General features: G+C 41.0%; 2 protein-coding genes across 4 annotated transcripts; both read left to right on the top strand.

Annotated features, from left to right (window-relative positions):
• The first annotated feature begins 23,582 nt into the window (after positions 1-23,582).
• On the top strand, positions 23,583-78,852 carry LOC135094348 (mucin-2-like). Of its 3 annotated transcripts, XM_063994381.1 has the most exons (6): positions 23,641-23,690; positions 34,240-34,329; positions 49,246-49,336; positions 53,229-54,970; positions 57,128-57,274; positions 78,712-78,852. In XM_063994381.1, the coding sequence occupies exons 3-6, from the start codon at positions 49,252-49,254 to the stop codon at positions 78,802-78,804; spliced, it is 2,067 nt and encodes a 688-aa protein (XP_063850451.1). In that variant the 5' UTR covers positions 23,641-23,690; positions 34,240-34,329; positions 49,246-49,251; the 3' UTR covers positions 78,805-78,852. The 3 variants fall into 3 exon arrangements, with proteins under 3 accessions (XP_063850452.1, XP_063850450.1, XP_063850451.1); XM_063994382.1 differs by lacking the exon at positions 34,240-34,329 and having other exon boundaries at positions 23,583-23,690; positions 53,232-54,970; XM_063994380.1 differs by lacking the exon at positions 34,240-34,329 and having other exon boundaries at positions 23,583-23,690.
• An 839-nt stretch (positions 78,853-79,691) lies between these two features.
• On the top strand, positions 79,692-80,360 carry LOC135094418 (uncharacterized). Its single transcript, XM_063994494.1, has one exon. The coding sequence runs from the start codon at positions 79,692-79,694 to the stop codon at positions 80,358-80,360; it is 669 nt and encodes a 222-aa protein (XP_063850564.1).
• Positions 80,361-143,499: the final 63,139 nt, after the last annotated feature.

Here is a 143,499-nt window from a genome sequence, read left to right as displayed (position 1 = left end):
TGTATATATATATATATATATATATATATATATATATATATATATATATATATATATATATATATATATATATATATATATATATATATATATATATATATATATATATATATATATATATATATATATATATATATATATATATATATATATATATATATATATATATATATATATATATATATATATATATATATATATATATATATATATATATATATATATATATATATATATATATATATATATATATATATATATATATATATATATATATATATATATATATATATATATATATATATATATATATATAGGAGAAACCGGTGAAAATAACTCGCGAGGCAGAGCAACACATGGGGGTTATCAAACAGCTCGAGTCTCCTGGTGTACCGAGTTTAATAACAGCGGTGAACCCGAACATCTGTTTCGCCAGCCGACGTGACAAACCCGCAGGCAACAATGACGTGTCATTGTTGCTTATTTATGCACCGACCTATGAACAAACATATAATTTATACCCAAATTAATGTAAATTCATATATAATAATAAATCAAATATCAACACCCTTTAGTCTCAATACAAATAATCTTGGTAATCCCATTCTTCCTCACAAACCGAGTGAACCAAGTTCAAACTCCTGGCGTCAACATCATTCAAACCTCTGGCGCCAACAACACTAATTGTTCCTACATCTGGCACGCCACATTCTCTCCAGAAACCCTTTCACCGCCGCAATCATTCTTTCATTCGCCTCTCTACACAGTCCCAGCAACAACACCACCCACTCCTTTCCTGCCTTCTCCACTCTTTCATTCCTATCATGCCCTAACTCAGTCAGTATCACTTGCATCATCTCATTCCTGTCTCTGGCATACTTCACACATTCCAGCACCGCATGTTCCACCGTCTCATCTCCCATGTCACTCATCTGGCACACTTTGCTCAGACCATCTGTAACTCCTTGCGTTCACATCCATACACTGTGCCCTCGCTCGGAAGAGAAGATCACCGCCAAGGCTTCCATCATACCACCTTTCATACCTCGGGGCCCCTTTCTCCTTGAACCATTCCAGGGTTTTCTTTCTTTCCATCTCATTCTTCCATTCATTCAGTCCCACACATTTCACTTCTTTGTCTATCTCATTCTTCCATTTTCTCACATCCCATTCAGCTCCCACTCTGCCTCCTCTTGTTACCACCCATTCACGCTCATTTTGATTCCTCCCAGCCATTCTTATCGCCCATACAACTTGTAATCCATTCCTGTCTGTCATTCTCATGCACCTCTTCCTCCATTTGCTTCCACTTTCATTCCACAGGTACACCTTCCTTGCTATTCTTGTGTCATCCATTCTCTCAAGCCTAATCTTGTATCCAAGTGTGGCTTTTGTGAGTCTTTCCCTAAAGGTGCTCCATCCCATATCACATCTCAAGGCTTTTACTGCTGTGCACCTCGGTGCACTCAGTGCCATCCTTGGTACTCTATTCTGGCCCACTTCTTACTTATCAATTTAACTTTCATTCCATGCAATCACATCCATACCATACATTATACATGGCACAGCCACACTCTTCCACACTTCTCTCAACACATCATACTTGCTCTCATCCTTGCCGCCCTTCCCAGTCGACCTACCCACTGGTTTACCATACTTATCTTTTCATTATTTGCCTTTCCACATCCACTAGGAATCATCCACATTCCTAAGTACTTGTATTGTTGCACCTGTTTCAACTCATTCTCTCCAAGTTTCCATACGACGTTACTTTCATCCTCTGACCTATTCACAATCATTATCTTGCTTTTCTCACTGTTAAACCTCACTCCAAAGTCTTTTCCATACCTAAATACCATTCACAAGAAACATGCAAGAGAGTCAGTCTAAGTTCCCTTCAAGAATTTAAGTACTTCTGTCACCTCTCTGCTTACAATATTCAGTCCTAAAAATTCTGCTTTCATTTTTGGCTACTAATGTTTTGTTTTAAGACTTTAGAAGAGCAAATTTATATACCATTCACAGTAAACAGTCCCACAAGAAACATGAAAGAGAGTAAAGAAAACGAGACACTGTTCACCGCATTGTTACAAGAGTGTCACAAAGTACTGTATCAGGATGGCGAGCGTGGCATGGTTAGCCTGGCTGCTTAATCTTTGCAGCTTCAAAACATGACTTTCAAATACTAGTGTGAGCAACAACTGGTTTACAGGAAGAAGCATCAATTTTACACAAGAGCAGTAAAAATGAAGTACATGTGTAAAAAAATAAGAAAAACTATCTAAAAAAAAAATACACTCAGTAATGAAAGACTGAGAACTTATGAGCAACACACACACACACACCTGCAAGAGTTATGCCACTTACACTGATAAAAACATGCAAGTGGCCCTCACACTCACAACTGGGACAGGAAATGAAGCTTTGTGTATTCGCTCAGGGAAAAATGATAAAAACATGCAAGTGGCCCTCACACTCACAACTGGGACAGGAAGTGAAGCTTTGTGTATTCGCTCAGGGAAAAATGATAAAAACATGCAAGTGACCCTCACGCTCACAACTGGGACAGGAAGTGAAGCTTTGTGTATTCGGGGAAAAAATATAAAAAAAAATGTCTTTTGTGGACCACCTCTCTATCATGTATAGCACGAGAACAAGCTGTGTTAAACCGAGGATTAGAAGGTTTAGGTCGAGAAAAAGAGTGAGGAATGTACGCCTCCATACCAGACACTATCACCTTTGTTATGCGCTCGGCATACATAGACGAGTCTCTGACACGGAAGCAGTAGTCATTCCAAGGAAAATCAGCAAAATACCTCTTCAGGTCCTCCCAGCTAGCAGAAGCAAAACGCCAGAAGTAACTTCGTTTAGGGGAATCCTGAGGAGGGATCGGAGGGATAGGACAAGATACAGATATGGGACTGTGATCGGAGCCCGAACGGAGAAGAGAGGGTGACAGCATAAGCAGAAGGATTAGAGGTCAGGAAAAGGTCAAGAATGTTGGGCATATCTCCAAGACGGCCAGGAATACGAGTAGGGTGTTGCACCAACTGCTCTAGGTCGTGAATGATAGCAAAGTTGAAGGCTAGTTCACCAGGATGGTCAGTGAAGACAGAGGAGAGCCAAAGCTGGTGGTGAACATTGAAGTCTCCAAGAATGGAGATCTCTGCAAAAGGGAAGAGAGAATGTGTTCCACTTTGGAGGTTTAGTAGTCAAAGAGTTTCTTATAGTCAGAGGAGTTAGGTGAGAGGTATACATCACAGATAAATTTAGTTTAAGACTGACTCTGTAGTCGTAGCCAGATGATGAAAATTTCGGATGATTCAAGAGCGTGGGCACGAGAGCAGGTTAAGTCGTTACGCACATAAACGCAACATCCAATTTTTGGATTGAAAATGAGGATAGAGAAAGTAGGAGGGAACAGAAAAGAAGCTACTGTAAGTTGTCTCAGACACCTGAGTTTCAGTGAGGAAAAGATGAGGTTTAAAAGAGGAGAGGTGGTGTTCTACAGATTGAAAATTAGATCTTAGACCGCAAATGTTGCAGAAGTTAATGAAGAAAAAGTTCAGGGGGGTGGCAAGACACCGTTAAGTATTATATATATATATATATATATATATATATATATATATATATATATATATATATATATATATATATATATATATATATATATATATATATATATATATATATAACAGCAATACCAAAACTGATTAATCTATAGTTTTCATAGTCTTTATGAACAGTTCTTAACATGCATATGACAAAAAAAATTTCTCTCTCTCTCTCTCTCTCTCTCTCTCTCTCTCTCTCTCATATATATATATATATATATATATATATATATATATATATATATATATATATATATATATATATATATATATATATATATATATATATATATATATATATATATATATATATATATTTTTTTTTTTTTTTTTTTTTTTATTTTTTTTTTTTTGAGGCGCCTAGTTCCAGAGTAACGTAAGCGCCAGAAATAAAAAAGGGAGAAAAAAGCGATCAAAGTTTTACAACATTCATATCTCCTCAATTGATTGAGATAGGAAGTAGGGCGTGGCTTTAAAACTTTTGTTATTGCATGTGGTTTACAGGCTATACCTGGGCATTTAGTGAAATTAAAGCATTCTGAAAGGCTAATGGATGATTGATTTTTTTATCTGGTTTATTTGTGGAAAAAAACAACACTTGCAATATTTTATTAAACATGCATGCATTGTTTATTCCTGTTCCTGTGTCAAATTGTTTCACCAGCATGTAGTTTATTGAGATGCACCACCACTGAAGCCATTCTTGATTGATCTTCTAATTTTATTAAGCAAAAACGTAAGCAACACTCGTGTACGTACTTCCTCATCTGACCACCTAATAACAGGGGAAAATGATAAATGGTATAAAAATAGCTTCTGTATCTAGGAATTCTGTAGTGCAAAATTACCGATGGCCCAAGATTCTCTGCGCAAGACTGTGGCTATCGGCAATGTAATTTTATCATAGCAGCCATCAGCACAAGGAGGCCCCATTACCCACGCCTGTACGTGACGGCCTGTAGAGCTGCTCACATATGCTTCTTCCATATTCCTTCGTCTTTTAACTAAGTTTTTCTTCCACTCTGCAGGATTATGCACACTTTTCCTTCCCCTAAAGGGTTCTGGCTCCTCAGGGGACACGTTGTTGTCCGCCATATTGATGAAATCTTGCGTATTAGCGTAAAAGAAAAAGGCAGAGTGTCATTCAGCGGTGACGAGCTAGCGGAGGGTGCATGAGTGTTTGTGGGTGTGAGGTGTGGAGGAGGCAGGCTGATGTCATTCGTGTCAGGTGAAGCGCAGCGTGTGCCGTCATTGGCTTGCTGGCTACTAGGTGGGAGTTACTTCATTCTGGCACCAGCCGCTCATCGCCTTGCTTCGAGAGCGACATATATATATATATATATATATATATATATATATATATATATATATATATATATATATATATATATATATATATATATATATATATATATATATATATATATATATATATATATATATATATATATATATATATATATATAATAAAGTAAATAAATAAATAAATAAATAAATAAATAAATATATATATATATATATATATATATATATATATATATATATATATATATATATATATATATATATATATATATATATATATATATATATATATATATATATATATATATATATATATATATATATATAATAAATAAATAAATAAATAAATAAATAAATAAATAAATAAATAAATAAATAAATAAATAAATAAATAAATAAATAAATAAATAAATAAATAAATAAATAAATAAATAAATAAATAAATAAATATATATATATATATATATATATATATATATATATATATATATATATATATATATATATATATATATATATATATATATATATATATATATATATATATATATATATATATATATATATAATAAATAAATAAATAAATAAATAAATAAATAAATAAATAAATAAATAAATAAATAAATAAATAAATAAATAAATAAATAAATAAATAAATAAATAAATAAATAAATAAATAAATATATATATATATATATATATATATATATATATATATATATATATATATATATATATATATATATATATATATATATATATATATATATATATATATATATATATATATATATATATATATATATATATATATATATATATATATATATATATATATATATATATGCGATAAAAATGATAATTTCGGCCGGAGCGGCGTTTACGTTACGTTACGATTATATATATATATATATATATATATATATATATATATATATATATATATATATATACTCGTATATATATATATATATATATATATATATATATATATATATATATATATATATATATATATATATATATATATATATATATATATATATATGAGAGAGAGAGAGAGAGAGAGAGAGAGAGAGAGAGAGAGAGAGAGAGAGAGAGAGAGAGAGAGAGAGAGAGAGAGAGAGAGAGAGAGAGAGAGAATTATTATTATTATTATCATTATTTTTTTTATCATATGCATGTTTAGAACTGTTCTTTAAGACTATGAAAGAAAGAAATTAATCAGTTTTGGTTTTGGTGGTTTGAGAAATGTTTCGCCTACCGGAAACTTAACAGGTTACAGTACTAAGTACACTGTCTCTCTCACGAAAATTTATCATTACCCTAGAAAAGCACTGTGTACATCTTGCCAAAAAGCCATACTAAAAGTTTGTGAAACATCCTATCGAAACACACTATGTTATGACACAAATATTGCACTGTAGCACGTGGGAACCCTCATGGGGGTGTTAGGATAAACCAATACATAGTCTGGCACGCGGGATTGCTCTCTCCCTCGCCAAAGTTTATATTTTTTAGTACGTTATGAAATGCGAACGTATTTATTGACACTGCGGTTATGAAAAGAAACAAACTAAAAATATTTTTGATTTTTATTCTTAATATTTATTTATTTATTTATCTATTATTTTTTTTTTTTTTTTTTTGTAATAGAATATTCCGCAGTCCAAATTATTACATTGAACTTTAATATAGGAGTAGATGTACTATAGGCATTATTGACATGAAGTAGATATTTAACAAGGCCTCCTGATCTAACATCAACTGCATGTATTTGACGAACGCTTGCTTTTATTGTTAGAGTACAACATGGCACACAATAGTGATTGCTCTTCCACACTTGTACTACCATGTCACACCTACACCCTTATTACAGTATCTACACCCTTATTACAGTATCACCGAAACACCTGCAACATATTTGCACTCAATCATGAAAATCACACACTCTGCCACACACACACACACAAAAAAAAAAAAAAACACTCGGTTATACATAACACACACACACACACACACACACATACACTTTTGATTCTCCTAGGAATGACTACCGCTTCCGTGTTAGAGACCCATTTTTATGTGCTGAGCGCATAACAGAGGTGATAGTGTCTGGCATGGAGGCGTACATTCCTTACTCTTTCTCTTGACCTAAACCTTTCAAACATTAGTTTAACACAGCCGGTTCTAGTGACATACATGATAGAGAGCTGGCCCACAAAAAGGTACTTGAGCCTTCCATCACCTGTATCTCATACGCTTTTATTTTCTGCCTGGAATCATGACAAGTCTGTTCTCCAGTTAACCAAAAATTCCGTCATTAACAGAAAGTGTCAAAACCTTTCATGATTTAACCCCTATCGTGACATCTGCCACCAGTCCAAAAACACCTCCAATAATCTTGCTTCTTCGTCTTTCCCTCCTTTATTTCAACCTAATGGCACCACTGCCATCTCATCTATTTCTACAGCTGAACTCTTCGCTCACAACTTTGCAAAAAAACTTTACTTCTGAGAATTCAGGGCTTGTTCCTCCCTCTCCTTCAATCTCTGACTACTTCATACTACATATTCAAATTTTTTTCAATGATGTTTTCCATGTCCTCGTTAGCCTAAACCCTCGGGAGGCTGATGGACAAGAAACTTGAGATGAAGTTTCAGAGAGAAGGATAGAAGCCGTAGGAGGGTAGTCTGGAAAACAAAGCTTTGTGCCAGACTCTTTCAAAAGCTTTTGATATGTCTCAGGCAACAGGAAAAGTTTCACCAAAATCTCTAAAAGAGGATGACCAAGACTCAGTAAGGAAAGCCAGACGATCACCAGTAGAGCGGCCTTGATGGAACCCATAATGGCGATGAGATAGAAGGTTGTGAAGTGATAGATGTTTAAGAATCTTTCTGTTGAGAATAGAATCAAAAACTTTAGATAAGCAGGAAATGAAAGCAATAGGATGGTAGTTTGAGGGATTAGAACGGCCACCGTTTTCAGGAACAGGCTGAGTGTAGGCAAACTTCCAGCAAGAAGGAAAGGCACAAGTGCAAGCTGTAGAGTGGTGACAATATGACTTAGTAGGACTTGTGATGGCGGGCGGCTGGTGAGTGCTACTGACGACAGGGGATAAGGCTTGGGTCCCGACTGGCCACGTCGTCAGAAATAAAAGCTATCTAAAATCCACACGCCTGTAACTCCTAATATATTTATAATGGTAACTAATACTTAGTTTGTACTATATTAACCTTAATTATCCTTTAGTATAACCTTACAATTAATATACAAATCACCCCATAAACCAATAATATATTGATATTACTAGTGGAAATTTCTACACCCTGTGGCCGGGCGTTACCTGAATCTAGATTCAGATAACGCCCGGAAAATTTAGAAGATTCAAGAGCGTGGAAAATTTAGAAGATTCAAGAGCGTGAGTAGGAGAGCAGGTTACGTTATTGCGCACAAAGACGCACCATTCAGCTTTGGATTGAAAATGAGGTTAAAGTAAATAGGAGGGAACAGAAAAGGGGTGACTGTCACTCGCTTAATATATCTGTGTTTCAGTGAAGAAAAGAAGATGAGGTTTAGATGTGGTGTTCTGCAGATTGAAAATTAGATCGAAGTTCGCGAATGTTGCAAAAAATTATGAAGAAAAATTTGACAGCGGTGTCAAGACACTTAGAGTTGATACCAGCAGAGCAGTCCAACATGGGGCCCTTTTTTTTTTCCTCTCCCCAGACAGAGACTCTGAGGCTGGTGCAGGAGTCGCTATATTTAAATTATAATTTTGAGTGAAGGATGTGTGTGTTTAATTAGGTGCATGTAGTTTTGTGTGAAGGAAGAGTTGTCTTTAGACTGTGACTGTCTTTATCTGTGACTGCCCTTTGTGTTAAGACACAAAAGGAAACGTTCAGTGAGGTCACAGCTGGGTTACTGATGAGTTCACAGCACCCCCTGTTCCAGTGTTTGAGACTTCACAGAGTAATTATCGTTCCGTTAGGTATTTACTGCCTCATCTACTCCTCCTGTGTCATGTAAAGGTGTTCAAAGTAGGACAAAAATTATTAAGTTAATATTATTTAGTTGTGTAAAATTATGTAGATAAAATATAGTTTAAGAACCTGTTCTCATGCAACTATATAGTTAGTAGTAATATGGCTGTTTAATCTCATAAACATTGATATCATCATTGAGTGTGAAAAAAAATATTAAAAGAATGGAAACAAAAATATGACTCTGTGACCCCGCACCTGACACTGCCCTCAACAACCTGGCGGACGGAGTAGAGCGGCGGTTTCATCGCCCATCAATGGCCGTCAAGGCCTCTTCACCCTTTATAACTCCATACCAACCAGTCAATGAGCACCAGTTGTTGCAAACATAACTATAACATAAATTCCTGTTACCTGGCCTTGTTCTAATCACAACTGCCTCAATATGCTTTATTGCAGTTTTTTGTGGAGTAAGCGGTTGCTGTCCTGTGAAACACTATCACAGTTATCTCTTGCGGAGGAATATTTATTAACAGGTGTCAGATACATATATAAAGCATCAATCAAGATGGCTACATAGTGTGTGGTGATTATGTATCTTTGGGTCACAAATGATCATTTACCTTTGTGGTCTCAAATTTAGAAACATCTATTTCCTTTTATTTATTTATTTATTCATTTACTTTTTATAACTTTTAAAAAGTACTACGTTTTACCGGTTGCTATATCAATTTTGCTTAGAAAATTTGGTTTCTATTGTATTTCAAGAAAAGACTGTCCTGAAGGTATGATGAAGTAATGAATGATCTGCCCTCTAACATGGGAAATCATGTAAGGAACTTGTACTCCCAAGATGTGGGGAATGACACTGGCTTCCATTAGGTCATAATTATAGATTTGTCTTAGAACATGGGATGTTCATTAATTGTATTCTTGCTTGCCCTATATAAGAAAATGAACTACCAGTAACACTGCTCATGTTGAATGAACCCAGTAAGGGAAATTTCAACTATTTTATTTTTATTTCTTTTTTGCATTATGATACAAATGAGGACTTGTTATAAATATGTAATACACAGTAGCTTTTGGACATGTTGCCTATCATTTCAGCCTTTCATTACTTTAGAGAAAACCTTTTGTATAGAGATGTTAGTTGTTGCTTTAGTAACAGAGTTCACGTGTGCTGTGTCGTACTAGATAAATACAGTTTTAGTACTGAGCATAGGTGACCCCCCCAAAAAAAAAAAACAGTTGCCCGAGTGTCGTACGTCACCTCCGAGGCTTGGGTGGACGTGACTCTGCATGTCCGCCACCGAAGAAAGGCGGACACTGACTCGGGATGATGTAGTGGTGGTTACTGGCCGGTTCAGGTCACAGCCAAGGCTGACATTCGGAGACAAATGGTGTGAAGGTTGACCTCACATCACGTGGTTGGCCGAGGCTGGCGTCAGGTCGGGGACAAGGACGAGGCCGGCCAGGGCCGTAAAGTCAAAGGGAAAGCGCGCCATGGAATGTGGGTTGGCAAGGGTGTGGGCGTGTGTCCCCACACTAGCATAATGTTCGCCCACCCTTCTAGGCATGCCCTCATGCCTACAAAGCATATAGGGTGATGTAAGGACACTGAAGCACATACTTCCCATAATAACGACGCGCTTATCAGTGTAAGACACGTGATGTATGCACTATAGCCAATCGCAAAGCTCACAGAACAAAGACGTCAGAAAAGTGAGTACGCACTGGAAAATCACAAAACTCGCATAACAAAGACCTCAGAAAAGAAAGCACAGTAGCCATACAGAAAACTCACATCACAGGTCAAGAAAAACTAGGACAACACTAGGGGACATAAAACAAGAGAACAAGGCGTTTCTATGCTAATAAATTGCAAAATAAAAACGTACTACAAAAATCATAACACTGCACAAATAACGCATATGATGGCGATAAAATCTTCAAGTGTGGTGGATCGTGGCAGCTTATGCAATGGAAAGCCACGAGCAGGAAAGTCCACACGGACAGGAACACCAAAACTTGTAGATGTGAAAACTGACGGCATGAGCTCCAAAGTCTTAGAACGACGGGATCAGCAGCAAAGCAGTCGAGATGCGTCGGTGACGGCTTAAAAAGTCCAGACTTGAAACAGGGACGGCGTCGGTGACGGCTTGAAGTCCTACGGGCACAAGCTGGCGGGGCATGCTTGGCATAAAAAGGCCCTGAAAGCAACTTGAAAAAAGCACCGTAGACGTGTAGTAGCGCAGCAGCTTGCATCAGTGACGACTAAGCAGAAATGCATCGGTGACGGAGGCGATGAAGGTAGCTGGAGTAACTTGCGAGGAGCAGGCAGGACACATGGGTCAGGAGGACTTGTAGCGTCGACTCATCTACCGTGGTCACCATTTTTATGCACTAGATAAATATATATAATGCTTCTTCTTTTAGTACTTCTGTGTAGAGGTGACCAAAGAAAAACGGTGATAATGCTCAGCTGCCCTATATTGATATAACAATACTATACAAAATGCTAAATATGTGAAGCTGTCCGGAGTCACACATCCACCTCCGAGGCCTGGGTGGACGCGAGTGGGGGATGTAGGGGTGCTTGCTGGTTGGGTCAGGTCACGGCCAGGGCTGGCATCCGGACACAAAGGGTGTGATGGTTGACCTCACACCACTTGGTTGGTCGAGCAATGTGCTGGTGTGGGGACACGCCCACATCCTTGCCGCCCACATTGTTCCATCTTAATAATTGTGTCTCTAAAATATGTAAAAATCTGGTTATTTGGGCTCCTTTTATTTTCTGCTCCTGCTGTTGTTGTTGACAGGAGCAGTTGTTGTTGCTGTTATTGTTGTTGTTGCTGTTATTACTGTTGTTGTTATAATAATAATAATAATAATAATAATATTATTATTATTATTATTATTATTATTATTATTATTATTATTATTATTAATGTTATTGGTACTACATTACTAATTTTTTATTTTGATGGAGATGCTACATACAAGGTTTTTGCTTATTATATATATATATATATATATATATATATATATATATATATATATATATATATATATATATATATATATATATATATATATATATATATATATATATATATATATATATATATATATATATATATATATATATATATATATATATATATATATATATATATATATATATATTGTCTTTACAGACTTAAGTATACGATACAACATCAAACATGTGTCCCATATAATTCCACACTGAAAATGTTCTATATATATATTATTCGTCTACCTTGTGAAAAAAATCGTAAAAAGAGAGAAAACAAAATGAAAATATCTGACACCCGTGAAAACGTTTTCTTAGAATATACTCGTTGCCGTCAGATGGCAGCACCGCCGCTGTCCTCCGAACTTTAACAAACTACTAACTACTTCCTCTTATACGTTCCTTGATCGCGACCAAGGAAGCTTCCTTGATCGGGACCGACGCCTGGATGACCCCTATCTCACATTCTACTCTGCAGATCCGCTGCTTCCAGTCTTGCTCATTCCTCTGTTGATGACATTTACCCCTGCTCATTTCAGGAAATATCCACAGCTTGTAGCGTGAATGATAAAAGAATGAGGCGTTGCATGGCACATGACGCCATTACATGTTTACAACAGATGTACTCTAATTAACTTGTTGGTTCACAGCGGCAACCTGCGCTGACTCGAAGCCTCGCGGTGAAACGTCGAATTAAGCAATTGGTGCAACACCCTACTCGTATTCCTGACCGTCTTGGAAACACGGCCAACATTCTTGACCTTTTGCTGACCTCTATTATTATTAGTACTAACAGCAGCAGCAGTAGTAGGAGTAGTAGTTAGAGGCAATAGCAGTGGTGCTGGTAATAGTGGTGGTGGAAAGGAGGTGGAAGGGGGGGGGGGGCCAGAAGAGATGGAGGAGGAAAACAATGAGAACATAGCACCGATCAATAAAGGACATAGTGGTGGCTCTTCCCTTCTTCCACTAAGTCTAAGCTTCCTCTCCTCCTTGCTGTCATGGACGCGTTTAATGAAACAACTTAGCAAGGTCTCCATCGCCACTTCTGGCGACGTCTTATGGGTTACCTCGCTGTCTTGTCTAGCATCCCCCTCATGATGAGTAACAAAGTTATAACAAGTTTATAACATGAATGCTATGGAGTAGTGGTTCCTAACTTATGGGTTATGGGTAATTTTGATAATTTAAGTGAGTAATGGATATTCATATTGTTATGAATGTGTGCTTACGTATGTGTGTGTGTGTGTGTGTGTATATATATATATATATATATATATATATATATATATATATATATATATATATATATATATATATATATATATATATATATATATATATATATATATATATACGAGTATATATATATATATGCGCGAAAATGTAATTGTGCAGTAAGAATGTGAGAAAGAAAACGGAGAGGATAACGGACGCGTCTTATACACGACAAGCGGTAGGCGGTGGGCGCGGCGGCGAGTCACCAAGACAGAGAGGACAGGGAGAGGCGCGCCTCCTGGCCAGCGCGGGATGTTGTTCCCCATCGCCTTTGTAAATTGCTATGCTTTTTCTATGGTACTGTAGCCGCATATTGTGAGGTGGAGGCAGTAGACACCTGCTGAAACGATAATTACTCCCAGTGAGGTCTAAAGCACTGTTCAGGGGGTGCTGTGAACTTATCATTAAACCCAGCTGTGACCTCACTGAACGTTTCCCTTTGTGTCTCACAACACAAGGGGGCAGTCACAGCCTGCCCTCTAAAGACAACTCTCTTCCTTCCCACAAAACTACAAGCACCTAATAACACACACACCCTTCACTCAAAAATTTTAAAATCATCATGGCGACTCCTACACCAGCCTCGGAGTCAACATCTGGGGAGGGGACCATAAATGTCCCCAGGTCGGACTTCCGCCTTTCTGTCGACGACCCTAAGTGTCTTGACACCCCCTCAACTTTTTCTTCATTAACTTCTGCAACATTCGCGGTCTAAGATCTAATTTTCAATCTGTAGAACACTACCTCTTCTCTTCTAAACGTCATCTTCTTTTCCTCACTGAAACTCAGGTGTCTGAGGCAACTGACAGTAGCCCCTTTTCTGTTCCCTCCTACTTTCTCTATCCTCATTTTCGATCCAAAGCTGGATGCTGCGTTTATGTGCGCAATGACTTAACCTGCTCTCGTGCCCACGCTCTTGAATCTTTCGAGTTTTCCACCATCTGGCTACGACTACAGAGTCACTCTCATACTAAATTTATCTGTGCTGTATACCTCTCACCTAACTCCTCTGACTATAAGAAATTCTTTGACTACTTAACTTCCAAAGTGGAGTACATTCTGACCCTCTTCCCTTTGCAGAGATCTCCATTCTTGGAGACTTCAATGTTCACCACCAGCTTTGGCTTTCCTCTCCCTTCACTGACCATCCTGGTGAACTAGCCTACAACTTTGCTATCCTCCATGACCTAGAGCAATTGGTGCAACACCCTACTCGTATTCCTGACCGTCTTGGAAACACGGCCAACATTCTTGACCTTTTGCTGACCTCTAATCCTTCTGCTTATGCTGTCACCCTTTCTTCTCCGTTGGGCTCCTCCGACCATAATCTCATATCTTTATCTTGTCCTATCACTCCAATCCCTCCTCAGGATCCCCCTAAGCGAAGGTGCCTCTGGCGTTTTGCCTCTGCTAGTTGGGGGGACCTGAGGAGGTATTTTGTTGATTTTCCTTGAAATGACTACTGCTTCCGTGTCAGAGACCCGTCTTTGTGTGCTGAGAACATAACAGAGGTGATAGTGTCTGGCATGGAGGCATACATTCCTCACTCTTTTTCTCGTCCTAAACCTTCTAAACCTTGGTTTAACACAGCTTGTCCTCGTGCTATACATGATAGAGAGGTGGCCCACAAAAGGTACTTAAGCCTTCCATCACCAGAATCTCATGCACTTTATATTTCTGCCCAGAACCATGCCAAGTCTGTTCTCCAACTAGCCAAAAACTCCTTCATTAACAGAAAATGTCAAAACCTTTCAAGATCTAACTCCCCTCGTGATTTCTGGCATCTAGCTAAAAATATCTCCAATAACTTTGCTTCTTCTTCTTTCCCTCCTCTGTTTCAACCAGATGGCACCACTGCTATCACATCTATTTCTAAAGCTGAACTCTTCACTCAAACCTTTGGTAAAAACTCTACCTTGGACGATTCTGGGCTTGTTCCTCCCTCTCCTCCACCCCCTGACTACTTCATGCCACCTATTAACATTCTTCGCAATGATGTTTTCCATGCCCTCGCTGGCCTAAACCCTCGGAAGGCTTATGGACCTGATGGGGTCCCTCCTATTGTTCTCCGAAACTGTGCTTCCGTGCTTGCACCTTGCCTAGTCAAACTCTTTCAGCTCTGTCTGTCAACATCTACCTTTCCTTCTTGCTGGAAGTTTGCCTACATTCAACCTGTTCCTAAAAAGGGTGACCGTTCTAATCCCTCAAACTAAAGTCCTATTGTTTTAATTTCCTGCCTATCTAAAGTTTTTTAATCTATCCTCAACAGGAAGATTCTTAAAGATCTATCACTTCACAACCTTCTATCTGATCGCCAGTACTCGTATGGGTTCCGTCAAGGCCGCTCTACTGGTGATCTTCTGGCTTTCCTTACTGAGTCTTGGTCATCCTCTTTTAGAGATTTTCGTGAAACTTTTGCTGTTGCCTTGGACATATCAAAAGCTTTTGATAGTCTGGCACAAAGCTTTGATTTCCAAACTACCCTCCTACGGTTTCTATCCTTCTCTCTGTAACTTCATCTCAAGTTTCCTTTCTGACCGTTCTATTGCTGCTGTGGTAGACGGTCACTGTTCTTCTCCTAAATCTATTAACAGTGGTGTTCCTTAGGATTCTGTTCTGTCACCCACTCTCTTCTTATTATTCATTAATGATCTTCTAAACCAAACTTCTTGCCCTATCCACTCCTACGCTGATGATACCACCCTGCACTTTTCCACGTCTTTTCATAGACTTCCAACCCTTCAGGAGGTAAACATATCACGCAGGGAAGCCACAGAACGCATGACTTCTGATCTTTCTAAAATTTCTGATTGGGGCAGAGCAAACTTGGTATTGTTCAATGCCTCAAAAACTCAATTCCTCCATGTATCAACTCGACACAACCTTCCAGCTAACTATCCCCTCTTCTTCAATGACACTCAACTGTCCCCCTCTTCTACACTGAACATCCTCGGTCTGTCCTTTGCTTATAATCTGAACTGGAAACTTCACATCTCATCTCTAGCTAAAACAGCTTCTATGAAGTTAGGTGTTCTGAGACGTCTCCGCCAGTTTTTCTCACCCCCCCAGCTGCTAACTCTGTACAAGGGCCTTATCCGTCCATGTATCTAGTATGCTTCACATGTCTGGGGGGGTTCTAGTCATACTGCTCTTCTAGACAGGGTGGAATCAAAAGCTTTTCGTCTCATCAACTCCTCTCCTCTAACTGACTGTCTTCAGCCTCTCTCTCACCGCCGCAGTGTTGCATATCTAGCTGTCTTCTACCGCTATTTTCATGTTAACTGCTCTTCTGATCTTGCTAACTGCATGCCTCCCCTCCTTCCGCGGCCTCGCTGCACAAGACTTTCTTCTTTCTCTTAACCCTATTCTGTCCACCTCTCTAACGCAAGAGTTAACCAGTATTCTCAATCATTCATCCCTTTCTCTGGTAAACTCTGGAACTCCCTGCCTGCTTCTGTATTTCCACCTTCCTATGACTTGAATTCCTTCAAGAGGGAGGTTTCAAGACACTTATCCATCAATTTTTGACCACTGCTTTGACCCTTTTATGGGACTGGCATTTCAGTGGGCATTTTTTTTTATTAGATTTTTGTTGCCCTTGGCCAGTGTCCTTCCTACATAAAAAAGAAAAAAAAATAAAAAAATATATATATATATATATATATATATATATATATATATATATATATATATATATATATATATATATATATATATATATATATATATATATATATATATATATATATATATATATATATATAGACAATGCCATGTCGTGATAAAACCATCTGAGGCTGTGATTACCGAAGTGACAGGTATCACGTCCTTGTACTGTGCTGTATCATGAAATGCTCAATAAAGTTTTCGGTTTCGCTAAGTACAGTCTTTGGTTTCGTCTTTGTCTGTCCTGTCCTGGGCCTGATTGCGTCACGTTATCCAATACCACACCTGACAACCACGTTGGACTCACAAACACAGGTGTTTGTGGCTGCCGGGCGTCCTGAGGGCGCGGCGCAGCAATATTTTTAAGACTAACAACCGTAATTATAGAAAATTAAGACATTGAGGTTTATATTAGAATATCTTAAAATATAAAAACGTGTGGCGAGAAGAGACATGGCTGGAGAACGTCTGACCACTGTTCCACCCTGCAAACCGAGCTTGTAGGTATAACATTCGCTCTCCTACACGCCAGACAACACAACAAGAAAGACGTCATCATCTACACTGACTCCATGACAGCGTTGTATGCCTTGAGGCACACTCCGCTGAGGGATAACATGAGGCTTATTACCATGACAAGACTGTCCAACCTGAAAGACGAGGGTAAAAAGATGACACTGGCATGGATACCCAGTCATGTAGGTATTGATGGGAATAAAGCAGCAGTGAGGTCAAGAGGCACTAACACAGGACCGACCAACAGTTAATGTCCCTCTTAGTTTCCAGCATATTAAAAGACTGGCGAGGTCGGCAACAACACATGACAAGAGAGTTGCGGAGAGACGCTGAAGCGCATTCCGCCAAGCTCAAGTGGCAGGCGCTAGCAAACGACGATGAACCACTGTCGCTACCAAACTACGTCACAGGGAATGACAGAGTAAGTATTCATTGATTACGCTTAGGTTTCCCCACAGTCAGATCGCTCGGCCAGGACTTCGACGGAGAACCATGCAAGCACTACGAGGTCCTCACGGAGGAACCTCTCGTCCACTACTGGACTTCTCAGGACGCTGGCAGCGAGGCACGACTACGCAGACAGCAGCGACAGACGGACATCCGCGGCGAGATTGGTGAGGTACATCACCGATGACTACGAGACACTACTGCACTAAGTACGTAGGGACGAATCCCCCAGGTAGCACACAGACACAGATGGGACACAGATAGCCCCAAGTTAACTACTCCTACTTTCGACCTGTGACGTGCTGTGGTCGACTGGGGCCCCGTTAGTTTATGATCAACATCGGTAATTAAGTACCAGGGTTCACTGTTGTGTGCGGCGCCCTTGAAAGTGAAGTACACAGCTGCATTCGTGTGACCAGAGATGGGACCTGATTGACTGTTGTCACCCTTGAAAGCGCCAGGTAAGGCTACCGTCCCACCCCACAGCTGTCACACTGTTCCATTCTTTTTTTTTCTCCACAACCTAAACTTTCATTCTGTGGTTCGAATGAGGCCATGACAACTCAATGACCTCTTTGCTTTACAAAGGCCTCCTTCCACTTGCCCTCCTGGCAAACTCACTCCTATAGTCCCCTCCGTTTCCCTCTCCTTCCCATTCCGACTACACTTTTCACCGTGGTTCGAATGAGATCACTATAACCAAATGGCCTCTCTGCTCTCCAGAAGAACTCTTCTGTTGACACTGCTATGACCCTTTGCACTCTGACAATCCACTCCGTTCCAGCACATTCCTTTCTATCTTACACTATAAAATTAATATTCTGCCGTGGTTTGGATGAGGCTACTATAATGAAAATGACCTCTCTGCTCTACAGAGGTACTTTTGCACTTTACAACTGGTATAAAACTTACCATTTCTAACAATCCCCTCCATTCCGCTCGCCTCCTCAAATTTTGTGGTGGTTAGGAACCCACGTTAAACAGTAGGCCCTCCGCTCTACGGAGTACTTCCCCTTTCCACCCTTTCATAAATGTTCAAAACACTGTTACTCTCCGACTTCCTTTACTCACTTTCCATACCACCAATGCAGGGGGTGCCCGACTTTGGGGTGTGCGCGCGTCCATAGCAGTGACACACAGAAATAGCACAAGAGACGGGCCACTTATAGCCCGTGTGGGGCTTTGTGCCTCACGAATCAATCAAGCAAAGCGTGTCCAGTCATTCCACAGCTAATGAGGGAGGGTTAAGGAACCTGAAATCGTGATATAGCAAGCATGACTAGCATGAACCAAATTTCAAAAGGGAATAAGACTCTTATGAGATATAAATATCTCTAAGAAAATAATAAATGCTGAACTAGCGATCACATTTAATGGTGTGTGTGTGTGTGTGTGTGTGTGTGTGTGTGTGTGTGTGTGTGTGTGTCTTTTTTCATCATGTTACTGACCGAATTTACCCTGAAAAGGGGCACGTTTTCTTAATGACCCCATGTTCCGTTTTCCTCCTGTGCATGTCTTTATTCTTAGTTACAAGTATAAGGCTTGTTTACTTATTTTATATCATGCAGTATTATTCTCTTCATAATTTAAGTTTTTTATATGTATGGATATGTAAAGAAAAAGGTGTATGTGAGGTGGAATGTGTTGAGGCGAGAAGCGATACGTGTTTCGTATTGAGTCAGCAAATTCTTGAGATAGTGCCAGAGGGCCTGCGAGAGAACAGAGGGGTAGCGCGTCTTAGGGGATAAATTCGGGTTTGGTGTGGTAATGGGGCGTGTGTGTGGAGGTATTAGTGATGTGGCGGTATAATCTTGATATCCAGGATCAGGTTGGGGGAGTCTTTTGTGGTATCAAGAGCTCTTGTCCGCTGAAATTTGGTTGGTGAGTTGTGTTGGTTATGTAACGCTGAGGGGATTGTGTCGTGGTGAGAGGCAGCCATTTTGTGGTTGGGGCTGCGGTGGTATTGTGGCGTCATTGTTGTCTTTGGGGGTGATGTTGTGGTGTTATTGGTGTCTTTGGGGATGGTGTTATGGTGTTATAGGTGATCCCTGATGATGATGGTGATGTCTTGTGGGGTTTCAGGAGGTAAAATACAGGAATTGTTATTTAGTGACGCACTGACGGCGTCAAGGGAAATTCCTGTAGTTGGGAAAAATGTTTCAGCGGCCTATGAAGGAATAAAAGGGTTTTAATGCTTTGTGAAGTGACGGGAATGTTATATATTGGTGTGTATAACCTTAAGCAATAGGAGAGGCGATATAAGAACCTGAAGTAAAGGGAAACGTACTGTGATTGAAGGAATTATTCTGTATTGGTCTAGGGGAGAAATTTGTTCCCTAAATTCCTTTACTGTGTTCCACTTCAATTTGTTCGTGAGTTAACATTATTATTAATATATCCTGTTATTATACGAAATAATTGTTTTTTCTACCCCAACATTGATCTGGTTTTGACGTGATTTCTGGTGTTGTGCTAAGGTAAGGGTTTTGTGAGAGAGATTATTTAATAGCTGGCGATTTCGAATAGGTCGGGTAGATATTCGAGGCCTAAAAAATCCAGACCTTTAAAACTTTCCGGGATCAGTGTAACGTCCACTTTCTTCTAAAGATAATCGGGATCGAGACACTGTGTGTGTGTGTGTGTGTGTGTGTGTGTGTGTGTGTGTGTGTGTGTGTTATAAAATTCACACAAAATTTTAATGAGCTTTCCAATCTATTTTATCTATTACATCATCTAAAGTAATTTCAATGTCACTGACGTGAGTACATAGTTGGTAAGTGGAAAATCTTATCTTTATCTTATCTGCCAATCACTAATGACAACATTCAGCATGTCACATTTTATCTGTAATCATTCACTAATTAACTCAACAAAAATTATCACTCTACAAAGAAAATTAGACATGACTACATGCGATCTAGAACAAATAGTAGCCGTAGACATATATATTTACTTATATACTGTTGCAAAGATTATAAGCTCGGGATTCCCGAAAGCGGAGGTGCTTCTTGCGGTTTGCATCTACAAATTTGGATGGGCATGATAATGTATTATTCAGATCTCCCTTGGGAATGACAATTGTTTCCGTGGCAAAAGACCCGTCTCTGTCTTGAAAACACAAAACAGAGGTGATAGTGTCTGGCATGGAGGTGTACGTTCCTTATTCTTTCTTTCATCCTGAACCTTCCAAACATTGGTTTAACACAGTCTGATCATGCGCTATACATGTTGGAGAGCTGGCCAACTAGATACTTGAGGCTTCCATCACCTGAATCTCGTGCACTTCATATATCTGCCCGGAATCATGCTTTCTTCCAACTAATAAAAAAACATATTGTTTTTTTTTATTTTTGAGTGAAAGGCTCGTGTGTAATTATATATATATATATATATATATAGAGAGAGAGAGAGAGAGAGAGAGAGAGAGAGAGAGAGAGAGAGAGAGAGAGAGAGAGAGAGAGAGAGAGAGAGAGAGGCACCGGCTAAAGGAAACAAAACTGTAATAAAAAAAAAAAACGCGAAAGCGAAAATTAAAAGTTACAGAATAAGTGTATTGAAACCTACATAACTTTAGCATAGCTGGAAATGTTTGCTAAACATCCAAATACGCAGCTCCCTTAAACACACACATAAAAAAAAAAGTACCGAGCTTGATTGAATGAGAGTAAACTCATCGCAGATACGAAAATGTAGGGAGAAAGCTAGAGTCTCTGTACTTCCCTATGTACAAGCTGTATACATATATAAAAAAGAAAACCCCGAAGATTGTTCTTCCCCTCATCCTTATAAGTCCCAAGTATTCCTCTAACAACACGCATGTATTAAATTGCACAGACACTATATCATTATGGTCTACAACCTCGTTTGCTGATGGGGGTAGTTGCTGGTGACTACACCTACAGAAAGTCAGAGATCAGTAGATCTCCTGACTAACCACTGTCAATTTTCCTTTATAGGCCTATGAGGACACCTAACATTTCCATCTTGTTTTTGCGTCTAAGTATAATGTGAACCTCCATACCAGATACAATCGCCTTGGTTATGTGTTCTGTGTAAAGAGATAAAAGAACATTAAGAAGATAAAAGACATTCCAGGAAAATAAAGCCGAGTTAGGTCTCCCACTTAGAAGACTTGTAGTGTCAGAAGCATCCCCGCTTGGTGAGGCTAAAGGCGGCATTGTGGCGATGGGGCAGGACACGTAAATAACATTAGACTCGAAGTTCAACAGAGATAGAATATGTTAAAGGGTTATCATTAATAGGAGTGAAATGTTGGGTGCATCTTTAAGATGCTCAGGAATGCAGGTAATGTGCTGAACTAATTGGTCTAGGTCACGTGCAGAGAATAGTAAATCTGAAGGCTTGTTTATCAGGGAGGTATTTGAAAGATAATGATAGCCAAAGGTGGTCGGTAACAATAAGGTCTCCAAGTTTACAGATTTCTCTGCAGGGCACAAAATGTGTGAAGATGTACCCCACTTCCAAAAATAAATAGATGAGAGATACGCACTGCATATACATTTTATGAGAGAGACAATGAAGTTTTCGCCAAATTGTGCAAAATTCTGGAGACTCAAAGGCGTGGGCATGGGGCCAAATTATATAGTTGCGTACATAGACGCACCAGTCATCTTTGAATTGGAACTGAGGATCGAGAAATTAAGAGGGAACTGAGAAGAATCTCCTGTTAATGACTTCCGACTCTTAGAATTCAGTGAGAAATAGAAGGTGAGGTTTGTAAGAAGCGAGGTGATGCATCTTTATTGGAAATTAGATATAAAATCTCGAAGGCTGCAGGAATTAACATATTGATAGTTTGGTCAGGTATCAGAACACATCAATTAAGTCTAATTGAGAAATTATATGTTAGGGGGGTATTTATAGACCCCTCTCCAGGTAGAAACTTATCTGCCTGGTTATCCTTTTACAAACCAAGCCACGATAAGGAACACACGCACAGTTATATAGGTAGGTAGATATATAGATAGTTTATTGATACACACACACACACCACGCTTTAAACTTAATTAGGATAAGCTGTCATTATTATTATTATTATTATTATTATTATTATTATTATTATTATTATTATTATTAGCTTACAGTGCAACATCAAGAGTCACCATTATTAGTACATTTTTGAGGAAACTTGCTGATCGAAACAAGAACTAGAGTCTAGCGTAGACAGTATGTACACTATGCTTAAACAAATTACTAAGCGAATATTTTATGCCTACTTGCTTGTTACAGCTGCCACTATGTCGTTTGTTTTGTAACAGCCCTTGTGTGTGTAACAGACAGCAAGATAAGAAGTGTTAGCAATAATGATGTCCACTAGTCAGCTGGCGTCACAAGACTTATCTGAGATTAGGCACACATTTTTTTTTCTTTGCGTCATTGCGTCATATTTGTTAATGAATTACAAATACCCACAATGATATTTATAGGTGGTTATCAATTCAGTTGTATTTTTTTTTTTTCAGGAGTTGAAAGTAGTCTAGTATATAGTCCCAAGAAATTATCATAAAAGCAGTGTCATAATCTGATCTAAAAAAGAATAAAATAATAACAACAACAACAACAACAACAACAACAACAACAATAATAATAATAATAATAATAATAATAATAATAATAATAAATAAATAAATAAATAAAAAAAATAAAAAAATGATAAAACATCACCTACATCCTGCCCTTCCTGGGAGTTATCTATCCCACTAATCCCATGGATCTCACAGAGCTGATAAGTGAGGGCACCAGGACAAAGCTCTTCTGACAGCCGCTCACTCCATCCGTGTCCCCACTGCGCGCCCTCGCCGTTCCCTCGTCCTTCCTTGTCTTGTAAGTGTACATATATAAGTTACTTAATGTATTCTAAATAATATCTTAATCTATATCGTAGTGTAACATTATACTCGTATACTCTACCCGCTATTCCAAGATCAATATTCTAGGTTCAGTTATATTTCTATCCTGTATTGTCACATAACGCTTTTTTTTTTTTTATCTGTGCTGGTAATGTTCTTATCCTACAGCCATGTATCAGTCATTATTATCATTATATATGCATTTTATTGTTCATTATTCAACGTGCTCACTGTGTCTCTAAGTGGTTAGTCTGTCCTATTTTTAACCTTTTTCTCCTTCCTCTCTTCCACTCAACGGAACATCACACCTCGCATCTCCGCCTGTGTCACTAGGGGCAACAGCTGTCTTGCAAAGCTCATAGGTCATTGGTCAGTTTAAGGTCACCTAATGATTGGACCAGATATTCCATTTCCAGACACACGATTGGCCTAATCCCTTCATCTTCCCATTGGTCAGTTTTCTTTGACCCTGATCCACTTCTTCCACATAAATATAGGGCCGAGTTGTAGTCAGTCAGTCATCACACTGTCATCAAACAGAGTTCAGATCAGAGAAAGAGAGAGAGAGTAGAAGCATCCGTCATGTCCGTCAAAATCAATGTATCTCGATATCACGCGTGTTCTATATTCATTTATTTCATCATTAAAAGAAGAAAAGTAACTGTATCTGTTGTGTTACCTTTACTCGCACATTCTAACCACAATATCAACAAATACCTACTAACTCCATGCTGCCAATCAACGAGTCACCATCATCTGTGCTGCTACCATCATCCCCAGCCACCCAGTAAGTCTATCAACCAGTAAGCAAGCGGTGACTTTTATCTGAATCAGCAGTAGCAGCAGGTAACACCAATAATATCCAAAACAAGTCGTGAGTAGCAGAACTTTATTCAAGATAAGTGGCTGGCAGCAGATTTTCATCTAGAACAGCCATTCGCATATTTATCTCCGTTCATCATTTTGCATTTCATATACATACGCATATATTTATCACATTACACGCTTGCACTGTATTGTATTGAAGGCGTACAACACTAGAGAAGAAAAAGAGTCTCTCTCTCTCTCTCTCTCTCTCTCTCTCTCTCTCTCTCTCTCTCTCTCTCTCTCTCTCTCTCTCTCTCTCTCTCTCTCTCTCTCTCTCTCTCTCGTTTCATGTGCAAGCAGATAATTATATACATATGAACATCAACGTATGTGACCCTCTACAGAGCACGATGCCTTCTTGGTTCCCCTGACCATATCGTTTGCCTGTCTATTCCAATCCATCCTGTCTCATCTCTCCTTCCAGTTCTCTGTCTGTATCAAAGTTTTGCTGGCCATCAATTGTTTTAGTTTGTGTGCGCCAGTGTATCAGATTTGATTGTCACCCCTGTTCTGAGTTGATGATTGTTACTTGCCCAGTCTATGATGATGCATGGAGTGTTTTTAGCGTGGAGGGCCAGAGTGAGGCGGTGATTCTGGTAAGTTGGAGGTCGTGGGTAGCTGGTTGATGTAGTGATGTGTGCGAATAAAAGACACGATGACGAGAGTTCTTGATTTAATAGTAGGTAGATAGTGCACACTTGATTCGCGACGAAATTACAACATGACGATTGATTGTTCTCTCTCTCTCTAAAGTGATATGGATGATGACTGAGCAGCGTCTCTCAAGCTGACTGTGACTGAGCAGAACTGGGTGAGAGACCAAGACTTACTGCTCATGACTGGGTGACTGACTGACTCTGACTCCGACTGGGACTGAACTGTAGCTGAACTCGGAATGAACTCTCTCTGGACTGGAAGTGAGGTGTGAAATTCCCTTGAGAGGTAGAGAAAGGGGACTGAACGCAGGTGTTATTCCTAAGGACGGGAAGTGGGTGTGAAATTCCCTTGAGATAGATAAGGAGGAGAAATGACCAAGAAGGAAGACGAACATGTGTACGCAGGTATTATCCCAAAGGACTGGAAGTGTGTGTGAAATTCCCTTGAGAGGTGAAGAAAGGACTGGCTGGCCATGGTACACATGGGATGAATATATGAATAGTATAATATATATATATATATATATATATATATATATATATATATATATATATATATATATATATATATATATATATATATATATATATATATATGTACTCGTATAGTAATAGTAATTGTTGAGACTGATACAGATGCCTTCAAAAAAATGCACCCTCGCATGTGGATTTAACAATAAGGCAGTAGGATGGGAGCAATTAACAGATGATACCTGACATCAGAGAGAGAGAGTAAGAAACGAGAACCTTAATAATAACATAGAGACATGATAAGATAATATAATGCATGTACAACACATATAAGTAAAGAGAAATAATGATATTGAAATTGGATGATTAAACCTTGGAATGATAACGAAATTTCAGTCTATAAGAAGGAGTGTGTGTGGTTAAGCTTGAGTCACTTCAAAGATCTGTTAAATCAGAATTTGATACCTTATGTGCACACTCATCATGTGTGGTTAAGCTTGAGTCACTTTAAAGATCTGTTGAATCAGAATTTGATACCTTATATGCACACTCATCATAGACTTCAAATGATCGACATGGACGATCTGGTCCCCTAAGTTTTTGAGATCTAGAATTTTCATTTTGTGGCTGTGGAGAGATTCGATTACACGGTGTGGCCCAAAGAACAATGGATCTAATTTAGAGTTACGATCGTGGACTCTGGCGAAGACTATATCGCCGATTTTAACGGAAGAATCTGTCGCTCTACGAAGTTGTTTCGGCAGCATTTTAGTCTGCGATGCAGTGAGGCGATCGTGAATGAGCTTATGATTGAACTGAAAATCGCGGAGGTGACATTTGACGTAGTCATCTATGTTGTAGACAGGACGTGGTGCGCTGTGCAGAAATTCATATGGACGACGCTTGTTGGTACCAAAGAGCACGAAATGTGGAGACTTGTTGATGGTGGAGTCGATTGCTGAGTTGATAGAGCAGGCCATCTGAAGAAGCTATTCATCTAAGGAGTGTTTTGCTTATGCAACGCAGAACGTCAAGGATACTTTTATTACAAAGCTCTACTTTGCTGTTTGAACTGGGTTAGTGAGGAACAATGTTACATTTCTTGATATGAAATTCTTTACAAATCTCCTGTAAGACAGAGTTATTGAATTCAGCGATATTGTCAGATAAGATGACATGAGAAGAAGTATAAGGACAAATTATGTTGTTGATTGACTGACCAACAGAAGTAGCAGTTTTGTCCTTGAGAGCAACAAGAATGGTGAAACAAGTGAAACTATCCACACAAACTAGAAGATACTGATAACCGTTCTCTGTAAGTGGAAATTTGAGCAAATCAACAGAGACTGAATCCCAAGGAGCGAAAGGGATGGGATATTGAAGCGATGGACTATCGTTTGCGAGTGAGATACTATGTGAAGCACACTGAAGACAGAGCACACAGTGTTGAAAGATATCCTTCCTCATAGTCAACCAGAAATATAATCGTTTTGCCTTCGCGAGGCATCTGTCCCGACCTGGATGTCCTGCATGGGATGAGTCATGAACGTGGTTAAGTGTGATATTTACTAGCGACTGAGGTAGCACGAGCTGAGATAAACGCTCACAAGAATCGTCAGTAGAGAGATCACTCGACTTATATAAGTGATCGTCTTGTATGAAAAACGTATCAGCACTCACTTGCAACTTAGGAAGATTTGTCTCATCACCAGATTCAAGGTAATAAGCAATACTAGAACAAAAGGAGGAGGCAGTAGACACCTGCCGAAACGATAATTACTCTCAGTGAGGTCTAAAGCACTGTTCAGGGGGTGCTGTGAACTTATCATTAAACCCAGCTGTGACCTCACTGAACGTTTCCCTTTGTGTCTCACAACACAAGGGGGCAGTCACAGCCTGCCCTCTAAAGACAACTCTCTTCCTCCACACGAAACTACAAGCACCTAATAACACACACACCCTTCACTCAAAAATTTTAAACTCATGGCGACTCCTACACCAGCCTCGGAGTCCCCTCTCTCGGAGTCTTGACACCCCCCTCAACTTTTTTTTTCATTAACTTCTGCAACATTCGCTGTCTAAGATCTAATTTTCAATCTGTAGGACACCACCTCTCCTCTTCTAAACCTCATCTTCTTTTCCTCACTGAAACTCAGGTGTCTGAGGCAACTGACAGTAGCCCCTTTTCTGTTCCCTCCTACTTTCTCTATCCTCATTTTCGATCCAAAGCTGGATGCTGCGTTTATGTGCGCAATGACTTAACCTGCTCTAGTGCCCACGCTCTTGAATCTTCCGAGTTTTCCACCATCTGGCTACGACTACAGAGTCATTCTCATACTAAATTTATCTGTGCTGTATACCTCTCTCCTAACTCCTCTGACTATAAGAAATTCTTTGACTACTTAACTTCCAAAGTGGAGCACATTCTGACCCTCTTCCCTTTTGCAGAGATCTCCATTCTTGGAGACTTCAATGTTCACCACCAGCTTTGGCTTTCCTCTCCCTTCACTGACCATCCTGTTGAACTAGCCTTCAACTTTGCTATCCTCCATGACCTAGAGCAATTGGTGCAACACCCTACTCGTATTCCTGACCATCTTGGAGATACGCCCAACATTCTTGACCTTTTTCCTGACCTCTAATCCTTCTGCTTATGCTGTCACCCTTTCTTCTCCGTTGGGCTCCTCCGATCACAATCTCTTATCTTTATCTTGTCCTATCACTCCAATCCCTCCTCAGGATCCCCCTAAGCGAAGGTGCCTCTGGCGTTTTGCCTCTGCTAATTGGGGGGACCTGAGGAGGTATTTTGCTGATTTTCCTTGGAATGACTACTGCTTCCGTGTCAGAGACCCGTCTTTGTGTGCTGAGAGCATAACAGAGGTGATAGTGTCTGGAATGGAGGCGTACATTCCTCACTCTTTTTCTCGTCCTAAACCTTCTAAACCTTGATTTAACACAACTTGTTCTCGTGCTATACATGATAGAGAGGTGGCCCACAAAAGGTACTTAAGCCTTCCATCACCAGAATCTCATGCACTTTATATTTCTGCCCGGAACCATGCCAAGTCTGTTCTCCAACTAGCCAAAAACTCATTCATTAACAGAAAATGTCAAAACCTTTCAAGATCTAACTCCCCTCGTGATTTCTGGCATCTAGCCAAAAATATCTCCAATAACTTTGCTTCTTCTTCTTTCCCTCCTCTACTTCAACCAGATGGCATCAATGCTATCACATCTATTTCTAAAGCTGAACTCTTTGCTCAAACCTTTGCTAAAAACTCTACCTTGGACGATTCTGGGCTTGTTCCTCCCTCTCCTCCACCCCCTGACTACTTCATGCCACGTATTAAAATTCTTCGCAATGATGTTTTCCATGCCCTCGCTGGCCTAAACCCTCGGAAGGCTTATGGACCTGATGGGGTCCCTCCTATTGTTCTCCGAAACTGTGCCTCCATGTTTGCACCTTGCCTAGTCAAACTCTTTCAGCTCTGTCTGTCAACATCTACTTTTCCTTCTTGCTGGAAGTTTGCCTACATTCAACCTGTTCCTAAAAAGGGTGACCGCTCTAATCCCTCAAACTACCGTCCTATTGCTTTAATTTCCTGCTTATCTAAAGTTTTTGAATCTATCCTCAACAGGAAGATTCTTAAACATCTATCACTTCACAACCTTCTATCTCTGATCGCCAGTATGGGTTCCGTCAAGACCGCTCTACTGGTGATCTTCTGGCTTTCCTTACTGAGTCTTGGTCATCCTCTTTTAGAGACTTTGGTGAAACTTTTGCTGTTGCCTTGGACATATCAAAAGCCTTTGATAGAGTCTGGCACAAAGCTTTGATTTCCAAACTACCCTCCTACGGTTTCTATCCTTCTCTCTGTAACTTCATCTCAAGTTTTTTTTCTGACCGTTCTATTGCTGCTGTGGTAGACGGTCACTGTTCTTCTCCTAAATCTATTAACAGTGGTGTTCCTCAGGGTTCTGTCCTGTCATGCACTCTCTTCTTATTATTCATTAATGATCTTCTAAACCAAACTTCTTGTCCTATCCACTCCTATGCTGATGATACCACCCTGCACTTTTCCACGTCTTTTCATAGACGTCCAACCCTTCAGGAGGTAAACATATCACGCAGGGAAGCCACAGAACGCCTGACTTCTGATCTTTCTAAAATTTCTGATTGGGCAGAACAAACTTGGTATTGTTCAATGCCTCAAAAACTCAATTCCTCCATCTATCAACTCGACACAACCTTCCAGACAACTATCCCCTCTTCTTCAATGACACTCAACTGTCCCCCTCTTCTACACTGAACATCCTCGGTCTGTCCTTTACTTATAATCTGAACTGGAAACTTCACATCTCATCTCTAGCTAAAACAGCTTCTATGAAGTTAGGTGTTCTGAAACGTCTCCGCCAGTTTTTCTCACCCCCCCCAGCTGCTAACTCTGTACAAGGGCCTTATCCGTCCATGTATGTAGTATGCTTCACATGTCTGGGGGGGTTCCACTCATACTGCTCTTCTAGACAGGGTGGAATCAAAAGCTTTTCTTCTCATCAACTCCTTTCCTCTAACTGACTGTCTTCAGCCCCTCTCTTACCGCCGCAATGTTGCATATCTAGCTGTCTTCTACCGCTATTTTCATGCCAACTGCTCTTCTGATCTTGCTAACTGCATGCCTCCCCTCCTTCCGCGGCCTCGCTGCACAAGACTTTCTTCTTTCTCTCACCCCTATTCTGTTCACCTCTGTAACGCAAGAGTTAACCAGTATTCTCAATCATTCATCCCTTTCTCTGGTAAACTCTGGAACTCCCTGCCTGCTTCTGTATTTCCACCTTCCTATGACTTGAATTCCTTCAAGAGGGAGGTTTCAAGACACTTATTCATCAATTTTTGACCACTGCTTTGACCCTTTTATGGGGACTGGCATTTCAGTGGGCATTCTTTTTATTAGATTTTTGTTGCCCTTGGCCAGTATCCTTCTTACATAAAAAAAAAAAGGCGTTTGAGCGTTGATGTTTCTTTATTTCATCCATGGTTGGCAAGGCAGGATTTTCTGTCATGAAGGACAAACAGTGTCATTGTGATAGTGCATCTGCTACTGAGTTTGCCTTACCAGGGAAATATGAAATTGTAGGATTAAATTCTTGAATCGTGAGATGACAGCAAGCAGTGAAGTTGTTGCCTTTGAAGGTCTCTGTGACAGCATAACGATCAGTCTCCGAGAGAGTGAAGATCACCTAATCTCGGCTTAGGATAACAGTCAGGAATGGTAGGTGCATTGAGTTTTCTGAAGTCGACAACGATACGCCAATCGCTTTGTTTCTTTGGAACGAGTAACAAGGGAGCGTTACGAGGTGAATAGGCAGGTTCCACTACATCCTGAAGTAGCATACTGCGCACAGCTTCATCAAGCAGACAACGACGACTGTGTGGCATCCTATAGCTGGGGGTTTAAGATGGTCTGGACCCAGGCGTCAGATGAATAACATGAGTGATGACGTCTGTGTGGCCCAGAGGTTCACCAGGGAGCGAGACAATGTTCCTGAAAGAATTTATGAGAGCGATTAATTCATGTTGAGATCATGGGAAATCAAATACAGATATGTGATCATTCGTCATAGGCGGGAGAGAAGATATGTTATGGCTGTCAGATAGATACATTATTGATAGAAGGTAAATCATCCAAGATTTCAACTTTCTCAGAATAAGGCAAGGCTTCTCCAAGTAGCACACCTGCTTTGAGCTTGACAGGCGTAGATGTGACAATTTTCAGACAAATTTTGCAGAATCCATTGTCATCGATTGTGGTAAGAACGGATTCTAACTCAACAACACCTTTGCATGGAGATTGTTGTGCATAATAGAGGATATCAGTGCCTGATACAGCAGACTTAACCTTAGCTTTTACAACATATAAAGCACCTTCAGATAGCGTTACCTAATCTGTTAATAAAATGTGTTTACAAGGAGTTACACCGTGGTCTGACTGGGAAGTTGATTGAGAATGAGGCTGTGAGACAGGCAAGTTAAGTGACGTAATACAAGAATAGATAACATCTGATCGCTAGTAGAAGGAAGAGTTGCAGCAGATGCCACTACACCAGCAAGAGAGGAAGTATCAGAGGAAAGAGCAGTAGGAATATAAATATCCTCTTGAGCGATTTCATTGATGGCAGGGAAAAGACTGATGTCATATTTGCACATGGTGTTAAAGCCTATGAGAAGATCAGCATTGAAAGATACATCACATACAATATAAAAATAGTCACATATGTCTAGTTCCTGGGGTGATAAAGACAGTGATAAGAGTACTTTCCCGTGAGGTAAGATAATTTTCCCAGATATACCAATGAGACTGACATCAGGAGGTAATGTAGTTATGAGATCCTGAGAAGAGGAGGAGAGTATCCGAAATACAACCATTTTGATAAGGTTAACTGCAGCAACCGTGTCAAAGAAAGCTTTGTGTGATAGAGTAACACATAACATCCGTGGTAATACCATTGAGTATTCCAGCATATCGAATGTTAATTGAAGGAAGTGCTGAGATAGGAGGATGTGTGAAGCATACCTTGTGTTTTATACGATGCTTTGATACATAGTAAGAACACTTAAGGATAGGCGATATTGTGGTGGATTGGCCGCGAAGAGTTTTCCGACGATGTTTGTGGAAGCTGAGATTGTGCGTGAGTGCCTGAAATCTTGTAAAAAGTGACCTTCCCGTTTGTGAAAGGAACAGAATGCTTCAGGATTGAAAGAGTGTCTTCCTGAACTCTCGAGAACAACTCTACACTGTGCAAGAACACACTGTGCAAGAACATGACCTAGCAGCTCACAACGGTTGCAGGTGACATTTCTTGATCTTGATTTCGATCGAGTGTACTCATAGCGAGATGAAGGGGATATGCGTCCAATGTAATGTCCACGAGGAGAAGGGTAATTGAAAGGTGGGTGATGGGGAGAGGGGGGGTGAGTCAGGTGAGGAAGCAACAAGAGCTCGAACAGGTTTAGAGGTGGGAAAGAGACTCTTACCAGAAATTACTTTGCAAACATCATATATGTAATCCGATCTGTGGAATTCGATGTCACTTGCGACCTGGAAATTGGGAGCATCGAGATAGGAGGTGAAAAAGATATAAGCTGTAAGCGTTTTCAACCTATCTGATGACACTGAGTCATCAGCGTGTGAGCGGACGAGTTCTGAGATATATTTGGAGAGTTTGAGAAGAGAATGAGTGGCTTCAAGCTTGGAATGACTCTGGAAATTATTTCTGAGGTGAGTGGTGAAGTCATCATAGGTGGCGAGAGAAGCAAATCTGTCGGACTTCACCAACAGGCCAGCGAGACTCGAAGATTCGTGATAGATGCGGGATTTTAAAATAGAGATTTTTCCTTATCAGATGTGACTGCACGTCGAGTGCATTCCTCCTAAACTCTTTAAATAAACTGATGAACAGTCTTTGTACCAGTACCAGAAAAATTTAGGAAGGTGATGAGATTTGTATATGAAGGTGATATGAGGAGTAGCGGTGGTTCAAATAGACATTGTGGCAGGTAATGGAGAGAATGGAGATTGTGAGCGTGTTTGTATGAGCAACGTGAAGTGTACAGATAATTTAGGAATAATAGGCAAAGAAATATAAAAACACACAATATGATAACACAGCACACAATATAACACAGAATAATACACAAAATAATAACACAGCCAACAACAATAATAATGAAGACGGAAGGGAATGATATAAACACTGATAGCAGACAGACGGACTGACAGACGGCAGGAGACAGATAGGCAGACAGACAGACAGACAGGTAGACAAATAGACAAATAGGCACCACTTAATAACAGAAGAAGGAAGAGTGAAAAGCAAGAATAATCTGGATCAGATTGATACTTAAATGATGGCTAGGAAGTGACAGCAGATGACTGGAGGAACACAGCTGCGGGAGACGGGAAGAGATGACCTTGGACGGGTCCGCGAAGAGAGAAGGTGGTGATGACGGCTGCACGTAGAACGTCCCAGGAATGTCGTCCGATGATGAGGGATGGCCGTGAGCACTGATGGAGAGGGTGGTGGGTGGGGATTGGCTCGATGAAGGAACAAGTCCGTGAGCACTGGGATGGTGGCGATGACAGGGTGCTCGTGGGAGGAGCAGAGTGCGGCCACAGGGGCGAGTCACGTGGGAGCACGTGGGGAGCGGCCAGGGGAGAGAGAGAGAGAGAGAGAGAGAGAGAGAGAGAGAGAGAGAGAGAGAGAGAGAGAGAGAGAGAGAGAGAAAGCACTTGGCCTATCAGCGTCGCACTTGCCTCGATAGGGCGTGATATTCTCGTTTTGGTGTGTACTTATGAGTTCGTGTGTCTTCGATTGCACAACACCGCTTTGCCACCACTTGTATCGATTGTGCTAAGAAGACAGGATGATGAGAGTTCTTCTTGATTTAATAATAGGTAAATACTGCACACTTGATTCGAGACGAAATTAAAACGTGACGATTGATTGTTTTCTCTCTCTCTCTCTCTGAAGTGATATGGGTGATGATTGAGCAGCACCTCTCAAGCTGACTGTGACTGAGCGGAACTGGGTGAGAGACCAAGACTGACTGCTCGTGACTGGGTGAGTGACTGACTTCGACTCTGACTGGGATTGAACTGGAACTAAACTCCGAATGAACTCTCCCTGGACTGGAAGTGGGTGTGAAATTCCCTTGAGAGGTAGAGAAAGGGAACGCAGGTGTCATTCCTAAGGACTGGATGTGAGTGTGAAATTCCCTTGAGAAGGAGAAATGACCAGGAAGGAAAACGAACATATGTACGCAGGTGTTTTTTCTAAGGACTGGGAATGGGTGTAAAATTCCCTTGAGAGATGGAGAAACGACTGGCTGGCCATAGTACACATGGGATGAATGTATGAAATAATGAAATATACATATATACTAATAGTAATTGTTGAGACTGATACATGTCTGCCCAACCATCTTTTATCATTATATCTTACACGTTGCTATTTCATTGTTCTAAATGTTTATTTATTATTAGTTCAATACGTGACGTGCCTTATCTAGGTAATTTTAACTCACCTAATCCATATAGTTTTTTTTTTTTTTTTTAAGTTTTATTCATTTATTTATTTTATTTAATTACCACATTTTTATTCATTTATTTATTTTATTTAATTACCTCAGTGGGACCGAGTCCTTCGCTCCTGTTGGGGCGTTTTAATTTTATTAGCGCACATCTTTACAAACTACCGCTCTACCTGGCTTCTAGAAGGTACAACGATGATTTGGCATCTTTTGGTGTCCATCGCATATAAAAATTGCGATTTCAGTCTCGGAATGGTCTCCCTATGGGTAACTTTTGACGGCACATCTTTCTTATTTTATGACATTTCTTTGTCAGACTTAACATTTTGTGTATTTTGCATATTTAGACTTACTGTATGTGAGCAAAGATTTCTGCCTCGCAACTCGCGCAACTGTCGCCTCATCACTACAGCTCGAGCTCAAGCGCGAAAAATGTGCGAATTATATGCCATAACTCACTTCATATACGGGATAGCCAGTTTTGGTTAACACCGTCAAACTCAGCAGTGACTAGAATGAATATGTATTGTAAAAACTTAACAAAACGAAAAAAAAAGTAAATGGTATAATGACGAGTTGAACTGTGAAGACGTAAAAAAAAAATGTTTATAACATGTTTCACTTAGCATCGCTATTTTCAACAGTTAGTCATTAAATGCTCTGATATTTTATTACATTAAAAATGAAAAACTCTCGTGAAGACGATAGTGTTATCAGAATGTAGCTAAATCTCCACGAGTTGAACTGTGAAGATGTAAAAAAAAATAAAAAATATTTATACCATATTTCACTTATGATCTCTATTTTCAACAGTTAGTCATTGAATGCTGAAATATATTATTACATTGAGGAGAAAAAACTCTCATGAACACGATAGTGTAATGAGAATGTAGAAAAATCTCTACACAGTGAAAACACAGTGTCATTTATAGCAACATGTCACTCGCCGTAATCATAACTGCGGCGCGACACTTGCCGTACCGTGTGCCGGCGGGCTCCGTATGACCAGGTCTGCGATGCGTCTAAAAATTAGAACCTCTCAGTTGCTCCACAGCTTAAAACACCTATTGCCTGGTTTTATAACAAACATACTCATCGTGCTTTAGAGTGTATTTGGTGTATATCCTATCTTCTATTGAATTCTATGCTGGAAACATCTATTCACGCGTTGCCCAGTACTTATTGCGTCGAAGCAAAAGAACTCTAAGTATAACTGAGCAACGTAGGGTTTGCCATGTTCTTAAATTATTATTCCCCTACTCGTCCATCTGTCACGCCAGCGGCAGGAACACTTCATTTAAAGTAGCGTTATATTGGGATAAAGTTCCAATCTAAAACAGTATATGAAATTTATTTACATCAACAAACAGGAGAGTTCACTCGTTACCGGATTATGTAGTAACGTGGGGAATGTTTAGCAGTGTTACGTCTCATATTACTTGAGAAACGTTAAGAAAGCGTAATTTTTTTTTTTTTTTTTTTTTTTTTTTTGTTAAGCAGCGACACCACATTTTATACTTTTGTGCACACACTCACACCCCACTTAGTTCAACAGGACAAACGACAGGCTCCTAGGTAGCACTCACTCCCGTCTGCGCACACACCCAGCTACAAATTGCCCACCTCCAGTCACGTCCCGCTTACACCGCAAAGACACAACATCCGTGTTTTGCATGAGCACCTCGTGATCAGGGTGGTGCCTCCTGTTGCTGTAGATGATGACATTTAAACAGATGAAAAACAAAGGAAATTTCGTAAACTAAATGAACAGACAACTTCCGTAATGTTTAACAATGAGTGTGTTCCTACCTATCCTTACCTATCTATGGGTACATCACTCGGTCACCTGCCTCGAGCGTCTTCGCGTGAAACATAACTAAAGACATGTACCTATCCTTTTCATATACTGGAGTCGTGGCCTGTTTCCTGTGGAGAGACCCTGGCCTTAAGGAATTCATACAAAATCGAAAGCCTTTTAAGGAAACAATACAGGGGGATAATAAAAATCAACGTAACAATAAATGATATGATGAAGGAAGGATAATGAATGTCATGGACAAGCGATTCTAACTTAAAGAAATTTGCAAAAGTGAGCTCTGAAATAAAGTTGGTGACATGCTTTACAGAAAAAATATTGGTATTTCATATACCAACTGTTTTGAAAATTTTTGGCACAAAATCCTGGTGTAGTATTTCCGAATAACTAGTCAGTTTGGAAGAAGTTACGGAACACACTTTTAGAATGGAAAAGTAACTTGACACTGTGGAAGAGAAACGACCCGAAGCACATTTCACAGAGACAGATATGGGTTCAAGAAAGAAGTAATGACGTCCCATGAAGCTGTTATGAAAGTAAGGTGTTGGAATGGGAATGGGAATACGGGCACAGAGACAAACTCCACAGAGCGTCTGTACGTATAAGTGACAGCTCACACACATGGTACAAAGGCAAGAAGAGAAGCCGGACAAAAGTAAAGCAAAGTATAGTAAAGTAAAAGTAAAGTATAGGTTCTCTGGGATCGAAAAGGAACATGGACCACAGTTGCATCCGAAACGAGCATGGAACTGAGGAGTGGGTAGTAATGAAGGAAATTTGCTCCAGTAAAAATAGGAAGTAGTGAGTAATTACTGTGCCAAAGTTAGGGCAGGCAAAAAAGCGAAAAAAAGTAACCCTATCATGGGAAACGTCTACCACACTTCTGAGAATCAATTCATTAGCATGCATAATAGAGGAAACAGAGGTTTGCAAAGGAGAAAATAATAAGGAAGCCTCGTGAAAAGCATACTGTTCGTGTAGCCTCGCAAAAGCTTGATTAATGGAAATCCGAACTTGTTTAGTGTAATTAAGGAAAGTATGTACGCATGATTCAGTCGTTCAATATGTTTGCAGTTTAGTTGAGTCACCTTATTTGTTGACATGGCTGCTGCAAACCAGCTTGGTATAACGGTCCTGTAAGTCCTTTACATCGCTATCTAAGGCAGTTCCCGAAAGCATGCGAGATAATTGGGGCGTTTGCTGTGGGCTGAATTGCCGGTGACCGCCGGCTGTTTTAATGTACGGGTCGATCACTATTCCCACAATTCTGTGGAAATGCACATTCTAACACCGCCTCTCGTGATACATCGTGATGTACTATAAACTACAAAATATTGATTTTAAGCGTTCATGCTAACAGTATCAACGGGATCTTGTGATACACTCCACAGAACAGTTATTATAAGCTAAATACGCGCACCTAGACTCTCAGTGTTTTTACATTTATTTCTAGTTTCCTGCTACATATTTAGTTTGAAACATTTTTTCCACTGGTTTGTACAGGGACCAAAGTTTTATCTGGTAGATCCTCAAAAGAGTTGAGTAAGTATTATTTGTGCTGCCAGGGTATTGTGACAGCTGAAACTGTGCGGAGACGAAAGGATTGACCGATATCAGACACACTGACTTCTCCAAAACATCCAACAAACCCAAGGCGAGAGATACGAGTTTGTAGTGCTGTTGTAAAATCCCCAGCCTCTACATATACCGTGGTTGATTGCAGGAACATCTCAGGAAAGAAGAGCCATGGTGTGAAAGGATGAGTTGTATTTCCAAAGAAGAAAGCGGCAACTCAGGAAAGACATTAAGGAGACATGATGTAAACAGACAAGCGGCAACTCACAGAAAACATTGGGAGACACGATGTCGACAGATATTCTTCACCAATGTCCCACTTAGATTTGGTATCAAAACATGGTTCTTTCTTTCATATGTGCCAGGATTTATATACTTGTACGTTAAGTGTATAACTTAAATGGATAAAGTAAGATTATATGAGAGGAAAAAATAAATAGCATTCGTCCCAAAGTGATGATACATCCCAAATCCGAGATAATGTGCGAAGTATTTAGCTCATTTTGCCAAATTTCTTGTTCTCTGCTTGATGATGGCGGCTAAAAATGTTCCTGATATTTTATTAGTTGGTTTGATGACACAATCTTCCACCTTACCGCCTTTTATGTGTACCATTCAGTTGGCTTGCGAATCTGGCAGTTTTTCCTAACCCATACCGAACGCCCAATATGAACATGGGAGCAGCCGCAGAAGAAGAAAAATCTGGCAGTTTTTCCCAACTTATACCGAACGCCCAATATGAACATGGGAACAGCCGTAGAAGAAGACCAAACTCCCAAATTGTTCTGTTCCATCCACCAGTCCTCTTTTGGACTGTTGAGCAGACGTAATTATTTAAAGCATTAAGAACAGTATCCTTTACAAACTGTCTGTCGCTGAGTAAGAGTTGAAGACTGTTAGAGTATTGACTATATAAATGTTTATTACCCATCTCGTTTATGGCAACTTTGTCAGCAGATCAGCTTTGTCAGCTGATCTGCTAAATCCGACATTTTATTTTAGGAACTTCAAAGTCGATATACGGATATCGGACCCATAAGTAATCCTCAACCAAGGATACTTGGCAAATAGGGGTTATAAGAGCCCCGGGCACGAGGTGGCCTGGGCCACCATATTGAAGAGAGTGGAAGACGAAGAGAAGTAGGACAAATATCTCTGAAATATGGAAAATGGAATATTTAAACATTTTGATTAGTACGACTTCACATATTATAGTTATGAATATGTGACAGTGAAGAAAAAGAATTATAATAATGAAGCAGAAGAATTTTAACAGTGAAGCAAAAGAATTTTAACAATGAAGCAGAGTAATTATAACAATAAAGCAGGGGAATTTTAACAGTAAAGCAGAAAAATGTCTTTATGTAATTCAGGATATTTTTTTCTTTAATAGGTAATCTTAAAACTCACTGAATTTAATTCTGACTAACAGGAAGGAAGCAGTCACATAGGTGAAGGTTGCAGGACAGCTAGATAACAGTGACCATTGTTATAAGATACAAATTATAATGGGAGTAATCTTCTAGAAGCTTAAACACTAGTAAAATATCTGGCCTTAGGAGAGGAACTTATGATTGTTTAAGAAGATACCTACAGGAAGTTGACTGGCAACGGACGGAGGTGGAGGTGAAATCCAGGAAAGAGTGAGGGAGATAAGGCAAGGTGATGGTGGTGAAGAGGTGTAAGGTGGAGGGCTGGAGGAGAAGAAAATGACCGGATGAGTAGGAGGATAGGGAAGATATGCTGAGATGCGACTTTGGGGTTGGGTGGTCAGGTCATGCTGAGAGGAGTAAGGTGAGGTTGAGATTGGTGGAAGATGGCGTGAAGATAATGGAGGGAGTCAGGATGAGGGAATTATTATTATCATTATTTTTTTTTCTTTATGTAGGAGGGAGAACCGGTCAAGGGCAACAAAATTACATCATAGGAAGGGGGAAATACAGAAGCAAGAATGGAGTTCCAGAGTTTACCAGAGAAAGGAATGAATGACTGAGAATACTGGATAACTCTTAGATTAGAGAGGTGGACAGAATAGTGATAAGGGAAAAAGAAAGTCTTGTGCAGTGAGGCCATAGTAGGAGGGCAGGCATGTAGTTTGCAAGATCAGAACACCACTTACCATAAAGATAGCGATAGAAGACAGCAAGAGATGCAACATTGCGGCGATGAGAGAAACTGAACATAGTTAAAAGAAAAGATTTTATTTCATTCCACACTGTCTAAAAGAGCGGTTTGAGTGGAACCTCCCATACATATGACGCATACTCCATATATGAACGGATAAGGCCTGTCTACAGAGTTACCAGACGGGGAGTGAGAAAAACTGGAGGAGACGACCCAGAACACCTAACTTCATAGAAGCTATTTTATCTAGAGAGATGTGAAGTACCAGTTTACTTCATGAGTAAAGGACAGACCGGGGATGTTCAGTGTAGAAGAGTGGATAGTTATCTTGAAGGGTCTGGCGAGTTGATATATGGAGGAATTGAGTTTTTGAAGCATTGAACAATAACACGTTTGCTCTGCCCCAATCATAGATTTTAGAGAGAACAAAAGTCAAACGTTCTGTGGCTTCTCTGCATGAAGTGCTTACTTCCTGAAGGATTAGACGTCTACGAGGAGGAGGAGGAGGCAGTAGACACCTGCCGAAACGATAATGAATGCTGTGAACTTATCATTAAACCCAGTTGTGACCTCACTGAACGTTTCCCTTTGTGTCTCACAACACAAGGGGGCAATCACAGCCTGCCCTCTAAAGACAACTCTCTTCCTCCACACAAAACTACAAGCACCTAATAACACACACACCCTTCACTCAAAAATTTCAAAATTATCATGGCGACTCCTACACCAGCCTCGGAGTCCCCATCTGGGGAGGGGGCCCTAAATGTCCCAGGTCGGACAGCTTTCTGTCGACGACCCTAAGTTTCTTGTCACCCCCCCTCAACTTTTTCTTCATTAACTTCTGCAACATTCGCGGCCTAAGATCTAATTTTCAATCTGTAGAACACCACCTCTCCTCTTCTAAACCTCATCTTCTTTTCCTCACTGAAACTCAGGTGTCTGAGGCAACTGACAGTAGCCCCTTTTCTGTTCCCTCCTACTTTCTCTATCCTCATTTTCGATCCAAAGCTGGATGCTGCGTTTATGTGCGCAATAACTTAACATGCTCTCGCGCTCACGCTCTTGAATCTTCCGAGTTTTCCACCAACTGGCTATGACTACAGAGTCACTCTCAAACTAAATCTATCTGTGCTGTATACCTCTCACCTAACTCCTCTGACTATAAGAAATTCTTTGACTACTTAACTTCCAAAGCGGGGCACATTCTGACTCTCTTCCCTTTTGCCGAGATCTCCATTCTTGGAGACTTCAATGTTCACCACCAGCTTTGGCTTTCCTCTCCCTTCACTGACCATCCTGTTGAACTAGCCTTCAACTTTGCTATTCTTCACAACCTAGAGCAATTGGTGCAACACCCTACTCGTATTCCTGATCGTCTTGGAGATACGCTCAACATTCTTGACCTTTTCCTGACCTCTAATCTTTCTGCTTATGCTGTCACCCTTTCTTCTCCGTTGGGCTCCTCCGATCTCATATCTGTATCTTGTCCTATCGCTCCAATCCCTCCTCAGGATCCCCCCCCTAAGCGAAGGTGCCTCTGGCGTTTTGTCTCTGCTAGTTAGGGAGACCTGAGGAGGTATTCTCCTGATTTTCCTTGGAATGACTATTGCTTCCGTATCAGAGTCCTGTCTTTGTGTGCTGAGCGCATAATAGAGGTGATATTGTCTGGCATGGAGGCGTACATTCCCCACTCTTTTTCTCGTCGTAAACCTTCCAAAACTTGGTTTAACATAGCTTGTTTTCGTTCTATACATGATAGAGAGGTGGCCCACAAAAGGTATTTAAGCCTTCCATCACCAGAATTTCATGCACTTTATATTTCTGCCCGGAACCATGCCAAGTCTGTTCTCCAACTAGCCAAAAACTCCTCCATTAACAGAAAGTGTCAAAACCTTTCAAGATCTAACTCCTCTCGTGACTTCTGGCATCTAACCAGAAATATCTCCAATAACTTTGTTTCTTTTTCTTTCCCTCCTTTATTTCAACCAGATGGCACCACTGCTATCACATCTATTTCTAAAGCTGAACTCTTTTCTCTCAAAGCTTTGCTAAAAACTCTACCTTGGATGATTCTGGGCTTGTTCCTCCCTCTCCTCCAGCCTCTGACTACTTCATGGTACCTATTAAAATTCTACTCACTGATGTTCTTCATGCCCTTGTTGGCCTAAACCTTCGGAAGGCTTATGGACCTGATTGAGTCCCACCTATTGTTCTCCGAAACTGTGCGTCCGTGCTTGCACCTTGCCTAGTCAAACTCTTTCAGCTCTGTCTGTCAACATCTACTTTTCCTTCTTGATGAAAGTTTGCCTACATTCAGCATGTTCCTAATAAGAGTGACCGTTCTAATCCCTCAAACTACCGTCCTATTGTTTTAATTTCCTGCCTATCTAAAGTTTTTGAATCTGTCATCAACAGGAAGATTCTTAAACATCTATCACTTCACAACCTTCTATCTGATCGCCAGTATGGGTTCCGTCAAGGCCGCTCTACTGGTGATCTTCTGGTTTTCCTTACTGAGTCTTGTTCATCCTCTTTTAGAGATATTGGTGAAACATTTGCTGTTGCCTTGGACATATCAAAAGCTTTTGATAGAGTCTAGCACAAAACTTTGATTTCCAAACTACTCTCCTACAGCTTTTATCCCTCTCTCTGTAACTTCATCTCAAGTTTCCTTTCTAACCGTTCTACTTCTGCTGTTCTTCTCCTAAATCTATTAACAGTGGTATTCTTCAGGGTTCTGTCCTGTCACCCACTCTCTTCTTATTATTCATTAATGATCTCCTAACCCAAACTTCTTGTCCTATCCACTCCTACGCTGATGATGCCACCCTGCACTTTTCCATGTCTTTTCATAGACGTCCAATCCTTCAGGAAACATTTCACTCAGGGAAGCCACAGAACGCTTGACTTCTCATCTTTCTAAAATTTCTGATTGGGGCAGATCAAACTTGGTATTGTTCGATGACTCAAAAACTCAATTCCTCCATCTATCAACTCGACACAACCTACCAAACAACTATCCACCCTTCTTCAATGACACTGAACTGTCCCCCTCTTCTACACTGAACATCCTCGGTGTGTCCTTTATTTATAATCTGAACTGGAAACTTCACATCTCATCTCTAGCTAAAACAGCTTCTATGAAGTTAGGTGTTCTGAGAAGTCTCCGCCAGTTTTTCTCACCAGTTCTCTAACCAGTATTCTCAGTCATTCATCCCTTTCTCTAGTAAACTCTGGAACTCCCTGCCTGCTTCTGTATTTCCACCTTCCTATGACTTGAATTCCTTCAAGAGGGAGGTTTCAAGACACTTATCCTTCAATTTTTGAAGGACCCTTTTATGGGACTGGCATTTCAGTGGGCTTTTAAAAATTTTTTTTATTGGATTTTTGTTGCCCTTGGCCAGTGTCCCTCCTACATAAAAAAAAAAAAAAACGAAAAGATGTGGAAAAGTGCAGAATGGCATCGTCAGCATAGGAGTGGATAGGACAAGTTTTATTTATATTATGGATGAATAGTAGGAAGAGAGTGGGTGACAGGACAGAAGCCTCAGGAACACCACTGTTAATAAGTTTAAGATAAGAACTACTGTCTACAATGGTAGCAAAAAAACGGTCAGATAAGAAATTTGAGATGAAGTTACAGAGACAAGGATAAAGCAGTAGGAAGGTAACTTGGAAATGAAAGCTTTGTGCCATACTCTATTAAAATCTTTTAATGTCTAAGGCAATAGGAAAAATTTCACCAAAATCATTAAAAGAGAATTACCAAGACTCGGTAAGGAAACCCAGAAAGAAGATCACCAGTAGAGTGGCGTCGACGGAACCCACACTGGCGATCACATAGAAGGCTGTAAAGTGATAGATGTTTAAGAATATTCCTGTTGATGGTAGATTAAAAAACATTAGAAAGACAGGAAATTAAAGTAGTAGGAAAGTAGTCTGAGGAATTGAAATGGTCACTCTTTTCAGGAACAAGATGAATGTAGGCAAACTTCCTGCAAAAAGGAAGGGTAGATGTTGATAGAGTTGAAAGAGTTTGACTAGGTAAGATGCAAGCACGGAGACACACTTTCGGAGATGAACAGGAGGAATCCCATAACGTCCATAAGACTTCCGAGAGTTAAGGCCAGAGAGGGCATGGGAAATATCACTGCAAAATATCTTAATGGGTAACATGAAGTAGTCAGAAGGTGGAGGAGAGAGATGAACAAGCCTTGAATCATCCAAGGTAGAGTTTTTAGCAAATGTTTGAGCGAAGAGTTCAGTTTTAGAAATGAATGAGATAGCAATGGTACCATCAGGTTGAAATAAAGGAAGGAAAGATGAAGAAGCAAAGATATTGGAGATGGTTTTACCTAGGCGCCAAAAATCACGAGGGCAGTTAGCTCTTGAAAGACTGACACTTTCTATTAATGAAGAAGTTTTTGGCTAGTTGGAGAACATACTTGGTATGATTCCGGGCAAAAATATAAAGTGTATGAGATTCTGGTGGTGGAAGGCTAAAGTGCACTTTATCATATATAGCTCGAGAACAGGCTGTGTTAAAGCAATGTTTGGAAGGTTTAGGTCGAGAGAAAGAGTGTGGAATGTACACCTCTATGCCAGACACCATCACCTCTGTTATGCGCTCAGCACACGAAGTGGACTCTTTGACACGGAACCAGTAGTCACTCCAAGGAAAATCAGAATAATACCTCCTCAGATACCCCCAAATAGCGGAGGGAAAACGCCAGACGTACCTCGTCTTTGGGGGATCCAGAGAAGGGATTGAAGTGATAGGACAAGATACAGACATGATATTTAGATGAGTTGATTGAATATTTCTTTGATTGATTACATCCAGGCCGGTTAGCAAACATTCCTTATAGAACAATGAGATCTCAGAAGAATGACACTAGGTGGATGACTGATAGGTTAAAACACTACATAGGATGGAAGAGAAGTATATATATATATATATATATATATATATATATATATATATATATATATATATATATATATATATATATATATATATATGTATATATACATATATATGTGATTAAAGGCAGGAAAAGAGGATTTAAGACCTCAATATAATTTTTTTTCGAAGTCAGAAAATTAATGAAGGCTAAAAATCAATTAGCTAGCCAGGCGAAGACTGACCCCAAGGAATTTCTATCAGGCATATAGGAAGAAAAAACAGAAAAAAAAAATATAATAATACGTCCATTAAAGGCAGCTGATGGGGAGTTACTTTTGGGGAAAAGATGAGTAAAATTCTGAACAAGTATTTTTTTAAGTTTTCACCCACTAAAGCACACAGGAAATACCGGACATATATTTGGAGCAGAAAAGAATGAGAAGCTGACAAATATTTCCATAATTAAGGAGATAGCGGAACAGGAAATAGAGGCTGAAAAAAATAAATAAATCACCAGGAACAGACGAAATATATCCCAGAGTACTTAAGGAATTCAAAGAGGTTATTAGTGAACCTTTAATTTCACTGAGGAGAGGTACCGGTAATGCAGAGGGAGGCGAATGTAGTACCCATCTTTATGAAAGAAGATAAAAACGTTACCGTCTAATTAAAGACCTGTCAGCTTAACTTCAGTTGCAGGTAAAATAATGGAGTCAGTAATCGCGAAGAATATTAGGGACCATTTAGACAATCATGACATGATAAATCAGTCGCAGCATGGCTTCACGAAGTACGCCACACAAGTACACCACAACCGATCGGACCTGAGATGGTCAGAAAACCACACCCAGGCTCCCAACACAATACAAACCACGAATTAAACTGGCACACACACACACTCAGCCAAGTCCGTGAATAGTGCTTATCCTATCTAGCAAAGGCAGATGCGTACTAGCAATAATTACTAATAATGGTTCTCTAATATATCCCTTCGACCTACATGCAAGGGCTCTGCATTCTTCCCTTACGACAAGTGACCGACTGGACAAAGAAAGCAGCGTCACCCGCGCCCAGAAACTCAACGCCTGAGTTATATGATAAATGGTGAGGGGGAGGAACAGTGAAGGAACGGGGGGGGGGAAAGGGGGAGGAGGGTGGCAGACAGCCAACACCCTCCCATCATTCGCACAAGCTTGCTATAAAAAGACGATAATCTTGCATAAATTATTGGTAACTTATGGGAGAAGCTGGGTAAAAAAAATTTAATGAGTCAAGTTACACCTTTCTGCTATATTGTATGTCGAGTTACCACACGAAATTGACGTACGAAGGCAGACAGCGTTGTTTAAAGGAGTTTTATTTTTTTTTTAGTTAGACCGGCCAATTGCTTTAACAGGACAATTGAGTAATCACCGTGCGTACGCCCCAGCCTATATGGGTAGCATCAGAGTCCCCATAGTAGTCTGCCAGGGAGTGTAGTTAATCATAACGCATTCCATATTCAGGGACGTCACTCCTCGGCTGTGTCTGTGCGGGCCGAGCTCTATTACAGTGAGAGGTAAATTACCCTCCTTTTCGTCTGTAGGTACTCATCTGTATTCGTATTGTTGTTGTGGTGTCGTGTTAAATGTTACTGTTGGCTGAGACTCGGGCAGAGTGCTCAGCCACAGAGGACTCAAGTGAATAGCTGTGTAGTAAACGTTACTCCCTCCTCAGGCCTTGTCAGATGTCAGATGTAGTAAAAAACAATATTCAGATAGAGATATATCACTTTGTTGGGCAGTGGGTGGAATTTGTTACTGATGGCAGTAGTCCAACGGAGTTTTATACCTTAACCTTATATGTGCTGTTATTTGTTATAATTATCTTTTACCAAGAACGTGGCGATCGATTCTTTCCCAGTTGTTGGAGTTCGCACTTGCTGAACTATTTGTCAAAATGAGTGTCTAGGACATGGATTTTGAGGGACATCCTGCAACCCATCTTGCTGTAATTTCTCACCAAGGTCTCAACAAGCTCCATATAGTTTTTGGATTTGTGATTCCCCAAAAGCCAAGAACCACTGCGACAAAGCTGTTCCACTATGCTTTCTCCGTTTTAGTGAGCTTGGGGAACTCCTTGATCTCCATGACCTTTATTTTTGGACCGACGAAACCACTAGCATCCACTTTTGCAGCAGACAGCTTAGGGAAGAAATCGTGGAGATACTTGAAAGCTGCAGACTCCTTATCTAGAGCTCAGACGTTTTGTTTCATAAGGCCCAATTTTAACTACAGTTGAGTAAACAATACCTTTTTTTTGGGTCCAACAGTGCCTCCCATTTGACGTTGTTCTTCCAGACACTAAACTCGGTCCGCTGTGGCCAGTTCCTCTTATGGTAGTGTGCCACGGTGTCCGTGCTCTGCCAATGGGAAAGATAACAAGAAACTTAATAAAGCCGCCTTGGAGAACCATCAAGACGGCCATCATTTTTAAGTCTCCGATAACCTCCCAACCGTACTCTTCATATTTCAAGGCATCTAGCAAGATCCTGATACTATTGTATTCCTCTTTGAGCTGGACAGAGTGCGTGAGGGGAAAACATGGATACATGTTCCCTTTATGAAGCAGCACTGCTTTGAGGCTCCTGCATAAATTATCGATGAAGAGGCGCCACTCAATTGTCTCAAACAAACCGGTCACATTGTAACAAAAAAACTCATCTTGAGTAAAAAAGCTTGCAAAATGCTCGTGACGCTTTCTCTAACCTGATATTTCACACATTCATCCAACAAATTCCACTATTTGACTCTCGACGTCAAAAGCTCGGCATTGAACTTTGTTAGACCAAGATCTTTGATCAGGTCGTTGACGTCATTTTGTTTGGCTTAATAAGGGTTTCTTTCCTTAGTTGCGCCTCTGAGATATGGATCAGTGACTTCGTACTTTCTGAACTGTTTTTCCTTTCTAAAAATTGCTGCTCTCTTTCGAGGAATGGGTACAGGGAGCTCAGAGCAGTGTGGCACTGACGCAATGGATGACATAAGGTATAGATCAGTAGTTCTCAACCTTTTTCTCTCCATTCCAACCTTCATGAATTCATGAATTCCCGTGTGGCTCCCCTTCATTTTTCTCCCAAATCATACATACATACATACACACGTACACACACTTTCGTAACAATATTATATAACTTTGGTAAAAAGTATTCAATTAAAAGAAGAAAATTTTCTTCTGGCAGGACAGTCATTATAGGTTTTTTTTTTTTTTATTATTATTCAGATTCCTAACATTATTTAGAAATGTATTATTTGTAATAACCCGGCATGGCCCCCTTAAATACTTGCCATGGTCCCTCTAGATTCTTGCCATGGCCCCCTTCGGGGTCATGGCCCCGAGGTTGAGAACCACTCGATTATATATATGATAGCAGGTTAGTTTCAAAACATCGCTGTCTAGATCAGAAAAAAAAAATAAAAAATAAATAAATACATAAATTTAAAAAAATGAATAAATAAATAAACAAATAAAAATAAATAAATAAATAAAATTTAATGTGTTTAATAATAATAATAATAATAATAATAATAATAATAATAATAATAATAATAATAATAATAATAATCATAATAATAATAACAATAATAGTAATAATAATAATAATAATAATAATAAATGGTTTATTACTAAGGCAGTTTACAAACTGAAAAATGTACAGAGGCGATGGGGAAATACTTAAACATTAATCCTAAGTCTAATCTAGAAACGAAATACTATTTATTGATGGCTCGCACCATGGTGGGAATCGCGCTGAGTCTGTACGGGTCCGTGCGCGGCGCCTTTAGGGACATTATCATAACATGTGTGTGTGTGTGTGTGTGTGTGTGTGTATAATCGTCGACATTTATGATTGTACAAAATAAACTGTGACAGTATTAGTATGTTCTTATGAACCTGACAAATTTTATTATCTCTCCCTTCTACACAATAAACAAACACACACACACACACACACACACACACACACACACACACACACAAACACAGGGAAAGATGAAGAGTGCCCTTAGTTTCCTTGTGGCAGTCAGCCTCATCTTGACGGTGTTGGCGTGGACGGTGACAGCAGAAAAATCTTCAGGTAAGTGTTCTTATTATTATCATTAAAAGAATATGACTAAACTAGTGAATTATTTTATAGTGAGTGCGTATCACTCATGAGCTTATAGATTGGAATAAATATACAAATAATATTAATTTACACACACACACACACACACACAATAAATATACAAATAATATTAATTTACACACACACACACACATATATATATATATATATATATATATATATATATATATATATATATATATATATATATATATATATATATATATATATATATATATATATATATATATATATATATATATATATATATATATATATATATATATATATATATATATATATATATATAAATGATTGCTGGTAATTCGTCGTGGCCGCACAAATGAAATGCCTCTGAGGACGCCACCCTGTCTCACCTCATGGAAAAAATACAATACAAACTGTTCACACTTGCTGAGAAAGGACTTGCAAGTGCATGTCCTAGGGAGACACACAAGCAAATTGCCCAAAACAGCTTCCACGCACTGTTCAATAAGATATTGTGACACCCTGTTTCCAGTTCAACGAATCTCAACTTCTCAAAAGAGACTCTGTCACCCTAACAGTGAAGAGTGTGGAGAAATGGAAGAAAGTCATACACGAAGCCCATACAAAAGATATCCTCTGGCCTCAACATAAAAATAAATACTTAATAGATTGCCAGCCGCCTTTCAAAACAACAAAGACACACAGGAGCTCCACAAGACATTAGACACCGATAAAGGGAGGGGATGGTATCAGCTTCCAAAATGGACGCCAACACAAACAACCCAATGAGTTCGTTTCCCTGGCACCTACAAAACTCAAAAGATTGCGAGAGTAGTCAGGCCCGGCCACACGTATGGGTCAATGTAATAATGTGAAAAGTGAGCTAATATCCCCTAGTAAGGCTAGCTGACTTACATCACGACTGCATCTTGCCTCGGGAAGAATTAACTGTTAACTGGTGCTCGTTTTTTGGGGGACAAAGCGAGACACCAGTATAGCAGGTTCTAGTGTCTAATCAATTTCAAGTGACCAAGTGCGCCCGCAGCCCTATTTTTACTGCCAGATGTACGACGTCTTTACTCCCAGGCACGGCAACGTATAGACTTCAGTGACAACATTCAACAGTTGCAGTAGCGGGCATGTCATTTAGGTTAGCTTAATGTTAGGTCAGGTTAAGTATTCGCTACACGTCACTTTAGTTAAGTACTTTCTACACGTCATTTAGGTTAGATTAGATAATGATAGGTTACATTAGTGTTCTTAAGCTAGGGGAAAGGAGATCTAGCAGGGGCGAAGCTTTCCGGTTAAGTTAGGTTTGGTAATGTTACACGTCATTCAAGTTAGGATAAGTAATGCTAGGTTAGATTATTGTCCTTAAAGGGGAGGTCCAGTTAATTCAGTGCGGTGCTGTGGTATCTTGAGGCTGGGTAAGGTAGATAACAACGTGTGGACAGACGGCGTGTATTTTGAGGCAGCTGGTGGTTGACTGACAAGCCAGGCCCGAGCACAGCATCAAATCAGCTTCGAAAGTACGTCCGAGAATATGCTTCGAACACGATAACACACAAACACTGTACTCGAGACAATTAACTGTAACTATGTAAACATACATATACTATATTCTTCCACCCTTAAGAAGAAACACACGACAACAAACAAACTTTATGTACAAGAAAATAATGACGAAAAGCACTTAATAACCCCAAAGGTCAAGCGTGTGTCTTACATGCCTCGACCGTCCTGGTGCTGGGATGGTATTGCCACCAGCCACAGCGGCGTATGGAGTCTGTGTTGAGGGAAGCTGCTGAGTCCCCACGTCCTGGGTTTCGAGCCGAGGTGAGGGAGATAAAACCAGCGCATCCTCCTCAGGTGCCACATCTGGTTGTTTAACTTCCGATGGTGATAGTAGAGGAGGAGACGGAGAGTTAGATTTAAGGAAATCTTCCCGTCGTGGTAAGGCGGCCGCAGGTGATTTGATCTCGAGGGGCGTAGCATGACGCTGCAGAATCTGATCGACCTACCTTCTAACGACGTGGCCATCCCCTAGAAGAACATTGTAGGAGACGGGACCTGTTGCTGACTGCATGACGCCTGGAACAGACAGGGAACCACCCACATCAGTATATATCCTGTCATGAGTCGAAAAGTGGCGTGTCATGGCCCTTTTGTCGTGTGATTCGCATTGAGCCATCTGTCTTGTCTGAACCCTGTTGCACACACCACTCTGGATCAAGAATAGGCCAGTGCACATTTCCCGGCCGTGAGTAGCTGACAAGGAGTCTCCTGGGTAGTACTCTGGAGCGTTGTACGATACTTGAAAAGGAATTTGTTTATGCGAGTATTCCATGGGAGAGACACCCATCTTCACGATGCTGGATTTGAAGGTTTGGACAGCCCTCTCCGGCAACTCGTTAGTAGAAGGCTATCATGGTGCTGTTCTCACGTGCTTTAACCCGCTTTTAGGGCAATTCTCTCACTGGTGAACGCTGTGCCATTGTCCAACAGGTAGACCGTGAGTGGCGAAGATAGAATGGCAGATAGTACTGAGGGCGTCCATAGTTGCAGCCGTCGAGGTGTTAAGAACCATCTTCACCTCGAACCACTTTGAGTGAGAATGAATAAGGATCAGGAAAAGCTTACCCATGAAGGAGCCAGCGTGGTCGATGTGCACTTTCGACTAAAGTGTAGTAGGCCATTCCCAAGGGTGTAGCTCCGCCACAGGAGAGTTTTGGTGGGCGTCGCATTCTGGGCAGGTTTTGGCGGCTTTTTCAATATCCTTGTCAATGCCTTGCCACCAAACATAACCACAGTCATACCAAGTGAGTGTGGTGTAGAATATATAGGACAGATGCGCGATACCATTTAGGAATCATCACACGGAAACCCCACAAGGCACAACCATCTGCAATAGATAACTCGTTACGTCTAGTGAAGCAGGCACTATATACTCTCCCAGGGTCATGAGATGGCTATCCCCACTTTACCCACTGTAGAACCTTTGAATGTGGGTTCACGTCTTGATCTTCCCCTCACATCCGAGGAAGTTACCAACTGACTCGAGTTCAGCAAGCTTGCCATGAGAACCAATTCCTGGGGGAGTGTCATCCCAAAATGCTAGGTCTGGCAAGGGAAGGCTACTCAGCGCATCTGTGTGGGGTATGTCTGTGCCCTTCTTGTAGGTGATGTCGTAGTCATAGGGAGACGGATGCGAGGTGATGCCATGGCTGGAATAGGAACATCAGGCTCAAACAAGTGTGTTAAAGGCGCGTGATCGGTCACGAGTGTGAAATTCCTGCCGTAGAGGTAGTAATGAAACTTTGTAACACCGAAAATAAGCGACAGGGTTTCTCTATCTACCTGGAAATAGTTGACCTAGGCGCTGCTGAGGCTTGTCACGTGACAGGGGAGGGGGAGAGTGGAAGAAAGAGTGGGGAGGGATGTAGGACGTTACCAGACACTGCGCCGCACATTACATACTCTTTCTTCTCTCTCTTCTGATCTTCCCTCCTTGCCACTAAGGCACTCCACATAACAGTCTGCAATCTCTCACTCACGGCCAGAGTAGTTCATCCATTGCTATCTTCGACCGTTATGTTCATGGTTACTTCTGGTTTAAATGAGCTTTTTTTTTCCCCTTCCACCCTTCCTCTACCCATGCGCATAAATGCATTCAGCATACTTTCATCTCTCTTCTGCAGTTCTGTCCAGTGCACCAGTGCAAGCATCAACAACCATTTTCGATTTTTCTTGCCCTTTTACCGATTAACAGCTTAGATTAATATTTCGTGGTTATTAGAACACACACACACACACACACACACACACAAATGTTTTATTATATTATACATACTTAGTAATGTGATTTTTGTTTCAGAAGATGACATTTTGAAGGAAATCAATGATGAGCTGCATAAAATAGAAGAATTATTTGACACACTCCTTACAATGGTGAACAACCCCGCCACTCCCGGCACAAAGACCTCAACGCAATCATCACCGCAAACCACCACGCCCGACGGTCCTCACACCACCACACACGACGGCACCACGCCTGGAGGCGCTGACACCACCACACACGACGGCACCACGCCTGGAGGCGCTGACACTACCACACACGACGGCACCACGCCTGGAGGCGCTGACACCACCACACACGACGGCACCACGCCTGGAGGCGTTGACACCACCACACCCGACGGCGCCACGACTGGAGGCGTTGACACCACCACACACGACGGCACCACGCCTGGAGGCGCTGACACTACCACACACGACGGCACCACGCCTGGAGGCGCTGACACCACCACACACGACGGCACCACGCCTGGAGGCGTTGACACCACCACACCCGACGGCGCCACGCCTGGAGGCGTTGACACCACCACACATGACGGCACCACGCCTGGAGGCGCTGACACCACCACACACGACGGCACCACGCCTGGAGGCGCTGACACCACCACACACGACGGCACCACGCCTGGAGGCGTTGACACCACCACACCTGACGGCACCACGCCTGGAGGCGTTGACACCACCACACCCGACGGCACCACGCCTGGAGGCGTTGACACCACCACACCCGATGGCACCACTCTCGATGGCGTTGACACCACCACACACGACGGCACCACTTCCGACGGCGTTGACACCACCACACCCGACGTTGTTGACACCACCACACCCGACGGCGTTGACACCACCACACCCGACGTTGTTGACACCACCACACCCAACGGCGTTGACACCACCACACCCGACGGCGTTGACACCACCATACCCGACGGCGTTGACACCACCACACCCGACGTTGTTGACACCACCACACCCGACGGCGTTGACACCACCACACCCGACGTTGTTGACACCACCACACCCGACGGCGTTGACACCACCACACCCGACGTTGTTGACACCACCACACCCGACGGCGTTGACACCACCACACCCGAAGGTGTTGACACCACCACACCCGACGGCGTTGGTACCACCACACCCGACGGTGTCGGCACCACCACAACCGACGGTGTTGGCACCACCACACCCGACGGCGTTGGTATCACCACACCCGAAGGCGTTGACACTACCACAGCCGACGGTGTTGACACTACTACATCCGACGGTGTTGTCAACGGCATTTCAGGCAATGATAGCACTCCAGATGCGAAAAATTTATTGAGGCGTCTTCTATCAGCAAGTGAAGATAATGGTAACAATGATGAAGATGGAAAGGGCACCGATAATGATGACAACGAAGACGATGAGAAAGAAAACATTTCCGATGACAAAGGAAATGGAAATGGAAATAACAATGAAGGGCAAGAGAATGATGAGACAGAGGAGGGGAACAAGGATGATAACAAGTATTCGGATATATGCGAACCTCTTACGAACACCGAAGAAGACCTCTGCAAACGCTTACAAACTGTCATGCAAGACATCGATGAAGTGGCAAGCGAAGTGGCCCAAGGTGAAATCTCTCAGGAACAGCTGGATAAACTGCAAACAAGTTCCAAAAATCTAGATGACATCGTCGAGCTGGCCAAGAATAATGATGAGTTCATTGCCAGTGTGAAGAAAGACACATTCAATGAAGCCGTTAAAGAAGTGAAACAGGTTTGGATTCATTTGCTCTAGTTGTATTTTTTTCTTTTATATTTCATATATCTATTATTTTCCCCATATTACTATAACGTGAGTATCATGGAATTCAATAAAAGTAACAACGATGTTATTCATACTAACACTACTAATTAAAGAAAATGACTTGTATATAAAATAATAATACCGGTACAAACGATAAAATTCATTCTGATCATTAATGAATATTTAAATCACTAAATATACATAAAAGCATCGTCTCAAGTGTCCTGACTCTGCCGTGCTTCCACTCTGGGGAGCCGCCTCGGGTCACCCCATCCTCCTCCTTACCAACTGTCACTCTTCGATGGCATTTTCCCAATATATTATTTTATTGTTTTATCTATTCCAATATTTTGACTCCTCAGCATATTACTGTTAAATAGACCAGTGTTTTATTCTCTCTCTCTCTCTCTCTCTCTCTCTCTCTCTCTCTCTCTCTCTCTCTCTCTCTCTCTCTCTCTCTCTCTTTATATATATATATATATATATATATATATATATATATATATATATATATATATATATATATATATATATATATATATATATATATATATATATATATATATATATATTATGCAGAGGTGTAGACACAGCAGTACCGGTTTTCCTAAGGCAGTTTATTTGATGCTTTGGGAGCAACGCGTCTCATCTTCAGAAGGATGCCTAAAAACTAAGTCACTAAATTACCCGACGGTGTTGACAGAGGAAGGAATAAGAGCTTCCCGCAAGGGCCAAGGCATCAACTAGCCTAACGTGTTGGTAAAACACACACACACACACACACACACACACACACACACACACACACACACACACACACACACACACACATCTTCCTTTAGCCGAAGATGGCTGCTAGTGGCTGACAGGGAAAGTAGCGATTAAAGCAGTGTTACCCAGGTGCGCTTGGGGTATTACTAATGTTAGGCCTCTTATAGATGCGGCCATTTAGCATCACTGTATCATGGCCCTTGAGTAGCATTTCATTAGTGTTGTTCCAGCCACGTGAGAAAATTACAACTGATTGCCAGGTCACGCTCGTATGCAGCACTACTAGTGGTCGTGGCTGGGTGTTAAACCTTTCATTTATTCAGTCTTTACAAGCGACGGCGCTGCTGAGGACTACTTAATGGCCTCCAGTGATCATGGTCTTAGCTAAGGTCTTTCCGAGCCTTCTTTTTTAACCTTAACCTTAACTGTATCCCTATTCAAAACAGCCTAAACTCCTTAACTTCAACCTCCTTCCACTTAACTTAAACCTATTTCCTCTTTACCTACAAATTCCTTCTTAACTCTAATCTCCTTTACTTAACTTCAACTTCTTTCCTCTTAACTCTTACTACACGAGCCAGAATGAGGCACACGTAATATTTCGTAGCTATAGTTAGAGTACAACTCTATATGAACATTAAGCAACTTGCTTCATCTAATTATGCATATCAAATGAAGCTACTGATTGATACTAAAATATAGGCAAAAGCGTCATATGTTTAAGTCTTGCATGACGTAGGAAACACTGGCGTTGAGAAAGATAAGAAAGATAAGAAGTGAAAGATAAGTAATGTATGTGTACCTGCCTAGTATAAGATTACATTATTAAAATTAGGATCGGAGGCAAGGGGCGGGGAGAACACACACACACACACACACACACACAGTATTAAGAACATAAGAAAACTGTTATTGAACTAGTTTCATCTTTCTGTTCTCATTTCTTCCACCTGGCACCACCCTTTTTTTTTATTATTCACATTGGTTTCTCTTTCCTCGCTTTTTATCCTTTTTTTTAGTCTCCTACACCGTCTTTCCCTTACGCACCGACACTGAAATTCATTACTTCAGAGTTTCATTGAAAAGAAAAAAATAAAGTATCTTTACGTGTTGTGGTATTATCATATTATATATAAAAATAAATAAATAGATAAATAAAAAAAATTATGAAATGGCCGAGTGGTCTGTGGCACTTAAGGGATTTGAGGTGGTGTGACGGGTACTTTGCATGTAGGAAGGTGGAAATGACCTACTACTGAAAACACATTTTGTTCAATGATGTATCTTGGATAATGTATGATTAATTAATTTATATTTGATTAAGGACTGGCTTTCATGCTTTCTTTTCTAATTTAGAATGTGCAGGAAGCTGAGAATAAAGTTGATGAAAAGCTGGATCCTCCTAAGTCTGACCACACTCTAGAAATCATCCTTGGAACGCTGGGTGGTTTACTGGGTGTGGTGCTTCTGGTGGGACTCGGTTATCATTTCTACTTGCGCAAGGTATGTGTTGTGTAGCTTGCTTCTTAGCGTTAATCAGAACATTATTATAAAATAGAATGACTAAGAATGAAAATTTTGCAGTAATCAGATAACAATGATAGCATTATAATCTGGATAACTAAGGTATTTCTATATCACCTATCATAGCAAAATAACAATGATAACATTTTAGTTTGAAAAACTTAGGTATTTCCGTAGTACCTATCATAAGCACATTGCCAGTGGCTTCATAAACCTTCCTATGGGAAAGTCTTTCCTTCAGCGATAGGCCTTCATCTTTTGGTGATCCAGACAGTTTATAATTTTATAATTTTGTAAATGCATTAAGTTAAAGTTTGGTAGATGTACAAAATAAATCAGTTTACTGAAATAATGTAACTCTGATGTCACATTAATTAGTAAAATTTAAAATCCGCCAGTTGTGAGGAATTACATATATAATAACGCCTATAAAAGATAGATGGTTATTACGGAAAACCTGGATGATATCTCCACCAGGAGGCGCCTCAAAGCAGGGCATATGCAAGGGAATGAGAAGAGATACCTTTTTGAAATGAACAAATTCACTTTGTTAGGAGAGCTCAGTGCCAGAGTAAACATCTTATAAGCAAATAAACATATTTTGTGATCTATCTAAGATTGCTTATGGAGTAGTAGCGTATTATAGATCACGCTCAGAGCGTGATCTATAAACGCTACTGGGTATATATTGATGTGTAAATGTAATATTTACATCAAGGCGCAAGGAACATGTAAGCTTGGTGCGGCGTGACAGTAAAATATATTACTTTGTATAGTAAAGGGCAATTGTAATTTTATGTTAGAAACCGTACAAGCAAGTTAAAAGTCAGGTTCTCTTTTCATTTGTTTAATCGCAAAGTTAAAGTTAGGCTTTCTGAGTCGTCTCCGCCAGATATTCTCACTCCCCTCCCATTATCCGTTCATGTATGGTGTACTCTTCATATGTATATGGGGCTGCTCTTTTGAAAACGGCGGAATGAAATGAATTTCATCTTATCAATTCTTCTCCTTTAACCGTCTTCAGGCTGTGTACTCTATAATGTTGCATCTCGTGCTATCTTCTATCTCTATTTTCGCGAGAACCGCTCTCTTGATCTTATTAACTCCATGTCTACCTTCCTCCTGTGGCCTCACTGCACAAAACTGCTCTATCTGTTCTATCCACCCATCTATTGCCAGTGTTAACGAGTATTCTCAGTCTTTCATATATATATATATATATATATATATATATATATATATATATATATATATATATATATATATATATATATATATATATATATATATATGTGTGTGTGTGTGTGTGTGTGTGTGTGTGTGTGTGTGTATTTATATAAGACCACTGGCCTAGGGCAACAAAAAAAAAAAAAAACAATAAAAAGACTTAGTTAAATGCCTGATCCCACAGAGATGCCAAATAAAATCACCTTGGACGCATTTTTTTTTTTTTGACGAGTTTCCTAATAGAATCATTTCACACAACAAATAATAAGAATCATGAAAACGTCGTTTTGAAAAAAAAAAAAACCTTCCATAGAACAAATTAGGTCTTGAAAACTCAAAACGGTTGTTATTGACAATGGTTAAGATATGAAGATAATAGCACCTGTCGTCGCATAGCATCGCCATAAAAATAAATAAATAAATAAATAAGTAAATAAATAAAAGTAACTTGTGCGATGGAAATATTATATTGAATTAGATAAGTTCATTTTCTTTTTAAGTAAGAAGAGGACTGTCCCAGGGTAATAAAAACCGCGAAAAAAAAAAAAAAAAAAGGATCCACTGAGGTGCTAGTCTCTAAAGGTTCTTGGCCATGTAGGCAAGGACCTAGGTTTGCCCTCCCTCTGCACGGACGCATTCTTAAAGTTAAGAGCTAATTTAAAATGAGCCGCTCCCCTCCCGATACTCGCGAAGAAATTGGCTAGTTAATATATATATATATATATATATATATATATATATATATATATATATATATATATATATATATATATATATATATATATATACAAATAAAAGTACAGTAAAATCCCTCTCATCCGGCATTCGAGTATCCGGCAGCTTCAAGTATCTGGCACATTTTTCCCCGAGCCTTAAAATCAATAAAAAATCAATGTGTACTCATAAAATCAATTAAAATTCTTGCGCGAGGCATACTTTGTCCCCTCGCCACCAGAGCGCACTGCTTCGCGTCACCCGCGGCCCACTGCACTGTGTTTACTCAGTGACTCAGTCCCGCGTGTGCACTGTTTCTCGCCTGACGCCTTCATCATGCCTAAAGTTGTAGAAAAGAGGAAGCGTGTTGTGCTTACACTTAAGCAACTGATCAGATCAGCTGCTGATTAAGATCAGCTGATCTTTGTTATGGTAAGATGCGTGAGTATAGGGTGGTGATTGTGGACTTAATTTCACTCCTATTCAAGTATCCGGCAATATTCAAGTATCCGGCATATCAGCGGTCCCGTTGATGCCGGATAAGAGGGATTTTACTGTATTAGCTTTATATTAAATGTATGGGAATCGATTGTTATGTAGTTGATAATAATAATAATAATAATAATAATAATAATAATAATAATAATAATAATAATAATAATAATAATAATAACAACAATAAAAAAAAATTATATTTTAAACCCGTGGTGCAGGAGTTGCGTCTGAGTGTAATGTACTAATATTGTCGATCGTCATCTACCGCAAATTTCTTCAAAGCGATACTCGTCTAATGGTCTATGAAATTTATGAAAATGCAAAAGAAAAGTATCTTTTTACAAGACCAAAATCCATGCTAGCACGATTTTCACATTCAGAACATTCACCAGCCCTCCGCCACCTCTCGGATGCTCGTTCATGAGTATTAGTTAAGTAAGACTCGTCGGTCACTCATTTCACTGAAATGGGTGTACCTAGTTATCATTTCAAATAACTAGACTCGATTAAAGCAGTGAGTATCACGAGTGAATAAACTGAAGGCTGGAGAAAAGAAAATGATAAGGAGAGCCTTAAAAAAAAAAAAAAAAAGTTAGTCATCTGCATTGTATTTTGGTGCCACAACTTTACTATTAATAGGCTACAAAGGGGACTGAGTGGGAGTGCAGAGGGAAATAAGGGATTTCAGATTACTTCTAACATAATATTACTCTAACGCGACGGCTTTATAGAAGGTCGCCTTAGAGCAGTGGCTCTTAACCCTTTTTGGCTGCGACCCGAAATTGTGTCCAGATTGACAATGGCGAACCATATACCTTCATAAACGCTCTTTTATTTAAAATTCAAATTAGATTTAAAAGGCATGAGTAGATGTAGGCTGATTTTTTTTTCTCAATTAAATTGTCTGTCACTATGATTACTTAGATGCTAATGACTAATATTTTGATAACATTCTGAATAGGTACATATCCTTGCCGACCCGATGAAAATGGCTTGGCGACCCAACTTTAGGTCGCGACCCAGGGGTTAAGAACCACTGCCTTAGAGGAACACTCAATGTATAAAAAAAAAACTCAAATAAATAAATAAATAAATAAATAAATAATAATAATAATAATAATAATAATAATAATAATAATAATAATAGTAATAATGATAATAAATGAAAATAATAATAATAATAATAATAATAATAATAATAATAATAATAATAATAATAATAATAATAATATTTCAATCTCATTTTGAGTTAATTTCTTACATGACAATTTTTTTTTCTGAAAACATTGTTTCATATTGTGCTCTCTTATACTCTTATCATTATTTTCATATACTTTTTGGGTGTAATATATATATATATATATATATATATATATATATATATATATATATATATATATATATATATATATATATATATATATATATATATATATATATATATTATGCAAGAGTGTCACCGGCCAAGTGAAATCAAACAGGAGGAAAAGAAAATCACACTTATACGCAAGTTACAAAAGAGACATCAATAGAATCATCGAAAATTGAAGGTTAGGTGTCTTGAAACTTCCCTCTTAAAGGAGTTTAAGTCATAGGAAGTCATACAGAAGCAGGAAGGGAGTTCCAAAGTTTACCAGAGAAGGAGATGAATGATTGGGAATAATGGTTAACTCTTGCATTAGAGAGGTGGACAGAATAGGGGTGAGAGAAAGAAAAAAGTCTTGTGCAGGGAGGCTGCAGGAGGAGGGGAGGCATGCAGTTAGCAAGACCGGAAGAGCAGTTAGCATGAAAATAGCGGTAGAAGATAGCAAGAGATGCAACATTCCGGCGATGAGAAAGAGGCTGAAGACAATTAATTTGAGGAGAAGAGTTGATAAGACGAAAAGCTTTTGATTCCACCCTGTCTAAAAGAGCGGTATGACCCTTGTACAGTTATAAAAAAAATCTCTGGGTTTAAAAAGATCGTTGACGAATAATAGAAAGAGAGTGGGTGACAAATATTTCTATCACATCCCATATTTATGCTCATCCACATATGATAATCTCACTACAATATCGTATGTATTTTTGTCCTTGATGTCAGCTTCAGCCGTCAATGTCATTTTGATGTACTACATTTTGTGCACTTCTAGATGTAGACAGTAGCCACTACAGGAGTCTCTAGTTTCGTGAAAAAAAAAAAAACAGCAGAAATTTCGTAGAGCATCATTATAATACCACATTATCTACGACTCTGACCAATGTCTTCTCTTACAAAGATGCCCTTCCAACCTTAATCCTCCCTGAGTCATTATCAAGGAGTTTTCTGTGTATTCGTTTGGAGCGGGAGGTACAGGAGGCAGGCAGTAGACACCTGCCGAAACGATAATTACTCCCAGTGAGGTCTAAAGCACTGTTCAGGGGGTGCTGTGAACTTATCATTAAACCCAGATGTGACCTCACTGAACGTTTCCCTTTGTGTCTCACAACACAAGGGGGTAGTCACAGCCTGCCCTCTAAAGACAACTCTCTTCCTCCACACAAAACTACAAGCACCTAATAACACACACACCCTTCACTCAAAAAATTTTAAAATCATGGCGACTCCTACACCAGCCTCGGAGTCCCCATCTGGGGAGGGGACCATAAATGTCCCCAGGTCGGACTGCCTTTCCGTCGACGACCCTAAGTGTCTTGACACTTCCCTCAACTTTTTCTTCATTAACTTCTGCAACATTCGCGGTCTAAGATCTAATTTTCAATCTGTAGAACACCACCTCTCCTCTTCTAAACCTCATCTTCTTTTCCTCACTGAAACTCAGGTGTCTGAGGCAACTGACAGTAGCCCCATTTCTGTTCCCTCCTACTTTCTCTATCCTCATTTTCGATCCAAAGCTGGATGCTGCGTTTATGTGCGCAATGACTTAACCTGCTCTCGTGCCCACGCTCTTGAATCTTCCGAGTTTTCCACCATCTGGCTACGACTACAGAGTCATTCTCATACTAAATTTATCTGTGCTGTATACCTCTCTCCTAACTCCTCTGACTATAAGAAATTCTTTGACTACTTCCAAAGTGGAGCACATTCTGACCCTCTTCCCTTTTGCAGAGATATCCATTATTGGAGACTTCAATGTTCACCACCAGCTTTGGCTTTCCTCTCCCTTCACTGACTATCCTGGTGAACTAGCCTACAACTTTGCTATCCTCCATGACCTAGAGCAATTGGTGCAACACCCTACTCGTATTCCTGACCGTCTTGGAGATACGCCCAACATTCTTGACCTTTTCCTGACCTCTAATCCTTCTGCTTATGCTGTCACCCTTTCTTCTCCGTTGGGCTTCTCCGATCACAATCTCATATCTTTATCTTGTCCTATCACTCCAATCCCTCCTCAGGATCCCCCTAAGCGAAGGTGCCTCTGGCGTTTTGCCTCTGCTAGTTGGGGGGACCTGAGGAGGTATTTTGCTGATTTTCCTTGGAATGACTACTGCTTCCGTGTCAGAGACCCGTCTTTGTGTGCTGAGCGCATAACAGAGGTGATAGTGTCTGGCATGGAGGCGTACATTCCTCACTCTTTTTCTCGTCCTAAACCTTCTAAACCTTGGTTTAACACAGCTTGTTCTCGTGCTATACATGATAGAGAGGTGGCCCACAAAAGGTACTTAAGCCTTCCTTCACCAGAATCTCATGCACTTTATATTTCTGCCCGGAACCATGCCAAGTCTGTTCTCCAACTAGCCAAAAACTCATTCATTAACAGAAAATGTCAAAACCTTTCAAGATCTAACTCCCCTCGTGATTTCTGGTATCTAGCCAAAAATATCTCCAATAACTTTGCTTCTTTTTCTTTCCCTCCTCTACTTCAACTAGATGGCACCACTGCTATCACATCTATTTCTAAAGCTGAACTCTTTGCTCAAACCTTTGCTAAAAACTCTACCTTGGACGCTTCTGGGCTTGTTCCTCCCTCTCCTCCACCCTCTGACTACTTCATGCCACGTATTAAAATTATTCGCAATGATGTTTTCCATGCCCTCGCTGACCTACACCCTCGGAAGGCTTATGGACCTGATGGGGTCCCTCCTATTGTTCTCCGAAACTGTGCCTCCGTGCTTGCACCTTGCCTAGTCAAACTCTTTCAGCTCTGTCTGTCAACATCTACCTTTCCTTCTTGCTGAAAGTTTGCCTACATTCAACCTGTTCCTAAAAAGGGTGACAGCTCTAATCCCTCAAACTACCGTCCTATTGCTTTAATTTCCTGCTTATCTAAAATTTTTTAATCTATCCTCAACAGGAAGATTCTTAAACATCTATCACTTCACAACCTTCTATCTGATCGCCAGTATGGGTTCCGTCAAGGCCGCTCTACTGGTGATCTTCTGGCTTTCCTTACTGAGTCTTGGTCATCCTCTTTTAGAGACTTTGGTGAAACTTTTGCTGTTGCCTTGGACATATCAAAAGCCTTTGATAGAGTCTAGCACAAAGCTTTGATTTCCAAACTACCCTCCTACGGTTTCTATCCTTCTCTCTGTAACTTCATCTCAAGTTTCCTTTCTCACCGTTCTATTGCTGCTGTGGTAGACGGTCACTGTTCTTCTCCTAAATCTATTAACAGTGGTGTTCCTCAGGGTTCTGTCCTGTCACCCACTCTCTTCTTATTATTCATTAATGATCTTCTAAACCAAACTTCTTGTCCTATCCACTCCTATGCTGATGATACCACCCTACACTTTTCCACGTCTTTTCATAGACGTCCAACCCTTCAGGAGGTAAACATATCACGCAGGGAAGCCACAGAACGCCTGACTTCTGATCTTTCTAAAATTTCTGATTGGGGCAGAGCAAACTTGGTATTGTTCAATGCCTCAAAAACTCAATTCCTCCATCTATCAACTCGACACAATCTTCCAGACAACTATCCCCTCTTCTTCAATGACACTCAACTGTCCCCCTCTTCTACACTGAACATCCTCGGTCTGTCCTTTACTTATAATCTGAACTGGAAACTTCACATCTCATCTCTAGCTAAAACAGCTTCTATGAAGTTAGGTGTTCTGAGACGTCTCCGCCAGTTTTTCTCACCCCCCCAGCTGCTAACTCTGTACAAGGGCCTTATCCGTCCATGTATGGAGTATGCTTCACATGTCTGGGGGGGTTCCACTCATACTGCTCTTCTAGACAGGGTGGAATCAAAAGCTTTTCGTCTCATCAACTCCTCTCCTCTAACTGACTGTCTTCAGCCCCTCTCTCACCGCCGCAATGTTGCATATCTAGCTGTCTTCTACCGCTATTTTCATGCCAACTGCTCTTCTGATCTTGCTAACTGCATGCCTCCTCTCCTTCCGCGGCCTCGCTGCACAAGACTTTCTTCTTTCTCTCACCCCTATTCTGTCCACCTCTCTAACGCAAGAGTTAACCAGTATTCTCAATCATTCATCCCTTTCTCTGGTAAACTCTGGAACTCCTTGCCTGCTTCTGTATTTCCACCTTCCTATGACTTGAATTCCTTCAAGAGGGAGGTTTCAAGACACTTATCCACCAATTTTTGACCACTGCTTTGACCCTTTTAAGGGACTGGCATTTCAGTGGGCATTTTTTTTTATTAGATTTTTGTTGCCCTTGGCCAGTGTCCTTCCTACATAAAAAAAAAAAAAAAAAACGGTGTTCCAGTGCCCCACTCTTAACTACTTTAAACATAGACGACTCACGCTATTTATTGGCATCTGATTTTCACAGTGCGTTTTTTATTTATTTTTTTTTTAAGACGTCTTCAGTCTTATCTCTATCATTTTGAAAACTTACTCCTCTCCTTGATATATATATATATATATATATATATATATATATATATATATATATATATATATATATATATATATATATATATATATATATATATATATATATATATATATATATATATATATATATATATATATATATATATTATCACATATCATTGTACTTTGCAAGAAAGAAGATCAGCATGTTATTGTCTTATTGTCTTTCAGTACTGTCAACTTGATTTTTACTTTTTTTTTTTTGTGTGTGTGTGAAAATATAGTCATGATTTTATATTAAAATGTATTTAACTTCCCATACTCATTTTTTGTGTTACCATATACTTAACTTTATCGTCTTTCCTAACTTGCTTCTCCCTGCAAATATGTTCCTATCACGTAACTATACCGTCTAGAAGTCAACAATATTCCCATTTATATACGTAACACGCTGTACATTGTTATTGTCTTGATATATGTGTTTCCCTGTGTGTTTCCACTTCCCCCATTTGTCTGTATGCCGCTGGTGAAACAAGTAACCGATGACCACTGCAAGAAGCCATGATTCCCTTATCACACAAGCAATATAACTCACCGAACATATTTCAAGACGCTTTTTAATTGAAGCAAACCGGTTTAAGCAGTCAAGTAAGGTAACCATGAAATTCATGGAAGTGAGAGGCCTTATGACAACGACTTGCGAGCAACACACGTAGAAAGAATAACTTAATTGATTTCATCATAATTTTTTCTATTGTGACCAGAATTTCTCACAACATATTTCAGTACAGAGCCAACTTTTGCAGGCGACTTAACAGCAAATAATTTCAACATCCATTGCAACAAATCATCACAACTCTCATGTCACATATGCCTGATCCTCTTTTCCAATATCCTAATTTTGAAATATCAATCCTGACAATATCTACCTTTGCAATATCAATCTATTTAATATTATGTTGGCAACATTATCATTTGCAGCAGAAATCCCACGCTTCTAGGTTTCAAGATCTTGCTTTCTTCGAAATCTGTAAGAGTGGCCTTTGTGGGTTCAAGGGAACGCGTTTACGTTTTTTTTTTTTTTACTTAATTTGCTTAATAATTTACTTAATTTCATTTGATAATCAAAAATAATATATGGAGCAATAGTGTTGGAAAAACTAAGTAAAATCTAAGGAAAACAAACCTGGTGCGCACTCTATGGTAGAAGGGTGAGGACTGACAGGTGGTGGTGTTGTGAGAGCTCGACTATTAGCTCAGAAGCCGAAGCTCCGAGCAAAGGTTTATAAAAGGTATAGTTGGGATAATGATAATACAATGTAACACGATTTTTGTCTTTGACAAGTAAGTGCTATTTTGCAAAACAGTAGAAAATGTCCATTATTCCTGTCAGTGTTTGTTTTTGTGGCTTTTAGAATATTTTTTTCTGCCCCAAAACAGCTAAATTTCACCTTTTTCACCATTTTTGGAGAGAAAACAAACAAAAAATAAATAAAAAATAAATAAAATTCAAATGACAAAAAACATCTTAAAACTTCTGAAACATTTTTTAGGATTAAAAATTAACAGTTTTTCCTTGATTTACGTGAATACAACAAATCACTTTCCCGTATGAGCCCCCTTATGTAGTCTCTCATCATGTTTTCATTGAAGAATCTCTGATATCTCTGTTCAAAGCTCATTATGTCGGTGGAAGCGCTCTCCTTGTTCCTCTGAATATACTCCCATATTCTCTTTCAAGTTGTCGAGGATATGGATATGGACATGGATATCCAGGATATGGATCTTCAAGGACATTCTGCAATCCATCTCACCATAGCTTTATTTGAAGGCAGCAGACTCCTTGTCAAGAGCTGTAACAGATTGTTTCATGAGACCCAGTTTGATGTGTAATGGAGGAAACAAATGAGGAATCACCAATAGCTCATTTTTATTTGATATTGTGTCTCCCACTGTAATGTCAGCCCTTGGAGGCCAGTGCTTTCTCTCATAATGTGCTGCTCTGTCTCTACTTTCCCAAAGGCAAAAAAAACAGGGAATCTTGGTAAAACCTCTCTTACAGTCCCATCAAGAAAGCCACCATCTTGAAGTCTCCAATAACTTCCCAACCATATTTGTTGTAGTTCAAAGTTTCCAGGAGAAGCTTTACACTGCTGTAGTCCTCCTTAAGATGCACAGAATGAGCAAGAGGCAAAAATGGATACTTGTTTCCATTGTTCAGAAGTACACCCTTCAGGGTTTTGGAGGAACTTTCATTGAAGAGTATCCATTCATCTGCATTACAAGCAATTCTAATAGCATCAAACAAGCTTGATACATCATTGCAGTAACATAACCTGTCCTCCTTTGCAAAGAAGCTGGTGAAATGTTTGTGACGTTTTCTTCGGGTGGTCACTTGCACACTATCATCAAGTAAATCTCATTCCTTCAACCTTGAAATCAAAAGCTCACCTTTTGAATTTATCAAACCAAGATCTCTGATGAAGTCATTGAGGTCTCTTTTGGTTTAGTTAGTAAGGATTCCTCTTAACTACAACTGTATCAGTGATTTCACAGTCTTCCTCTCTGTTTAGCTCTTCTGACTTGCTGCTTTCAGCTGATAGTTAACTTCTTTCTGGAGGAGCTGGTACAGGAAGATAAACACTGTGTGGTATTGGTGCAATGGAAGATTGAATGTCTGGATAGAAAACAGCAGGTGCATTTTTCTCAGATCGGCGTTTGAAAGGATCCACCATGCAGAAAAAGCAGCCAGTTGAGTGATCAGTAGGTTCACGCCATATTCTAGGAAGACCAAATTTCATGGCTCTGCTTTCCCCTGTAAAAGAACAGTGAGTTCCTGTTAAACTTATTTTATTTTTATTCTTAATGCTTAATTGGATTTTACTTTTGAAAAACTAACAGCTATTTTACCTTCTAGTGTTCTCTTACAATGCTCACAAGCAAAATGAGGTGCCCAGGTCTTGTTTTGGTCCCCAACTGGCACAGCAAAATATGCCTTGTAAGCTTCACACATTTTTCCAGATGCTGTCACAGAGAACTTCTTTGCTCTTGTCTTGATGAATTGACCACACATGTAGCAGAATGCATCTGGAGAATGATTGTAGACTCTTGATGCCATTTCACCTCTTGTGATGTGTCTTTTCAGGCAGCCAAAGCAGAACTGATTGGTGGTCTGCAAATCACTACTTTAATATTGTCAAACAGTACTATAGAATATTCTTAGTCTTTCTAGAATGTGTTCCAGAATGTCCTCAATATTTCTAAAATATTCTTGAACCTACTTGAGAATATTCTGAATTATTCTAGAAAATTCTTGATACTTCTGAATATTTCTACTGTATTCTAGAAAGTTCTAAAATATTCTGGAAATGTTTACATAGAATAGAATGTTCCAAAATGTTCTAGAAACATCTAAGTGTCTAGTAGAACATTCTGAAATATTTGAGATTTCTGAAATGTAAGCAAATTCTTCTAAATATGAGAAATTTATTGCTAAATCTGGTCAGTTCAAGAATGAGCTTATTAAGAAAAAAAAAAAAAAACTTTAGAACATTTTATATTCTTTCTTTCATTGTTTTTTTTTTAACTTATTTGCAACATTTAAAAAGCAATTAGATAAGCAATTACGATTTTGCAATGGTCTTTACCTGGCATGAAAATCAACAGTAACCCACGCTATAATGAAATAAGGAAAAATGTAAATTCATTGTTCTAGCCACGAAAGCTAAATTTTAGGAACAAAATAACTTTTTTTTTTAATTTTGTTTAGATGGAAACAACTGGAAAATTATGGTTTAGGGGCAAGGACTAGACGAAAGTGAAATTTTGTTACATAGTGTAATTGGTTATTTAATTTAGGTTTTAAGTGTTTAATATAAATAGCTTCCAATATTTTAATGTCTGTGTGTGCATCTGCTTTATGTAATATTATGAAGACTTTTTTTCCGAGAAAGGGCGGTCCTGTTCTTATTACAGAGAAAGGGGGATGAGCGAGTTATTTGTGTGTACGTGTCGAATTACTTTTATGTTCACTAATTCCATGTGTAAGATTCCTCTTGGTTTCTCCAATATATCGAGTCTTACAACTCGAACATTTAAATTTGTAAATGATGTTGGAGATGAGTCTTTAAATTTGGAGAAAGAGGCAATAGTAAAATTATTAGTGAAGGTAAAATTGAATTTAGTGTCAGGATATTGTGTTTTAAGTATGTATGGCACTAAGTCTTTTCTAATAGTATAAGTTGGCCATAGTAAGGTAGTTTTATTTGTTTCTTAGGTGTCATCAGAGGAAGGCTTATTGAGTTTACTGTCTAGAAAGTTAATGATAACATTATTGATGATGCTTAGTGGAAACCCGTTATTACGGAAAAAAAAGTCCTTAAAAAGTTGATCTCATGGTCAAACGTAAACCATTTTGAAGATAGAGTGTAGCAACGATATAGGAGAATTATAAAATCATTAATCTTGACTAAATGAAGAATAAAAGAAAGACAATTAATCCCCAAACCAGTGAAAGTTGGTTTACGGTAAACTGCTGTGTGCAGTTGATTATTATCACGAATCACCAGTACATCTAAAAAATGCGACTGAGCAATTGTTTTCTGTGTCTCATGTGAATTCAATATTGTGGTGTTTTGAATTAAGATAACTGAGGAATTTAGATATGTGTTGGGATTGTTTGAATAAAAGGAAGGTGTCATCAACGTATCTTCTGTAAAACACTAGGGTAATCGTTCAGCCAGTTGGTTTCATGGTGACATAAGAAAACATTAGCTAGAGTGGGATCAAGACAAGAGTCCATGGCCACGCCATCAACTTAAAACTTATGATTTATTATTTAAAAAAAAAAAGAGGGGGGGGAGTCTTACTGAATCTAATAGGCTGATATTTTTTTTTTGTTTGTGTGTGTGTAATTAAAATAAGTGTCATGGTCTTTAAATAATTGATTACAGATGATCTGAAATTAGTAAATAATGACTTTGCATCAAAATTTGCCATGACAGTATTATTGACTTCTAATGTATTTATTTATTTAACGAAATCGTAAGAATTATTTAAGGTGAATCTATTTGATGTTAAAGGTTCCAATATGGGAACAAAATATTCAGCTAATTTATAATGGAAATTATTAATGGTACTGAGGATGGGCCTGATAGGATTGCCAGCTTTGTTGGTTTTCGGAAGGCCATAAAGGATTCCCGGGGAAGAGCCACTATTGAATAGATGGTTAAATATAGTGACATATATATAGTGATCTTTAATGATAACATTTAGTTTAAGGAGACTTCTCAGTAGTCTTGCTGGTTTATCTTCAAATTTAGTACTATAATGAAAGGGTTTGTCTTTAATTCATTTGAACTTAGATGTATAACATAAGATATGTTCAACTTTACTGATATAATCTTTTTATTCATAACCACTGTGTCGCGACCTTTGTCTAGTATAGTGATAATAACTGAGTCATCAGATTTTAATTTAATGAGTGAGTCATAGAGAACTTGTGGTAATTTAAGAGGAAAAGTTTAATTGTGTTGAAGTCTTGAAAAGATGAGTAAGCTATAGAGGAGATATCCTTAATCAAGCTTCCCCATTCTTTGGGCTTGTAAGGCAAGTACTGAAGAGTATTAACTAAGTGTTTGAAACCCTCCCCAAAAAAATGGTTTATAAAATTAATTTTACCTTTAGGGATGTAGTATGAGAGTCCCGGTGAAAGCGCACCAATTTCTGAGGTAGTAAGTGTTCTGTCTGAGGGATTGATAACCGTTTTGTTTTTGTTGACAGTATTATTGACCGGGAAACCCAGAGCTTCTAATTTCTTATTCCGATTGACTTTATTATGCCTTAATTTTGAGTCATTACTGTGTTTTAGTCGAGTATAAAGGCAATTGAAATTTAGATATGAGACTGTGTTTTTGAGTTTCTGATGTTTGGATTGTGTACTTTAAAGTAAATAAATTTAGGTATAATGTAGATCTTACATTTATTGAGAAATTCTAAATCTAATTTTGTTTTGTTAACTTTATAATGGAGTTTCTCCAGCTTCCTATATATCCCTATGCAACCATTGCCATATGTTCTATTCAAAATATCACTAAATGATAGGTGTTTAGGAAATTTTACCTGAAGTAAAAATAAAACACAAAAGTGGTGACAGCTAACCATTGCATGTTGTGGAGCAAGTGTAGAGTTCTCACTCCATCAGATTCAAACAAGCGTTCTATCCACTGAAGTGCAGTGAACATTACGAGCCGCCCCTCAACTTGAATGAAGTCTCCTGAAGACGGTGTTTTCCCCGGGCCTGGTATGTTAATAGATGACGAGGTTCTGAGACACAACAGAGGTGATCAGGGAAAGCAGCCAGAGTTCTTCTTTTTCTTCACTTTATTACTTACAACGTTTCACCTTCATAGAAGACATCTTCAGGCATTGCATGTTGTCCTCATTCCACTTCACTGCACTTCAGTGGATACAACGCTTGCTTAGAATCTGATGGAGTGAGGACACTACACTTACTCCACAACATGCAATGCCTGAAGATGCCTTCTGTGAAAGTGATCCCTGCAAATATTAAAGCGAAGAAAAGAAAGAACTCTGGATGCTTTCCCTGTTCACATCCATTGTGGCTCAGAAATTAGTCATCTGTTAACACACCTGGCCCAGGAGAAAAAATCCGTCTTCAAGAGACTTCGTTCAAGTTGGGGGCGGCTCGTAATATATATACATATATATATATATATATATATATATATATATATATATATATATATATATATATATATATATATATATATATATATATATATATATATATATATATATATATATATTAGTTGAAGCCAGTTTTTCAAACCCCCCCCCCCAGCTGCTAACTCTGTACAAGGGCCTTATCCGTCCATGTATGGAGTATGCTTCACATGTCTGGGGTGGTTCCACTCATACTGCTCTTCTAGACAGGGTGGAATGAAAAGCTTTTCGTCTCATCAACTCCTCTCCTCTAACTGACTGTCTTCAGCCTCTCTCTCACCGCCGCAATGTTGCATATCTAGCTGTCTTCTACCGCTATTTTCATGCAAACTGCTCTTCTGATCTAGCTAACGGCATACCTCCCCTCCTTCCGCGGCCTCGCTTCACAAGACTTTCTTCTTTCTCTCACCCCTATTCTGTCCACCTCCCTAACGCAAGAGTTAACCAGTATTCTCAATCATTCATCCATTTCTCTGGTAAACTCTGGAACTCCCTGCCTGCTTCTGTATTTCCATCTTCATCAATTTTTGACCACTGCTTTGACCCTTTTATGGGACTGGCATTTCAGTGGGCATATTTTTTTATTGGATTTTTGTTGCCCTCGGCCATTGTCCTTCCTACATAAAAAAAAAAAAAAAAAAAAAAAAAAATATATATATATATATATATATATATATATATATATATATATATATATATATATATATATATATATATATATATATATATATATATATATATATATATATATATATATATATATATATATATATATATATATATATATATATATATATATATATATTGCTTCAACTAATGAAACGTGTCTATTCCAATCACCACAACTTACAGATCTCACCAAGTTTAGTAAGCACTCCACCAATGTCATGTAATTTATAACCACTTTAAATGTTGGTCTCAATAGTTCCTGAGTAGTATCAAATTACAAAAAAACTCTCGTTGACATCATCTTCATGTAACACTTTATCCTTTGTCATAAGGAACTATGGTCCACTTTAAGGAATTAGGTTTGTCATTTGTTAGAGGAATCATTTCAGTGAACATGTCCGTTGCTTACTTGTTTCGCACAAGTTAATGGCCCGTGGCAATTGTTCTTCATAATTTTCCTGATAACTGGTCATCACGGATTCCTTTTCCATCAGGAGTATCCTCAAGTAAGGCCAAATTATCTGCATTACAATAAATTAACTTATGTCTAATAAGTTCTGAATATATATATATATATATATATATATATATATATATATATATATATATATATATATATATATATATATATATATATATATATATATATATATATATATACAAGCCTGGGGTTTCTTAAATGAGGCGTAAAATTTTAATGGCTATTGCCGTCTCAAGCCTCATAACTATGTTGTAGTCAACTGAGATTCTTAAGCATTCTTAAGATGCATAAGCTGCACAAAAAATGTGCTGCAAGTCTTAGGATGAATAGTTAGACGAATACCAACCTCAAGTGGAATTTCACGAGTATATCTAGATATTTCTGAAAGCATTTTTTTTTTTTTTTGTCTCCCTACCTGACTTGCACATTCTGTAATATATGGCAAAGTTTCCGAAAGTTTTTCTGTTCTTCGCAGTAAATTACCGAGATTTCTGTTGAAACATTCTTTGTGGTACTTGACATCATACGAGGAGACAGTAGACACATACCGAAACGATAATCACTCCCAGTGAGTTCTGAAGCATTGGATCAGGGGTCCTGTGAACTTATCAGTAACCCAGCCTTGATTTCACTAAATGTTTCCCTTTGTGTCTCACTACACAAGGAGGCAGTCACAGCCTGCCCTCTAAAAACAATTCCCTTCTTTCACAGAAAACTACATGCACCTAAATACACACACACACCCTTCAATCAAAATCCTAAATTAGTATGGCGACTCCTACACCAGCCTCGGAGTCCCCGTCTGGGGAGGGGACCACAGATATCTCCAGGTTGGACTGTTTTTTTTTTTTTTTCTCATTTTTCTGGTATCGAGCCTAAGTGTCTTGACACCCCCACTCAACATTTTCTTCATTAAATTCTGCAACGTTCATGGCCTTGGATCTAATTTTCATTCTGTAGAACACCACTTTCTTTTAGTACACCACCTCTTCTTTTCCTCACCGAAAGACAGGTGTCTGAGGCAAGCGAAAGTAGCCCTTTCTCTGTTCCCTCCTACTTTCTTTATCCTCATTTTCACTTCAAAGCTGGATATTACGTCTATTTGCGAAACGACTTGCTCTCGTGCACGAGCTCTTTGAATCTTCCGAATTTTCCACCATCTGGCTACCACTATAGAGTCACTATCAAACTGAATTAATCTGTGCTGTATACCTCTCACCTAATTCCTCTGACTATAGAGAATTCTGTGACTACTTCCAAAGTGGAGCACATCCTGACTCTTTCCTCTCACGGAGATCTTAATTCTTGGAGACTTCAATGTTCACCACCCGCTTTGGCTTTCCTCTCCTTTCACTGACCATCCTGGTGAAATACCCTTTAACTTTGCTACCCTTCATGACCTAGAGCAATTAGAGAAACATCCTAATAATATTTCTGACCGCCTTGGAAATACCCCCAACATTATTGATCTTTTTTCTAACTTGTATTCCTTTTGCTTGTGTTATCACCCTATTTACTCTGGTGAGCTTCTCCGATCCCAACCTCATATCTGTATCTTGTCCTATCGCTCCAATCAAAATTCCAGAAATCTAATTGCGTGGGGGTGGAGGGGGGCAACCTGAGGAGGTTTTAAAATTTTTCTTGGAATGACTACGGCTTCCGTGTCAGAGAGTTGTCAGTTTGTGCTCAGCGCATAAGAGGTGAAAGTGTCTGGCATGGAGGCGTACATTCCTCACTCTTTCTCTCAGCCTAAACCTTCCAAACCTAGGTTTAACATAGCCTGTTCTCATGCTATACATGATAGAGAGGTGGCCTACAAAGGGTGTTTGAACCTTCCATCACCTGAATCTCATGCACTTTAGATTTCTGGCCGAAATCATGCCAAGTCTGTTCTCCAGCTGGCCAAAAACTCCTTCATTAATAGAAAGTGTCAAAGTCTTTGAAGATCTGACTCCCCTCGTGACTTCTGGCACCTAGCCCAAAAAACAACCCCCATAACTTTGCTTCTTCATCTTTCCCTCCTTTATTTCAACCTGATGGCAGCACTACCATCTATTTCTAAAGCTGAACTCTTCGCTCAAACCTTTGCTAAAAACTCTACCTTGGATGATTCAGGGCTTGTTCCTTCCTCTCCTTCACTCTCTGACTATTTCATGCTGCCCATTAAAATCCTTCGCAGTAATATTTTCCATGCCCTCGCTAGCCTAAACCTTCGGAAGACTTATAGACCTGATGGAGTCCTTCCTATTGCTCTCCGAAACTGTGCCTCCGTGCTTTCACCTTGCCTAGTCAAACTCTTCCAATTCTGTCTATCAACGTTTGTCTTTCCTTCATGCTGGAAGTTTGCCTATATTCAGCCTGTTCCTAAAAAGGTTGACCGTTCTAATCCCTCAAACCCTTCAGGAAGTAAACAACTCACGCAAAAAGCCACGGAACACCTCACTTCTGATCTCGGTAAAATTTCTGAGAAAGCAAACTTAATATTGTTCAATGCCTCAAAAATTCAATTCCTTCATCTATCAACTAGGCACAACCTTTCAGATACATAACTATCCCCTCTTTTTCAATGACACTCAACTGTCACCCTCTTCTACAATGAACATCCTCAGTCTGTCTTTTACTTATAATCTAAACTGGGAACTTCACATTTCATCTCTATGAACTTCACATTTCAACTCTATGATGTTAGGTGTTCTGAGTCGTCTTCACTTATTTTTCTTACCACCTCCCAGCTGCTAACTCTTTGCAGGGGCCTTATTCTCCGGTGTTCATCAGGTGTCAATGCTAAAACCTGGTACGGCTGAGGCAAATACAACACAAAGCCGTCTCCCTTTTTCAAGGCAATCCATGGTGGCAGAAGGAGCCCAATGTCGAGTCAATAATAAGTTTGTCAGACGTTAGAAGCTATTCCTTGAGAACGGCACCACCATACTAGACGCTACTGCCTTGGATAAAAGATCTGCTCGTTCGTTCCCCGACGCTCCATGAACCCAAGAATAGCCACTTGATGCCCACGACATATAATTAAGAACGCCCACTTTAAAACAGATAAAATTAATTAATGGAGAGAAGTAAAAGATTCCAGTCCAGGATATACACTGATGAATCCATTAAAACAATAAAAGAAAGTTGGGGAGAGTAAAAATTATCTGTAGGGCAGCTAGAATGGCCGTAAATTCTGCGGCAAAAAGAGGCAACACTAAGAACAGACAAAAAAATAAATAAAATAAAATAAAATAAAATAAATAAATAAATAAATAGATAAAATATAATAAATAAGAAAATAAAAATAAAACATCACCAAAAGCCTAATGATGTATTAGTCTTCAGTCCATCTGTGTAGATAACTAACTAACTAGGAGTTAGATGAATGAAAAAGAAAAGGTTTGACAGGAGCAGAAAAGTGAGAAACATGAAGAAAAGTAGAAGATTAAAGTTTGTGGACGGGCCACGATGCTAAATTTGTGCAGATTGGGTTGCTGCATGCAATAAAAGGAGGATCTGATAGTCCTGACGAAAAGGAAATCTTTTCTCTTTGAGAGATGCCTATATATCAATGGTTCTCAACTCCTTTCAGACCACAGACCACTATACAAATATATTAAAAAATGCGGACCATTTAAGGTTTGGAAAAGGATAAAGTCAATAACGTGACACAATGTGTCGTAAACTGCCTAAGTCAACATGGTACTGCACGCATAAGTGATCAGAAATATTTCACTCTTTTCACACTTCAACCCTGTCTCGTTTCAAATCAATGAATTTTACAGCAGGAAACAGAATTAGTCAAATTATATGTTCATCCCTGTAAAATACCACAGGACAAAATAATGAAACTAATCAACCCAGCAGTTCGTTGGCTACTGGCCACAGGCCCAATGGTCCTCATTGCTTTATGACTTGACACAAATCAACACGATGGCTCGTATAGTACAAGTATATACTCAGGGCCTGGTCACGTATGGCGGCGTGAATCTTGAACATTTATTATAAAGTTAGAAATAACTCTCAGTATTGATTAACAGCCACACCTTAGAGCTTTCCAACAGATTTCTTAAATTGGCAAACAATAAGATGAAGAGCCAATATATATATATATATATATATATATATATATATATATATATATATATATATATATATATATATATATATATATATATATATATATAGATAGATAGATAGATAGATAGATAGATAGATAGATAGATAGATAGATAGATAGATAGATATAGATATAGATATATAAAATTTATACTGAATTTTTCATTTCAAGTCTATCAACAAATACAGTGGACGTACTGTCAAGTACCCTAATAAGTCACCATGGAGCCATTGACCACTATTGGTCCTGGGCATATTCCCTTCCTCAGATAAGGACACCGAGGCTTTTTTATTTATTTATTTTTTGTTTTTGTTTTACACGCTTTGCAATTTACATACGGAGGTAAGTCCACGTTGCTCATATTCAGTGTATTATATGAAGACTTCAACGTCGAATCCATGAAGACAGTACCATTGCTATCACTCGCACCCGGAAAAGGCGATGAGGTAGACCAGATTAAGGGTATTCTGGATGATCCGTCCATGGAAGAATGATATGCTGAAGTCTTGTGGATGTTAGATACACACATTATCAGGCCCTCAGAATTTCGCGGGAGTCCACAAACGTTAGAGAGCTTCAAGCGGAGGTTTGATAAATTTATGGATGACGATGACATTTGAGTTCAGGAGTTGACCTTGTGTAGGCCTCTTGATTTTAATTTTTGTTTATGTAGCTATAACCATGGCCATCGTTTATGAAGCAAAAGATCGGCATCAATTAGTACAGCTTTAGTCTAATCTATTCGCTTGTCCCCGTTGACTGAGATGTGAGACCATACCTAATGCATAGAATTATAATGTGGTTATTTTTCATACCAGAGGGTGGAAGAAAAAAAAAAAACATGGCAATGAGAGTAGTTTGTGAAACACTATAAAGGACGTACTTTTTTTTTCCTATGACTAACTATTTCAAGACACGAGTGGCAAGACACTTCAAAAACTAAATTTCCTTTCCCTATTGGAATTTATTTAGCCAGCTTCCTTTTCAAGTGTTTAGGTGTGTGTGTGTGTGTATGTGTGTGTGTGTGTGTGTGTGTGTGTGTGTGTGTGTGTGTGTAGTAGTAGTAGCAGTAGTAGTAGTAGTAGTAGCAGTAGTAGTAGTAGTAGTAGTAGTAGTAGTAGTAGTAGTAGTAGTAGTAGTAGTAGTAGTAGTAGTAGTAGTAGTAGTCAATGGAATGCATTGAATTGATTGAATCTAACACTGCTTTACTTTTCACAGAAACCAGATAGACCAGAAGCGAATGACAGAAACGTTTCAAGCTCCACAGGGGGAGAAGAGAGAAGTAGCGATATCGTGGATAACACTGTATAAGTTAAAGACTTGCATCATGTAATAAATGTACCAATGTATGTATGTATGTATGTATGTATGTAATTATGTATGTTTTTTTGCATTATATATATATATATATATATATATATATATATATATATATATATATATATATATATATATATATATATATATATATATATATATATATATATATATATATATATATATATATATATATATATATATATATATATATATATATATATATATATATATATATATATATATATATATATATATATATGGTGTCCCATAAATTTCCTTACATAGGAAAAATCATAAGATATTACAGAATTATAGAAAAAACATTTTTATTTATTAAATATACTGTACATGACTGCCTTTGTGTTGATAACAAATTTCAATGCGTGTCCTCCAGTCCTGAAGAACACGTTCAAACACATCTGGATTTATGCTTGTAATGGCGTTCGTGATAGCATGATACCATATGTACGGAAACTTATGGGACACCATATATATATATATATATATATATATATATATATATATATATATATATATATATATATATATATATATATATATATATATATATATATATATATATATATATATATATATATACATATACAGTGCTCGCCATAAACATTGTCGCGGGAGACCACGGTGTCCGTTTCAATGATCAAAACGCGCGCGCTTTCCTTGGCGGGCCTCGGGTGCTTTAAATTCAGTTATCACACATCTGGCACCTCACCCGGGGTGTTGGGCAGCTTGCCAAGGCGGGAAGAAGTGACAGGCGCCTGTCAATCACTCTGATTGGGGGGTGTTTTGTTGCTGTCCTCCCGCGCCACCCCCCCACACTGGCTTGCAGTTACTCTCCTGTTTAGCTGTTGTCCTGCACAATGGTGCGCTACCAGATGTTGTCACGGGATGACATCGTAGCCATCTCATCTCTCCACAAGGCTGGGCACTCCACACGGGCTATCTCTGACCAGACGGGTGTCAGTGTCCGTCAAGTTCAACGATACGTGAGGCGCATGGCTGAAATGGGCGGCAACAAAATACCCGCGAAGAGGAAACCACCAGGAAACACCCGCAAAACTTCCCTACGAACCCTGAGGGTGGTACACCTTGAACTTGAACGCAATCCACGAGTATCAGCCAGAAAAATAAGGGAAGACAACTTTGGATTGCTGAGTAATGTGTCTGTGAGGACATTATCGCGCCGTATCCACGACGACCTCCAGTACCTGAGTTATGCAGCGCGCCCCAAGCCTGTGGTTTCTGTAGCCCAGCAAGAGAAGAGACTTGCATTTTGTGACAGGATGAAGGACTGGACTATCGAGCAGTGGCGTGGCGTGCTGTGGAGCGACGAGTCAAGATTCATAGTGACAGCCAGCAGTCAAGGTCGCGTGTACCGGCGCCCAGGCAGCGATCCTCTTGACCCCCGCTACACTGCTCCTGCCGTCAGGTTCCCTGATTCGTTGATGGTATGGGGATGCTTTTCCTACCATGGGGTGGGGAGCCTCGTGGTGTTACCCAAGAACACCACAATGAATCAGGGGAATTAAATTTAAAGCACCTGATGCCCGCCAAGAAAAGCGCGCGCGTTTTGATCCTTCAAACGGATACCGTTTTCTCCGGCGACAATGTTTATGACGAGCACTGTATATATATATATATATATATATATATATATATATATATATATATATATATATATATATATATATATATATATATATATATATATATATATATATATATATACAATTAAATGCGACTGCGACTAATAATTACCAATGGAAAAAAAAAGTAACAGAATTTTGCAATGACTGATGCTATAAATATTAGTTATAGGTTACAATACTGTGACTATTAATTACTTTATAACGTAAACATTCTAAGGAAGTGACATGGCTGATTACGAATTAGATATTTGATTTTCGTAAGTAGTTATCGTCGGTCTGTTTCAATAATTCTTAATGATAATCTTACTACAATTAATATATTAATACAAGTTGTTAAATTATTAAGATGATAGCAGGAATAATGTTAGTACACAACATCAACGGCACCACCACCACCACCACCACCACCACCATCACCACCACCACCACCACCACCACCAATAACAACAACAACAACAACAGCAGCAGCAACAAACACTAAATGCCGCTGGTGCTGCTGCTAATGCTGCTACTACTACTATTACTGCTACATGTATCGTAATAATAATAATAATAATAATAATAATAATAATAATAATAATAATAATAATAATAATAATAATAATAATAAATGTATAATAATAATAATAATAATAATAATAATAATAATAATAATAATAATAATAATAAAAATTATGATAATAATTACCACTACTGCTACTACTACTACTACTATTATTATTATTATTATTATTATTATTATTATTATTATTATTATTATTACTATTATTTTGATATTACTGTTGAGAAATTCTTAGTACCAGTTCTGTTTATGGATATTATCTTATTCAAATGAAAAAAAAAAAAAAGTTAATATTGACTAATGATTTTAATTCGATCTAATAATTATACCTATTTTTTGCCACATCAGACCACATTAAAGTTGCACAGGTGAATATGCTTCTTTCCCTATTCAACTGTTTTTTGTGAAGTATCATGGTTTTTTTTTCCTTTTTTTTTTTTTTTTCTAACATTCCCTAAGGTTTACCAACACACAGACGCGAGGAGGGGTTCCACTCATACTGCTCTTCTAGACAGGGTGGAATCAAAAGTTTTTCGTCTCATCAACTCCTCTCCTCTAACTGACTGTCTTCAGCCTCTCTCTCACTGCCGCAATGTTGCATATCTAGCTGTCTTCTACCGCTATTTTCATGCTAACTGCTCTTCTGATCTTGCTAACTGCATGCCTCCCCTCCTTCCGCGGCCTCGCTGCACAAGACTTTCTTCTTTCTCTCACCCCTATTCTGTCCACCTCTCTAACGCAAGAGTTAACCAGTATTCTCAATCATTCCTACCTTTCTCTGATAAACTCTGAAACTCCCTGCCTGCTTCTGTATTTCCACCTTTCCATGACTTGAATTCCTTCAAGAGGGAGGTTTCAAGACACTTATTCATCAATTTTTGACCACTGCTTTGACGCTTTTATGGGACTGGCATTTCAGTGGGCATATTTTTTTATTGGATTTTTGTTGCCCTTGGGCAATGTCCTTCCTACATAAAAAAAAAAAAGACATGTGAAGCATACTTCATACATGGACAGATAAGGCCCTTGTACAGAGTTAGTAGCTGAGGGGGTGAGAAAAAGTGGCGGAGACGTCTCAGAACACCTAACTTAATAGAAGCTGTTTTAGCTAGAGATGAGATGTGAAGTTTCCAGTTCAGATTATAAGTAAAGGACAGACTAAGGATGTTCAGTGTAGAAGAGGGGAACAATTGAGTGTCACTGAAGAAGAGGGGATAGTTGTCTGGAGGGTTGTGTCGAGTTGATAGATGGAGGAATTGAGTTTTTGAGGCACTGAACAATACCAAATTTGCTCGGCCCCAATCAGAAATTTTAGAGAGATCAGAAGTCAAGCGTTCTGTAGCTTCCCTGCGTGAATTCTTTTCTTCCTGAAGGGTTGGACATCTATGAAAAGACGTGGAAAAGTGCAGGTGATATCATCAGCGTAAGAGTGGATAGGACAAGAAATTTGGTTTAAAGGTCATTAATGAATAATAAGAGAGTGGGTGATAGGACAGAACCCTGAGGAACACCACTGTTAATGGATTTAGGAGAAGGTCAGTGACCATCTACCACAGCAGCAATAGAACGGTCAGAAAAGAAACTTGAGATGAAGTTACAGAGAGAAGGATAGAAGCCGTAGGAGGGTAGTTTGGAAATCAAAGCTTTGTGCCAGACTCTATCAAAAGCTTTTGATATATCCAAGGCAACAGCATAGTTTCACCAAAATCTCTAAAAGAGGATGACCAAGGGTAAGAAAAGCCAGATCACCAGTAGAGTGGCCTTGACGGAACCTATACTGGTGATCACATTGAAGGTTGTGAAATAATATATGTTTAAGAATCTTCCTGTTGAGGAACAGGCTAAATGTAGGCAAACTTCCAGCAAGAAGGAAAGGTAGATGTTGACAAAGTTGAAAGAGTTTGACTAGAAAGGTGCAAGCACGGAGGCACAGTTTCGGAGAACAATAGGTCCATAAGCCTTCCGAGGGTTTAGGCCATTGAGGGCATAGAAAAACATCATTGCGAATAATTTTAATAGGTAGCATGAAGTAGTCAGAGGGTAGAGGAGAGGAAGGAACAAGCCCTGAATCGTCCAAGGTAGAGCTTTGAGCAAAGGTTTGAGCGAAGAGTTGAGCTTTAGAGATAGATGTGATATCATTGGTGCCATCAGGTTGAAATAAAGGAGGGAAAGAAGAAGAAACAAAGTTATTGGAAATATTTTTGGCTAGATGCCAGAAGTCACGAGGGGCGTTAGATCTTGAAAGATTTTGACACTTTCTATTAATGAAGGAATTTTTGGCTAGTTGGAGAACAGACTTGGCATGGTTCCAGGCAGAAATATAAAGTGCATGAGATTCTGGTGATGGCAGGCTTAAGTACCTTTTGTGGGCCACCTCTCTATCATGTATAGCACGAGAACAAGCTGTGTTAAACCAAGGTTTGGAAGGTTTAGGTCGAGAAAAAGAGCGAGGAATGTACGCCTCCATGCCAGACACTATCACCTCTGTTATGCGCTCAGCACACAAAGACGGGTCTCTGACACGGAAGCAGTAGTCATTCCAAGGAAAATCAGCATAATACCTCCTCAGGTCCCCCCAACTAGCAGAGGCAAAACGCCAGAGGCACCTTCGCTTAGGGGGATCCTGAGGAGGGATTGGAGTGATAGGACAAGATAAAGATGAGATTGTGATCGGAGGAGCCCAACGGAGAAGAAAGGGTGACAGGATAAGCAGAAGGATTAGAGTACGAGAATTAGAATACGAGTAGGGTGTTGCACCAATTGCTCTAGGTCATGGAGGATAGCAAAGTTGTAGGCTAGTTCACCAGGATGGTCAGTAAAGGGAGAGGAAAGCCAAAGCTGGTGGTGAACATTGAAGTCTCCAAGAATGGAGATCTCTGCAAAAGGGAAGAGGGTCAGAATGTGCTCCACTTTGGAAGTTAAGTAGTCAAAGAATTTCTTATAGTCAGAGAAGTTAGGAGAGAGGTATACAGCACAAATAAATTTAGTATGAGAATGACTCTGTAGTCGTAGCCAGATGGTGGAAAACTCGGAAGATTCAAGAGCGTGGGCACGAGAGCAGGTTAAGTCATTGCGCACATAAACGCAGCATCCAGCTTTGGATCGAAAATGAGGATAGAGAAAGTAGAAGGGAACAGAAAAGGGGCTACTGTCAGTTGCCTCAGACACCTGAATTTCAGTGAGGAGTTTCAGTGAGAAAATGAGGTTTAGAAGAGTAGAGGTGGTGTTCTACAGATTGAAAATTAGATTTTAGACCGCGAATGTTGCAGAAGTTAATGAAGAAAAAGTTGAGGGGGGTGTCAAGACACTTAGGGTCGTCGACAGAAAGGCAGTCCGACCTGGGGACATTTATGGTCCCCTCCCCAGATGGGGACTACGAGGCTGGTGTAGGAGTCGCCATGATTTTAAAATTTTTGAGTGAAGGGTGTGTGTGTTATTAGGTGCTTGTAGTTTTGTGTGGAGGAAGAGAGTTGTCTTTAGAGGGCAGGCTGTGACTGCCCCCTTGTGTTGTGAGACACAAAGGGAAACGTTCAGTGAGGTCACAGCTGGGTTTAATGATAAGTTCACAGCACCCCCTGAACAGTGCTTTAGACCTCACTGGGAGTAATTATCGTTTTGGCAGGTGTCTACTGCCTCCTCCACTTGTGCTTGTAGTTTTGTGTGGAGGATGAAAGTTGACTTTAATGTGACGTTCAATGACGTCACATCTGGTTTTAATGATAAGTTCACAGACCCCCCGGATCCAGTATTCTAGACCTCACTGGGAGTAATTATCGTTTCGGTAGGTGCCTACTGCCTCTTTTTTATATATATATATATATATATATATATATATATATATATATATATATATATATATATATATATATATATATATATATATATATATATATATATATATATATATATATATATATATATAATTTTTTTTTTTTTTTTTTTTGTGGATCCTGACGTGATGTGTAAAGATAGTCGGTGGGAGAGCTTCATCGTTGTCATGCCACACATAGCACACCACAACCTGCCACACATCCTGTCAGGATCCTGCCACGTCTGCAAGACGTGATCCTGTCAGGATCCTGTCACATCCTGCAAGACCTATACCATCCCATCGCTGGTACCACTTATGTACCGGGATGGTACGTCGACCTCCCATCCTGCCTCCTACAGGAGGGGGATATTATGGGGTGAAGGAGTCGCATCTTGAAGCTTGGTCGTTTATTTTGATGTAGAGAGAATACAGACATCGTTCGCCTCTGAAGGGTAAAGTTACTTATTGCTTCTCTTGGACCTTGGACCCACCATTCATACTTAATCATTTCTCACATGGTTGAGGAGAAAGGTGGGAATCGAATTGTTTCCCCATAGGAGTGACACACCCCAGGACGTGTCCACGTGGCGGTTCACGCGGTTGTGAGTATAACATGCGTATACATTATATAACAGAAGACTATGTAAGTGGTACACACCTAGCATATCACAGTCTGACAGTCTACCACATACTGCACATCATAGCTTGCCAGTTTGCCACATACTGCACATCATAGCCTGACAGTTGGTTACCTTTTTATTTTTATTTTAAGTCGCAGAGAAATTTTAAGAATTTTTTGTCATCTCTGCAATTTTTATACGACCGGCAACCTGCTAATCATCAAGGTATAAACGACAGCACAATGAATAAATCTGTCCATGTACTTATAACGATACTTTCTAGTGAAGAACAGTGATGCTGATTGTTTCCTGTAAATCATCTTACATATAAACGCTGAGAGTGGGAATGCACCACAAACAACAGTGTGTGTATGTGTGTGCGCATGTGTGTGTGTGTGTTAGGGAGGGGGGGGTGCTGCGTTTCGTATGTTATGTTTTGTTTTTGGTGTTGACGTGGTGTATGTTGTCATGATGCCTGGCCGTCACCGTGCATCAGTTGTGCTTCACTTATAATACCTGCTACTACATCCCACACACTTGCATAGACAGTCACTGGTTTGCCTAACAGAAGTACGCACCTTGTCTTGTATCACTGTTGAATTAATGTGTGACTCTATCGACATATTGAAGGTTGAGAAGCTATTACCCACAAGCTGTGAGTGAAGCGACTATGCCGTGAGGCCAATGAGGTATGTATATCTGTTTTATAAATACACTTGAATCAGTTCTAGTGTTCGAGTACTAGATTTATTTTACTTCAGTGTCACACCCAAGTGTGGAATCTGTTTGTATGTTTACTTTATTAACAGGAATGTGTGTGTGTGTGTGTGTGTGTGTGTGTGTGTGTGTGTGTGTGTGTGTGTGTGTGTGTGTGTATATATATATATATATATATATATATATATATATATATATATATATATATATATATATATATATATATATATATATATATATATATATATATATGTTCTGATTGAAGAGTGCTCACCACTGTTTCGATGTGAATGGTAGTGAAAGTGTCTTGGCCTCCCATTGCCACCACTGTTCTAGTTTAGATGAGATACTTGCCGCCTCTGTTGAGATGATGTTTGCCACCGCTGGATCAGATGAGGAGCTTGGTGTGGTGGTAGTGTGGAGGACCGGGTAGTGAGCTTGGTATTGTTGGTAGCGTGGAGATCGTGGGTGGTAGTTTGATATTGTTGATGTGTGGTAGTAAAAGACAATTTAATAAATAGTTCTTCTTGATTTAATAATGGAGAGAATGTACACACGTGATACGAGACACAGTTGGCCTGATACAGCAGACTTAACCGTAGCGTTTACAACATATAAAGCACATTCAGAAAGCGTTAACGGAACTGCTAGCAAAATGTGTTTACAAAGGTTTACACCGTAGTCTGACTGGGATGCACGCTTGTCAGAAATGACTTTGCAGACATCATATATGTAATCCGATTTGTGGAATTCGATGTCAATTGCGACCTGGAAATTGGGAACATCAAGAAAGAAGGTGAACAAGATATAAGCTGTGAGTCTTTTTAACTCATCTTTTGACAGTGAGCCATCAGTAAACCACTTTGAGTCATGGAGTTGAGCGATCAATTAGAGAAGAAGCAATATTTTCTGCCTGGTAAGGATTACTGTGTGAGCGGACGTGCTGTGAGATAGATTTGGAGAGTCTGAGAAGAGAATGGATGGCTCCAAGCTTGGAATGACTCTGGAAATTATCTCTGAGGTGAGTGGTGAAGTTATCAGAGGTAGTGAAAGAAGCAAATTTGTCTGATTTCACCAACATGCCAGCGAGACTCGAAGGCTCGTGACAGATACTTGATTTTAAAATGGATATTTTTCCTTACCAGATGTGGCTGAACGTTAAGTGTATTCCTCCTCAGTTCTCTGAATATACTGATGAACATTTTCTGTACCAGCATCAGAAAAATTAGGAAGGTGATGAAATTCGTGTATGAAGGTGCTATGAGGAGTAGCGGTGGTTTCAGTAAACACTGTGGCAGTTAAAGAAGGAGATAGCGCAGACTGTGAGTGTGCATGAGCGACGCGAAGCGCACAGATAATCAAGGATTAATAGGCAAAGAAATATAAAACACACAGAACAGCACACAATATGATAACACAGAAAAGCACACAATATAACTCAGAATAGCACACAACATGAGAATACAGACGAAAACAGATAATAATGAAAGACAGAAGGGAATGATATAAACACAGATAGGCAGACAGACAGACAGCAGGAGACGGATAGGCAGGCAGACAGACAGACAGACACAGATAGAGAGTTAGATAGACAGATAGGCATCACTTAATAGCAGAAGAAGGAAGAGTGGAAAAACAAGAATAATCTGAACCAGATTAGACATTTAAATTTTGGCGAGGAAGTGACAGCACATGACTGGAGGAACACGGCTGGGAGCAGATGTGCGGAGATGACCTTGGACGAGTCCGGGAAGTGACAAGGTGGTGACGGCTGGCGATAATTTACCGCGAGCACTGGAGTGGCTCGGGGAAGCAACCAAGGGACACCAACACCTCAGGAGAGAAGCAGGAACGGCGATTAGCGAATAGGAGTGGCGTGAGCAGAAACTGGTAGCGACAGGGTGTGGCCACAGGGACGAGGCAGGTGCGTGGAGATGAGCAGGGCGCGGCCATGTGGGTGTATGGTGACCCAGGATTTGAGCATGGAAAGAAATAATCCCTCGCAACTTGCCTGCGATGAGGCGTGATATTCGTGTCCCAGCGTTTACGAGATATATGAGAGAGTAGAGAGTTCATGTATCTTCACCGATCGCACAACACCACTTTCACTACTGCTCCAGATGTTTGCTGTCACCACTGTTTTAGTTTAGATGAGATACCGCCTCTGTTGAGATGATGCTTGGTATTCTTGGTAGCGTGAAGGCCGTAGATGGTGGTTTGATATTGTTGATGTGTGGAAGTAAAAGACACTTTTTAATAAAAGTTCTTCTTGATTTAATAATGGAAAGAATGTACACACGTGATAAGAAACAGTTGATTACAGACGTGACGACTGATCATGCGCCCTCTCTCTGAACTGATATGAGCTGTACTGCTTGTGAACTGATGATGAACTGAGGAAACTAACTCAAGACAAGACTGACCCTCTTAGAAGATTCTCTCGGACTTTCTCTACCTATGCATGCGGACTTTATTTATGTCAGAGAAATGGATCACGATCCAGACTTTTGGGATGAAGAAATGACCAAGGAGATGCCAGGAAATAGGATAAATTGACCAATGGCAGCGTTCGTTATTTTCGTCAATGAGCAGGGAGAAGGACTGAGAAAGGAAAGCAGGTGTTTTTCCTAAGGAATGAAAGGAAGGAGTAATTCCCTTGAGAGGGAGAGAAGGAGAGGGGTTAAAATTAGACCACGCAGGCTGGCCATGGGCACACGTGGGATGAATATATGAACACAACGCATGTCGAATGCATAATGTATAATTATATATATATATATATATATATATATATATATATATATATATATATATATATATATATATATATATATATATATATATATATATATATATATATATATATATATATACACACACACACACAGAGTGTCCCATAAGTTTCCATATATAGCAAAAATTATAAGAAATTATAGAATTACAGAAAAAAAAAATTTTCTTTTATATAATATGCTCTATATGACTGAAAACACATTTCACTGCGTGTCTTCCACTGCTGAAGAAGACGTTCAGGCACATCTGGATTTATGCTTGTAATGGCATTCGTGATACCATATGTATGAAACTTATGGGACACACTGTATATATATATATATATATATATATATATATATATATATATATATATATATATATATATATATATATATATATATATATATATATATATATATATATATATATATATATATATATATATATATATATATATATATATATATATATATATATATATATATATATATATATATATATATATATATATATATATATATATATATATATATATATATATATATATATATACAATATATATATATATATATATATATATATATATATATATATATATATATATATATATATATATATATATATATATATAATTATTTTTTTTTATGTAGGAAGGACACTGGCCAAGGGCAACAAAAATCTAATAAAAAAATGCCCACTGAAATGCCAGTCCCATAAAAGGGTCAAAGCAGTGGTCAAAAATTGATGAATAAGTGTCTTGAAACCTCCCTCTTGAAGGAATTCAAGTCATAGGAAGGTGGAAATACAGAAGCAGGCAGGGAGTTCCAGAGTTTACCAGAGAAAGGGATGAATGATTGAGAATACTGGTTAACTCTTGCGTTAGAGAGGTGGACAGAATAGGGGTGAGAGAAAGGTCTTGTGCAGCGAGGCCGCGGAAGCAAGGGAGGCATGCAGTTAGCAAGATCAGAAGAGCAGTTAGCATGAAAATAGCGGTAGAAGACAGCTAGATATGCAACATTGCGGCGGTGGGAGAGAGGTTGAAGACAGTCAGTTAGAGGAGAGTTATAGAAGAGGAGTTGATGAGACGAAAAGCTTTTGATTCCACCCTGTCTAAAAGAGCAGTATGAGTGGAACCCCCCCAGACATGTGAAGCATACTCCATACATGGACGGATAAGGCCCTTGTACAGAGTTAGCAGCTGGGGGGGTGAGAAAAACTGGCGGAGACGTCTCAGAACACCTAACTTCATAGAAGCTGTTTTAGCTAGAGATGAGATGTGAAGTTTCCAGTTCAGATTATAAGTAAAGGACAGACCGAGGATGTTCAGTGTAGAAGAGGGGGACAGTTGAGTGTCATTGAAAAAGAGGGGATAGTTGTCTGGAAGGTTGTGTCGAGTTGATAGATGGAGGATTTGAGTTTTTGAGGCATTGAACAATACCAAGTTTGCTCTGCCCCAATCAGAAATTTTAGAAAGATCAGAAGTCAGGCGTTCTGTGGCTTCCCTGCGTGATATGTTTACCTCCTGAAGGGTTGGACGTCTATGAAAAGACGTGGAAAAGTGCAGGATGGTATCATCAGCGTAGGAGTGGATAGGACAAGAAGTTTGGTTTAGAAGATCATTAATGAATAATAAGAAGAGAGTGGGTGACAGGACGGAACCCTGAGGAACACCACTGTTAATAGATTTAGGAGAACAGTGACCGTCTACCACAGCAGCAATAGAACGGTCAGAAAGGAAACTTGAGATGAAGTTACAGAGAGAAGGATAGAAACCGTAGGAGGGTAGTTTGGAAATCAAAGCTTTGTGCCAGACTCTATCAAAAGCTTTTGATATGTCCAAGGCAACAGCAAAAGTTTCACCAAAATCTCTAAAAGAGGATGACCAAGACTCAGTAAGGAAAGCCAGAAGATTACCAGTACATCATCACTTGGCCACCCATACTGGCGATCAGATAGAAGGTTGTGAAGTGATAGATGTTTAAGAATCTTCCTGTTGAGGATAGATTCAAAAACTTTAGATAGGCAGGAAATTAAAGTAATAGGACGGTAGTTTGAGGGATTAGAACGGTCACCCTTTTTAGGAACAGGATGAATGTAGGCAAACTTCCAGCAAGAAGGAAAGGTAGATGTTGACAGACAGAGCTGAAAGAGTTTGACTAGGCAAGGTGCAAGCACGGAGACACAGTTTCGGAGAACAATAGGAGGGACCCCATCAGGACCATAAGCCTTCCGAGGGTTTAGGCCAGCGAGAGCATGGACAACATCATTGCGAAGAATTTTAATACGTGGCATGAAGTAGTCAGAGGGTGGAGGAACAAGCCCAGAACAAGCCCTTTTTAGCAAAGGTTTGACCGAAGAGTTCAGCTTTAGAAATAGATGTGATAGCAGTGGTGCCATCTGGTTGAAATAGAGGAGGGAAAGAAGAAGACGCAAAGTTATTGAAGATATTTTTGGCTAGATGCTAGAAATCACGATCTTGAAAGGTTTTGACATTTTCTGTTAATGAAGGAGTTTTTGGCTAGTTGGAGAACAGACTTGGCATGGTTCCGGGCAGAAATATAAAGTGCATGAGATTCTGGTGATGGAAGGCTTAAGTATCTTTTGTGGGCCACCTCTCTATCATGTATAGCACGAGAACAAGCTGTGTTAAACCAAGGTTTAGAAGGTTTAGGACGAGAAAAAGAGTGAGGAATGTACGCCTCCATGCCAGACACTATCACCTCTGTTATGCGCTCAGCACACAAAGACGGGTCTCTGACACGGAAGCAGTAGTCATTCCAAGGAAAATCAGCAAACTACCTCCTCAGGTCCCCCCCAACTAGCAGAGGCAAAACGCCAGAGGCACCTTCGCTTAGGGGGATCCTGAGGAGGGATTGGAGCGATAGGACAAGATAAAGATATGGGATTGTGATCGGAGGAGCCCAGCGGAGAAGAAAGGGTGACAGCATAAGCAGAAGGATTAGAGGTCAGGAAAAGGTCAAGAATGTTGGGCGTATCTCCAAGACGGTCAGGAATACCAGTAGGGTGTTGCACCAATTGCTGTAGGTCATGAGGAATATATATATATATATATATATATATATATATATATATATATATATATATATATATATATATATATATATATATATATATATATATATATATACAAAGCAGGATAAGTCATTTCGCGCATATATGCAACATTTAGTTTTGCATTGAGAATGAGGATAGTGAACGTAGCAGGAAACAGAGTCAGCTGCCTCAGACACCTGTCATTTTGGGAAGAAAAGGTGATGAGGTTAAATAGAGGAATGGTGATGTTCTACAGATTGAAACATAGTCAATAATAATAATAATAATAATAATAATAATAATAATAATAATAATAATAATAATAATAATAATATCATTATTATTATTATTATTATTATTATTATTATTATTATTATTATTATTATTAATATTATTATTATTATTATTCTTTCTCTCTCTCTCTCTCTCTCTCTCTCTCTCTCTCTCTCTCTCTCTCTCTCTCTCTCTCTCTCTCTCTCTCTCTCTCTATCTCTATCTCAAGCATATAGTGATTGAAACACATTTAACAGTAGCAGCAGCAGCAGCAGCAGTATTAGTAGTAGTAGTAGTAAAGAGAGAGAGAGAGAGAGAGAGAGAGAGAGAGAGAGAGAGAGAGAGAGAGAGAGAGAGAGAGAGAGAGAGAGAGAGAGAGAGATGCGCAGCAACATCCCGGTCATATGGCGCCGCTACAAACCTTTAAAAGCGACAAAGATTGCAGTTATTAAAATCCCGGTATTAAAAACAAAATTATAAGTAAGGTAAAAATTTTAAAAGCCCACTAAAAAAAAATATCATGAAAAAGGAAATGGGAAGAGCCTTAGGAAAATAAACTTAAGTGATAAAAATGAGAGTTGGTAAAGTAATATTTCAGTTACTTAATTTAATTTAATTTTATTTCATTTAAAGTGAAGTACTGACACCACTGACCCAGACCAATGTCTAGCGTTCTTCATTCCGTACCCAAGACACTGACCCCACTAGCCCAGATACTTGGCGTTGTTTGTTATGTGCCCAAGACACTGACCCCACTGACCCAGGTATCTGTCGTTGTTCGTTACGTGCCCAAGACAATGACCCCACTGACCAAGGCCACAAGACCAAGCATTGTTCGTTGTTTATCTTCCTCACTTGCCTCCATGTTTTCCAAGTGCAAAAATAAGGTTTTGTCCAGTATTATATTACTTTTAAAAATAAATAGAAGAGCATTTAAAAGGTAACCTATAATTTGTTTAAAAGACCAGCCTTCTCCACAAACATGAAAACCTTATATACCGGGAAGAGAGCTCTCTCTCCAACTATCAGCAACATCTTTAAGGTCACATCCTCATCGTGACAGCGGAAAAGATATCGCTCCCGCAGCTCCACCAGACTAGGACACTCCACTAGAAGGTGTCGCACTGTAAGGAGAACTAAACAGTCATCACAGAATGGTTGGGTTTCCCGTGACATGAGGTAACCATGAGTGAGACGTAAGTGACCCATCCAGAGAGAGGCCAGTGCAGTATCAGAGTTGCGCACCTGCACATGGACATATGTCAATGGGCGGAAAGTTACAGTTATCTCCCCCCATCTTAAAGGTGGCAACCACATCTTCCCACCCGCCCAAGTGGTAAGAACTCTTTAGCCAGCCTGTCAAACTTTGTTGTTGCAGTTTTTAGAATGATTTTTTGCCACAAATAGCTAAATTTCACCATTTTCACTATTTTTTTTTTTTTTTTGTGAGAAAAAAATCAAATGACAAGAATTTATTTAAAAACTTCTGAACCTAATTTTTAGGATTAAAAGTGAACAGTTTTTTCGTCATTTGCGTAAATACAACAAATTACTTTCACGTATGAGCCCCCAGATGTAGTCTCCCATCATGCTTTCATTAAAGGATCCCTGATATCTGTTCAAAATTCATTACATCTTGGTGGAAGCGCTCCTCTTGTTCCTCTGGATATGCTCCCATATTCTCCTTGAAGCTGTCGAGGTGAGCATCTAGGATATGGACCGTCAAGGACATTCTGCAGTCTATCTCACCATAACTTTCCACTAAAGTTTCAACCAGTTCCATATAGCTATCTGCCTTGTTGTTGCAAAAAAAGAAAAAAAAAAAACTGTACTACAACAATGAAACACTCCCAAGATTTTTTCTCCTTTTCTGTGAACTTCTGTAGAAATTCTGAGCACTCCATAATTTTTCTTACTTGTGGTCCTATGAAGATACCAGCTTTCACCTTTGAAAGCTTAGGAAAGAAATTTTGAAGATATATAAAGGCAGCAGACTCCTTATCAAGAGATGTAACAAACTGTTTCATGATACCCAGTTTGATGTGCAGTGGAGGAAACAAAACCTTTTGAGGATTCACCAATGGCTCATGTTTGATATTGTGTCCTCCCACTGTAGTGTCAGTCTTTGGAGATTGTGCTTTCTCTGGTAATGTGCTGCTCTGTCTCTACTGTCCCAAAGGCAAAGAAAACAAGGATTCTTGGTAAAACCGCCTTGCATTCCCATCAAGAAAGCCACTATCTTGAAGTCTCCAATAACTTCTCAGCCATACTTGTTGTAGTTTAAACTTTCCAGTAGAAGTTTTACACTGCTGTAGTTCTCCTTAAGATAAACAGAATGAGCAAGAGGCAGAGATGGATACTTGTTTCCATTCTGCAGGCTTCTGGAGGAGCTGTCAATGAAGAGTCTCCAGTCATCTGCATTCCAAGCAATTCCAATAGTATCAAAGAAGCTTGCTACACAATTGCAGTAGCATAGCCTGTCCTCCTTTGCAAAGGAACTAGAGAAGTGTTTGTGACGTTTTCTTTGGCTGGCCACTTGCACACTATCACCAAGTAAATGTCATTCCTTTAGTTTTCAAATCAAAAGCTCACCACTTGGCTTTGTCCAAGATCTCTGATGAGGTCATTGAGGTCTCTTTGGTTTAGGTAATAGGGATTCCTCTCAACTACAACTGTATTTGTGATGTCGCAGTCTTTCTCTCCGCTTAGCTCATCTTTTGACTTGCTGCTTTCTTCTGATAATTAAATTCTTTCTGGAGGAGCTGGTACAGGGTGATCAGCACTGTGTGGTATTGGTGCAATGGAAGATGGAATGTCTGGATAGAAAACAGCAGTTGCATTTTTCCCAGATCGGCGTTTGGAAGGATCCACCATGCAGAAAAAGCAGTCAGTTGAGTGATCAGTAGGTTCACGCCATATTCTAGGAATAGCAAATTTTATGGCTCTGTTTTTCCCTCTATACCATCCTGTAAAGAACAACAGTATTAGTTTATATTAAACTTATTTTATTTTTCCTCTTAATTCTTAACTAGATTTTAATCTTGAAAAACTTACAGCTATTTTACTTTTTATTGTTCTCTTACAATACTCACAAGCAAAATGAGGTGGTCAGGTCTTGTCTTGGCCCCCAACTGGCACAGCAAAATATACTTTGTAAGCTTCACACATTTTTTCCGGATGCTGTCACAGAGAACTTCTTTGCTCTGATTGGTGGTCCGCAAGCACTTACTTTTATATTGTCAAGCAGGACTCTCAAATATTCTTAGTGTTTCTAGAATGTGTTCCAAATTGTTCTCAAACTTTTTCTAAAATATTCTTGAACCTACTTTAGAATATTCCGAATAATTCTAGAAAATTCTTGTAGATTCTAGAAAATTATTGATGCTTCTACATATTTCTACTGTATTCTAGAAAGTTCTAGAATATTCTGCAAAATGTTTACACTAGAATTCAACAAAGTTCTAAAATGTTCTAGAAACTTCTAAAAGTGTCTGGTAGAACATTTTGGAAGATTTGAGAAGATTTTTGAAATGTAAGTAAATTGTTGTAAATATGAGAAATTTCTTGCTAGATCTGGTCAGTTCAAGAATGATCTTATTAAAATTAAAAATCTTTAGAACACTATATTCTTTCTTTCATTGTTTTAACTTATTTGCAATATTTCAAAAGCAATTAGAAATTTTGTGAAGATCTTTGCGTGACGTGAAAACCAATAATAACCTATACTATAATGAAAAAAAGGCAAAAATGTAAATTAATTGTTCTAACCACAAAAGCAAAGTTTTAGGGTCAAAATAACTTTTTTTTCTATTTTGGTTACATGGAAAGAACTGAAAAATTATGTTTTGGGGCCAAGGACAAGAAAAAGTGAAATTTTGTTACATAGTGTAATTGTACATACTACTATTGCTACTACTACTACTACTACTACTACTACTATTACTACTACTACAACCATAAATATTATTAGCGCACTACTTCATTTCTGCCTCGTGAATTTATAGACCTAAACATTTGATTAATTTCTCAAATGTACCTGAAATATTTCTTATGAAAAATCAACTTGTTAGTTTTTGACACATATGTGGTATTTCAGGTATAAGACACTGATGTATGTGTACGTGAAGAAGCAGAAGGAGCGAAAAGCAAAAGGCGACAACTCCTCACTGTTACTCTGTCGTTGCTATCGTCCACATCCTATTCAGCTTTTTCTGTGTAAAAAGTCAAAGATACCAATTTTGAAAAACAAATACTGCTGCAGCTGTCTTGCCTCCTCTTCTAAACTAATGCTTCGGTTAGGTAAGTACCCAATATGACTTTTTTTTTCAATAAACTTCCCACAACCGAAATGTGGTCAAAGCTGTAAATATAGCAATAAAAAAAAAATTGTCCCATATCGAGTGTTTACTTGTAGAGCTCAAAAAAGATTACTAAAGTGTTGAGGAGATCTATATGAAAAGAAAATCTACCCATGATTCTCCACTATTGGTCAAATCAAGAAAATTTTGATTTTTTTTTTTTTTCATAAAAATAAGATTTAATGAAGCAATGTACATTGAAGACTATTATAGGCAATAACTGCACAGTCTATTAAAGAAAATTAAAACACACACACACACACACACACACACACATTATATATATATATATATATATATATATATATATATATATATATATATATATATATATATATATATATATATATATATATATATATATATATATATATAAGGAGGAGGCAGTAGACACCTGCCGAAACGATAATTACTCCCAGTGAGGTCTAAAGCACTGTTCAGGGGGTGCTGTGAACTTATCATTAAACCCAGCTGTGACCTCACTGAACGTTTCCCTTTGTGTCTCACAACACAAGGGGGCAGTCACAGCCTGCCCTCTAAAGACAACTCTCTTCCTCCTCACAAAACTACAAGCACCTAATAACACACACACCCTTCACTCAAAAATTTTAAAATCATCATGGCGACTCCTACACCAGCCTCGGAGTCCCCATCTGGAGAGGGGACCATAAATGTCCCCAGGTCGGACTGCCTTTCTGTCGACGACCCTAAGTGTCTTGAAATCCCCGTCAACTTTTCTTCATTAACTTCTGCAACATTCGCGGTCTAAGTTCTAATTTTCAATCTGTAGAACACCACCTCTCCTCTTCTAAACCTCATCTTCTTTTCCTCACTAGAACTCAGGTGTCTGAGGCAACTGACAGTAGCCCCTTTTCTGTTCCCTCCTACTTTCTCTATTCTCATTTTCGATCCAAAGCTGGATGCTGCGTTTATGTGCGCAATGACTTAACCTGCTCTCGTGCCCACGCTCTTGAATCTTCCGAGTTTTCCACCATCTGGCTACGACTACAGAGTCACTCTCATACTAAATTTATCTGTGCTGTATACCTCTCTCCTAACTCCTCTGACTATAAGAAATTCTTTGACTACTTAACTTCCAAAGTGGAGCACATTCTGACCCTCTTCCCTTTTGCAGAGATCTCCATTCTTGGAGACTTTAGTGTTCACCACCAGCTTTGGCTTTCCTCTCCCTTCACTGACCATCCTGGTGAGCTAGCCTTCAACTTTGCTATCCTCCATGACCTAGAGCAATTGGTGCAACACCCTACTCGTATTCCTGACCGTCTTGGAGATACGTCCAACATTCTTGATCTTTCCCTGACCTCTAATCCTTCTGCTTATGCTGTCACCCTTTCTTCTCCGTTGGGCTCCTCCGATCACAATCTCATATCTTTATCTTGTCCTATCACTCCAATCCCTCCTCAGGATCCCCCTAAGCGAAGGTGCCTCTGGCGTTTTGACTCTGCTAGTTGGGGGGAACTGAGGAGGTACTTTGCTGATTTTTCTTGGAATGACTACTGCTTCCGTGTCAGAGACCCGTTTTTGTGTGCTGAGCGCATAACAGAGGTGATAGTGTCTGGCATGGAGGCGTACATTCCTCACTCTTTTTATCGTCCTAAACCTTCTAAACCTTGGTTTAACACAGCTTGTTCTCGTGCTATACATGATAAGAGAGGTGGCCCACAAAAGGTACTTAAGCCTTCCATCACCAGAATCTCATGCACTTTATATTTCTGCCCGGAACCATGCCAAGTCTGTTCTCCAACTAGCCAAAAACTCCTTCATTAACAGAAAATGTCAAAACCTTTCAAGATCTAACTCCCCTCGTGATTTCTGGCATCTAGCCAAAAATATCTCCAATAACTTTGCTTCTTTTTCTTTCTCTCCTGTACTTCAACCAGATGGCACCACTGCTATCACATCTATTTCTAAAGCTGAACTCTTTGCTCAAACCTTTGCTAAAAACTACCTTGGACGATTCTGGGCTTGTTCCTCCCTCTCCTCCACCCTCTGACTACTTCATGCCACCTATTAAAATTATTCGCAATGATGTTTTCCATGCCCTCTGGCCTAAACCCTCGGAAGGCTTATGGACCTGATGGGGTCCCTCCTACTGTTCTCCGAAACTGTGCCTCCGTGCTTGCACCTTGCCTAGTCAAGCTCTTTCAGCTCTGTCTGTCAACATCTACCTTTCCTTCTTGCTGGAAGTTTGCCTACATTCAACCTGTTTCTAAAAAGGGTGACCGCTCTAATCCCTGAAATTACCGTCCTATTGCTTTAATTCCCTGCTTATCTAAAGTTTTTGAATCTATCCTCAGCAGGAAGATTCTTAAACATCTATCACTTCACAACCTTCTATCTGATCGCCAGTATGGGTTCCGTCAAGGCCGCTCTACTGCTGATCTTCTGGCTTTCCTTACTGAGTCATGGTCATCCTCTTTTAGAGATTTTGGTGAAACTTTTGCTGTTGCCTTGGACATATCAAAAGCCTTTGATAGAGTCTGGCACAAAGCTTTGATTTCCAAACTACCCTCCTACGGTTTCTATCCTTCTCTCTTTAACTTCATCTCAAGTTTCCTTTCTGACCGTTCTATTGCTGCTGTGGTAGACGGTCACTGTTCTTCTCCTAAATCTATTAACAGTGGTGTTCCTCAGGGTTCTGTCCTGTCACCCACTCTCTTCTTATTATTCATTAATGATCTTCTAAATCAAACTTCTTGTCCTATCCACTCCTACGCTGATGATACCATCCTGCACTTTTCCACGTCTTTTCATAGACGTCCAACCCTTCAGGAGGTAAACATATCACGCAGGGAAGCCACAGAACGCCTGACTTCTGATCTTTCTAAAATTTCTGATTGGGGCAGAGCAAACTTGGTATTGTTCAATGCCTCAAAAACTCAATTCCTCCATCTATCAACTCGACACAACCTTCCAGACAACTATCCCCTCTTCTTCAATGACAGTCAACTGTCCCCCTCTTCTACACTGAACATCCTCGGTTTGTCCTTTACTTATAATCTGAACTGGAAACTTCACATCTCATCTCTAGCTAAAACAGCTTCTATGAAGTTAGGTGTTCTGAGGCGTCTCCGCCAGTTTGTCTCACCCCCCCAGCTGCTAACTCTGTACAAGGGCCTTATCCGTCCATGTATGGAGTATGCTTCACATGGCCGTGGGGGGGTTCCACTCATACTGTTCTTCTAGACAGGGTGGAATCAAAAGCTTTTCGTCTCATCAACTCCTCTCCTCTAACTGACTGTCTTCAGCCTCTCTCTCACCGCCGCAATATTGCAATATAGCTGTCTTCTACCGCTATTTTCATGCTAACTGCTCTTCTGATCTTGCTAACTGCATGCCTCCCCTCCTTCTGCGGCCTCGCTGCACAAGACTTTCTTCTTTCTCTCACCCCTATTCTGTCCACCTCTCTAACGCAAGAGTTAACCAGTATTCTCAATCATTCATCCCTTTCTCTGGTAAACTCTGGAACTCCCTGCCTGCTTCTGTATTTCCACCTTCCTACGACTTGAATTCCTTCAAGACGGAGGTTTCAAGACACTTATCCACCAATTTTTGACCACTGATTTGACCCTTTTATGGGCCTGGCATTTCAGTGGGCATTTTTTTTTTTAGATTTTTGTTGCCCTTGGCCAGTATCCTTCCTACATAAAAAAAAAATATATATATATATATATATATATATATATATATATATATATATATATATATATATATATATATATATATATATATATATATATATTTGTGAGTCCCCACAAATGTCCCCAGGTCGGACTGTTCTTCTGGTATGGATCCTAAGTGTCTTAACACTCCCATTAACTTTTTTTTCATTAATTTCTGCAATTCGCGGTCTTAATTCTAATTTTCAATCTGTAGAACACCATCTTTCCTCTAATAAACCACATCTTTTCCTCACTGAAACACAGGTGTCTGAGGTAACTGACAGTAATCCTTTTCTGTTTCCTCCTACTTTCTCTATCCTTATTTTCAATCCAAAGCTGGATTATATGTTTATGTGCGCAATGGATTAACCTGCTCTCGTGCCCACGCTCTTGAATCTTATGAGTTTTCCACCATCCGCCTACGAATACAGTGTCACTCTCAAACTAAATTTATCTGTGCCGTATACCTCTCACCTAACTCCTCTGATTATACATTTCTTGACTACTTAACTTCAATAGTGGAGCACATTCTGACAATCTTCTCTTTTAATTCCACTTTTGGTGACTTCAATGCTCACCACCAGCTTTGGTTTTCCCTTCCCTTCACTGACCATCCTGGTGAGCTAGCCTTCAACTTTGCTGTCCTCCATGACCTTGAGCAATTAGTGCAACTTCCTGTTCGTATTCCTGACCGGCTTGGAGATATGCCCATTCTTGACCTTTTCCTAACCTCTAATCCTTCTGTTAGTTGGGGGATCCCGAGGAGGTATTTTGCTGATTTTTCCTTGGAATGACTACTGCTTCAGTGATAGAGACCCGTTTTTCTGTGCTGAGCGCATAACAGAGGTGACAGTGTCTGGCATGGAGGTGTACATCCCTCACTCTTTTTCTCGATCTAAAACCTTCCAAACCTTTGTTCTTGTGCTATACATGATAGAGAGGTGGCCTACAAAAGATACTTGAGCCTTCCATCACCATAATCTCATGCACTTTATATTTCTGCCCAGAACCATGCCAAGTCTGTTCTCCAACTAGCCAAAAACTCCTTCTTTAATAGAGTGTCAAAATCTTTCAAAATCGAACTCCCTCGTAACTACTAGCATCTAGCCAAAAACATCTCCAATAACATTGCTTCTTCTTCTTTTCCTCCTTTATTTCAACCAGATGGCAACACTGCTATCACATCTATTTCTAAAGCTGAAGTCTTCGCTCAGACCGTTGATGAAAACTCTACTTTGGACGATTCACTGCTTGTTCCTCCCTCTCCTTCCCCCTCTGACGATTTTATGCTACCTAATAAAATTCTTCAAAATGATGTTTTCCATGCCCTCGCTGGCCTAAACCCTCTGAAGGCTTATGGACCTGATGGGGTCCCTCCTATTGTTTTCCAAAACTGCTCCTCCATGCTCGTAATTTGCCTATTCAAACTCTTTCAACTTTGTCTGTCAATATCTACCTTTTCTTCTTGCTGGAAGTTTGCCTACATTCAGCCTATTCCTAAAAAAATGGTGACTGTTCTAATCCCTCAAACTATCGTCCTATTGCTTCATTTCCTGCCTATCTAAAGTTTTTGAATCTTTCCTCAACAGAAGATTCCAAAACATCTATCAATTCACAATCTTCTATCTGATCGCCACTATGTGTTCCGTCAAGGCCGCTCTACTGGTGACCTTCTGGCTTTCCTTACTGAGTCTTGTTCATCTTCTTTTAGAGATTTTATTGAAACTTTTGCTATTGCCTTAGACATATCAAAAGTTTTTGATAGAGTCTGGCACAAAGCTTTTATTTAAACTACCCTCCTACAGCTTCTGTCCCTCTCTCTGTAACTTCATCTCAAGTTTCCTTTCTGACCATTATGTTGCTGCTGTGGTAGACGGTCACTGTTCTTCTAAATCTATTAACAGTGGTGTTCCTCAGGGTTCTGTCCTGTCTGTTATTCATCAATAATCTTTTAAACATAACTTCTTACCCTATCCACTCCTACGCAGATGATAACACCCTGCACTTTTCCACGTCTTTTCACAGACGTCCGACCCTTCAAGAAGTGAAAAGTTCACGCAGAGAAGCCACAGAACGCATGACTTCTGATCTCTCTAAAATTTCTGATTGGGGTAGAGCAAACTTAGTATTGTTCAATGACTCAAAAACTAAATTCCTCCATCTATCAACCTGACAGAACCTTTCAGACACCTATCCCTTCTTCTTCAATGAAACTCAACTGTACCCCTCTTCTACACTGAACATCCTCAGTCTGTCCCTTTCTTATAATCTAAAGTGAAAATTTCACATCTCATCTCCAGCTAAAACAGCTTCCATGAAGTTAGGTGTTCTGAGACGTCTCCTCCAGTTTTTCTCACATTCCCAGCTGCTAACTCTTTACAAGGTCCTTATCCGTCCATGTATAGAGTATGCCTCAGATGTCTGAGGGGTTCCACTCATACCGTTTTTTTTTTTTTTTTTAGACGGTAGAATCAAAACCTTTTCGTCTTATCAACTCCTCTCCTCTAACTGACGGTCTTCAGCCTCTTTCTCATCGCCGGAATGTTGCATCTCTTGCTATCTTCTACTGCTATTTTCATGCTAATTGCTCTTCTGATCTTCTTAACTGCATGCCTCCCCTCCTCCCGTGGCCTAGCTTTATTCTTTCTCTCAACCGTATAACGCGACGTATAACGTATAACACGAAGCCTCCTTTTTTTTTTTTTTTTTTATAAAGACAGGGAAAACAAGAGAGGAAGAGGTATCGCGTTATACGTTAGGGACACATTACAGTGTTTTATTAACAGTAGAATCAAAGCACATAACGAAACATAGTCGATATGGGTAGATATTGAGGACCACAATCAGTAGTACTGGGAGTAGTGTACAGGCCACCGAACAGTACAAAAGAAATTAACACCTCACTGTGGCAGGAAATAAATATAGCAGGAATGTACAGTCAGGTATGTGTGGTAGGAGATTTCAATTTTAGGAATGTCGACTGGAGCCTGATGGTGGGTAACAAGGAAGCAGCGCAATTTCTTAAGGTAATTTAGGATAATTTTTTAAAACAAGTAGTTGTAGAACCCACAAGGGGGAACAAAATTCTGGATTTAATTCTTACTAACAGGGAGGAAGCAGTCACGCAGGTAGAGGTTGGAGGACAGCTAGGTAACAGTGACTATTGGGAAATTACGTACAATTTAAAATGGGAAGAAAGTTTTAGAAGCAAAAGCACTAGTAAAATACCTGACTTTAGGAAAGCAGATTTTTAGGAGTTAAAAAGGTACCTCCAAGGTGTTGACTGACAACGGATGCAGGGTGAGGTGAGGTCCGGGACGGAGTTGAGGGAGATAAGGCATGCAGGATGAGAGAGGTGAGGTGTGAGGGTGTAGGACAAGAGGAGAGATGTGACAGAACGGGGCAGAGGGGAGAGAGAAAGGGAGATAGGTGTGAATATGTTGGAGGGTCAGGCCATGCTGAAATGGGAGAGGTGCGGTCTAGGCGAGTAGATGAGGGAGTGGAGAGGATGGAAGGGGCCGAGATGAGGGGACTAGGTGAAGTAAATGTAGATGAGTTGTATAAATATTTCGTAGATAAACTACATACAGGTCAGTTAGCAAACATCCCATATAGAGCAATAAGATCACAGAAAAATTATCCTAAATGGATGACTAAAAAACATTATATAGGGCGGAAGATTAGTATAAGAGATTAAGGGCAGGTAAAGAAGTTTTAAGGCCACAATATAATGAATTAGTTAGAACAGTCAGGAGGTTAACGAGGAGAGCTAAGAGCAATTATGAATCAAAGGTAGCCAGCCAAGCGAAGACGCACCGCAATAGATTTTATCAGGTATACAGGAAGAAAAATAAAGAAATGGGTCCATTAAAGGCGGCAGATGGGGAGATGGTTAGTTCTGGGAAGGACATTAGTAAAATTCTGAATGAGTATTTTTTAACTGTCTTCACCCAGAAAAACATGCAGGATATGCCAAATAGTGAACAGATGTTTAGAGCAGATGAGAATGACAAACTGACATATTTCCATAACTAAGGAGATAGTGGAACAGGAGATAAATAGGCTAAAAAAGTTCAAGTTAACAGGACCAGATGAGTACTTAGATGATCCCAGAGTACTTAAGGAATGTAAAGAGGTTATTAGTGAGCCGTTAATTTCTGTCTTTAGGAAATCACTTGAGTCAGGTGAGGTACCAGTAATGTGGAGGCAGGCTAATGTAGTTCCCATCTTTAAGAAAGGAGATAAAACTTTAGTGTCTAATTATAGACCTGTCAGCTTAACTTCAGTTGTGGGTAAAATATTGGAGTCAATAATAGCTAGGAGCATTAGGGAACATTTAGACAAACATAACCTGATAAATCAGTCACAGCATGGCTTCACGAAGGGGAAGTCTTGCCTGAAAAACTTGTTAAGTTTTTACAGTAAAGTGTACGAGGCAGTAGATAATGGTGATAGTTATGACATATATCTGGACTTTAGTAAAGCATTTGACAAGGTACCCCATCAAAGGCTCCTGAGAGGGATTAGGGCACACGGGATAGATGGGAAGGTGTTAGGCTGGATAAGGTCATGGGTAAGCGACAGACGACAAAGAGTTGTAATAAACGGTTCTAAATCCGAGTGGGGTTATGTAATTAGTGAGGTGCCACAGGGATCAGTATTAGGGCCATTGTTGTTTTTAACATATATCCATGACAGTGTAATTTGTAGTGATATTAATAAATTTGCGGATGACACAAAGTTAGGTAGATTTATTAGGTCAGAATCGGATGCCATCGCCTTGCAGGCAGATTTCGATAGTATGAATGAATGGACGGACAGATGGAAAATGCAGTTCAATATCAACAAATGCAAAGTACTTAGCGTAGGTAGAGGAAACCCGCACAATAGGTACACATTAATCAACCAAACTCTGGTAGGTACAGGATACGAGAAAGATTTAGGAGTTATAGTTAGCTCTGAACTCCGTCTAGGAAAACAATGCATAGAGGCCAGAAACAGGGCAAATAGGGTATTAGGATTTATTTTTAGGAGTGTTAAAAGTAAAAGGGCCGAAGTAATATTTAAGTTATATTTGGTCAGACCTCATCTAGACTACGCTGTGCAGCTCTGGTCCCTACATTACAGGAAGAATATAGGTCTATTAGAATCAGTACAGAGGAGGATAACTAAAAGAATACAGGGGATGAGAAGTATTCCTTACGAGGCGAGATTGAAGCTCTTAAATTTACATTCCTTAGAGAGGCGTAGGTTAAGAGGGGACCTAATAGAAGTCTTTAAGGGTTATAGCATGGGGGATGTAAGCAAAATTCTTAGGATCAGCAACCACGATAGAAAAAATAATGGGTTCAAGCTTGAAAAATGTAGGATTAGGAAAGAGATAGGAAGAAATTGGTTTTCAAATAGAATGGTAGATGAGGGGAACGGACTCGGTAATCATGTTGTTAGTGCTAGGACATTAGGGAGCTTTAAGAGAAGATTAGACAGGTTTATGGATGTGGATGATAGGTGGAAATAGGTAGGTATATTTCATTTAGGGACTGCCACGTGTAATCCTGGTTAGTTCTTGCAGCTTCCCTTATTTGTTATGTTCTTATGTACCCGTATTCTGTCCACCTCTCTAATGGAAGAGTTAACCAGTATTCCCAATCATTCATTCCCCTCTCTGGTAAACTCTGGAACTCTCTTTTTCCTGCTTCTGTATTTCCACCTTCCTATGACTTGAACCCTTCAAGAGGGAGGTTTCAAGACATCCTTCTATTTTTTACCACCACTTTGGACCGTACGAGTATTTGGGACCAGCATCTCAGTGGGCTTTTGAGTTTTACTGGACTTTTGGTGCCTCTGGCCGGTGTCCCTCAACAATTACTATTATAATTATATATATTAACTATTTCATATATTCATCCCACGTGTACCATGGCAAGCGAGTCCTTTCTCCACCTATCAAGGGAATTTCACACTCACTTCCAGTCCTTAAGGATAACACTTGCATGCATATGTTCGTCTTCCTTCCTGGTCATTTCTCCTCCTTTTCTATCTCAAGGGAATTTCACACCCACTTCCAGTCCTTAGGGATAACACCAACATTCGTTGCCCATTCTCTACCTCTCAAGGGAATTTCACACCCACTTCTCGTCCTTAGGGATAACTATCTGCGATCCACTTAGCTCAGATATATACAGCCCGCATGGTAGCGTGCTCTCAGTTCAGACACAGTTCGTTTGAGAGTCAGAGTCAGAGTCGCAGTAAGTCAAAGGCGAGCTCTCAGTCCCAGTCAGTAACCCAGTTACGAGCAGTCTGTCTTGGTCTCACATTCAGTTCCACTAAATCACATTAAGCCTTGAAAGATGCTGCTCAGTCATCATTCATATCACTTCAGAGAGAGAGAAAAATCAATCATCACGTTACAATTTCGACTCGAATCCAGTGTGTACAGTCAATCATGTATTAAATCAAGAACTGTCATCATTGTGTCTTTTAATCGCACATATCAATTATATCAACCTGCTAGTTACGACCTCCACGTTACCAGGATCAACACTCTCACTACTGGTCCACCACGCTACCAAGCATCAACAACATCAGAGCAGCAGCGGCAATCAAATCAACCCAGTACAATGGTGGATGAATTCTTTCCCTTCTTCAAACAAACTTCGAAATATATATATATATATATATATATATATATATATATATATATATATATATATATATATATATATATATATATATATATATATATATATATATATATATATATATATATATATATATACGAGTATATATTTATTTATTTATTTATTTATTTATATAATCCGGTGATTATGTAGGTTTTCATGCTTCACAGACTAAGTGAGCATAATAACATCTGACTTCATGGTACATCCTAAATACTAATTTAACTAGCAGGAAAACATTTGTTAATGGATGTGTTAGTCATATGCAAGGGTAAGCTCCAGAAAAAAAAAAAAAATAGCTAGAACATCGGTTTGTGTAAGATTATGCTAGGATGTCTAAAAATTACTAAAGTTATGCACAATTGCACAGAATTGAGACTGTCAGTTACTCACTCGTCATTTTATCATAATCTTGCGACACTTTTCATCACTCTATGCGGAACCATAACGGCGGCAAGTTTCTACTCTGCTACTGAACACTACATTAACTTGCGGTCCCTTCCATTGACGAACGTAGCACCAACACGGCTCTCGCCCCTTCCGTTAATAAATGTACCACCAACACGATCACAGTCTTTCCATTAATTACTATAACAGCCAACACTGTACGTGTGTCCTTCTACTCCATAATAGTTTGATTATTAATGAAGTGAACAGGAGCCTTTCTTCTAAGATGCAAGGCAGAGAGCGCCATGAGCACTTACCGGAGGAAGTGAAACACTCTTGATGGGAGTGAAGTGGCGTCTTGAGAAGGAGTTGGAAGGCCATGTTCACAAGGCTGGGGGCTTATCAGGAAGACAGTGAGATAGTTGCCTGTATATCTGAGAAGTATGGTTAGTTATAGGAAAATCTTAAATTCTCCCTTGCATTACAGGTTATGTTAGGGCGAGGCCGCAATGGCTGTGGTCGTCCTGGTTCCTGCCTGTGTTGATATTCATCGTTATGTTGTGCTGTGGAAACCTGGTTCTCCAGCTGGTATCCTCCGTTACCACTGACTGCAATGTGAGGAAATTTTCTGACAATTTATTAAATTATCTATTTTATGAACGCTGCTAAGTTACCCATAGCATTTATCAACCCGATTCTATCATTATTCGTGAGAACAGGAAAATGTTGAATAATATGAATGTCTTGTGATAAGGAAATTAATCAAATCTTGAAATGAAGGTAGATGGTGCTGACGAGACAGCAGAATCTAAAGGTGGCAACTCCCCACACCACGAGGACTTTCCTTACCAGTAAGTAACCAGACATGTGTAAAATACTGCAATCAAGTTACTACGAATCAAACTGTATAAGCTACATCTTTATGTAAATAACCACTATCATTTGACTTGTATGCAGGTACCAAATTAATGAACCTCACCTTTGAGGAGGCAAAGTCTTCATCATCAATATGACTCCTGTAGCTCTGCCTTATTTTGAGTCACGCCAAAGAATCAGGTAAGTCTCTCTCTCTCTCTCTCTCTCTCTCTCTCTCTCTCTCTCTCTCTCTCTCTCTCTCTCTCTCTCTCTCTCTCTCTCTCTCTCTCTCTCTCTCTCTCCAGTATACACACACACACACACACACACACACACACACACACACACACACACACACACACACACACTCACATATAATATATATATATATATATATATATATATATATATATATATATATATATATATATATATATATATATATATATATATATATATATATATATATATATATATATATATATATATATATATATATATATATATATATATATATATATATATATATATATATATATATATATATATATATATATATATATATATTATATATATATTATATTATATTATATTATATATATATTATATACATATATTATATATATATATATATATATATATATATATATATATATATATATATATATATATATATATATATATATATATATGCATATACACCAGACTTTCTTCTTCATTTATCGCAACGTTTCATTTTCCCAGAAGGCATCATCAAACATTACATAAAGAACATAAGAACATAAGAAATAAGGGAAGCTTGCAAGAAGCGACCAGGCTTACACGTGGCAGTCCCTGTATGAAATATACCTACCTATTTCCACTATCATCCACATCCATAAACCTGTCTAATCTTTTCTTAAAGCTCCCTAATGTCCTAGCACTAACAACATGATTACCGAGTCCTTTCCACTCATATTCCATTATATTTGAGAACCAATTTCTTCCTGTCTCTTTCCTAAACCTAATTTTTTCAAGCTTGAACCCATTATTTCTTGTTCTATTCTGGTTGCTGATCCTAAGAATTTTGCATACATCCCCCATGCTATAACCCTTATACTACTTAAAGACTTCTATTAGATCCCCTCTTAACCTATGTCTCTCAAAAGAATGTAAATTTAACAGCTTCAGTCTTGCCTCGTAAGGAATACTCCTCATCCCCTGTATCGTTTTAGTCATTCTCCTCTGTACTGATTCTAATTGACCTATATCTTTTTTGTAATGTGGGGACCAGAATCGCACAGCGTAGCCTAGATGAGGTCTGACCAGTGCCAAGTATAACTTTAATATTACTTCGGGCTTTCTACTTTCAACACTCCTAAAAATTAATCCTAATACCCTATTTGCCCTGCTTCTGGTCTCTATGCATTGTTTTCCTAGACGGAGTTCAGACCTAACTGTAACTCCTAAATCTTTCTCGTACCTTGTACCTACCAGACTTTCTTTGTTTAATATGTACCTACTGTGTGGGTTTCCTCTATCTACGCTAAGTACTTTGCATTTGTTGATATTAAACTGCATTTGCCATCTGTCCGTCCATTCATTCATATTATCTAAATCTGCCTGCAAGGCGATGGCATCCGATTCTGACCTAATTAATTTAATCTTTGTGTCATCCACAAATTTATTAACATCGCTACTAATTCCACTAAGTCATTGATATATATTAAAAACAACAATGACCCTAATACTGATCTCTGTGGCACCCCACTAATTACATGACCCCATTCGGATTTAGAGCCGTTTATTACAACTCTTTGTCACCTGTCGCTTAGCCATGACCTTATCCAGCCTAACACCCTCCCATCTATCCTGTGTTCTCTAATCTTTCTCAGGAGCCTTTGATGGGGTACCTTGTCAAATGCTTTACTAAAGTCCAGATATGTGTCATAACTATCACCATTATCTACTGCCTCGTACACTTTACAGCAAAAACTTAAGCCAGTCAGGCAAGACTTCCCCTTCGTGAAGCCATGCTGTGCCTGATTTATCAAGTTATGTTAGTCTAAATGCTCCCTAATGTTCCTCGCTATTATTGACAAATAATTTAACCACAACTGGAGTTAAACTGACAGGTCTATAATTAGACACTTGTAGAAGGGCTGAGTAAAACGAGGTGGAAAGTGCATGTCCATTACTGAGAGTCCCGAGGCCAACTGTCGATTACAAATGGGTGGTGTGTTGCCGGTGAGGCCGGCCCAACATAATGTACATATCCTACACCCCTCCCTCCCAAGATAATACAATGGGCATGTCACATACATAATAAACAATGTAGGATCTGACAAAATAATGAAACTAAACCAGAGACTTCTGTGAGCACAATAACATAGATCCTTATATAAGAAAATAAACAAAGTAACGGTGAGGACACTCACAACAAAACTGACCCTCATGAAAAAACACACATGCACGCCACCACACATGAGCACGCACACACACACGCACGCACACACATTTCATTGTGGGAACATGCCAGGGACAAAGTCTGCCATCCATGCCGGCTGCCTGACACGCTGTGCTAGGCAAGACACAGTGTCCTGCTGAGCGGCGGGGCGGGGCCCGGTTTGGGAAGGGGAGGAGATTGTGCCTGCCAGGGCCGGCAAGGCACCTCGCACAGGCCGCAAATGCCGGCGGTTGTGTAATGTGAGTCATCAATTCCCCTCCAGCTTGACCGTGTACTGACGGTGCGGCCGCACTTCAGTGACAACGCCACGCCTATCCAACACCTTCGTAGACGGTTCCTGTATCCACACCTGCTTGCCGAGCGCGAGTGCGGGCAGAATTCTTGGCGTTCCCTGCCTGTCAATCCATGCCTCTTGTTGCCGCGCTGCTTCGCGCTCTCTTGCCCGCAACGCCTGCCGCCAGAACATGTCTACCCTGTAGTGCTGATCATGGACTGGCACACCGTCCCGTAACTGCCTGCCCATGGCCAGTTGAGCTGGTGACTTGTTCACGCCCCGCAGAGGCGTGTTCAGGTACTGTAGCAACGCCACCGCAGCTCTATCAGTGTCCAGGCTGCCTCCGGCGCCCGTGTTGGCCCGCAGCAGCCTCTTGGCGGACTTCAATGCGGCCTCCGCCCGTCCATTTGACTCTGCCTCCTGCAGAACTTGAATTTTTCTGGCTTCAAGGTCACGCCCTTCATGACACGTTTCTAGAAAATCATAAGTGTGCCAGAAAGCATCCTTCACACTTGAATCAAACAGCAGGGTGTCATCTACACACTTGAACTTCCTCGGGATCCCCTCAATGGCGACGTCAAATCTTATGGTGTAGGCGTCAGGGGCGGCACAGTGCCCCATGGGGGTCCTGCAGTACCTATACCTGCCCCACGGGGTAAAAAATGTGGTGAGTTTCCTGCTACCTTCATGCAGTTTCACTTGGTGAAACCCCCAGTGTGCATCAGCGGTGGTCTTGTAAGTGCGATGGGGGATGCCAGACACCATATCAAACGGTGTGGGAGTGTGGTGGGTCTCCCTCCTGCAGGCCATGTTGAGCTTCTGGTAGTCAATGGTGCGTCTCGGCTGGCCCGACTTTTTAGCGACCACCACCATTCTGGCACACCATTCTGTCGCTTCTCCCACTGGTACTGGCTCTAGAATCCCCTTTCTTACATCTTGATCTAGCTGCCTCTTCACCTCCGCCTCCCAGTGTTTCGGCACCGAAGCTGGTACGTGGTAGGCGTGGGGTTTGGCGCCTGGGAGCAGGTGGATGACGTGCGGCTCGCCTTCCATTACTGGCAGAGGGCTTCTATCGATGTTAAATGTTGACCCAGAAAAGTGGTGGAGAAGCCACTCCTCCAGTCGTGAAGCGTTCTCTTCCAGAGGCGGGAAAGGGATAGCCGTAGGTCGCGGAGGCGTACTATCAGCTGGTGTGGGGGCAGCAGTGTCGCCAACGTCGGCAGACGCCACAGTTACAGGCTGATGTGGGAAGTCAGCGTGTACCAATCCCAGATCCTTGCAGGCTTGTAAGGAGATGTAGCACCGGGAGGCGGTCTTCACGACAAAGACGTCTTGTGTTGTGGTCCTGTTGCCATGTCGCATGATGCAAGAGAATGCGCCCATAGGCTTGAGGCTCACATTTGCCAAGTCGCGCAATTTGCCGCGACGCGCTAGTGACGCCGTCTCGATTCCCAGCATTGCCAGCAGGCCTGGCCCCGCCACACACACTTGAGCCCGTGTCTGGTACCACTTATATCCTGGCCGACTTCCCCTCCTTCCGTGTGTCACTGACGGTCACCCAGATATATGGCTGGCTCTGGGCTTTTCCTGTGGCGGCAATCACAATGCCGTTGGCTTCCAAGTCCTCAGCTGCGGCAGCCTTTTTGGTCCTGCTCTTGCACAGGCTACGGAGATGTCCTCTCTTGCCACAGTTAAAGCATGCCAGTTCCGCAGCAGGGCACGAGCCTCTCCCGGGCTTGTGCATGGTCCCACAATTACCGCAGCGGGGCTTGCTAGGCTGGCGGTGGGTGGCAGCGACCGGTGCGCCCGGCAGCGGTGTCACTGCCGCCACCGCCGCGGTTTCCCGCCTAAAGCTCCCGCTAAAACTGAGGGAAGCGGCGTCCCTGTGAGCCGCCTCGAATGCCACACAAAACTTGCGCAGGGAATCCACATCATGAAACGTTTCACACCTGCGAAACACTTCCTCTTTTAACACAGCACTCTGTAAACCACTCACCAGCTTGCGTAGCAGCATGTACTCAGACAAGCCACTGTCACATTGAGGACACAGTCACAATCCGCCGCACACTGCACTGACCGTGCAAAGTATTCACTGATAGACTCACTGTGCTCCTGGTTCGCCGTGAAGAATTTACACCAGTCGGCTGCCTGGTTGGCCGCCTGGAGAGCGATGCGGCTGATGGCATCCAGTGCCTCCTCCACTGTCAGGGCCTGCCACTCGCCCGCAGTGAACCTGGCATCCAAAGAGCGTTGCAGAGGCGTGCAGTGGAGGCGAATGTGCAGGACAGCCTCCGCTGGTGCCCACCTGTTCAGGTCCAGCCAACATCGCATCGAGCGCCTCCAAGACCGGAACGCCGCGGTGGACATCTCTACGTCGCACTTCTCAGGAGCTGCGGGGCTGCAGGGTGATGAGCAGGCCGCGTTGCAAGCTGCTACTGCAGGGAGGCGATGGCTTCAGTCTGCGCCAGGAGCAGTTTCTGCACCTGCTCCAGAGCTGAAGGGGCCCTCTGCGACCTGCGGGTGCTCCTCGGGGTCTGGCTGAACTGTCTAGACCTTCCAGCCATGATGAACAACGTAGGGTAGTCTCCGATCACTGCACCATGCAGGAGGGCTGAGTGAAATGAGATGGAATGTGCGTGCCCATTATTAAGAGTCGCAAGGCCAACTGCTGATTACAAACGGGTGGTGTGTTGCCGGTGAGGCCAGCCCAACATATCGTACATATCCTACAACACTAAAGTTTTATCTCCTTTCTTAAAGATGGGCACTACATTAGCCTGCCTCCACATTACTGGTATCTCACCTGACTCAAGTGATTTCCTAAAGACAGAAACTAACGGCTCACTAATAACCTCTGCATTCCTTAAGTACTCTAGGATATATTTCATCTGGTCCTGGTGTCTTCAACTTTTTTAGCCTATTTATCTCCTGTTCCACTATCTCCTTAGTTATGGAAATATCTGTCATCTGCTCTAAACATCTGTTCTCTATCTGGTATATCCTGCATATTTTCCTGGGTGAAGACAGTTAAAAAATACTCATTCAGAATTTTACTAATGTCCTCACCAGAACTAACCAGCTCCCCATCTGCTGCCTTCTTTATTCTTCCTGTATACCTGATAAAATCCCCTGGGGTCCGTCTTCGCCTGGCTGGCTACCTTTAATTCATAATTGCCCTTAGCTCTCCTCGTTGATCTCCTTACTGTTCTAAGTAATTCATTACATTGTGGCTCTCCTCGCCTCAGCCACGCAGCCAGTCACCCGCACTGATGCCAGCTCCTCAAACCAACAAGGGAATGACTCCCGCCTCGGCGAACATCGCGAGAGAAAAGGCGGCCCTCGGAATAAAATAGAACCGGCGCAGTGTTCCACAGCAAACAAACCCAGCAACACCACCAACACAAACAATGGATACGACACTCACCCTGACACCAACGACGACACTCACACAAACGACACAGGAAACACAGACAGAGAAGAAGACGTGCAAGAAGCACAAAGACAGACGCTCCAAATCCTGCAGTGGAACTGCTGCACGATATCAAATAAACACCACCTCCTAATGGCAGACGCATACGAAAACAGTTGGGATGTCATCCTGCTACAAGAGACGGGCCTGCCTCAGGACACACAAACCCGCTTCTCAGGATACACTGCATATCACCTTCCGGCCATAGACAGACAGACAAGAGGCTGCTCCATCTTAGTTAAAAGCTGCATACTAAGCCAAAAGATCAACAATCCTGTCGACTGCGGTGATCGAACCGAGGTCTTAGGAATCACCCTCCAACTCCGCCACGGACCCATCCAAGTCTACAACATATACAACAACCTTGTGACACCCCTCGAGATCAGTGAGCTCCTTGCCCTCTGCGCAACAACAAGTGTCTTCATCGGAGGAGACTTCAACGCTCATCACACCATCCTCGGATCAAGAAGACAGAACAGAGACGGGCAACATTTAGCTGAAGTAATGGCCAACGTTCCCGAGGCAACTCTCCTCAACACCATAGGAGAGCCCACACACATCCAAGGCGGTATCCTTGACCTCTCTTTTGTCTCTCCCCATCTCAGCCATGGGGCAAAGTGGGGGCTACATGACCACCTCGCCAGTGACCACTTTGCCACCACCATCAAAATCAACTGTGAAAAACCCTCCACCCCAGCACTCGTCCCCAGATGGAACACGAAAAAGGCAGACTGGCCGAGATTTAGAGAAGAAATCCTCCATCACCTAGCCCAGACAGAACCCGGCCTCACAGCAGATGACTTGGAACATCGGCAAGTTGACGCCTTCCACCATGCAGCAAACAAAGCCAACACATAACTATAAAGATCGCTGGTACTATGATCAGAGAGTCAAAAAATATAACCACCGGATAAATTAAGCAAGAAAACTCAACCGAACACACAACACAGAGACCACAAGGGAACTCCTGCGTGCTGCCATCAGGACGGCGAGAGAGGGGAAAAAGGCAATAAAAACAGAAAAATGGCTGGAATGGTGCTCCGGCATGAACGCCCACACCACTCTCAGCGACCTCTGGAAGCACGTGAAAACTGCAACCGGCAAGAGGACACCGAGAGCACCTACACACCCAGACCCAGAGAGGGAAGCCGCCAGACTTCTACAAACTTACGTGAACAGAGCCAGCCCAGCACAGCTCAGCCCCGCGTCCCTAGCCAAGCTTGAAGAGCAACGTCCAGCCCAAGACACCTTCATCCAACAAGCCTGTAGACAAAGACACCCAGCAGACACAGCCTTTACGCCCCGGGAACTGCAGAAGGCGCTACGGCCCAGACCCGACACAGCTGCCGGTGCGGACAAAATCACATACTCCATGATCAGAAAAGGAGGTGAAGCAGCACAAGATGAGCTTCTCAAAATAATCAACACCTCATACGCTACAGGACTTCTACCATCAGCATGGAAAGAGGCAACCATACACCCAGTTCCGAAGCCAAGAGACCCAGGCAAAACAAGGCCAATCTCTCTGCTAAGCTGCTTTGGGAAGACAGCTGAGAGAATGGTCCTGAACAGACTACATTGGGTGGCTGGCCCACTACACGAAAACATTTTTGCCTACACTCGAAACATCGGAACAAGGGATTGCCTCTTTGACATGCTGACATCCATATCTGGAAGGAAGGCCGTTGTCATCTTCTTAGATATGGAAAAGGCGTTCGAGCTGGCAAACGCAAGAGCCATTCTGACAGCCCTCGCAAGGAAAGGAGCGGCAGGGAAGCTGTTGGCATGGGTAAAAGACTTTCTCATTGGCCGACCTTTGAAAACGGCACACCCCAAGGAAGCATCCTCAGTCCACACCTGTTCAACACCCTAATGGAGGAGCTTGTGTCACTTCCACTCACTACAGGCTCCAAGATTCTGTGCTACGCCGATGACATTGCCATCATCACAACGGGGCCACTCCACCTCCAAAAAGCACAGAATGCCATCACCGCAGTCGCCAGAAGTGCAACTCCCTAGGACTAAAAATAAACTTCGAGAAGACAAAGGCCATGTACTTCAACGGCAGGAGACCCCATGCACCCCTTTAAGTACAGCCCCCATGAAATTGAGTGGACAACCCAACATCCTTACTTAGGAATATGGATGGATGAAAACCTAGAATTCAGACGGCACGTGAAGTCCATACAAGAAAGAACCAACACCAGGCTCAAAGCTATGAGAGCCATCACTGCAACAGAAGGCGGTGCCAACTTTAAAGTGCTAAGGCTACTCTACATCCAGGCCATAAGGTCCATTGTAGACTACGCAGCCCCACTTCTAGCTATCATATCACCATACAAGATGGAGGACCTCGAGAAACTCCAAAATGAAGCGCTCCGCATCATTTTGGGGGCACCTTGCTGGACGAAGCTTGTCAACATGAGAGCGGAGGCCGATCTACCACTACTTGCCCATCGTATCCATGCCATGAACACCTCACTCCTTGCCAAGACACTTTCCCAAACCAAATACACAACAGCCGCCAGAAAAGTTCATCAGAGTCTCGCCCACAATGAAGAACTCTTTACCAAGAAAACTTGGGCACAGAAAATGGCCCAGGGCATTAAGACGCTACAGATGCAAACACCATTAACCGCAAGAACAACAGATGCCCAGCACCCCGACTATCAACCACCTCCTCCATGGCAAGAGTCTGATTATAACTTTTCTGTTACCAAACTAACTGCCAGCAAAACATCTCTCAGCGCCGACGCCCTCGCAGCCCAAGCTCAACAAGCTCTTCACGCAGTGAATGACAGGAACATGGAGGTCTATTTCACAGACGGATCAGTGGACCCCAACACACACAGAGCAGCAGCAGCCTTCTTGCACCACACAGGAACAGGCATATTCCGCCTCCCCGACCACTCCTCCACGCTCCAAACTGAGCTAGCTGCCATCGGGAAGGCACTAGAAGATGCACGTCACAAACACAAAGACATCCTAATCCACACCGACTCGTTGGGCGCCATACAGTGCCTCCAGCAGACACACTCAGGAGACAACATACGCCTCATCACCACCATCCATGCCAACGCACAGGCCATCCGCAGAAGGAACAGGAAGATCACAATTAACTGGATCCCCAGCCACACAAATATCACAGGAAACGATTTAGCAGACACCGCAGCGAAAGATGGACTCCTACTCCCTACTGTGACGAGCCACGTAGTACCATCCCGAGCGCAAGTCAGCAGCACCGCCAAGAAAACCTGCAAGCAATTATGCACCCAAGCAGTAAGAAGTCAGATTGCTGAAGGGTCACCAAGTGCAACCTGGTATGGCACAGCAACTGCAAACACCGCACCACCTGCTGACACACTACCACGACGCACACGTACACGATTACACAGACTACGACTCGGCTACCACTGCCTAGCCGAGCTCAACGATACACTACCACTCACATGCGAACACTGCGACTACCCTCGTACACACCCCTACGACACTACATTGAAGACTGCCCAAGCACAGCTCCATTCCTACACAGACACGCACACGACGCACCACACATACTGCAACAAACAGACACCAACAGACTGATACAGATAGTGAATGCCTTTCGGCCACCCAGGTAAAACAACACTCTTTTTATTCCGAACAGTCTCCTCCTACGCTGCGATGGGGTGTATCTGACACTCCGCTACACGCGAGTAAGTCAGACTCCCCCGAGCACAAAGGAAAGGAGGCTGGACACTTAACACTGGACAAGACACAGGGAAGACAGTATCCTCAAACCACAAGGGGTGTATCTGACACTCCGCTATAGGCGGGCAAGTCAGACTCCCCTAGTGGCATGGAGACTTGTCTCCCTACCTCCTACCAACGAAAGCCACCTGTGGGCCGCCTTTAGGCTAAAAGGCCCGCGCCACTCCACGGAGTGGCAATCTATCAGTCAGTCAGTCTGGCCTGTCATTAATGTTCGAGAGGGTAATAACGAAGAGACTTTGGAACCACCTGGAGAGTCAAGATCTATATCACCCTGGGCAATACGGATTCCGGAAAGGCAGAGGAACAACGCACGCCATCGCTGTGGCCACGGAAACCGTGGCGGTTCACCAGGCCGCGGGACATCGGTGCCATATAGTCCTCCGAGATGTCAGTAAAGCGTTCGACAACGTGTGGCATCTTGGGCTCAAGTACAAGATTCTACACCTCGGGCTGCCCAGCCCAGTCAAGCGCTTTCTGTGTGACTTCCTGGAGGACAGAACAGCAAGGATCCGTGTCGGCAGCCACGTGGGAGACCCCTTCCCTCTGGCTACCGGTGTCCCACAAGGCAGTGTCCTCCCCAACGTTGTACACTGTCTTCACCCAGGGTCGGCAGCAGGGGAAAATATCCTGTACGCAGATGACGACACCCAGACGTTCAGGAAGGATGCTCAATGACCGTACAGGAAGGGAGATCGCCAGAGTGAGCACGTTCGAGGAGACCTGGCATATAAGAACAAACCTGGCCAAGTTCACGGTGATTCCCATATCATCCAGGAATCCTCCACCTCTCATCGCGGAGGAAGGGCCAGTGGAATTCAAGGCACAAGGCTCTCTAGGCCTGCGACTCTCAGGACGAGCGTACACAAGCCATGCCACCACCAAGGTAGAGCAGGCAAGGTGCGCTCTAGCCTTCCTCTACCGCTTCCGTGACCTGGAACCAAAAACAAAACTTCACCTCATCAAAGCCTTGGTTCTCCCAGTGCTCACTCATCCACCGGTTCCACTACACGCCTTGAGCAGGAGGTCAATCAGCAGGCTCCAAAAAGTTCAGAATGCAGCTCTAAGGTTTGCGTTCAACACGAGATAGGACAGCTACACCACAATGGTATCACTCCATGAAGCGGCCTCACTCCTTCCCCTGAACGTACGTCTACACTAGATGGCGGCCAGAATTTGGGAGAGACTGGAGACGGAGGGTGGTGGTGATCAGTTCCTCTCCCTACTAGAACTCAATGACTTAGCCAGTCATCAGCGACACACCTGGTTCCCCAGAAGCCTCCAAGTTTTGGAGGCGGGGGAGCCAGCGCCAAGATACACTTAACACTTCCAACGAAGATAAACATTACTGCAAATAAACATCCCTACAAACTCATTGTCACAAAAACACTGTTCACAATAAGAATATATTCTATGTAAAATGTCATAAAAACACTACTCACAATAAGAATATATTATATGTAAAATTATAGCCCACATTAACACACAACACAAGATGTAAATTATTACACATAAATATAACAAGAAATTATGTACATCATGCTCTGTACCATAATAAAAAAGAAGCTGGTATACCATGATAAAACAGCAAACCGGGCTGCCCGGTCACTTTGTACTTATACTGTTTTTCTGTTTTTTCTATGCTTTTTGTTCTAAGCTTCGGCTACCTTTGTATTCCCCTCCCCCACTCTCATTTATGTACTTTCATTAAATAAACTGTTAAAACTGCCTGTCATTCTCTACACAACCTCCGAGAAGACGACCTCCTCGGCCACTGAAGAAGGGTCAAGGACCCGAAATCGCGATCTGGCGAAGATTATATCCTATCATCAATATTCTTACAAAAGAGAATAAGACACTCCTTCGAAAAAAAAAAAAAGCATCATGAAGAAAATCATAAACGCTGAACTAAGTATCGCTTTCAACGAAATATGTACAAGAGAAAACCTCCTGCCCATTTATACACTCAATATATACATACATATATATATATATATATATATATATATATATATATATATATATATATATATATATATATATATATATATATATATATATATATATATATATATATATATATATATATATATATATATATATATATATATATATATATATAGGTAGATAGATAGATCATTAATGAATAATAAGAAGAGAGTGGGTTGACACGACAGAACCCTGAGGAACACCACTGTTAATAGATTTAGGAGAAGAACAGCGATCGTCTACCACAGCAGCAATAAAACGATCAGAAAGGAAACTTGAGATGAAGTTACAGAGAGAAGGATAGAAGCCGCAGGAGGGTAGTTTGGAAATCAAAGTTTTGTGCCAGACTCTATCAAAAGCTTTTGATATGTCCAAGGCAACAGCAAAAGTTTCACCAAAATCTCTAAAAGAGGATGACCAAGACTCAGTAAGGAAAGCCAGATCACCAGTAGAGCGGCCTTGACGGAACCAATACTGGCGATCAGATAGAAGGTTGTGAAGTGATAGATGTTTAAGAATCTTCCTGTTGAGGATAGATTCAAAAACTTTAGATAGGCAGGAAATTAAAGCACGGTAAAGGACGGTAGTTTGAGGGATTACAACGGTCACCTTTTTTTAGGGACAGGCTGAATGTAGGCAAACTTCCAGCAAGAAGGAAAGATAGATGTTGACAGACAGAGCTGAAAGAGTTTGACTAGGCAAGGTGCAAGCACGGAGGCACAGTTTCGGAGAACAGTAGGAGGGACCCCATCAGGTCCATAAGCCTTCCGAGGGTTTAGGCCAGCAAGGGCATGGAAAACATCATTGCGAAAAATTTTAATAGGTAGCATGAAGTAGTCAGAGGGTGGAGGAGAGGGAGGAACAAGCCCAGAATCGTCCAAGGTAGTTTTTAGCAAAGGTTTGAGCAAACAGTTCAGCTTTAGAAATAGATGTGATAGCAATGGTGCCATCTGGTTGAAATAAAGGAGGGAAAGAAGAAGAAGCAAAGTTATTGGAAATATTTTTAGCTAGATGCCAGAAGTCACGAGGGGAGTTAGATCTTGAAAGGTTTTGACACTTTCTGTTAAAGAAGGAGTTTTTGGCTAGTTGGAGAACAGACTTGGCATGGTTCCGGGCTTAAATATAAAGTGCATGAGATTCTGATGATGGAAGGCTTAAGTACCTTTTGTGGGCCACCTCTCTATCATGTATAGCACGAGAACAAGCTGTGTTAAACCAAGGTTTGGAAGGTTTAGGTCGAGAAAAAGAGTCGGGAATGTACGTCTCCATGCCAGACACTATCACCTCTGTTATACGCTCAACACACAAAGACGGGTCAGACACAGAAGCAGTAGTCATTCCAAGGAAAATCAGCAAAATACCTCCTCAGGTCCCCCCAACTAGCAGAGCCAAAACACCAGAGGCACCTTCGCTTAGGGGGATCCTGAGGAGGGATTGGAGCGATAGGACAAGATACAGAGATGAGATTGTGATCGGAGGAGCCCAACGGAGAAGAAAGGGTGACAGCATAAGCAGGATTAGAGGTCAGGAAAAGGTCAAGAATGTTGGGCGTATCTCCAAGACGGTCAGGAATACGAGTATGGTGTTGCACCAATTGCTCTAGCTCGTGGAGGATAGCAAAGTTGTAGGCTAGTTCACCAGGATGGTCAGTGAAGTGAGAGGAAAGCCAAAGCTGGTGGTGAACATTCTCTCCAAGAATGGAGATCTCTGCAAAAGGGAAGAGAGTCAGAATGTGCTCCACTTTGGAAGTTAAGTAGTCAAGAAATTTCTTATAGTCGGAGGAGTTATGTGAGAGGTATACAGCACAGATAAATTTAGTTTGAGAGTGACTCTGTAGTTGTAGCCAGATGGTGGAAAACTCGGAAGATTCAAGAGGGTGGGCACGAGAGCAGGTTAAGTCATTACGCACATAAACGCAACATCCAGCTTTGGATCGAAAATGAGGATAGAGGAAGTAGGAGGGAACAGAAAAGGGGCTACTGTCAGTTGCCTCAGACACCTGAGTTCCAGTGAGGAAAAGAAGATGAGGTTTAAAAGAGGAGAGGTGGTGTTTTACAGATTGAAAATTAGATCTTACACCGCGAATGTTGCAGAAGTTAATGAAGAAAAAGTTGAGGGGGGTGTCAAGACACTTAGGGTCGTCGACAGAAAGGCAGTCCGACCTGGGGACATTTATGGTCCCCTCCCCAGATGGGGACTCCGAGGCTGGTGTAGGAGTCGCCATAATAATTTTGAAATTTTTGAGTGATGAAGGGTGTGTGTGTTATTAGGTGCTTGTAGTTTTGTGTGGAGGAAGAGAATTGTCTTTAGAGGGCAGGCTGTGACTGCCCCCTTGTGTTTTGAGACACAAAGGGAAACGTTCAGTGAGGTTACAGCTGGGTTTAATGATAAGTTTAATGATAAGCACCCCCTGAACAGTGCTTTAGACCTCACTGGTAGTAATTATCGTTTCGCCATGTGTCTACTGCCTCCTCCTCCTTATATATATATATATATATATATATATATATATATATATATATATATATATATATATATATATATATATATATATATATATATATATATAAGGAGCGAACAGAAAAATGGTTACTGTCAGTTGCCTTAGACACCAGTGTCTCGGTGAGGAAAAGTAGAGGAGAGGTGGTGTTTTACAGATTGGCCGGAGGCAAAAATAAGGAAATGGTTTTGTTTTGATAATAATGGACAATTTTATCCCAAAGAGTGTAGTACGATACGTTCATGACATCCGCCTCAAACATACTGAATATTATTGTACCATTCCAAAATTTTTCGGTTATATTAGAGGCACGAAAATAAAATCTTTCTCGCAAGTCTACATATCTGGCCATATGATACAAGGCAAGCATACCAGTGAAGTAGACGTCTTCCAACACGAATGGATGCCTTTTATTGGCATCAGCGAATATTTTTCCGACCATGCTGGAGTTGAAACCATAGGCAGCACCGAGGCAATACGAAGGATATATATTATGCTGGTATTCCTGTGATGATACGGCCCACTTTTGAGGGCACTGTTTACCCTTGCGACAGACCCTTAGAAAATTATTTATAAAGCAAAGGAAACCCGCCTCTTTGTTATCATCAAAAACATTCCTCAGCGCGAAGGGATTAACAAACACAATCATCATCACTCTTCATGAGCCAGGAGGCCCCCGGGCAGTATGTCGTAGTTTAGTGTAGAATCGTTAACGTCTTCAGCGTCAGGTTGCGGTTGTCAATGATGTTCACTTGAATGATGTCGTGGTAGGTTAGGCTTTCTTCATCAATGAGTTGTTGGTGCTTAGTGTTGTTGGTGACACCCACGACGAAGGCAGTCCTTATTCCAATACTTTCTGTTGTTGCCCGACTAGCCCACGTACGTCTGTTTCGCAGTCACCAAAATAGAGAAAAGAAAAAAAAAAGTGAAAAGGAATGAATGTCAAAATTAGGTATTCGTAAAAATGTTATGATCAAAATTTAGACATTAATTTATTGAAAAAATGCATCCTAGTGTGTGTGTGTGTGTGTGTGTGTGTGTGTGTGTGTGTGTGTGTGTGTGTGTGTGTGTGTGTTGGTTGGTAAGGTGGATTGATGGATTTCTATGGGTATGTGTTTACATTTGACAGAGTTAGCAAAGCTCACACAAACAAAAACATAATAAAAGGTTTGATTATTGACTTTCGAAAATGTAAACATTGAAACGTTCTGAGGTGCTTGGCTAATTATGTTTAGGAGGAATCTTTTCATTTGTCATCTTAAAGTAGTTCAACTTGTATATACGAGAAAGCCAAATACAGACAGAGAGTTTCAGAGTTTACTAGTAAATTGAATTATATAATATGTGTATCACAACAAGATAAACAGCATCACTGTATATGAGAAGAATGTCTTATGAAGGAAAGATGCCGGAAGCGATTCAGCTATCAAGTTCAAGAGAAGAGTATCCATGGGAATTACTTAACAACACACATGTGACAATTGAGTGAGTAAGCGAGAGAGAGAGAGAGAGAGAGAGAGAGAGAGAGAGAGAGAGAGAGAGAGAGAGAGAGAGAGAGAGAGAGAGAGAGAGAATTACATATACTTTTTTTTTTTGTAGGAAGGAAACTGGGTTAAGGGCAACAAAAATCCAATAAGAAAAAATGCCCACTGAAATGCCAGTCCCATAAAAGGGTCAAAGCAATAGTAAAAAACTGATGAATAAGTGTCTTGAAACCTCCCTCTTGAAGGAATTCAGGTCATAGGAAGGTGGAAATACAGAAGCAGGCAGGGAGTTCCAGAGTTTACCAGAAAAAGGAATGAATGATTGAGAATACTGGTTAACTCTTGAGTTAGAGAGGTGGACAGAATAGGGGTGAGAGAAAGAAGAAAGTCTTGTGCAGTGAGGCCGCGGGAGGAGGGGAGGCATGCAGTTAGCGAGATCAGAAGAGCAGTTAGCATGAAAATAGCGGTAGAAGACAGCTAGAGATGCAACATTGCGGAGGTGCGAAAGAGGCTGAAGACAGTCAGTTAGAGTAGAGGAGTTGATGAGACGAAAAGCTTTTGATTCCACCCTGTCAAGAAGACCAGTATGAGTGGAACCCCCCCAGACATGTGAAGCATACTCCATACATGGACGGATAAGGCCCTTGTACAGATTTAGCAGCTGAGGGGGTGAGAAAAACTTTTTTTTTTTTTTTTTTTTTTTTTTTTTTTTTTTATGTAGGAAGGATACTGGCCAAGGGCAACAAAAATCTAATAAAAAAAATGCCCACTGAAATGCCAGTCCCTAAAAGGGTCAAAGCAGTGGTCAAAAATTGGTGGATAAGTGTCTTGAAACCTCCCTCTTGAAGGAATTCAAGTCATAGGAAGGTGGAAATACAGAAGCAGGCAAGGAGTTCCAGAGTTTACCAGAGAAAGGGATGAATGATTGAGAATACTGGTTAACTCTTGCGTTAGAGAGGTGGACAGAATAGGAGTGAGAGAAAGAAGAAAGTCTTGTGCAGCGAGGCCGCGGAAGGAGGGGAGGCATGCAGTTAGCAAGATCAGAAGAGCAGTTAGCATGAAAATAGCGGTAGAAGACAGCTAGAGATGCAACATTGCGGCGGTGAGAGAGAGGCTGAAGACAGTCAGTTAGAGGAGAGGAGTTGATGAGACGAAAAGCTTTTGATTCCACCCTGTCTAGAACAGCAGTATGAGTGGAACCCCCCCAGACATGTGAAGCATACTCCATACATGGACGGATAAGGCCCTTGTACAGAGTTAGCAGCTGCGGGGGTGAGAAAAACTGGCGGAGACGTCTCAGAACACCTAACTTCATGGAAGCTGTTTTAGCTAGAGATGAGATGTGAAGTTTCCAGTTCAGATTATAAGTAAAGGACAGACCGAGGATGTTCAGTGTAGAAGAGGGGGATAGTTGAGTGTCATTGAAGAAGAGGGGATAGTTGTCTGGAAGATTGTGTCGAGTTGATAGATGGAGGAATTGAGTTTTTGAGGCATTGAACAATACCAAGTTTGCTCTGCCCCAATCAGAAATTTTAGAAAGATCAGAAGTCAGGCGTTCTGTGGCTTCCCTGCGTGATATGTTTACCTCCTGAAGGGTTGGACGTCTATGAAAAGACGTGGAAAAGTGCAGGGTGGTATCATCAGCATAGGAGTGGATAGGACAAGAAGTTTGTTTTAGAAGATCATTAATGAATAATAAGAAGAGAGTGGGTGACAGGACAGAACCCTGAGGAACACCACTGTTAATAGATTTAGGAGAAGAACAGTGACCGTCTACCACAGCAGCAATAGAACGGTCAGAAAGGAAACTTGAGATGAAGTTACAGAGAGAAGGATAGAAACCGTAGGAGGGTAGTTTGGAAATCAAAGCTTTGTGCCAGACTCTATCAAAGGCTTTTGATATGTCCAAAGCAACAGCAAAAGTTTCACCAAAGTCTCTAAAAGAGGATGACCAAGACTCAGTAAGGAAAGCCAGAAGATCACCAGTCGAGCGGCCTTGACGGAACCCATACTGGCGATCAGATAGAAGGTTGTGAAGTGATAGATGTTTAAGAATCTTCCTGTTGAGGATAGATTCAAAAACTTTAGATAAGCAGGAAATTAAAGCAATAGGACGGTAGTTTGAGGGATTAGAGCGGTCACCCTTTTTAGGAACAGGTTGAATGTAGGCAAACTTCCAGCAAGAAGGAAAGGTAGATGTTGACAGACAGAGCTGAAAGAGTTTGACTAGGCAAGGTGCAAGCACGGAGGCACAGTTTCGGAGAACAATAGGAGGGACCCCATCAGGTCCATAAGCCTTCTGAGGGTTTAGGCCAGCGAGGGCATGGAAAACATCATTACGAAGAATTTTAATACGAGGCATGAAGTAGTCAGAGGGTGGAGGAGAGGGAGGAACAAGCCCAGAATCGTCCAAGGTAGAGTTTTTAGCAAAGGTTTGAGCAAAGAGTTCAGCTTTAGAAATAGATGTGATAGCAGTGGTGCCATCTGGTTGAAGTAGAGGAGGGAAAGAAGAAGAAGCAAAGTTATTGGAGATATTTTTGGCTAGATGCCAGAAATCACGAGGGGAGTTAGATCTTGAAAGGTTTTGACATTTTCTATTAATGAAGGAGTTTTTGGCTAGTTGGAGAACAGACTTGGCATGGTTCCGGGCAGAAATATAAAGTGCATGAGATTCTGGTGAAGGAAGGCTTAAGTACCTTTTGTGGGCCACCTCTCTATCATGTATAGCACGAGAACAAGCTGTGTTAAACCAAGGTTTAGAAGGTTTAGGACGAGAAAAAGAGTGAGGAATGTACGCCTCCATGCCAGACACTATCACCTCTGTTATGCGCTCAGCACACAAAGACGGGTCTCTGACACGGAAGCAGTAGTCATTCCAAGGAAAATCAGAAAAATACCGCCTCAGGTCCCCCCAACTAGCAGAGGCAAAACGCCAGAGGCACCTTCGCTTAGGGGGATCCTGAGGAGGGATTGGAGTGATAGGACAAGATAAAGATATGAGATTGTGATCGGAGGAGCCCAACGGAGAAGAAAGGGTGACAGCATAAGCAGAAGGATTAGAGGTCAGGAAAAGGTCAAGAATGTTGGGCGTATCTCCAAGACGGTCAGGAATACGAGTAGGGTGTTGCACCAATTGCTCTAGGTCATGGAGGATAGCAAAGTTGTAGGCTAGTTCACCAGGATGCTCAGTGAAGGGAGAGGAAAGCCAAAGCTGGTGGTGAACATTGAAGTCTCCAAGAATGGAGATCTCTGCAAAAGGGAAGAGGGTCAGAATGTGCTCCACTTTGGAAGTTAAGTAGTCAAAGAATTTCTTATAGTCAGAGGAGTTAGGAGAGAGGTATACAGCACAGATAAATTTAGTATGAGAATGACTCTGTAGTCGTAGCCAGATGGTGGAAAACTCGGAAGATTCAAGAGCGTGGGCACGAGAGCAGGTTAAGTCATTGCGCACATAAACGCAGCATCCAGCTTTGGATCGAAAATGAGGATAGAGAAAGTAGGAGGGAACAGAAAAGGGGCTACTGTCAGTTGCCTCAGACACCTGAGTTTCAGTGAGGAAAAGAAGATGAGGTTTAGAAGAGGAGAGGTGGTGTTCTACAGATTGAAAATTAGATCTTAGACCGCGAATGTTGCAGAAGTTAATGAAGAAAAAGTTGAGGGGGGTGTCAAGACACTTAGGGTCGTCGACGGAAAGGCAGTCCGACCTGGGGACATTTATGGTCCCCTCCCCAGATGGGGACTCCGAGGCTGGTGTAGGAGTCGCCATGATTTTAAAATTTTTGGAGTGAAGGGTGTGTGTGTTATTAGGTGCTTGTAGTTTTGTGTGGAGGAAGAGAGTTGTCTTTAGAGGGCAGGCTGTGACTACCCCCTTGTGTTGTGAGACACAAAGGGAAACGTTCAGTGAGGTCACAGCTGGGTTTAATGATAAGTTCACAGCACCCCCTGAACAGTGCTTTAGACCTCACTGGGAGTAATTATCGTTTCGGCAGGTGTCTACTGCCTCCTCCTATAAACTGGCGGAGACGTCTCAGAACACCTAACTTCATAGAAGCTGTTTTAGCTAGAGATAAGATGTGAAGTTTCCAGTTCAGATTATAAGTAAAGGACAGACCGAGGATGTTCAGTGTAGAAGAGGGGGAAAGCTGAGTGTCATTGAAGAAGAGGGGATATATATATATATATATATATATATATATATATATATATATATATATATATATATATATATATATATATATATATATATATATATATATATATATATTCTTATGGTAAGTTTATGGCAGCGAGAGGCCACTCTTAATCGTACGTCTGGCGTTCGTACACACTCTCTCTCTCTCTCTCTCTCTCTCTCTCTCTCTCTCTCTCTCTCTCTCTCTCTCTCTCTCTCTCTCTCTCTCTCTTATTATCCTTTTCTCGTTCTTCACTTTACATTACGTTATCTCGCTGCACATTACACGCCATCTCATAAGCAAAAAAATTCGAAAGACACACACACACACACACACACACACACACACACACACATATATATATATATATATATATATATATATATATATATATATATATATATATATATATATATATATATATATATATATATATATATATATATATATATATATATATATATATATATATATATATATATATATATATATATATATATATATATATATATATATATATAAGCTTACGAAAATTTTAGGAAACATCAAATTCAGAATGAGCACATAACTAGTTGGGCACATCAGCAGATTCAAACAAGAAGTACAAACTCATCACAAAACGTCAAAGTCTGCTATAGCATTGACATGAATAATTAATACATAACTAGAAATAATAGGGGTCCCGTTAGGCCCTTCAATTCAGATTGCCGTTTCTTCTTTCTCTTCCTCCCAGACCCCTCTCTGGTTCTCCGTCAGGACCTGTGGTCTCTTCTGCTCCACTAGAGTACAAGCTTTCTTCTGCAGGGCATCTTAGTCATCTCTTTTCTCCAGCAGCTGCAGCTGCGCCTACTCTGCCTGTGACTCTGATCACTTTTCCTCCGCCTCGTTCGTCCCCTCTGCCTTCACTACTTCCCCAACTCTCATCTTTCCTCCTCTCTTCACTACACACCCTGCCCATTCTCCGTCTACTCCACACCATCCAAACTTTAGAGTCACCATGCAAAGACATCCCTGCATCTTTGCACCTCGCAATGAGCCCACCAGGGACCTTAGTCTCAAGGTGTATCATCACGGCAGGGCCAGGCAAAATACTTCCCGGCCGAATACTACTCTCAATCGGGCCTGCACTGCCCATACCATTACTTTCACTTGTCCGCTCCTGGCTTCATGGAGCCTCATTGCCACACCCGTAAAATTGACAGAATATTTTATTTATTGCCTTCTGTGATGTGCAGCGAGGTAGAGCAACATAAAATAAAGAACATAGTAAGAGTGATAAGGGAGAAAAGAAAAGAAACGAGAGAGAGAGAGAGAGAGAGAGAGAGAGAGAGAGAGAGAGAGAGAGAGAGAGAGAGAGAGAGAGAGAGTACGAACGCCAGATGTATGATTAAAAGTGCCCATTCTCTGTCATTAACTTAACAAGAATTTCACTGACCAGAGACTCTCCTTCCCCGATTAATTTACCTTATTTCCCTTTCTTCAGTCAGAATGATTCTTTCTTAGTATACAGCAGAAGAGTTGCCCTTGACGATGAAATAATCAGGATTCATCAAGCTCCCACTTGTTTAACCAGAGAAATTTTTAAACGTAGAGTGTTTTATTTAATTAAAGACCGCGTGGGGAGCAGTGTGTGAGATGGTGTCCGTATGTGCGTGTGTCGCACCCTTTCTCCATCCTTTCCTTGTACCCCCTTCCCCGTTCGTTAGCAGCAGCACGGGAAAGTGGTTGGAGCGTTTTCTCATAGGCACTGTGACGGGCTCTAATATTTGAGGGAGACTCAGGCGGGATAATAGCAGGTTAGTTGCCTGAAGAAGATAGATAAGTGAGTCATTACTAGCTGTACACCCCGGCTTATTTATATAGAGTAGGAGTCTCCATAGAAATCTGCCAGTAAGGGTAGTTGTATATACCACGCACTATACCCAGGGAAATGACTCAGCGGCTGTGCAAGTGCACAAGTTGAGTTTGTTATTGTATGTTAACTGTTTTTCTTAAACGTGGTTGTCGATTCTTTCGCACCTGTGGGTGTTGTGTTGTTTGGACTATTTCCCTTTTCTGAGGGCCGGTAAAACAGCTTGGCGATCTCAGCTTAGTGTGATCTGGAGTTACGACTGTGTTGAAAAAGATGCAGGAGTCAATGGGCCCTGTACACCCATATTAGAGCCTTGCACTGAGTCCACTTAGGAAGTGGCTCAGGGAAACTAGTCCAGGTGCGGCAGCTTGGTGAAGGGGCTATGATTTGTGGTCATAACAGAAATTGGCGACCTCGGCAGGATAGCTGGGGGCTTTGCTGCCACGTAAGGAAGACAGTTTGTTCTTTGTTGTTTGTTTCAATGTTTTGTGTATGCCCACATTTAGTGTAAACCATGGAAGGCAGGGGTGGTAGTAAACGTGACTCGCGGCCCGAGTCACTGCTGTGAGTGGCAGTGTAGATTTGACCCAATTTAGTCTGAGAACCCCCTAGTCCCACACACAGCGTCCACGGATGTGTTAGCTCTGCCCGCAGCGTCGGTGGTTTCTCCGAGACCGAAGGTGTGTCTAAGGAATTGAGATTCAGATTTGAAATGAGGAGAATGGAGTTGGAAGCAGAAGCTGAGAAGAGGAGATTGAAGACTCAGGAGGCTAGAGAAGATAAGAGGCTTGAGGCCGAGGAGAAGACTGATTACTTGAACAGGAGAAAGAAGTGACGCTACTTAAAGCCGAAGAGAAGGCAAGATTGCTTGAAGCCAAGAAGATGTATGAGAGCGAAGCTGAAAAGAATAGATATTTGAGTTGGAGAAGACCCAAATAGAAGTGAATTCCCCTCATGGCTTGAGGAGAGGAAGAGTTAAGGAGGATGCAGTAGAAAGCCAGATGGTGAGGAGTCTGAAGTTGATCCCTAAGTTTGATGAAAAGAAAGTGACAGAGTGGTTTATGAGATTTAAGTAGAAAGCCTCAGAATTTGATTTGCTTTAAGAGAAATGGATTGGCCTTGTTGCCAATATTTTGAAGTGTAAGGCATTGGAGGTATATGACAGGATATCAGTTGAGGATTTGGAATATTAAGAGAAGTTTAAGGCTGACATCCTGAGAGTTTATGAGCTGCGCCGGAGGCGTATAGGCTTCAGTTCTGCGGAGGGAAGAAAAGGCCCAGTGATTCATATCTCCAGTGTGCTCCCAATCAGGAGGAGACATTTGAAAAGTGGATTACTAGCGAGCAGGCCGCCTCCTACCCTGAGTTAAAGGAACTCGAGGTAATGGAGCAGTTTATTAATGTGCCCGAGGAGGAGTTAGTGCTGCTGCTCCGCGAGAAAAGCTTTAAAAACCTTCAAGGAGTCAGCAGTGTGGGAAGACGACCACATTTCGGCACATCGCCCTGTGCTACGGTGAATTGGTGGTACGTCTGTTGGGGCTGGTGATGTCTTGTCTGGAGACGCGGCCGGCGCCAATTTGTCTGAGAGTCCACGTTATAGTAGTGGTTCCAGCAACAAGTCGGGGCGAGTCAGCCCTGTTGGTAATAAGTCTCCACCCACGGCGGAAATAGTCTGGGAGCATGCAACACAGCACTTCCAAGTACAGTATGCAGCCCATGTGTTATTATTGCAAGAAAACTGGGTATTTTAAGTTGCCCTAAGTTAGTGTCCGCCATTGCTTTAAAGACGTCTCAGGGTCAGGACCAGGAGTGGTGATGAAGTCCAAGCTGTGTTTAGTCGGGAGGGCGGATTGGCCGGTGTGGCCGACCCACAGCTGTTAGGTTACCTCACCGTCCCTTGTGAGGTCTGAGTTGGACTGGTGCCGTCTATTTTTATGTGAAGGCACTGTTGAGATTGATGGAGTTGCATATCCTGTCACTCTTTTGAGAGACAGCAGCATAGCAGTCGTTGTGCAGGAACGTGAGTGGGAGGCGAGTTGCCACCGATCAGCCTGTGTGGTGCCGGGGAATTGGAGCCACCGAGAGCTTCGCCACGGCGGAGATTAGACTGACATGCCCGCTAGTGACCACGGAGGCGCGGGTGGTACTAGCAGAGGATTTGCCAGTGTCTGGTGTTGATTTCCTTCTGGAGAATGACATGGCAGGTGGAAGAGTCTGGGTGCAGCTCCCGTTCGCGGACACCGACCCGGATGCGGAGGCTGCTGAGAGTGCTGATTTAGTTGTTACATGCGCTAAGGCGAGGCGAGCATCCCGGCGTCAGGTGCCCTCGGGATTTATGACTCTAGGGGTCGACTGCAATAAGACAGGGCCACCTCAAAAGCAGCGCAGTGTTTTTACTGATGCCGCTGAGGAGGCAGAGGGCCCAGAGGCCTATCCTATTGCTGGCCAGGGTTTTGACGAATCAGAGTTCGACCCATCTGAGTCAGTGTGCTAGGACTGACTGCAGAAGCGCAGATCCACCACAGAAAGCACTTGACTTTGTGGAGAGTGTTGCCAAGGTTGAGGCTGAAGTGATGAGTTTGAGTTAGTTGTTTGATGGCTTGCCTCATCCTGTGGAGCCTCTCGGAGGTGACACTCGGGTGGAGTTGTTGCCTGGTGTTGAGGCTGTGGGCGCCGGTATTCAGTCTGGGCCCCAGCTAGTTGTGTCTGGTGTGTCAAGGGTCGCTGCCGAGGGCGGGGAGACTCTTGACTCTGCTGGAGAGGCAGGGAGTTTCCTCCCCTGCAGGATGCACCAAAAGTGGGGTGCAAGTTGCTCCCCTGCCTGGACCAGACACGGTGGGTGTTTGCCTGCGTGGTGAGCCACCCATGCTGACAGCTGCTGCAACAACTGTCAGTGTAGTTCAGGAGGGTTCTTTCCCTCATGTATGTGTTGCCCCACTACCTACCAAGGAAGGAGTGGATGGCAAGGAAGTTTAGGGTCAGGGAGAGTTTGCTGAGAGCAACACTATTATGAATAACCAGCGAAGAGAGGAGGACGGAGGTTTCTTGCTCCATTTTGATGTGCCATTCGCAGTTCAGGAGGCACGGGTGCTGGAAGCACGTAGTTGTCAGGTGCTTGGCCGTTTTGGAGTCAGATTTACTCGGGAGCATTTGGAACGGTTTTGGTGGTCGGGTGTGTCCACGTTTGTTGGGCGTAACCGCGCTGGTCAGGCTGGCAAGCCTGATTCCTCCTTCTGGGGCAAGTTATGATATATTTGACGCAAGCGTTACGGCGCCGCGCCGAGAGGCAGCGCTGTGTAAGGCTGCTGGCAATAGTGTGTTGTTTGCCGCTCAGGGAGCACCCTCAGCGTTGCTGGGGGCTGTTAGTACTTGTCAGATACTGGGCCCAAGTATTATAGTATGTGATGATGGATGTCGGTTCCTCAAAGCTTGCACTTGGAGAGCAGTTTCTGGGACCAGTGGGGCTGGCCCAGTAGCACATTGGCCAGACTCATGCTGGAGCCAGGGTTTGTTTTGTGATGGCCACGTGTGTTTGTTTGGCTCTGTGTGCGGGTGTGATGTGTGTGATGGGTGTGCTGCGTCCTGGAAAGGAGCAGCCATCAGCTCACTATGGCTATACCTGTGTCCTCAAGGGGGGGGGGGGGTAGGAAGAATGAGGCTTAATAGTGTCTTTGTGCCTGACAGTCGAAAGCCGATTTGGTTGTGTCACACCCGGGAAAGAGTATATTGTTTAGTTGAGAGTGGCCTAATGCCTCCACGTAGTTTCGCCAAGGAAGTGGGACTTTTTTTTTAGCAGTTTTATGGGTGTGGCACGGAGGCTTCACGGAGCTGGGAGTGAACAAACTGGAGTGACATTGTGGGCAATAAAGAGCCGAGTGAGAGTTTTGTTTGGCCAGGAAGTATTTTGACTGGCCCTGCTGTGATGATGCACCAGGAGACTATGGTACCTGGTGGGTGCATTGTATTGTGCAAGGATGTAGGTATGCCTTTGCAGATGACTCTGATGCTTGTACAGTTTGGAGGAGAGGATACAGATGGAGTACGTTGTGTAGTGAAGAGAGGAGGAGAAGTGAGAGTAGTCGGCGAATTAGTGAAGGCAGAGGACTGAGGAGACAATGGAGATGGAAGAGCAGTGAATAGAGTTACAGGCAGGATTGGCTCAGTTATGGCTGCTGGAAAGGAGATATCAATATGATGCCTTGCAGAAAAAAGCCTGCACACCAATGTATCCGTGAAGACCACAGATCACCAGAGTACCAGAGACGAGTCTGGGAGGAGGAGTACGAGGAGGAGAAAGAAGGAACTGCAGTCTGAGGTGGAGAGCCAAGAGAAAGTCTTGTTGTGTTTAGTTGAGTAGAATTATTTTAGTGCTGTAGCAGTGCTTGATAGTTTGTAATTTGCATACGCTCATTGTTTGAGTTTGATGTTGCGCATATTAGTTGTATGTTGATATTGAATTTGTGTATAAAACTTTTGCAAGCTTTTGTATATTTTCTGACAATTCTCATTCATGAGGGGGTATTTAATGTGCAGCGAGATAAAGCAATATAAAATGAAGAACAGTAAAAAGAACGTAATAAGAATGATGAGGAGGAAAATATAATAAAGGAGAAGAGAGAGAGAGAGAGAGAGAGAGAGAGAGAGAGAGAGAGAGAGAGAGAGAGAGAGAGAGAGAGAGAGAGAGAGTACGAACGTCAGATGTATGATTAAAAGTGGCCGCTTGCTGCCATTAACTTACCATAAGAATTTCAGCGCCCAGAGACTCTCCTCCCACGATTACTTTACCTTATTTCCTTTTGTTCAGTCAGCTTGAGTCTCTCTTAGTATACAGCAGAAGAGTTTCATTAACAATGAAATAATCAGTATTCATCTAGCCCATCTTGTTTATTAAGAAAATTTTTTTTTAAATAAAGTGTTTTATTCAAGTAAAGACCGCGCGAGGAGCGGTGTGTGGGGTGGTGTTCCTCTCTTCACTACACAACGTACTCCATCTGTATCCTCTCCTCCAAACTGTACAAGCATCAGAGTCATCTGCAAAGGCATACCTACATCCTTGCACAATACAATGCACCCACCAGGTACCATAGTCTCCTGGTGCATCATCACAGCAGGGCCAGTCAAAATACTTCCTGGCCAAACAAAACTCTCACTCGGCTCTTTATTGCCCACAATGTCACTCCAGTTTGTTCACTCCCAGCTCCGTGAAGCCTCCGTGCCACACCCATAAAACTGCTAAAAAAAAAGTCCCACTTCCTTGGCGAAACTACGTGGAGGCATTAGGCCACTCTCAACTAAACAATATACTCTTTCCCGGGTGTGACACAACCAAATCGGCTTTCGACTGTCAGGCACAAAGACACTATTAAGCCTCATTCTTCCTACCCCCCCCCCCCTTGAGGACACAGGTATAGCCATAGTGAGCTGATGGCTGCTCCTTTCCAGGACGCAGCACACCCATCACACACATCACACCCGCACACAGAGCCAAACAAACACACGTGGCCATCACAAAACAAACCCTGGCTCCAGCATGAGTCTGGCCAATGTGCTACTGGGCCAGCCCCACTGGTCCCAGAAACTGCTCTCCAAGTGCAAGCTTTGAGGAACCGACATCCATCATCACATACTATAATACTTGGGCCCAGTATCTGACAAGTACTAACAGCCCCCAGCAACGCTGAGGGTGCTCCCTGAGCGGCAAACAACACACTATTGCCAGCAGCCTTACACAGCGCTGCCTCTCGGCGCGGCGCCGTAACGCTTGCGTCAAATATATCATAACTTGCCCCAGAAGGAGGAATCAGGCTTGCCAGCCTGACCAGCGCGGTTACGCCCAACAAACGTGGACACACCCGACCACCAAAACCGTTCCAAATGCTCCCGAGTAAATCTGACTCCAAAACGGCCAAGCACCTGACAACTACGTGCTTCCAGCACCCGTGCCTCCTGAACTGCGAATGGCACATCAAAATGGAGCAAGAAACCTCCGTCCTCCTCTCTTCGCTGGTTATTCATAATAGTGTTGCTCTCAGCAAACTCTCCCTGACCCTAAACTTCCTTGCCATCCACTCCTCCCTTGGTAGGTAGTGGGGCAACACATACATGAGGGAAAGAACCCTCCTGAACTACACTGACAGTTGTTGCAGCAGCTGTCAGCATGGGTGGCTCACCACGCAGGCAAACACCCACCGTGTCTGGTCCAGGCAGGGGAGCAACTTGCACCCCACTTTTGGTGCATCCTGCAGGGGAGGAAACTCCCTGCCTCTCCAGCAGAGTCAAGAGTCTCCCCGCCCTCGGCAGCGACCCTTGACACACCAGACACAACTAGCTGGGGCCCAGACTGAATACCGGCGCCCACAGCCTCAACACCAGGCAACAACTCCACCCGAGTGTCACCTCCGAGAGGCTCCACAGGATGAGGCAAGCCATCAAACAACTAACTCAAACTCATCACTTCAGCCTCAACCTTGGCAACACTCTCCACAAAGTCAAGTGCTTTCTGTGGTGGATCTGCGCTTCTGCAGTCAGTCCTAGCACACTGACTCAGATGGGTCGAACTCTGATTCGTCAAAACCCTGGCCAGCAATAGGATAGGCCTCTGGGCCCTCTGCCTCCTCAGCGGCATCAGTAAAAACACTGCGCTGCTTTTGAGGTGGCCCTGTCTTATTGCAGTCGACCCCTAGAGTCATAAATCCCGAGGGCACCTGACGCCGGGATGCTCGCCTCGCCTTAGCGCATGTAACAACTAAATCAGCACTCTCAGCAGCCTCCGCATCCGGGTCGGTGTCCGCGAACGGGAGCTGCACCCAGACTCTTCCACCTGCCATGTCATTCTCCAGAAGGAAATCAACACCAGACACTGGCAAATCCTCTGCTAGTACCACCCGCGCCTCCGTGGTCACTAGCGGGCATGTCAGTCTAATCTCCGCCGTGGCGAAGCTCTCGGTGGCTCCAATTCCCCGGCACCACACAGGCTGATCGGTGGCAACTCGCCTCCCACTCACGTTCCTGCACAACGACTGCTATGCTGCTGTCTCTCAAAAGAGTGACAGGATATGCAACTCCATCAATCTCAACAGTGCCTTCACATAAAAATAGACGGCACCAGTCCAACTCAGACCTCACAAGGGACGGTGAGGTAACCTAACAGCTGTGGGTCGGCCACACCGGCCAATCCGCCCTCCCGACTAAACACAGCTTGGACTTCATCACCACTCCTGGTCCTGACCCTGAGACGTCTTTAAAGCAATGGCGGACACTAACTTAGGGCAACTTAAAATACCCAGTTTTCTTGCAATAATAACACATGGGCTGCATACTGTACTTGGAAGTGCTGTGTTGCATGCTCCCAGACTATTTCCGCCGTGGGTGGAGACTTATTACCAACAGGGCTGACTCGCCCCGACTTGTTGCTGGAACCACTACTATAACGTGGACTCTCAGACAAATTGGCGCCGGCCGCGTCTCCAGACAAGACATCACCGGCCCCAACAGACGTACCACCAATTCACCGTAGCACAGGGCGATGTGCCGAAATGTGGTCGTCTTCCCACACTGCTGACTCCTTGAAGGTTTTTAAAGCTTTTCTCGCGGAGCAGCAGCACTAACTCCTCCTCGGGCACATTAATAAACTGCTCCATTACCTCGAGTTCCTTTAACTCAGGGTAGGAGGCGGCCTGCTCGCTAGTAATCCACTTTTCAAATGTCTCCTCCTGATTGGGAGCACACTGGAGATATGAATCACTGGGCCTTTTCTTCCCTCCGCAGAACTGAAGCCTATACGCCTCCGGCGCAGCTCATAAACTCTCAGGATGTCAGCCTTAAACTTCTCTTAATATTCCAAATCCTCAACTGATATCCTGTCATATACCTCCAATGCCTTACACTTCAAAATATTGGCAACAAGGCCAATCCATTTCTCTTAAAGCAAATCAAATTCTGAGGCTTTCTACTTAAATCTCATAAACCACTCTGTCACTTTCTTTTCATCAAACTTAGGGATCAACTTCAGACTCCTCACCATCTGGCTTTCTACTGCATCCTCCTTAACTCTTCCTCTCCTCAAGCCATGAGGGGAATTCACTTCTATTTGGGTCTTCTCCAACTCAAATATCTATTCTTTTCAGCTTCGCTCTCATACATCTTCTTGGCTTCAAGCAATCTTGCCTTCTCTTCGGCTTTAAGTAGCGTCACTTCTTTCTCCTGTTCAAGTAATCAGTCTTCTCCTCGGCCTCAAGCCTCTTATCTTCTCTAGCCTCCTGAGTCTTCAATCTCCTCTTCTCAGCTTCTGCTTCCAACTCCATTCTCCTCATTTCAAATCTGAATCTCAATTCCTTAGACACACCTTCGGTCTCGGAGAAACCACCGACGCTGCGGGCAGAGCTAACACATCCGTGGACGCTGTGTGTGGGACTAGGGGGTTCTCAGACTAAATTGGGTCAAATCTACACTGCCACTCACAGCAGTGACTCGGGCCGCGAGTCACGTTTACTACCACCCCTGCCTTCCATGGTTTACACTAAATGTGGGCATACACAAAACATTGAAACAAACAACAAAGAACAAACTGTCTTCCTTACGTGGCAGCAAAGCCCCCAGCTATCCTGCCGAGGTCGCCAATTTCTGTTATGACCACAAATCATAGCCCCTTCACCAAGCTGCCGCACCTGGACTAGTTTCCCTGAGCCACTTCCTAAGTGGACTCAGTGCAAGGCTCTAATATGGGTGTACAGGGCCCATTGACTCCTGCATCTTTTTCAACACAGTCGTAACTCCAGATCACACTAAGCTGAGATCGCCAAGCTGTTTTACCGGCCCTCAGAAAAGGGAAATAGTCCAAACAACACAACACCCACAGGTGCGAAAGAATCGACAACCACGTTTAAGAAAAACAGTTAACATACAATAACAAACTCAACTTGTGCACTTGCACAGCCGCTGAGTCATTTCCCTGGGTATAGTGCGTGGTATATACAACTACCCTTACTGGCAGATTTCTATGGAGACTCCTACTCTATATAAATAAGCCGGGGTGTACAGCTAGTAATGACTCACTTATCTATCTTCTTCAGGCAACTAACCTGCTATTATCCCGCCTGAGTCTCCCTCAAATATTAGAGCCCGTCACAGTGCCTATGAGAAAACGCTCCAACCACTTTCCCGTGCTGCTGCTAACGAACGGGGAAGGGGGTACAAGGAAAGGATGGAGAAAGGGTGCGACACACGCACATACGGACACCATCTCACACACTGCTCCCCACGCGGTCTTTAATTAAATAAAACACTCTACGTTTAAAAATTTCTCTGGTTAAACAAGTGGGAGCTTGATGAATCCTGATTATTTCATCGTCAAGGGCAACTCTTCTGCTGTATACTAAGAAAGAATCATTCTGACTGAAGAAAGGGAAATAAGGTAAATTAATCGGGGAAGGAGAGTCTCTGGTCAGTGAAATTCTTGTTAAGTTAATGACAGAGAATGGGCACTTTTAATCATACATCTGGCGTTCGTACTCTCTCTCTCTCTCTCTCTCTCTCTCTCTCTCTCTCTCTCTCTCTCTCTCTCTCTCTCTCGTTTCTTTTCTTTTCTCCCTTATCACTCTTACTATGTTCTTTATTTTATGTTGCTCTACCTCGCTGCACATCACAGAAGGCAATAAATAAAATATTCTGTCAATTTTACGGGTGTGGCAATGAGGCTCCATGAAGCCAGGAGCGGACAAGTGAAAGTAATGGTATGGGCAGTGCAGGCCCGATTGAGAGTAGTATTCGGCCGGGAAGTATTTTGCCTGGCCCTGCCGTGATGATACACCTTGAGACTAAGGTCCCTGGTGGGCTCATTGCGAGGTGCAAAGATGCAGGGATGTCTTTGCATGGTGACTCTAAAGTTTGGATGGTGTGGAGTAGACGGAGAATGGGCAGGGTGTGTAGTGAAGAGAGGAGGAAAGATGAGAGTTGGGGAAGTAGTGAAGGCAGAGGGGACGAACGAGGCGGAGGAAAAGTGATCAGAGTCACAGGCAGAGTAGGCGCAGCTGCAGCTGCTGGAGAAAAGAGATGACTAAGATGCCCTGCAGAAGAAAGCTTGTACTCTAGTGGAGCAGAAGAGACCACAGGTCCTGACGGAGAACCAGAGAGGGGTCTGGGAGGAAGAGAAAGAAGAAACGGCAATCTGAATTGAAGGGCCTAACGGGACCCCTATTATTTCTAGTTATGTATTAATTATTCATGTCAATGCTATAGCAGACTTTGACGTTTTGTGATGAGTTTGTACTTCTTGTTTGAATCTGCTGATGTGCCCAACTAGTTATGTGCTCATTCTGAATTTGATGTTTCCTAAAATTTTCGTAAGCTTATATATATATATATATATATATATATATATATATATATATATATATATATATATATATATATATATATATATATATATATATATATATATATATATATATATATATATATATATATATATATATATATATATATATATATATATATATATATATATATATATATATATATGTGTGTGTGTGTGTGTGTGTGTGTGTGTGTGTGTGTGTGTGTGTGTGTCTTTCGAATTTTTTTGCTTATGAGATGGCGTGTAATGTGCAGCGAGATAACGTAATGTAAAGTGAAGAACGAGAAAAGGATAATAAGAGAGAGAGAGAGAGAGAGAGAGAGAGAGAGAGAGAGAGAGAGAGAGAGAGAGTGTGTGTGTACGAACGCCAGACGTACGATTAAGAGTGGCCTCTCGCTGCCATAAACTTACCATAAGAATATATATATATATATATATATATATATATATATATATATATATATATATATATATATATATATATATATATATATATATATATATATATATATATATATATATATATATATATATATATATATATATATATATATATATATATATATATATACGAGTATATATATATATATATATATATATATATATATATCCCCTCTTCTTCAATGACACTCAGCTTTCCCCCTCTTCTACACTGAACATCCTCGGTCTGTCCTTTACTTATAATCTGAACTGGAAACTTCACATCTCATCTCTAGCTAAAACAGCTTCTATGAAGTTAGGTGTTCTGAGACGTCTCCGCCAGTTTTTCTCACCCCCTCAGCTGCTAAATCTGTACAAGGGCCTTATCCGTCCATGTATGGAGTATGCTTCACATGTCTGGGGGGGTTCCACTCATACTGGTCTTCTTGACAGGGTGGAATCAAAAGCTTTTCGTCTCATCAACTCCTTTACTCTAACTGACTGTCTTCAGCCTCTTTCGCACCTCCGCAATGTTGCATCTCTAGCTGTCTTCTACCGCTATTTTCATGCTAACTGCTCTTCTGATCTCGCTAACTGCATGCCTCCCCTCCTCCCGCGGCCTCACTGCACAAGACTTTCTTCTTTCTCTCACCCCTATTCTGTCCACCTCTCTAACTCAAGAGTTAACCAGTATTCTCAATCATTCATTCCTTTTTCTGGTAAACTCTGGAACTCCCTGCCTGCTTCTGTATTTCCACCTTCCTATGACCTGAATTCCTTCAAGAGGGAGGTTTCAAGACACTTATTCATCAGTTTTTGACTATTGCTTTGACCCTTTTATGGGACTGGCATTTCAGTGGGCATTTTTTCTTATTGGATTTTTGTTGCCCTTAACCCAGTTTCCTTCCTACAAAAAAAAAGTATATGTAATTCTCTCTCTCTCTCTCTCTCTCTCTCTCTCTCTCTCTCTCTCTCTCTCTCTCTCTCTCTCGCTTACTCACTCAATTGTCACATGTGTGTTGTTAAGTAATTCCCATGGATACTCTTCTCTTGAACTTGATAGCTGAATCGCTTCCGGCATCTTTCCTTCATAAGACATTCTTCTCATATACAGTGATGCTGTTTATCTTGTTGTGATACACATATTATATAATTCAATTTACTAGTAAACTCTGAAACTCTCTGTCTGTATTTGGCTTTCTCGTATATACAAGTTGAACTACTTTAAGATGACAAATGAAAAGATTCCTCCTAAACATAATTAGCCAAGCACCTCAGAACGTTTCAATGTTTACATTTTCGAAAGTCAATAATCAAACCTTTTATTATGTTTTTGTTTGTGTGAGCTTTGCTAACTCTGTCAAATGTAAACACATACCCATAGAAATCCATCAATCCACCTTACCAACCAACACACACACACACACACACACACACACACACACACACACACACACACACACACACACACACACACACACTAGGATGCATTTTTTCAATAAATTAATGTCTAAATTTTGATCATAACATTTTTACGAATACCTAATTTTGACATTCATTCCTTTTCACTTTTTTTTTTCTTTTCTCTATTTTGGTGACTGCGAAACAGACGTACGTGGGCTAGTCGGGCAACAACAGAAAGTATTGGAATAAGGACTGCCTTCGTCGTGGGTGTCACCAACAACACTAAGCACCAACAACTCATTGATGAAGAAAGCCTAACCTACCACGACATCATTCAAATGAACATCATTGACAACCGCAACCTGACGCTGAAGACGTTAACGATTCTACACTAAACTACGACATACTGCCCGGGGGCCTCCTGGCTCATGAAGAGTGATGATGATTGTGTTTGTTAATCCCTTCGCGCTGAGGAATGTTTTTGATGATAACAAAGAGGCGGGTTTCCTTTGCTTTATAAATAATTTTCTAAGGGTCTGTCGCAAGGGTAAACAGTGCCCTCAAAAGTGGGCCGTATCATCACAGGAATACCAGCATAATATATATCCTTCGTATTGCCTCGGTGCTGCCTATGGTTTCAACTCCAGCATGGTCGGAAAAATATTCGCTGATGCCAATAAAAGGCACCCATTCGTGTTGGAAGACGTCTACTTCACTGGTATGCTTGCCTTGTATCATATGGCCAGATATGTAGACTTGCGAGAAAGATTTTATTTTCGTGCCTCTAATATAACCGAAAAATTTTGGAATGGTACAATAATATTCAGTATGTTTGAGGCGGATGTCATGAACGTATCGTACTACACTCTTTGGGATAAAATTGTCCATTATTATCAAAACAAAACCATTTCCTTATTTTTGCCTCCGGCCAATCTGTAAAACACCACCTCTCCTCTACTTTTCCTCACCGAGACATTGGTGTCTAAGGCAACTGACAGTAACCATTTTTCTGTTCGCTCCTTATATATATATATATATATATATATATATATATATATATATATATATATATATATATATATATATATATATATATATATATATATATAAGGAGGAGGAGGCAGTAGACA

Source organism: Scylla paramamosain, chromosome 45 (assembly GCF_035594125.1).
Source record: "Scylla paramamosain isolate STU-SP2022 chromosome 45, ASM3559412v1, whole genome shotgun sequence".
Lineage (NCBI taxonomy): Eukaryota > Metazoa > Arthropoda > Malacostraca > Decapoda > Portunidae > Scylla > Scylla paramamosain.
The sequence above is the reverse complement of the archived record's forward strand: the minus strand, read 5'-3'. Positions and strand labels throughout refer to the sequence as shown.

Excerpts from the sequence above, each read along its gene's own strand:
- LOC135094418 (XM_063994494.1), top strand. The coding sequence starts at position 79,692 with ATGGTGCGCTACCAGATGTTGTCACGGGATGACATCGTAGCCATCTCA.
- LOC135094348 (XM_063994380.1), top strand. The coding sequence starts at position 49,252 with ATGAAGAGTGCCCTTAGTTTCCTTGTGGCAGTCAGCCTCATCTTGACG. Across the intron at positions 49,337-53,228 it reads GACAGCAGAAAAATCTTCAG|AAGATGACATTTTGAAGGAA; the intron begins GTAAGTGTTCTT and ends TTTTTGTTTCAG. Across the intron at positions 57,275-78,711 it reads ATCATTTCTACTTGCGCAAG|AAACCAGATAGACCAGAAGC; the intron begins GTATGTGTTGTG and ends TACTTTTCACAG.